The following is a 144,179-nucleotide window of genomic DNA, read 5'->3' as shown; positions in this document are numbered from 1 at the left end:
TCCAGCAGATGGACACCCAACCAGGAGTGTTCACATTTCCAAAAATTATTGTCAGACAATACCAAAGTGGCATCAATTTCACCACAGTAGAAATAGTGTAATAGGGACCGACAGGTCTCCCACTATACCCAATTCAACAGATGGACACTCAAACAGTAGTGTTCACATTTAAACAAATGAGGGCCTTACACCACAGAAGTGGCATCAATTTCACCACAGTAGAAATAGTATAATAGGGACTGACAGGTCTTCCACTACACCCAATCCAGCACCCAACCAGGAGTGTTCACATTTCCAAAAATTATTGTCAGATAATTCCAAAGTGGCATCAATTTCACCACACTAGAAATAGTTTAATAGGAACCGACAGGTCATCCACTACGCCCAATCCAGCAGCTGGGCACCCAACCTGGAGTTTTCACATTTTAAAAAATGAGGGCCTGACACCACCTAAGTGGAAAAACTGTCACGAGAATAGAAATAGTATAATTGGGACCAACACGTATTCCACTACAGCTAACCCAGCAGATGTAGGCCAACCAAGACTGTTCACCTATCCACAAGTTTGTGTTAACATCATCAGACGCAGAAGCCACGCTAAAGATATCACAGAGTGCAATTACATGATATTAATGCATCACACTAAAAAATGCAATATCACCTAGTCTATACAGTCTTCAATTGGGGTGCAAAAGTACTTGGAGATCCATAACTTGTTCTGTGGCGCCCCTGAGGGTTCAGTCGCCACAGAGGTACTGCACCTCCTCCTGAGGTGTGATACCCCACCATTCAGGTAAGGTGGAGACACCTGACCACACTCCAACACCTGCATCCCACACAACATAGTAGTGTAGCAAAGCACCTTTGGTGGCTCCCTGCTTGGAACACGTAGAGTGCTGGGAGGTGGGTGGAGCTTTGTCTGCACAAAAGAGCGGGAGATTATTAGGACTAGGTCAGTCTGTGAGAGAAGATCCCCTGAGTGGGATGGATTGAAGGAGGTGCTGCTACAGTCTTCAGTAACCTGAGGCTGCTGGCACGGGAAAGAGATATAGAAAGCCTAATTCTCCATAAGAAAGAAAGATTAGTACGGAACGTGAGGAGAAGAAGAGAACTAAGGACTAGGGTCGGAGTGGAACCCTTCCTCAAGTTCTAAGCGCATGGCCGGGGTTCGGTCCCCGAGTTTGTATGGATACTAATGGGCCATGGACCGGGTCACCGCCACTGTGACATCTCCCATTGAAATCCATCGGGCCCGGCTCTGAGTACCCCATGGCCCTGGCACGGGGCGCTCCATTTTTGGCGTCACAAACAGGATGACGAAGCCCGGTACCACCGGGTCCTGTGTGCCAAAGATTTATTGGACTTATCATTGCTGAAAATGTGCAAAATAACCAGATTGATAGACTGTAAAATGGACTCTCAAAATGGCCGCTGGCGCGGTGAAGACGGGCGTGACAGCATGGGTGGCCCTAAGAAAAGAGCACAAACTGTCCTGGGCCTCCCCTGCCTAAACTTCTATGCTACAGCGACATGGCCCACCCCCAGAGAGGTTCATATACTGGCCTGGTATGGAGGAGTAGGAAGAAGTCGCCGCCCCCAGAAGGAGGAGCAAAGCCCTGTGGCAGGAAAGGAGCCCAGGAAGGAGCGAGGATGCCATATTGGAAGAAGCACCGAGGCCTGAAGAGCGCGAGGAGGCCGAGCTAATCTTCCTCGGCGCACTGATTGAAGGCTCCAACCCCGCTTCCACTATGGACCGCCAGCAGCTGGAGGACGAAATTGCCCAGCTGACCCACCGTCTGCGACAGAAGCAGGAAGCCTTGTGGACGCTGAACCTGCAGCGCGCCCAGGAGGGGCCTACACCAACGGTACCTTCACAAACAGTACCCACCGCCGTTGCACTGGTTCTCCCTCAGGCAGCACCTGCGGAACCTTCGGCTGCTGCGATGCCATCGGCAGAGCCTGTCACCACCTCCATGCTGCAACCGTCGCTGAGCGCTGCCTGCCAGGAAGAGTTACCCGAGGGACGGGAGCTGAGGAGGAAGAAGCTGTGCTCCTGCCTGGACCCAGCGCGGCTGCGCAGGTCCCACCGGAGGCCCCTGCCGACCCGGAGTCAGCGTCCGCTCCACCACCGTCCCCGGCCGCTGACCAGGCAGTTCCCGTGACCACCGCTGCCACCGGCTACCGTCCAGTACCCGCACCGGAGTCGGAACATCACCAGGAGGCTCCAGGTATGACTGCCGCCCCTGCCATCGGGTTGCTCCCCGTGTTTCCATTCACCGTGTGCAATGGGCCGGTGCCCCGCATGGGACAAATGGAAGGGCTGTGTTCTCAATTCCAAGGCACTAAGCTGACTGCGATGGGAAAGTGGAAGCCCCTGCTGAAAAGAGTAAGGCAGGAGCAGGCGCGTCCCATTCGTCATCTTCTGATCTCAGCAGAGGAGTCTGAGCAGCTGATGGGTGTTACTATGCATCATGGGTTCCCCCTTCCAGAGATTCATGATTCCCGCATTTCACCCTACAAGCGGCCACAGGTGAAAGTTTCACCCGCGGTCAGACCAAAAGCCAAGGCAGCAGAGTTACCACCTGAAGCTGAAGTACCACATCCCTAGGTACAAGTCACCACCCCTGCTGTACCTCTGGCAGCAGTTCCATCAGCTACCACCTCATCCAATGTGCAACAATCAACAGGAAGAGGAAAATCTGAAGTTCTCCACCGGAAACAGCAAAAGAAACCAGCTTCCACCACCCCAGGAGGAGACCACTACTAAAGAACATGCCCACAAATAAATAACTGACTGTTACCCAGGAGGGTATTGGCACCGTTGTGCCCTCATTTGTTTGTGTTTTTCCCAGTTCACCCAGTTGGCACCAGTTTTATTGAACTGAGAGATCATGGACAATGACCGATCCAAAAAACTTTGTAAATAGTTGCACCTTTTAAGGTGCTCTCTTTTGGTTTTACATAGGTCTTCTATAAATAAGAACTACCTCAGGCCTGGAGTTCTACTCCAACCCCAAGGACACTGCAAGAAATCCCGACGGGGAGCGGTGTCCAGCACATGCAAGAATTATTGACGTCTTCTTTCACACATCAGTTTTTTGCCGTCAGGCAGGATCCGGCTATTTTTAGAAAAAACGGATCCGGCATAAATTTTGGAGAACTGTAGAAACGGATCCGTTTTTTTGCTGGATCCGTCTAGCAGGTTATATCTGTTCCTGGGGGCTGGCCAATTGGATCTGAGCATGCGCAGACTTAAAAAAACCGGATCCGGTGGCTGGATCCGTCTTTTTCTGGATCCGGCGCATTCCGGCGCCCATAGACTTTCATTGTAGCAAAAAGCTGGAAGCGCCGGATCCGGCGCTTCCGGCTTTTTCGCCGGAGACAAAAAACGTTACAGTAGCCGTTTTTTCCAGACGCCGGAATGAGACAAGTTGCCGGATCCGGCAAAAAACGGATGAAACGCAATGCCATCCGGCACGATCCGGCGCTAATGCAAGTCAATGGGGAAAAACTGGATCCGGCATTGCATTTTGCCGGATCCGGTTTTACAAAAAAAAGCCGGATCGCGCCTGAAGGCAAAAAACTGATGTGTGAAAGAGGCCTTAATGTGAAGTATTATTTAATGTGCTTTATAAAAATGTTAATAATAATAGAACAGATTTTATATAGAGGTTACCTGATAGTAGTATCTAGGTATTTGATTAGGAATGAATATTTTGCAGAATTTAGACTAAATGGTAGTACTTTAATAAAGATGTGTAAAATTTTAATAAAGATTTGAATAAAGGTGATGAACCAGGCATCAGCGGTTGTCACCCATAGTCTAGAAGAGACAGTGAAAATGTGAAAGACAAAAGGAAGAAAAATGTGTTGATGATGGTACTTGAATTAGTAGTGAACTTCTTAGTAATTAGTATTATTTAATAGCACTTTAAATTAGGTAATAAGCTAGGCTGTTAAGTTGTTCTGCAACGTTCAAGAGTCAATGCCTCCCAAATTGGGAAGTTTAGTTTAAGAACTGTCTATCAAGCATTTCAAAAATTTTGTATGTTCTTTATTTGTAACATCTTTGTTTCACTTGCAGCCCGTGGACGTGCTGTGTTTAACGGGGTGTGGTACCCCACCATTCAGTTAAGGTAGAGACACCTGACCACCCTCCAACACCTGCATCCCACACAACATAGTAGTGTAGCAAAGCACCTTTGGTGGCTCCCTGCTTGGAACACGAAGAGTGCTGGGAGGTGGGTGGAGCTTAGTCTGCACAAAAGAGCGGGAGATTATTAGGACTAGGTAAGTCTGTGAGAGAAGATCCCCTGAGTGGGATGGATTGAAGGAGGTGCTGCAGCAGTCTTCAGTAACCTGAGGCTGCTGGCACGGGAAAGAGATATAGAAAGCCTAATTCTCCATAAGAAAGAAAGATTAGTACGGAACGTGAGGAGAAGAAGAGAACTAAGGACTAGTGTCGGAGTGGAACCCTTCCTCAAGTTCTAAGTGCATGGCCGGGGTCCGGTCCCCGAGGTTGTATGGATACTAATGGTCGTGCAGCTGACACCGGAGGAATAGAAGTTGTCACCACTTTATTCCCACACAAGACTTGGGGGCACAACAGCAACGGCCGGGACTTGGTAGCAAGGAGTCCCCGAAGCATGCAACAGCTGACTGCCGTACAAGTAGAGTTCAAAGGAACATCTTAAAGGAGGAACTTGTGTTTAACACACAACCACAAGTACTTCATTACAAGCGCTAGAAAGGAGACGTTCAGAGAAGGCATATGTTGGCGGAGTGTTGGAACGGAGTACTTCATCTTGCCTGGAGGTTGCTTGAGCCCCTGACCTGGAGGATACAGCACCGAGGCGGGCACCTGTATGCACAACAGACTGTGAGTAAAGCTTTGGAACTAAATGCCCTGGTGTCCTCCGCTTATTGCTGCGCCAACCAACTCAGCACTGCTACATCTAGGTGCTTAACATCACACCACTCTCCTCTCCTCACTACATCTTCATCTACACTGCCCTGGGACTATGGCCCTACCTGTGGAGGGCCACAACATCATTGCTGCACCACACCATCTGTCCCAGAGGATCTGTCTGCAGCGTCGGCTTAACATCTTCATTGCCGAACACCACAGGTGGCATCACGAATCATCAACTTATAAACTTTATCCCCATCACTTTCCCCCTTTTACAATGGACACCCAGGGCTACGGACCGGTTCACCGCCACTGTGACATCTCCCATTGAAATCCACCGGGCCCGGCTCCGAGTACCCCATGGCCCTGGCACGGGGCGCTCCAGTTCATCTTGATGAAAATAAGGCAGTCTACACTTTCAGGGGACAGCCAGCTGCTCTTATCCATCAGGACACCACCAGCAACGATGAAGACACGTTCTGAGACAGCGCTGGCTGCCCGGTATGATAAAACGTCGAAGGCGTGTGAGGCGAGGTCAGGCCACTCATCCATTTTAGAAGACCAAAATGTGAAAAGTTCCAAACCCTCCCTGATGGTATTGATATTCAGTTCTAGATACTCCTGCACCATTCTCTCCATTCTTTCACCACGTGTAAGACTTGGACTCTGTTGAGCTAGTGTAGGAGCTGGTCTAAAAAAAGTGACAAAGGACTCACAGAAATTGCTTTTTCCACTTATACCACTGCTGCTGCTTGACGATGACGAATTGACATGTCGAAAGTTGGAAGTCTAGAGCTGCGATGCGAACTGTGTGCTTCACTGCAGTCTTGGGGAAAAGCTCTCTTAAGGTTAAGCAAAAGAGTGTTTCGATACTCCAGCATTCACGGATCCCTTTCCAGGGCGGGAAGCATCTGGCAAAATTTGTCTTTACAACGTGACTCTAACAGAGTGGCAACCCAGTAGTCAGAAGTATTCCTAATCATAAGTATATGGAGATCATGTTGCAGCAAGAAGGCACTCATGTGCCGAGCTCTACCATGAGGTCCAAGCCCATGCTGTGTTGGTGGCTGGGTAACAATGAGGCTTGTTTCCTCTGTCCCCACCCACCAACCACGAACAACAGAGAGGGGAGGATTATCCTTTTCTTCTGACAGTTCCTCGCCCATCACCTCTTCCTCCTCCTTTTGTTCCTCGGATCTTGCACTTTCCATAACAGTTTGTCTGTTATCACCAGCCCCCTTCGATTGCAGTAGTCCACTTTCCCTTGGCACCCACCTATGGGACGACAGTCTGGAACTTAGAGACAATGTTATCCTTTACGCATTCTCCTCTGCTTCCTCCTCTTCTTCTGGGACCACCATCTCCTCCCGCAGGCTATTCAAAGTCTGCTCCAGCATATAGATGACCGGAATAGTGATGCTGATCACGGTGTTGTCACCACTAACATCTTAGTAGCCATTTTGAAACTGTGCAGAAAGGTGCATAGGTATGCGCCACGTTCGTACTGTTTGGCCCAGGCTATTCAGCATAACATCTGGGCTTGTCAATGCTGTCACAGTCGCTGAAACATGTGCCGATTGGAATTCCACTGTGTCGGCACATCACATATCAACTTGTTAACTGGCATGGACAAAGACCTCTATATCGATGCAAGTGGATGACCTGAGGGGTGCAAACAGCGGAAATGAGCACACAGCTTACATGCTTTCTGAAGCAGCTCACCCAGGCTAGGATAATGGCGGAGAAAATGCTGTACCACCAGGTTGAGTATGTGAGCCATGCAAGGCACGTGTGTGAGCTTGCCTTGCCATAGTGCCGTCACCAGGTTTGCACTGTTATTGGACATGGACTTCCCTGGATGCAGGTTCAGTGGAGACAGCCATTGATCAAACTCAGTCTGGAGAGCTGTCCACAACTCTTCAGCTCTATGACTGAGATCTCCAAGGCATATCAATTTTAATACTGCCTAATTGCGGTGAGCCCTGGCTGTGCAGTACGGAGGTGGTGGGGATTCACTCTGCACTGTTGGAACACGTGTCTCATTAAAGGGAATCTGTCACCCCATTTTTCGACTATCAGGTGGCTCCTGCGCAGGTGCACTGCTCTGCCCTGTTGAGGGAAGAGCAGAGTCCTGCAGTGCGCAGGCGCCGGACCTCTCTGACCTTTCCCAGCGCCTGCGCACTGCAGAACTCTGCTCTGCCCTCAACAGGGCAGAGCAGTGTGCCTTTGCAGAAGCCGTGAATGGAAGCAAAGAAGAGGACGTCACCGTTAGAAGATGGGGGCGCCGGACCGGACCACGACACCCATTGGACCAAAACCGGATCAGAACTGCCCCTTGGTGATTATAATCTAACTTGTTTTTCTTATCTTTCAGGTTACATCAGGGGCTTATCTACAGCATTACAGAATGTTGTAGATAAGCCCCTGATGGCGGTGGCCGCAGCTGATAGTCGAAAAATGGGGTGACAGATCCCCTTTAAGGCAGAGGTTGAGGGCGCAGGTGGAGGCCCTAGAGCAGGGGTCCCCAACCGCCGGTCCGCGGCCCAGCACCGGGCCGCTGCAGTGCCCTTGCCGGTCCGCGGACACAAGGGGAGCCAGGGGCGGTCAGTGGCGTAGCGGGGGCTGGGGCGGCGTGCTGCAGTTCTTAGCGGCGGCCAGGGAGCGATCCAAGCAGCTCCGCTGCCTGCAAGAGGGAATAGCAGGAGCGGAGCTGCAAGGACCCGTCCAGCTTCCTGCCCGCCGCCCGCGCTTCCTGTCTCTGACTGACACAGAGAGGAGAGCGCGGCTGCTGTGTCAGAGCGAGGAAGCGCGGGCGGCGGGCAGGTGAGAGGAGAGAGGTGGTGTCTGTGTGTGTGTGTGTAGCCTGGCCTGTGTGTGTGTGTGTGTGTGTGTGTGTGGCCTGGCCGTGTGTGTGTGTGTGTAGCCTGGCCGTGTGTGTGTGTGTGTAGCCTGGCCCTGTGTGTGTGTGTGTGTGTGTAGCCTGGCCCTGTGTGTGTGTGTGTGTGTGTGTGTGTGTGTAGCCTGGCCCTGGAGGAGATGGGGACATGAGGAGAAGGCCATGAGGGGAGTGATGGGGTGAAGGCAATGATGGGGAGAAGGGAGTGATGGGGTGAAGGCAATGATGGGGAGAGGGGAGTGATGGGATGAAGGCAATGATGGGGTGAAGGCAATGATGGAGAGAGGGGAGTGATGGGATGAAGGCAATGATGGGGAGACAGCAGTGATGGGGTGAAGGCAATGATGGGGTGAAGGCAATGATGGGGTGAAGGCAATGATGGGGAGAGGGGAGTGATGGGGTGAAGGCAATGATGGGGAGACAGCAGTGATGGGGTGAAGGCAATGATGGGGAGAAGGGAGTGATGGGGTGAAGGCAATGATGGGGAGAAGGCAATGATGGGGAGAGGGGAGTGATGGGGTGAAGGCAATGATGGGGAGACAGCAGTGATGGGGTGAAGGCAATGATGGGGAGACAGCAGTGATGGGGTGAAGGCAATGATGGGGAGAAGGGAGTGATGGGGTGAAGGCAATGATGGGGAGAGGGGAGTGATGGGGTGAAGGCAGTGATGGGGTGAAGGCAATGATGGAGAGACGGCAGTGATGGGGTGAAGGCAATGATGGAGAGACGGCAGTGATGGGGTGAAGGCAATGATGGGGTGAAGGCAATGATGGGGAGACAGCAGTGATGGATTGAAGGCAATGATGGAGAGATGGCAGTGATGGGGTGAAGGCAATGATGGGGAGAAGGGAGTGATGGGGTGAAGGCAATGATGGGGAGAAGGGGGTGATGGGGTGAAGGCAATGATGGAGAGATGGCAGTGATGGGGTGAAGGCAATGATGGGGAGACAGCAGTGATGGGGTGAAGGCAATGATGGGGAGAAGGGAGTGATGGGGTGAAGGCAATGATGGGGAGACAGCAGTGATGGGGTGAAGGCAATGATGGGGAGACAGCAGTGATGGGGTGAAGGCAATGATGGGGAGACAGCAGTGATGGGGTGAAGGCAATGATGGGGAGAAGGGAGTGATGGGGTGAAGGCAATGATGGGGAGAGGGGAGTGATGGGGTGAAGGCAGTGATGGGGTGAAGGCAATGATGGAGAGACGGCAGTGATGGGGTGAAGGCAATGATGGAGAGACGGCAGTGATGGGGTGAAGGCAATGATGGGGAGAAAGCAGTGATGGATTGAAGGCAATGATGGAGAGATGGCAGTGATGGGGTGAAGGCAATGATGGGGAGAAGGGAGTGATGGGGTGAAGGCAATGATGGGGAGAAGGGGGTGATGGGGTGAAGGCAATGATGGAGAGATGGCAGTGATGGGGTGAAGGCAATGATGGGGAGAAGGGGGTGATGGAGCACTCATTCAAAACCTATGGTGAGTTGAGTCACATTATAAATGTTATTTAATTATAAGTATGCACTGCTACACTACAACTGCGTCCATAGCCTCGCCCCCTTATGACCAAAGCCCCGCCCCTGCCACACCTCCATCCCCGCCCTGCCGGGCCATGGAAGAATGGTCTTGCTTGAAACCGGTCCCTGGTGCAAAAAAGGTTGGGGACCACTGCCCTAGAGGATATAGAGGAGGCAGAAGAAGTGGAGGATTCCAAGGATGCCATGCGGATTCCAAGAGGATTACGAGGTGAGCGGAGCCATGTGTATACGAGGTGTACGGAGCGGAGCCGTGTGTGTACAACGTGAGCAAAGCCGTGTGTGTACGAGGTGTACGGAGTGGAGCCGTATGTGTACAAGTTGAGCACGGCCATGTGTGTACGAGGTGTACAAAGCGCAGTCGTTTGTGTACGAGGTGCGAAGTTTATGGAGCGCAGCCGTGTGTGTACGGAGAGCAGCCGTGTGTGTACGAGGTGTATGGAGCGCAGCCATGTGTGTATGAGGTGTACAAAGTGGAGCCGTGCTTGTACGAGGTGAGCGGAACCGTGTGTATACGAGGTGTACGGAGCAGAGCCGTGTGTGTACAACGTGAGCAAAGCCGTGTATGTACGAGGTGTACGGAGCGGAGCTGTGCATGTACGGAGCGCAGCCGTATGTGTACAAGCTGAGCACAGCCATGTGTGTACGAGGTGTACAGAGCGCAGTCGTGTGTGTAAGAGGTGTATGGAGCGGAGCCGTGTGTGTACGAGGTGAGCGAAGCAGAGCCGGGTGTGTACGGAGCGCAACCGTGTGTGCAAAGTGTATGGAGCGCAGCCGTGTGTGTACGAGGTGTACGGAGCGGAGCCGTGTGTGCGCAGCCGTATGTGTACGAGGTGTACAGATCAGAGCGTGTGTATGAGGTGAACGTGTCACGGTCCTGTTAGGGTCGGCGTGCAGTCACCGCTGAGCAAGGACTCACCCTATCCGGCCGTGAGACACGGCCGGATAGTTCAGGCAAACAGGACCTGGAGAAGCTGAAGTCAGTGAGCAGTGAAGGACCTACGGTCATGTGACTGCAAGGGGGCGGAGCTTAGCGTCCTGCTGCCAGAGATAGACAAAATACTATACAGGAATACTCAAAGTCAGACAAACCGGGTCATACACAGAGATAACAGTAAAGTACCAGGGATGAGACAGAACGGATAGTCGGGGACAGGCAGTGGTCAAAGCCAAACAGACATAGAAGGTACCAAGCAGAATCCAACAAGCAGTATCCAGAGAACCAACCGAGTCGTACACCAAGTTATCAGGCAAACAAGAACACAGCACAAACACACTCAGGGGTCAACACACTCTGCCAAGGGCGAAAGTATAACTGACGGGGATAGGAGGATCCTGAGGCCATAAGAAGCCTTCCCAGAACCAGGGAGAGGCCACAATAATGAGCCCCAGGTGCGCAGGTAAGCCTACACTGGGATCATAACTTTTAACCTCAGAAGTGCCAGTCATCAGCACTGGTTCCAGACATTAACCCCACATGTGCGAGTCAAACCCGCACTGAGATCATGACAGTACCCCCTCTCAACGGGGGGTCTCTGGATCCCCAGGCTTGCCGGGGTACTTAGCATGGAAAGCCCGCACCAGGCGATCAGCATGCATCAACCGGGCCGGCACCCAGGACCTGTCTTCCGGTCCATACCCCTTCCAATGAATCAGGTACTGTATCGACCGCCGTACCAACCTGGAATCTACGATATGACCCACCTCATACTCCACCTGCCCCTTCGACCAAAACAGCGGACTCGGAGTCTCCCCGGACTGCTTCAAAAGGTTTCAGTAGAGATTTATGGAAGACGTTAGGGATCTTGAAAAATGGTGGAAGGCACAGCCTATACACCACTGGATTGATTTTTTCCACAATCTTGTGTGGGCCAATGAATTTGGGCCCCAACTAGGCTGAAGGAACCTTCAACTTAATGTTTCACGTGGAGAGCCAAACCTTCTCTCCAACCTAAAACGTGGGCCCTGGTGTTCGTTTCCTGTCCGTGAAAAACTTATACCTGCCCTGAGACCTAGATATATTTTGCTGGACTTCTGCCCACGTATTCTTTAATCGCTGAACAGAGCCCTCAGCCCCGGGACACCCCGAGTCCAGACGAGAAAACTCACCAAAATGAGGACTGAACCCATATTCCATCAAGAAAGGAGTCATACCCATGGATGACTCACTCGACTATTGAAGGCAAATTCAGCCAACGGCAGTGCATCGCACCAGTCATTCTGTCTAGCAGAAGTTAGACACCTGAGGATCTGTTCCGGGGACTGATTAGTGCGTTCCGTCTGACCATTGCTCTCAGGATGGTATGCAGACAAAAAGGACAGAGACATCCATAATTTTTTGCAAAAAGCACGCCAAAACTTAGCCACAAACTGCACACCACGATCAGACACCACATTCAGGGGTACCCCATGCAACCGGATCACATGCTGCACAAACAATTTGGATAAAGTCTCAGCTGACGGTAGTGCGGACAGGGGTACAAAATGAACCTGCTCAGAAAATCTGTCCACCACTACCCATACCACCGTATTACCCTCACTTTAGACGGAGGGAGATTGATAACAAAATCCATGGACAAGTGAGTCCATGGTCTTTCGGGCACTGCCAAGGGCATCAGCTCCCCTGCCGGCCGGCTATGAGAGCTTTTAGAACGAGCGCAAACCCCACAACCAGAAATTAATTTTTTTATGTCCGAACCAAGGGTAGGCCACGAAAAGATCCTAGCCACCGCCAGACGCGTGGCTGAAATACCAGGGTGAGCACTCAGCTTGGATTCATGGAACTCCTGCAAGAGTTTCAGGCGAAGTTGCTCTGGGACAAACAACTTACCCCCCGGCTTGGCCGCCGGAGCTAGCGACTGGGCCCCCTGAATCTCCTGTTCCAATTCAGACGAGACCCCTGCTAACACAACCCCACGGTGAAGAATGGAGGACGGTGGCTCAGGGGGAGACACCGGCTGAAAACTGTGCGATAAGGCGTCAGCCTTGACATTCTTAGACCCTGGACGAAATGTAATCGTAAACTGAAAACGGGAAAAAAAAAGTGACCAACGGGCCTGTCTGGGCGTTAGTCTTTTAGCAGACTCAATGTATGACAAATTTTTGTGATCGGTGATCACAGTAACCGGGTGACTGGCCCCCCCCAAAAAAGTGTCTCCATTCTTTAAACGCCAATTTGACAGCAAGAAGCTCTCTATTGCCTACATCGTAATTTCTTTCCACAGCAGAGAACTTCTTGGAAAAGAATGCACATGGCCTGAGGTTGGTTAGAGTGGCAGGCCCTTGGGACAACACCACCTCCACCCCCACTTCGGAGGCGCCCACTTCCACGGCGAATGGTTTGGACAGATCTGGCTGTACTAACACGGGAGCAGACATAAAGCATCTTTTCAGGGTCGCAAAGGCCTCTTTTGCGAGCGAGGACCAGTTTCTCACATCCGCACCTTTACATGTAAGATCTGTGAGTGGTTTGACCACCTGTGAAAGCCCCCGAATAAATTTGCGGTAATAATTGGCGAATCCAAAGAAGCACTGAAGACCCTAAAGGTCTCGGGGTTGTACTCAATCCGCAATGGCCTGCACCTTCTTGGGGTCCATGCGACACAATTAATCCCAAAAAAGACAATTCTTGAACAAAAAACACACATTTCTCCAATTTGGCATACAGATGATTTTCCCTCAGACTTTGGAGAATGGTTCGTACATGATTCCGATGAGACTGACTGTCGGGAGAGTATATCAGAATATCGTCTAAGTAAATGACAACAAAACGACCAATGAGATCCGAGAATACCACGTTGATGAAATTCTGAAATATGGTGGGGCATTGGTAAGACCAACGGCATTACTAAATTTTCAAACAGTCCCTCGGTCGTGAGGAACGCGGTTTTCCATTCATTCCCCTCCCAGACCCTTATCAAATTATATGCCCCCGAAGATCCAGTTTGGAGAACCATTTAGCCCCTGAAAGTTGGTTACACAAATCGGGAATCAACGGAAGGGGGTACGTATTTCGTACAGTAATCTTATTGCGCTCACGAAAATCGAGGCAGGGACGTAAACCGCCATCTTTTTTCTTCACAAAAAAAACCCTGCCGCCACAGGTGAGACTGAGGGACGTATGTGTCCTTTGCGAAGACTCTCAGCAATGTAATCTTTCATGGCCAAGCGCTCAGGGCCAGATAAATTAAACAGACGGGCTTTAGGTAATTTAGCCCCAGGGACTAACTCGATAGCGCAGTCAAAGGGTCTATGTGGCGGCAACGTCTCAGCCTCGCTTTCAGGGAATACATCTTCGAATTCTTTCAGGTACTCCGGAATACCTTCCAGCTTGACAGATGACACAGATACAGACTTAACAGGTTCGACCAGTAGTGCAGATTTATCACATAACATCGAATCATTAAACCCCCACTGAACAATCTCCCCCGTTTTCCAGTTAATAACTGGGTTATTGCATTGTAACCAGGGCATGCTCACACCAATCCTGCTGGTAGATTGTCCAGAACCAAACAACTTAAGTTTTCCACATGAGTAGCGCCCACTCTGAGCGAAAACAAGTCAGACATAAAGAGAATTCCCTCCTTAGTGAGGGGGGAGGAGTCAATGGCCACCACCTTGATCGGAACCTTGAGTCTAACTGTCTCTATCTTACAGCGTGTGACCAATTGGGAGTCAATAAGATTGATGGATGATCCGCAGTCCACGAAGGCTGTAGAGGGAAAAAAACAACCGTCCACTAACAGTTCCACATGAAGCAACACCTTAGAAAACGAGGTAAAGGGTACCTGAGGGTCTGAGTAGTCTCCCTGCTGACTACCCAAACCTAGTCGTTTCCCGTCGACCGGGTTGAGGATGGGCAATCAGGACACTCCCTTTTCCAATGTCCCATTTTACCGCAGTAAAAGCATAACTGCCTTTCTCTCCGGCGTTGTCTCTCCTTTTCTTTCAGGGAGAGAGCCCCTACGTCCATGGGCACAGAAAAAGTCTCTTTTCCACTAGGGAACAATGGAGTTTCCACCTGCTTCACCCCCCTGGCCCACAACCATAGGGAATCAGTAATAGGAGGAGATATAGGGGAAGTTATATGGAGTAATAGAAGGAGATATAGGGAGGTTATATGGAGTAATAAGAGAAGATATAGGGAGGTTATATTGAGTAATAGGAGATATAGGGAGGTTATATGGAGTAATAGGAGGGAATATACGGAAGGTTTATGGGGTTAAAAAGGAGGTATAGGGAGGTTATGATCTTCCAGTATTGTATTTAGGAGGCTGAGTGTATGCTCTTCGATGCATAAGACCTATAGCATTGCATATTGGAGGAAATGCTGGGCCCATGCTGCAATGTAAGGCTGGTTAGTTACTAACAAGTTACTTCGGGATTTGGATTAATAGGGTCATTTCCAGATGTGAGCAGCTGCATAGGTTTGCATGCTATGGAAATCCCACAAGGAACAAATATTATGTATGTGTGAGATATCTGGGATGTGTGGTGGATAGCTTCAAATAGAGTGGATTAAAAGTATTAAAATTTCATTAACTAATTGGTGACTGGAGTGCTGCATAATTATTCATTTTATGCTACTTTTTATAGCTCCATGTCACAGTTTCTTTGGGATATATGCAGAGGCGTAGCTAGGGTTTTGGTTCGGGGGGGGCGAAACTTCTGAGTGGGCCCCTAACCAGGTAACCCTGATTACAACTCAGTGACGCACCCTAATAGTGGATGTAGGAGATCACTGCGCTGTTACTGGAAATAATCTCTATATAAAGACCAATATTGATATTACCACTAGTGTTGAGCATTCCGATACCGCAAGTATCGGGTATCGGCCGATATCAGCGGTATCGGAATTCCGATACTTAATTCCGATACTTTTTTCATATCGGATTCCGGGATCGGAATCGGAATAGGAAGTTCCCATCATGCTATGAGCCTGCTTGCTTTGATTAAGCCAATGGGAATCCTCCGAAGTGTGGGCACATCCTGTTAGGCATGTAGGCATGTTAACTATTGGCATGGCTGTGATTGGCTGCCGAAATGATGTCATGATGCACTATAAAAGCCACCGCAGCCGCCATTTCTGGTCACTCTGCTGTGAATTCAGTTAGGGACAGGCTGCTGTAGAAGACTGTGAGGGACAGTTAGAAATAGCGATTCTAAAAACAATATTGTGCTTTATCCAGGCTACATAAACCACCACTGTAGCTTGCTTTTCCCTAGCAGCGCTGTTTTCACAGCTGTCTGCAAGGGCTGTGTGAGTGCAGCTCACGCTGTGGAGTGGGTCCTGCAGCCACGTCAGGCTGTAGGCCACCCAGTGTGATCACTGCTGCCTCATACATCTTTTATTTTTTGAGCTGCATTTTTTAAATAATTTCAATCTAGTGTGCTTCCATCCGTATCCATATACGTTGGTTGCAAACACTAGTAGTAGACAGCGGAGCCTTTCTGCAGCCTTTCAGTGCTAGTGTCCACTTTGCTGCACTGTTCACGGCTGTCTGAGAGGTCTCTGACTGTGTGTGAGTGCAGCTCACGCTGAGTAGTGTGTCCTGCAGCTACGTCTGGCTGTAGGACGCTCAGCGTGCGTCACTGCCTCACACATATTTTTATTTGAGTGCAGCTCATTTTTTCTTCTATTAGTGTGCATCCATCCGTCTCCATCTACGGTGGTTGCAAACACTATATAGGAGTACACAGCGGAGCCTTTCTGCAGCCTGTCAGTGCCAGTGCCCACTTAGCTGCACTGTTGACGGCTGTCTGAGAGGTCTCTGACTGTGTGTGAGTGCAGCTCACGCTGAGTAGAGTGTCCTGCAGCTACGTCTGGTTGTAGGACGCTCAACGTGCGTCACTGCCTCACACATATTTGTCTCTGAGTGCAGCTCATTTTTTCTTCTCCTATTAGTGTGCATCCATCCGTATCCATCAACATTGGTTGGTTGCAAACACTATATAGGAGTAGATAGAGGAGCCTTTTTTTCTGGCTTGTGCCCTGCCGGCGCAGCCAGATTAGTATTACCCAATTTTTTTGGAGCCTCATCTTTTGCATTGTAGGTTACCTGCCTGCATTGTAATAGCTCCAAAAAGTTGGTGATACTATCAGTTTCAATTCTTTGTTCTCATACTTTGAGTTTGTTTCAAACAAAGAAACCACATAAAAAGTTCACCAAACACTACATTTTGAACTTGTGTAGGCCACATCAGCTCCTATTAAAGTCTAGTCCACACACACACACTTCATAAAATTAGTGTTTCTTGTACCTGTAACCAGCTGTTCAGGAATAAGCACACTAAGGCCCCCCTTTGTCCTTTTTTGCCTATCTTAAGCAGTCTTGCAAGATGAAGAAGGCAGGGAGTAAGGCGCGGGGGCGTGGGCGTGGGCGTGGAGTTTCAGCAGGGAGAGGACGTGGGGATTCTGCAGGGAGAGGACGTGGGGATTCTACAGGTAGAGGACGTGGGGATTCTGGGCCTGCTGCGGGCACCAGTGGATCAGCATCCCCCAGTTTTAGCAGGCAACAGTCCTTTATGCGCAGCTTTGTAGGACCTCAACGTACCCCACTGCTGCGGGAGGAACAAATTGAAGCCGTTGTCGGATGGATGGCAGCTAACGCATCGACTTCAATTACTTCCGCATCCTCTCAGGGTCAGAGCACCGAAGAGCAACCATCTGTCTCTTCACCACCTGCCAAAGTGCCCAGGCAGTCAGAGAGACATGGACAGGAGCCATCACAATCTCTACTTCTGTTCTCGGAATCTGTTGGCTTGGAAAGAGGGGGCCAGCCAAGCAGCATTCCTGAATGTGAAGAAGAGGGAGTATGCAGTGATGCGCAACTTCTTTGTCCCTCTGAATCTGAAGAGGCGAGTGGGCCAGTGCCTATGGTCAGCACACCTCAGTACGCATCAGATGATGACGAGACTCAGTTGCCACTTTCTGGTGCGTACGGTGCTGGCGAGACAACCCCGGAGAAGCAGCTGTTTGAAGAGGGGAGGGAAGATGATGAGGTCCTTGACCCATCATGGCGTGAGCAACAGGAAGGTGGTGGGAGCAGCTCGGAGGAAGAGATTCCCCTACCGGCCAAAACAGGAGGCAGAGGGAGGGGGAAGACTTGGTTGCCTGTACCCTCCACTTCGGCACCCGTTAGGAGCATTCCTCCTTCCAAAGGCAAACCGGGCGCTCACAAGAGTTGCAGTGCGTGGTCCTTTTTTGACACAGTTGCAGATGACATTTGCTTTGTCAAATGCAAGCTGTGTCATCAGAGAGTCAAAAGAGGGAGAAATGTCAGCAACCTCAATACCACAAATATGTGGAAACATGTGCGCACCAAGCACGAGTTGGAGTTGCAGAGACACCCTCAAGACGTAGGCCAACGTACAGCACCACCTACCACCTCTTCAGTTCGTGTTGGGCCCTCTTCCTCCAGCTCACACACTGCTGGTTCGGCTTCCTCACAGGATCGCCAAGGAAGAACCTCTGCCACTGTTGTCCGGAGACCCTGTCAGATTCCACCCATAACAGCACGTTCCCATCCATCACAGCCATCGGTAGCACAGGCATGGGATAAAAGGCGCCCTTACTCGGCAAACCATCCCCGAGCACAGTCTCTGAATGCTGGCATTGCCAAACTTCTGGCAGTTGAAATGCTGTCATTCAGGCTGGTGGACACTGACACCTTCCGGGACTTAATGGCATTGGCAGTCCCCCAATACAACGTGCCCAGCCGCTTTTATTTCAGCAGGCGAGCCGTCCCTGCCCTGCAGAAACATGGTGAGGGCAAAATAAAACATGCGCTACTAAACGCCGTTAGTAGCAAGGTCCACCTGACCACCGATGCGTGGACCAGTAACCATGGACAGGGACGATACCTTTCCCTCACTGCCCACTGGGTCAATGTTGTGGAGCCGGGTACGGATCTGGAGAGTGGCGCTGTACGTGTTCTTCCAACGCCACGGATTGCAGGACTCCAGTCTGTACACATAGACTCCTCCTCCTACTCAAGTTCCTCAGAAACAGCAGAGCAGGAGCCTGTTACGACCGATATGAGCACAGCCGTGGCCAAACGTCAACAGGCTGTACTCAAATTAATTTCTTTGGGGAATCGAAGCCACACAGCGCAGGAGCTCTGGAATGCTATCAAGCTGGAGAGCGATGTGTGGTTTGGGCCAGCGAATCTCCAGCCGGGCTTGGTAGTGTGTGACAATGGCCGAAATCTGGTGGCAGCTCTTGGCCTAGGCAACCTCACACACATCCCATGTCTGGCACATGTTCTTAACTTGGTCGTGCAGAGCTTTCTGAGGGACTATCCGGATCTTGATGCACTGTTGCACAAGGTCCGCATAGAGTGCGCTCACTTGCGACGTTCCAGCACGGCAAGATCGCGCCTCGCTGCTCTGCAGCGACGATTTGGCCTTCCAGAACATCGCATCATATGTGACCTACCCACCCGGTGGAATTCAACGTTACATATGTTGGAGCGGTTGTGTGAGCAGCAGGCAGCAGTCATGGAGTACCAGCTGCATCAGGCGCAAACAAGTCGCACTGTGCGCCGTTCACACTTCAGCACCATTGAGTGGGCCTCTATGAAGGACATCTGCCTCGTTTTGCGTGCCTTCGATGAATCCACGCGGATGGCGAGTGCAGATGATGCACTAGTCAGCATGACTGTCCCCCTTATCTGCCTGCTTCAACAAACACTGCAAGCACTAAGGGATGAGGTTTCAGAAGAGGTGGAGGATGAGGAGTCCCAAATGCCATCTGCTTCTGGACAGTCTGCGCTACGTGTTTCCTCACAAAGGCCTAGGCAGGGGACACTTTGTGAGGAGGATGAGGAGGAGTCGATGGAGGAGGAAGACATCTCTCCAGAGGAGGGAGGTACACAAACCTCTACTCAGTATGTACAGCGAGGGTGGGGTGATGCAGAGCAGGTCGAGGTCACGCCTCAAACAGGGGACAGCGGTTCTTTGTCAGTTGGGAGTCTGCAGCACATGGTTGATTTCATGCTGCAGTGCCTGAGAAACGACCGCCGCATCGCCCACATTCTCGTCTCGGCTGATTATTGGGTGTACACCCTCCTAGATCCTCGCTACCGGGACAGCGTACAAAGGCTCATACCAACGTTGAACCGGGAGCGTAAAATGCGGGAGTACGAAGAGTCACTGGTGCAGTCCATAATGTTTTCCATTCCACCCGACAGCATTGTTGCAAGTGCTTTACAAAGCAGCTCTGTGCGTCGAGGCAGTGGAGGAAACTCTGCACAAAGAGGGAGCAGAGGCAGTGCCGCAGCACAAGGCAAGACCACTATGGCCCAAATGTGGCAAAGTTTTGTGTGTCCACCACAATTGTCTACACCATCAGCGACGCCTCGAGTCAGCAGGAGGCAACGCTTCCGTCAGATGGTGTCAGACTACATGTCTTGCCCTGTCGCTGTACTCCCAGATGGCTCTTCCCCCTTCAAGTTTTGGGTCTCTAAGCTGGATACATGGCCAGAGCTTAGCCAGTATGCATTGGAGGTGCTGGCTTGCCCTGCTGCCAGTGTATTATCGGAATGTGTCTTTAGTGCCGCAGGTGGTGTACTAACAGACCGTCGCACGCGACTATCTTCCGATAATGTTGACCGGCTGACTTTTCTGAAAATGAACAAGGCCTGGATCTCCAAAGACTTTGCCATTCCTCTTACAGACTAAATTAGTGGTTGGCAACTGTATCCAGGTCTGCTGGTGTGTTCATTTTTCTACCACCTGAACTATAATCCCTGTGCTTCAACACAGCCAGTTGTCGCTCAGATGTGTCGTCTGCACAGAGAAACACACTAGCTCCTGTGTTACTGGGGTTCAGTAATGCCAGCTGATCCCCTGCTGTGTGGACGGCAGAGTCACCAGCTCCATCAACATTCAAACCACTACTGATTTTTAACCGTGCCCAACTTAGGTCTCTGGCTCCACTGTCTCTACTATTTCCCCTGACCTCCAACCCCGCCACCTACATCTCTGAAGTGGCGTCAGCACAATCTACACTTGTTCCTGTGTTCCTGTGGCTCAGTCCCATCAGTTTATCCCCTGATGTGTGTCCGGCAAGGTCTCCTGCTCTGTCCACATTCCCATAACCAGTAGTGGGAATGAGGACAGAGCTGGCGAACTTGCCGGACAAACATCAGGGGATCAACTGATGGGACTGAGCACCAGTAACACAGGAACAAGTGTAGATTGTGCTGACGCCACTTCAGAGATGTAGCTGGCGGGGTTGGAGGCCAGGGTAAATAGTAGAGACAGTGGAGCCAGAGGCCTAAGTGGAGCATGGTTAGAATCAGTAGTAGTCCACAACCTCCATAAAAACCGCTGCCCATTGGCCTCTGCATGCGGCATGCGTAATCCTGGGCACCAACAGCGTCAGTTGGTGTTCAGAAGTGTCGTCTCCACAGAGCCAAACACGTTCGTTCAAGTGTTAGTGGGGTTCAGCACTGCCAGCTGTTCCCCTGCTGTGGAGATGGCAAGTCTCCTGCTGCCTTCACCTGCCAAAATCCAGTAGGCCCCAGCCTGCTCCTCGCCTAATCCTGGGCTCCAACAGCGTCAGTTGGTGTTCAGAAGTGTCGTCTCCACAGAACCAAACACGTTCGTTCAAGTGTTAGTGGGGTTCAGCACTGCCAGCTGTTCCCCTGCTGTGGAGATGGCAAGTCTCCTGCTGCATTCACCTGCCAAAATCCAGTAGGCCCCAGCCTGCTCCTCGCCTAATCCTGGGCTCCAACAGCGTCAGTTGGTGTTCAGAAGTGTCGTCTCCACAGAACCAAACACATTCGTTCAAGTGTTAGTGGGGTTCAGCACTGCCAGCTGTTCCCCTGCTGTGGAGATGGCAAGTCTCCTGCTGCCTTCACCTGCCAAAATCCAGTAGGCCCCAGCCTGCTCCTCGCCTAATCCTGGGCTCCAACAGCGTCAGTTGGTGTTCAGAAGTGTCGTCTCCACAGAACCAAACACATTCGTTCAAGTGTTAGTGGGGTTCAGCACTGCCAGCTGTTCCCCTGCTGTGGAGATGGCAAGTCTCCTGCTGCCTTCACCTGCCAAAATCCAGTAGGCCCCAGCCTGCTCCTCGCCTAATCCTGGGCTCCAACAGCGTCAGTTGGTGTTCAGAAGTGTCGTCTCCACAGAACCAAACACATTCGTTCAAGTGTTAGTGGGGTTCAGCACTGCCAGCTGTTCCCCTGCTGTGGAGATGGCAAGTCTCCTGCTGCCTTCACCTGCCAAAATCCAGTAGGCCCCAGCCTGCTCCTCGCCTAATCCTGGGCTCCAACAGCGTCAGTTGGTGTTCAGAAGTGTCGTCTCCACAGAGCCAAACACATTCGTTCAAGTGTTAGTGGGGTTCAGCACTGCCAGCTGTTCCCCTGCTGTGGAGATGGCAGTCTCTCCTGCTGTCTCCGCATTACAAAGACAGTAGGCCTCTGCCTACACCCTCCTATTTCCTGGGCTTCAACACAGCCAGTTGTAGTTCGGAAGTGCCGTCCACACGGAAAGAGACACTTGCTCCCGTGTCTCAGTGGGGTTCTGTAACGTCAGCTGATCCCCTGCTGTGTGGATGGCAGTCTCTCCTGCTGTAAACTCATTCAAAATACAGTAGGCCTCTGCCTACACCCTCCTATTTCCTGGGCTTCAACACAGCCAGTTGTAGTTCGGAAGTGCCGTCCACACGGAAAGAGATACTTGCTCCCGTGTCTCAGTGGGGTTCAGTAACGTCAGCTGATCCCCTGCTGTGTGGATGGCAGTCTCTCCTGCTGTCACCTCATTCAAAATTCAGTAGGCCTCTGCCTACACCCTCCTATTTCCTGGGCTTCAACACAGCCAGTTGTAGTTCGGAAGTGCCGTCCACACGGAAAGAGATACTTGCTCCCGTGTCTCAGTGGGGTTCAGTAACGTCAGCTGATCCCCTGCTGTGTGGATGGCAGTCTCTCCTGCTGTAAACTCATTCAAAATACAGTAGGCCTCTGCCTACACCCTCCTATTTCCTGGGCTTCAACACAGCCAGTTGTAGTTCGGAAGTGCCGTCCACACGGAAAGAGATACTTGCTCCCGTGTCTCAGTGGGGTTCAGTAACGTCAGCTGATCCCCTGCTGTGTGGATGGCAGTCTCTCCTGCTGTCACCTCATTCAAAATTCAGTAGGCCTCTGCCTACACCCTCCTATTTCCTGGGCTTCAACACAGCCAGTTGTAGTTCGGAAGTGCCGTCCACACGGAAAGAGATACTTGCTCCCGTGTCTCAGTGGGGTTCAGTAACGTCAGCTGATCCCCTGCTGTGTGGATGGCAGTCTCTCCTGCTGTAAACTCATTCAAAATACAGTAGGCCTCTGCCTACACCCTCCTATTTCCTGGGCTTCAACACAGCCAGTTGTAGTTCGGAAGTGCCGTCCACACGGAAAGAGATACTTGCTCCCGTGTCTCAGTGGGGTTCAGTAACGTCAGCTGATCCCCTGCTGTGTGGATGGCAGTCTCTCCTGCTGTAAACTCATTCAAAATACAGTAGGCCTCTGCCTACACCCTCCTATTTCCTGGGCTTCAACACAGCCAGTTGTAGTTCGGAAGTGCCGTCCACACGGAAAGAGATACTTGCTCCCGTGTCTCAGTGGGGTTCAGTAACGTCAGCTGATCCCCTGCTGTGTGGATGGCAGTCTCTCCTGCTGTCACCTCATTCAAAATTCAGTAGGCCTCTGCCTACACCCTCCTATTTCCTGGGCTTCAACACAGCCAGTTGTAGTTCGGAAGTGCCGTCCACACGGAAAGAGATACTTGCTCCCGTGTCTCAGTGGGGTTCAGTAACGTCAGCTGATCCCCTGCTGTGTGGATGGCAGTCTCTCCTGCTGTAAACTCATTCAAAATACAGTAGGCCTCTGCCTACACCCTCCTATTTCCTGGGCTTCAACACAGCCAGTTGTAGTTCGGAAGTGCCGTCCACACGGAAAGAGATACTTGCTCCCGTGTCTCAGTGGGGTTCAGTAACGTCAGCTGATCCCCTGCTGTGTGGATGGCAGTCTCTCCTGCTGTCACCTCATTCAAAATTCAGTAGGCCTCTGCCTACACCCTCCTATTTCCTGGGCTTCAACACAGCCAGTTGTAGTTCGGAAGTGCCGTCCACACGGAAAGAGATACTTGCTCCCGTGTCTCAGTGGGGTTCAGTAACGTCAGCTGATCCCCTGCTGTGTGGATGGCAGTCTCTCCTGCTGTAAACTCATTCAAAATACAGTAGGCCTCTGCCTACACCCTCCTATTTCCTGGGCTTCAACACAGCCAGTTGTAGTTCGGAAGTGCCGTCCACACGGAAAGAGATACTTGCTCCCGTGTCTCAGTGGGGTTCAGTAACGTCAGCTGATCCCCTGCTGTGTGGATGGCAGTCTCTCCTGCTGTCACCTCATTCAAAATTCAGTAGGCCTCTGCCTACACCCTCCTATTTCCTGGGCTTCAACACAGCCAGTTGTAGTTCGGAAGTGCCGTCCACACGGAAAGAGATACTTGCTCCCGTGTCTCAGTGGGGTTCAGTAACGTCAGCTGATCCCCTGCTGTGTGGATGGCAGTCTCTCCTGCTGTAAACTCATTCAAAATACAGTAGGCCTCTGCCTACACCCTCCTATTTCCTGGGCTTCAACACAGCCAGTTGTAGTTCGGAAGTGCCGTCCACACGGAAAGAGACACTTGCTCCCGTGTCTCAGTGGGGTTCAGTAACGTCAGCTGATCCCCTGCTGTGTGGATGGCAGTCTCTCCTGCTGTCACCTCATTCAAAATTCAGTAGGCCTCTGCCTACACCCTCCTATTTCCTGGGCTTCAACACAGCCAGTTGTAGTTCGGAAGTGCCGTCCACACGGAAAGAGATACTTGCTCCCGTGTCTCAGTGGGGTTCAGTAACGTCAGCTGATCCCCTGCTGTGTGGATGGCAGTCTCTCCTGCTGTAAACTCATTCAAAATACAGTAGGCCTCTGCCTACACCCTCCTATTTCCTGGGCTTCAACACAGCCAGTTGTAGTTCGGAAGTGCCGTCCACACGGAAAGAGATACTTGCTCCCGTGTCTCAGTGGGGTTCAGTAACGTCAGCTGATCCCCTGCTGTGTGGATGGCAGTCTCTCCTGCTGTAAACTCATTCAAAATACAGTAGGCCTCTGCCTACACCCTCCTATTTCCTGGGCTTCAACACAGCCAGTTGTAGTTCGGAAGTGCCGTCCACACGGAAAGAGATACTTGCTCCCGTGTCTCAGTGGGGTTCAGTAACGTCAGCTGATCCCCTGCTGTGTGGATGGCAGTCTCTCCTGCTGTCACCTCATTCAAAATTCAGTAGGCCTCTGCCTACACCCTCCTATTTCCTGGGCTTCAACACAGCCAGTTGTAGTTCGGAAGTGCCGTCCACACGGAAAGAGATACTTGCTCCCGTGTCTCAGTGGGGTTCAGTAACGTCAGCTGATCCCCTGCTGTGTGGATGGCAGTCTCTCCTGCTGTAAACTCATTCAAAATACAGTAGGCCTCTGCCTACACCCTCCTATTTCCTGGGCTTCAACACAGCCAGTTGTAGTTCGGAAGTGCCGTCCACACGGAAAGAGATACTTGCTCCCGTGTCTCAGTGGGGTTCAGTAACGTCAGCTGATCCCCTGCTGTGTGGATGGCAGTCTCTCCTGCTGTCACCTCATTCAAAATTCAGTAGGCCTCTGCCTACACCCTCCTATTTCCTGGGCTTCAACACAGCCAGTTGTAGTTCGGAAGTGCCGTCCACACGGAAAGAGATACTTGCTCCCGTGTCTCAGTGGGGTTCAGTAACGTCAGCTGATCCCCTGCTGTGTGGATGGCAGTCTCTCCTGCTGTAAACTCATTCAAAATACAGTAGGCCTCTGCCTACACCCTCCTATTTCCTGGGCTTCAACACAGCCAGTTGTAGTTCGGAAGTGCCGTCCACACGGAAAGATATACTTGCTCCCGTGTCTCAGTGGGGTTCAGTAACGTCAGCTGATCCCCTGCTGTGTGGATGGCAGTCTCTCCTGCTGTCACCTCATTCAAAATTCAGTAGGCCTCTGCCTACACCCTCCTATTTCCTGGGCTTCAACACAGCCAGTTGTAGTTCGGAAGTGCCGTCCACACGGAAAGAGATACTTGCTCCCGTGTCTCAGTGGGGTTCAGTAACGTCAGCTGATCCCCTGCTGTGTGGATGGCAGTCTCTCCTGCTGTAAACTCATTCAAAATACAGTAGGCCTCTGCCTACACCCTCCTATTTCCTGGGCTTCAACACAGCCAGTTGTAGTTCGGAAGTGCCGTCCACACGGAAAGAGACACTTGCTCCCGTGTCTCAGTGGGGTTCAGTAACGTCAGCTGATCCCCTGCTGTGTGGATGGCAGTCTCTCCTGCTGTCACCTCATTCAAAATTCAGTAGGCCTCTGCCTACACCCTCCTATTTCCTGGGCTTCAACACAGCCAGTTGTAGTTCGGAAGTGCCGTCCACACGGAAAGAGATACTTGCTCCCGTGTCTCAGTGGGGTTCAGTAACGTCAGCTGATCCCCTGCTGTGTGGATGGCAGTCTCTCCTGCTGTCACCTCATTCAAAATACAGTAGGCCTCTGCCTACACCCTCCTATTTCCTGGGCTTCAACACAGCCAGTTGTAGTTCGGAAGTGCCGTCCACACGGAAAGAGATACTTGCTCCCGTGTCTCAGTGGGGTTCAGTAATGTCAGCTGATCCCCTGCTGTGTGGATGGCAAAGTCTCCTGCTGCCTACACAGTCGTACCACTACTGATTTTTAACCGTGCTCCAATTAGGCCTGTGGCTCCACTGTCTCTCGTATTTCCCCTGTCCTCCAACCCTGCCAGTTACAGCTCCGAAGTGGCGTCTGCACAATCCACACTTGTTCCTGTGTTACAGGTGTTCAGTCCGATCAGTTAATCCCCTGATGTGTGTCCGGCAATGTCGCCTGCTCTGTCCACATTCCCATTATCGGAATGTGGACAGAGCAGGCGACATTGCCGGACACACATCAGGGGATTAACTGACCGGACTGAACACCTGTAACACAGGAACAAGTGTGGATTGTGCAGACGCCACTTCGGAGCTGTAACTGGCGGGGTTGGAGGACAGGGGAAATACGAAAATCAGTGAATCCACAGGCCTAAGTGGAGCTTGGTTCAAATTAGTAGTCTACAACCGATCTTAAAATTTCTTCAATGCAGCCTAAGCCTGCTCCGTGCTTGTCCCTGGGCTTCAACACAGCCAGTTGTTGCTCGGAAGTGCCGTCTTCACAGAGTAAAACACTAGCTCCTGTGTTTGTGGGGTTCAGTAACGTCAGCTGTTCCCCTGCTGTTTTGATGGCAATCTGTCCTGCTGCCTCCCAATTGACAGCACATCAGGCCTCAGCCTGCTAAGTGCTTGTCCTGGGCTCCAACATCGCCAGTTGCTGCTCATAACTGACTTTGGCACGGGTACTCCCTCCTGCCCAGCTTGGTTCCAGCCCTGCCTGCTGTTTCCGGGAAGTGTCAATGTCAGTTTGCCACCCCAAGTTGCCATGTCGTGTTGCGGTTGGGTTAGCCGAGGCTAGGGTGCCAGCAGTTTAGGTGCTTCCTATGTGGACTGCGGGTTCTGGTAAGAAAGGTTTGTTCCATAGTGCCAGTAGGACAAGCACCCCCTGTAGGACTGTGTGATTCGGTAACTGCGGCCAGCTTGCGGCATGCCAACTTTGCTTTTCAGGGGTAACTTCTGATACCCCTCCGGGTTCCAGCACCGTCAGCTGGTTCTCATCAGAGCCTTTGGCCTAGGTGCCTCCATCTCGGTATCCGAGTTCCAGCAACGTCTGCTGGTCCTTGGTAGTGCTTTGTAGCACAGGTACCTCCTGCTTAGTAACCGGGTTCCAGCACCGTCAGCTGGTCCTCGGTTGTGCCATTGGCTCTTATTCCTTCTGCTGCCCCTCCGGGTGCCAGCACTGTCAGCTGGTCCTCGCTATTTCCATTTGCTCTTGCAGCTTATGCTACCCCTCCGGGTTCCAGCACCGTCAGCTGGTTCTCGTCAGAGCCTTTGGCCTAGGTGCCTCCATCTCGGTATCCGAGTTCCGGCAACGTCTGCTGGTCCTTGGTAGTGCTTTGTAGCACAGGTACCTCCTGCTTAGTAACCGGGTTCCAGCACCGTCAGCTGGTCCTCGGTTGTGCCATTGGCTCTTATTCCTTCTGCTGCCCCTCCGGGTGCCAGCACTGTCAGCTGGTCCTCGCTATTTCCATTTGCTCTTGCAGCTTATGCTACCCCTCCGGGTTCCAGCACCGTCAGCTGGTTCTCGTCAGAGCGTTTGGCCTAGGTGCCTCCATCTCGGTATCCGAGTTCCGGCAACGTCTGCTGGTCCTTGGTAGTGCTTTGTAGCACAGGTACCTCCTGCTTAGTAACCGGGTTCCAGCACCGTCAGCTGGTCCTCGGTAGTGCCATTGGCTCTTGTTCCTTCTGCTGCCCCTCCGGGTGCCAGTACCGTCAGCTGGTTCAAGAGGACAAAGAACAGGAAGACAACCACCAAGATGCAGAACAACAAGAGAGAGAAGACAAAGAAGCATAAAAAAAACAAAGCAGAAGAACATTAAGCATAAGACTAATACTCTGAGCAAATGATATTATCTTATTTATAAGCAGAAGAAGACTAAGCAGTGTATGGGGGTGAGTCCGTTCCTCCTCGTGGTGCCCCTGGAAAAGGCCTGCTTCTGCAGGCCAAACTGAACGCGGACAAATCCTGTTGTAAATCTTTTGTGACAGGCAGAACGGAAGGTGTAAACTTCTAACTTTTCTAGATAACAACTACAGGAATGCCTGACACAAACAAGAATATGATGAAGAAGAATAGGAAGAAGATGAAGAAGCTGAATATGTAGAATAATAATTGTTGAATAAGAAGAATATGAAGAATGTAAGAAAAGGAAGAAGAAGAAGAAGAAGAAGAAGAAGAAGAAGAAGAAGAAGAAGAAGAAGAAGAAGAAGAATGTAAAAAAAGGAAGTAGAAGAAGAAGAAGAAGAATGTAAAAAAAGGAATAAGAAGAAGAATGTAAAAAAAGGAAGTAGAAGAAGAAGAAGAAGAATGTAAAAAAAGGAAGTAGAAGAAGAAGAAGAAGAATGTAAAAAAAGGAAGTAGAAGAAGAAGACATACATGTCTGGCAAAATATAAATGAGGCTAACATAGTCAATATCTTTGTAACTCCTAACATCTTTAAAAAAAAAAGTTTAATTCCTGCTATTCCATTTGATTGGGCTAAACCTCTATGGCTTTAATGTCTCCTCCACCTCCCACAATACATTCTACATTATTCTTAGTTGTTTTTCTTCATGTAGAATTAACCTACAAGGAAAGAAAGGGTTTTTTTTAATTCCGATATTTTGGCCCCATTGACTTGCATTGGTTCCCGGTATCGGAATCGGCGATACCGATACTTTTTTTTAAGATCGGCCGATCCATTCCGATCCGATATTTTCAAGTATCGGCTGGTATCGCTCAACTCTAATTACCACCATATGGTCAGTGGTAAATACCAGTCCTACAAAACATATAAGTGATTACTGCACAGTTATAGTTGGTGTCTTACCGCTGACGTTCTTTCTGATGGAATCGTTCACTTTTCATGTCTCTTCCATCTGGCCCAGACTGACATGACAGCTCCTCCAGCCAGGACTCGGCTACAGAGAATACAACGATGACACGTTTCACTTCTCATATTCCAGCCCCATCACCATGTATCCCCAACCTGCACAAACCCCTCATCCTGCTGATACCCCAATACCGAGCCGCTGCTGCAGTATGTGTCCCTATTACTGCACCTAATACCACAATGATGAGCCTCTGCTGCCGTATGTGTCCCTATTACTGCACCTGATACCCCAATACTGAGCCGCTGCTGCCGTATGTGTCCCTGTTACTGCACCTGATACCCCAATGCGGAGCCGCTGCTGCCATATGTGTCCCTATTACTGCACCTGACACCCCAATGCTGAGCCTCTGCTGCCATATTTGTCCCTATTACTGCACCTGATACCCCAATGCTGAGCCGCTTCTGCCGTATGTGTCCCTATTACAGCACCTGATACCCCAATACTGAGCCGCTGCTGCCATATGTGTCCCTATTACTGCACCTCATACCCCAATACTGAGCCGCTGCTGCCGTATATGCCCCTATTACTGCACCTGATACCCCAATGCTGAGCCGCTGCTGCCGCATGTGTCCCTATTACTGCACCTGATACCCCTATACACACACGGCTCCGCTCCACAACCCATATACACACACGGGTCCGCTCCTTACACCATGTACACAAGCGGCTCAGCTCCGTACACGTTGTACACACGCAGCTCTACTCTGTATACGCTGTACACATGCGGCTCTGCTCCGTACACCCCGTTCACACGCGGCTCCGCTCCGTACACCCCATACACACGTGGCTCCACTCCGTACACACGCGGCTCCGCTCCGTACACCCATTACACACGCGGCTCCGCTCCGTGCACCCCGTACACACGCGGCTCTGCGCCGTACACCCCGTACACACGCGGCTCCACTCCGTACACCTTGTACACAAACGGCTCCGCTCACCCCATACAAACACGGCTCCACTCCTCCGTACACCTCATACATGCATATCTCTGCTCCATACACCTTCTACACACCCGGCTCCTCTCTGTACACCTCATATACACACACAGCTCTGCTACATCCACCCTGTAAACCCCTCCCGACCCCACACAGAAACTTCACATCATCCAGCCAGCACCATGACAACCAGCACAGCAGAGTCCTGCAGCCACTGAAGCCCCTGATCATGTGACTCCTGACTCCGTCCCTCCTGTGACCTCATCACAGGTCCTGTGCGAACAGAATAGCCCAGGACGACATTGATGGCTGAGAGGTGGGGGGCCCACTGCTGGCACCGGGGCCCCCCACCGCCTTTTCCCTGCTCTGCCACAGAATAGTGGTGTAGTGTAGTCTAGCTCCGGTGGGCCCCCTCAGAGTGCGGGGCCCGGGGCCACCGCCCCCCCCCCCCCGCTGGATATATGTAAGGTTGGTGGACAGTGGCTATCACATTCCTATCACTGAATATACCAATCATGTTATGTATTGTAATCTGAATAATGTCTTGCATCTTAGTGTAAATATTGTTATGTTGTATAGAGTGTGATAAGCATTGGTAATGTGTTTCTGTATAGTGTGTAGAGTTATAAGATAAGTAACGCAATGCATAATGTAAGGTGTATAGTATGACTGAAGGAACATTTAGAGTTAATGTGAACAGAGAAGGGATAACAAGATCCTGAGGATAAGAGACAGAGTGGCCTTCCAGAGATTGGTTTCAGGAGATGATGCCTAGCCACGAGACTTTGGGCTTGTAACGCTGAAAGGTAGCGGGCCTAAACATGGCTGAGTATGTGGGACAAATGAAGGGTCCCGAGCAGTAGATCCAGGACACCAGCAGTGGAAGAAAAATGACGCAGAATCGCTGATCAAGTGAAGGAGACTTGTTTATTCAGACTGTATAGTTAAAGGTGGGCTGTGGCGAAGTAGGGGGAATCAGTGAACATAAATTGCCCTGGAGTATACTATTGAGGAAGGATACTCTGTGGATAATGGTCTGTATAGCAATAGAAAAGTCCAGAACACTGCGTACTCTCTATCCCTTTTATATAGCCCTTACCAAGTTGCCATTTAGTAAAGAGTTTATTTTTGAATAGTGTTCTCCATCAATGAACTGTGAAACATCTGGTCCTGGCAAACCAGCATCGGTTACGTGTGATCTGCATGGGCGTTACTCCCTCACAGCACTAGTCCACACAAGCAGCCTCCACCTCCGCTTTCATGTAAAGTGCCGGGGCGCCACAGACGAGTGCCCTGCACCACGTTACATATACTTAGTCTGCCTATAACGTTCTTTATTCCTGATATCAACTGCAGAATAGTTATACCGTGATAACGTGCAGGAGGCTATATGTTAGTAATAAGGCACCATAAAGAAAAGCAACTGAAGATGAAGGATTTGGCAGTGTTTCCTACATCTTGTTTAAATGAGTGGATGAATCCCCTGTGTAATTTTAAAGTTACTTTTTACTTCATCTTATGATTGGTTCTACTCCTAACATCTGTCTTTTTGCCTATGCATATTGAGCATGCCGGAGTCCTAGGCGCAGAGCCCATGTGCTCAGTGGCTATAAACGTAAGCCACAATGCTCTGCTGAATTCTTCACACAACAGATACCATTGCCACCCACTGGTCCTCAATGAATAAATATGTGATCTGTCATCTGATGTGATATCCATTAATTTTATAAAAGAAATGTGATGGAATCTGCAACTGAGCCACAAGATATGAACAGAGACAGTACTTTGAAAAATGTAGTTCCTGGTCAGCATCAGAAAATTGATGTTATTGTATACTCCTCAAAGCCAAAACATAATGAATAACGATCTTTAATCTAATTTCTTTATACCGGGTGAGTCATAAAGGACGGACGTTTTTAAACTAATCATAAAATCGTTAAATATAAAGGACGGATGTATTTGAAGTGGCTATAACTCACCACCAGGTGGAGGTAGAGATGTGCGGGAGGCGGGGTTATGTTTGTGAGGTGAAAGCATTGTTTTTATTTTAGTTTCAGTTTAAGCTATGGTGCCGTGGACGATAGAACATCGCGTTTTTGCGTACGACAGTTTTGTCAAGAATAATGAGTGTATCACAGCCGTTCAGCGTGAGTTTCGGCGTCATTTCAATATTCACAGAAATCAAGCTGTTCCCGCTCGTAACACTATCCTACGTTGGGTTGAAGCACTCCGTACACGAGGTACACTAATGAACAAACGACCACCGGGGGCTCCACGAACGGCACGTACCCCTGAAAATGTGGAACGCGTCAGGCAAGCCATGCTGCGTAGTCCGAGTCGATCTGCTCGGAAACATTCTTTAGAACTTGCCCTCAGTAATCGTACAGTAAGGCGTATTTTGCATTTAGACCTGCATTTCCACCCCTATAAATTGGCCATTGTGCAACAGTTGGAGCGCGGGGATTACGCAGCGCGACTGAAGTTCGCACATGAGATGGAAGCAATTATTGAGCAAAACGACAACCTTATTTTATTCATGAGTGATGAAGCTCATTTCCATGTCAATGGCATGGTTAATCAGCAGAACTGCCGTTATTGGGCCTATGAAAATCCGAAAGAATTACATGAACGACCGCTGCACAGCCCTAAGGTAACGGTGTGGTGCGCTATGGGCAAATATGGCGTGATCGGTCCGTACTTTTTCGAAGGCGATAATGGCAATACTGTTACCGTGAACTCACAACGTTATATCGCCATGATAAATAACTTCTTTGTTCCTGAGTTACGACGGCAACATATCCCCATCTCTAGTGTGTGGTTTCAACAAGATGGGGCAACGGCCCACACAGCCGGAGCAACAATGAACGTTCTTCGCCCTCTCTTCCCTGGTCGCATCATTTCCAGGTTTGGCGATATTAATTGGCCTCCTAGGTCCCCAGACCTGTCCATGTGCGATTATTACTTATGGGGTCACCTCAAATCACGTGTATACAAGCTTAAGCCTCGATCATTACAAGAACTGAAGGAAGCTATTCGAGTGGAAGTTGCCCAAATCGACAGAGTTGTGTTGGAACGTGTTGATGCCAACTTCCAAGAACGCCTTTGGAAATGCATCACTGATAATGGCCACCACATGGCAGATGTTGTTTTCCACACTTGAATTTGTCAAATGCTATTAGTATACGTAACCAAATCTGTGAATACATTTATATTTAATAAATATTTAACGATTTTATGATTAGTTTAAAAACGTCCGTCCTTTATGACTCACCCGGTATAAGATTCACAATGCCTACAATTCCTGTGAAGCAAAGGTAACATAGTAACATAGTTTTGAAGGCTGAAGGAAGACCTTATGTCCATCTAGTTCAGCCTATTTTTAGTGCAGCTGTTCTGCATTGTTGGTCCTGGGGAAGGCAAAAAAAACCCACAGAGTAGAAGCCGATTTTCTCCATAGGGAATAAAATTCCTTCTCCTAAGCTGGGTCAACCATCTACCTATAATATTCTGTTATTCGTAACCTTCTATACTGTTACTCACAAGAAAAGCATCCATTCCTTTCTTAAATTCATTCAGTGAGTTGGACATCACCACTTCCTCAGGAAGAGAATTCCAGAGCCTCACTGCTCTTACCGTGAAGAACCCTCTTCTATGCTGGTGCAGAAATTGTCTTTCCTCCAAACGAAGAGAATGCCCCCTTGTTCTTGTCACAGTCCTTGGTACCCACTTAATAATAAGCTTCACTCCCAACCATCCCAGAACCAGCAAGACAGTCCTGATTTATTTACTATGCTTTGCTTATATACAGTAGCGCAATCTTATTCTGCAGCCCTTTACACACATTGGGGAAATTTTCTGTGTTTGAATGTGTATTAAATGCTTCTTCTTTACAGGTACACTGTACTGGTACAAGGAACTGCATCTGTATAGACCAGTGTATTTCTGTGTACCTGTATTCTAGAGGTAAAATAAAAGCCAGATATCCCATTTTATGGTTCTTGATTATATATGAATGTTTCCTACTTGGATAAGCACCATCTTATTTCTGATTACATTTCTCCTGTGTACTAATGAACAATAAAGTTGTGATTTTTTTCACTTTATTATATTTGGCCTATATTACATTTTTTTTCTTTGCTTTTTTTTGTGTGTGTTTTTACACGTAGCAGAAATGTTTTTTCTGCTAAGGTTTTTGGGCAATTTGTGGATGTGATTCATGAAAACTCTGCCCATTATGGGTCTAAAGATGCTATTGAACTGTGCGACTTTGGTGCTTTTTTCTCTAAAGGCTTTATATTGGAAATTTCAAAAAACGCATATAAAAAAAATGTAAAAAACACAGTTGCTTTTTAAAGTGCAGAATCAAAGCTTTTGTGTAAAAAAAACACAATAAAAACACTGCTTCACAACCCTGTCAAAAACACATCAAATTAAGGGGAAAATGCATTAAAAAATGCAGGAAAAATGCAGTAACCTGACAAGATTGCAGACATGTATGTCAAAATGGAACTTAAAAAATTATCCAGCTCGCAAGAAAACAAGACTCCATATAGTGAAGTTTACGTCAAAGTAAAAGTTATGAATGAATGAACAAAAAATAAATTCATAGGTCCCAATCGTCCTGGATAAAGCAGGACAGTCCTGAATTTGGGTCTACACCCTGCTGTCCCGCGTGGTCTGCTGCATGTCCCTCGCTACCACCACGCGCCAGTAAATAGGTGTGGTTTGGGGCGTGGCTATGGGCGTGGCTAAAACGTTGTCCCTTTTTTCTTCGGTAAAAAGAGGTATGCAATAAGGAATGATCCCCGTGCACGAGCGGCTATTCCCAGAATATGAGGGGTTGTAGCCCAAGCTCAGATCATCGTTCTTCCCTACCAGAATCCTCTCTTCTTGACTGAATCCTCATCCCTGAGCTTTTTGTACCCCCAAATAATAAGAGTCAGACATGGCTACCGTACGGATCAGCGAGGTTTCTCGTATCCGAGGCTTCAAATTTCCTAATGTGTTGGATTTTGTGAATCTTTGAAAGCCCCTAAAGCCCCTGGGCTGTGAAATTCCAGGACTCAGTCCTCTCAGTCCCAAAAGATTGAGACCTCTGGGGATACAATGCAGATGAAAAAGATTAACCCTTTCATTGCGCGGGTATATTATTCAGTGATATGCAAGTGAAAAGATGTACGTTTTACTGAAGTGTCTGGAAGTAAGTCCCATGAACGGGAAGAACTCAAGAGCATATTATTAGGATCTTACTGTACAATACCATAATAAGGGGAATATAGAATTTTCTTTAACTTATAACTACCATTGGCATGATTATAGGCAGTACAGGAATACCGTTTGAGAATTTATATTCTGTCCGTTATCTGTGAATATCAACTTATATAAATACCTCATTTGAATTATTGGAGTATTACGTATCTTATGTTTTGTATTCTATCTATCTATCCCCCCATCATATGAAGTCCATTGATAAAGCTCTATATTAAAATAAAGAACACCGTTTCAAATTCCTGCTATTACATTTTTATCTAAAAAAAAATTGTGACTTGATAAATAAAATAGTTCTGTCTGAATGTAGCTACCACTAGGGGGAGCAATCTGTATATAGATTATTACATCTAGCGTTACAATGTGTCACCTCTGTCAGCTGCATTGTCATTTTCTTTTCCTTCCAATTGTGATCTCTTCTCAGAAACATTCTCTTTTTTTTTTCTATGCCGGTTTTTGCTGTGTCTGAATGTCTAGGATTGCAGTTTTCATTAAAAAAATCTACAATTTTGCTCCTGTAAAGCATAGTCCTTTATCTAGCTGAGTGTGTCAGAGCTCCTGCACCGGATGGCTTTATGCTCCCCTCTCCCTTCTCTCAATGTTAGAGATACCAAGAGGGATGGGGTTGTACATAGATCTGCAGTGGAGAGGAGAGAAAGTATCTTGGAGGGCACAGAAAACACATGTGGAAGAAAGTACATTATTGGAGCTGTGCTGATACATGAAAGCAAGACGGCAGGACCTTGTATTCACAGAGACCTCACATCCAGCCTATATTACTGGAAGAGTCACTCCCAGAAGAGAAAAATATGAAACTTTTGATCAGTTGGCAAACTATATATCAGTGGGGGGAGGAGTGTGCTGAAAATAAAGAAAGTATAAAGAGTGCAAACTTAAACTTAGTGCTATTTTATTAGCTAAATGTAACAAATAAGTGTATATACTGTATATAAATATTGATAGATAGATAGATATATAGATAAAGACATATATATATCTAATATATAAAGCTCAATGTGGATATGTGTGTATGTGTGTGTGTGTGTATGTGTGTATGTCCGGGATTGGCATCCGCACCGTTGCAGCTACAGCCACAAAATTTTGCACAGTCACATGTCTGGACCCCGAGAGCGTCCTAGGCTATGTTGTCAGGCAAAATTTTAACCCCGCGCGTTCCAATTCACCAAACAATTTTGCCCCTATCTACATAATGGGGGAAAAAGTGAAAGGAAAAGTGTTGGAGGCAAATTGACAGCTGCCAGATGTGAACAAGGGGGACTTAAAGAATGAGAGCGATGGTGCCAAAGAGTATATGCCGTACAGTTGCTAAGGTGGGGCCCTGACATGGGATACTCACCACACACGGGGATATGAACACACACACACAAAATGCGCCACACACTACCACGTGCTTCAACACATATACCACCCTCAGCACACATTTCACCACACATACACCAACCTCACCACATAAAAGTCGAAACACAAAAGTCGCCACTCAAAACTCGCCACGCTGTCCCAGAGCTGTTTAAAAGATGAAAAATGAGCTGTGATTGGTTGCCATCAGCAACAGTTTTCTTTGTAGACAGTTGTGGTAACTGAGGCCGATTATTCTTATCATTTCTATGGTGTTATCGTCTATTAGATACACGGCTCAGCAGTCAGTATCACACAGAATAGGATTAGATACACAGCTCAGCAGTCAGTATCACACAGGGCAGGAATAGATACACGGCTCAGCAGTCAGTATCACACAGGATAGGATTAGATACACAGCTCAGCAGTCAGTATCACACAGGACAGGAATAGATACACGGCTCAGCAGTCAGTATCACACAGGATAGGAATAGATACACAGCTCAGCAGTCAGTATCACACAGGATAGGATTAGATACACGGCTCAGCAGTCAGTATCACACAGGATAGGATTAGATACACAGCTCAGAAGTCAGTATCACACATGATAGGATTAGATACACAGCTCAGAGGTCAGTATCACACAGGATAGGATTAGATACACAGCTCAGAAGTCAGTATCACACATGATAGGATTAGGTACACGGCTCAGCAGACAGTATCACACAGGATAGGATTAGATACACAGCTCAGCAGTCAGTATCACACAGGAGAGGAATAGATACACGGCTCAGCAGACAGTATCACACAGGATAGGATTAGATACACGGCTCAGCAGTCAGTATCACATAGGATAGGATTAGATACACGGCTCAGCAGTCAGTATCACACAGGATAGGATTAGATACACGGCTCAGCACACAGTATCACACAGGATAGGATTAGATACACAGCTCAGAGGTCAGTATCACACGGGATAGGATTAGATACACGGCTCAGAGGTCAGTATCACACAGGAGAGGAATAGATACACGGCTCAGCAGACAGTATCACACAGGATAGGATTAGATACACGGCTCAGCAGTCAGTATCACACAGGATAGGATTAGATACACGGCTCAACAGTCAGTATCACACAGGAGAGGAATAGATACACGGCTCAGCAGACAGTATCACTCAGGATAGGATTAGATAAACGGCTCAGCAGTCAGTATCACACAGGATAGGATTAGATACACAGCTCAGCAGTCAGTATCACACAGGAGAGGAATAGATACACGGCTCAGCAGACAGTATCACACATGATAGGATTAGATACACAGCTCAGAGGTCAGTATCACACAGGAGAGGAATAGATACACGGCTCAGCAGACAGTATCACACAGGATAGGATTAGATACACGGCTCAGCAGTCAGTATCACACAGGATAGGATTAGATACACAGCTCAGCAGTCAGTATCACACAGGAGAGGAATAGATACACGGCTCAGCAGACAGTATCACACAGGATAGGATTAGATACACGGCTCAGCAGTCAGTATCACATAGGATAGGATTAGATACACGGCTCAGCAGTCAGTATCACACAGGATAGGATTAGATACACGGCTCAGCACACAGTATCACACAGGATAGGTTTAGATACACAGCTCAGAGGTCAGTATCACACGGGATAGGATTAGATACACGGCTCAGCAGTCAGTATCACACAGGATAGGATTAGATACACAGCTCAGCAGACAGTATCACACAGGATAGGATTAGATACATAGCTCAGCAGATAGTATCACACAGGATAGGATTAGATACACGGCTCAGCAGTCAGTATCACACAGGATAGGATTAGATACACGGCTCAGCAGTCAGTATCACACAGGATAGGATTAGATACACGGCTCAGCAGTCAGTATCACACGGGATAGGATTAGATACACGGCTCAGCAGACAGTATCACACAGGAGAGGATTAGCTACACGGCTCAGCAGTCAGTATCACACAGGAGAGGATTAGATACACGGTTCAGCAGTCAGTAACACACAGGATAGGATTAGATACACTGCTCAGCAGAAAGTATCACACAGGATAGGATTAGATACATAGCTCAGCAGATAGTATCACACAGGATAGGATTAGATACACGGCTCAGCAGTCAGTATCACACAGGATAGGATTAGATACACGGCTCAGCAGACAGTATCACACAGGAGAGGATTAGCTACACGGCTCAGCAGTCAGTATCACACAGGAGAGGATTAGATACACGGTTCAGCAGTCAGTAACACACAGGATAGGATTAGATACACTGCTCAGCAGAAAGTATCACACAGGATAGGATTAGATACATAGCTCAGCAGATAGTATCACACAGGATAGGATTAGATACACGGCTCAGCAGTCAGTATCACACAGGATAGGATTAGATACACGGCTCAGCAGACAGTATCACACAGGAGAGGATTAGCTACACGGCTCAGCAGTCAGTATCACACAGGAGAGGATTAGATACACGGTTCAGCAGTCAGTAACACACAGGATAGGATTAGATACACTGCTCAGCAGAAAGTATCACACAGGAGAGGATTAGCTACACGGCTCAGCAGTCAGTATCACACAGGAGAGGATTAGATACACGGTTCAGCAGTCAGTAACACACAGGATAGGATTAGATACACTGCTCAGCAGAAAGTATCACACAGGATAGCATACTTGGGTAATCGTTTAGTTAATTTGTGTTGTAAATCTATAGTGTTGAATATATGATGTGAAAAGTTTTTATGTGCCATATAATCATTATAATTTGTTATAACTAACCACAGTTGGTTGCTATGCCCAGGCAACGCCGGGCTCTTCAGCTAGTATATATATATATATATATATATATATATATTATTTTTTTCATTTTTTTCATTCATTCCAGATGAAAGGAATTCATCGCAAGAGTAATGTTTTACTGTTTTACTCCATTTTTCTATTTCATTGAGTAAAAATGCTTGTTGCATGCGGTGTTGACAAGTGTTTGAATGACCCATTAATAATTAAGCGGCCAAGTGTCAATGGTGCCATTCAAACCGTGACATATTTTACAATTTTGCAGGGCATGGCCTATTTCTGATCCCTTATGGATCAGTACGAGCGCTGTAACATACACTCAGCAACTTAAAGAGCATAGCATGAAATGCGCATGGAAAACACAAGGAAAAGCCGTGACTGGAGGCACATGGGGTATTACTATTCAACCAGAACTTGTGAATGATCCTTAGGGGCAGAGAAATGACAAATGACTAGAAAAATTCAGCAAGGGAAAGCTGACAACTAGTAGAGCATCATTACCGCTCCCACACAGCTTTCCCAGGCTCCATAACAGCAAATTTGTCCAGATGTGCAGATCAGACCTAGGCAGAATAAGAGTCATCAAAAGATAGACGGGCTCCCAATTATCACTGGGCTTTAAAGGGAATCTGTCACCAGTCATTTGCTGCCCCATTTGAGAGCAGCATGAAATAGGAGAAAATACCCTGATTCCAGTGATATATCACTTACTGGGCTGCTTGCTGCAGTTTTGATAAAAACACAGTTTTCTCTGCTGCAGATCTACCAGTTCTCTGAATGCTGAGCCGTGTATAACCCCGCCCACATCACTGATTGGCAGCTTTCTGTGTACACTGTGCATTGGCAGAAAGTTGCCAATTAGTGGTGGGTTGTGGGGTTATATAGAGGTCATGAATATGGTAGCAGGTTTACTAGTCCCTTATTGATAATCTCCTGCTAATAAAACAGTGATTTTATCAAAGATACAGCAAGCAGCCCCATAAGGAACACATCACTGGTATCAGGGTCTCTGTCTCTACATCATGCTGCTCTCAGATTAGGTGGAAAAACCTGGTCACAGATTTGTTTTAATAGTAATGGCCTTCTCATATAGACAAAAGAGACCATTTTCTTCCACACCCGTAAACTCTGCCCCCCCAGAGCCATGGTGCAACTGCAACCCCTGTACTCACTGCAGCTTCACCCCTGAGCAGAGTCACTCTGCAGAAAGTCACTACATGCTACATATGTCTCCCGGAGGAAGTTACAGCCTAGTTGGGTTCCCCCAGTGTTCCCATGTTCCTGAGTTGCAGATCTCTCCTGGAATACATTGAGACTATCCATCTCCTCCATAAACAGGCAGTTTTTCCCACTCATGACTCGGCAAGGGTGGTATGACATTCTCAGTGAAAACTGTGGCCATTACGTTTTCATCCCAACTTTCTCGGCTCCTTAATGGCAAATACAGCACTATATTCCCTGGACAACTGGGAACAATTATAATTTGCACTCCAAAAGATCTCGCTTGCAAAGTCTTCGGTAGTTGCAGGCAGTTTACATTTCATCCATCCCCTTGGGAAGCGTTTTCACCCAGCTTTCCCAAACTTCTGAGTGGCAGGAATATAGCAGTAGATCCCCTGCAAATAGTTATATGACTTCGTCTATCAGGGCTGTAGCCAACTAGTTTTTCCCAGTTTTCCCAGACCTCTGAATGGCATATCTGCCTGGTTATATTATACCTACCTTGCTTGCTGTCTAATTTCCTAATGCTCAGACGCAATGGATTCCAAAGACTGTCTATTGGGATCTTTGGAAGTGTCTCTTCATCAGTTTGTGGGGTCGCCTATAAAAGATCCAAAAGGATCGTATGAGAAGACCAATGCTATAAATGACCCCTGATAGTTGGATTGGGACCCTCAAGCTTCACGTTACCCAGGCTCGGACTGGCCCATAGGGTAAGAGGGGAATCCCCCGGTGGGCCCCTGTGCAGATCTGGGCCCCAACCCCACTTTATGGATAGTACTTGGCATAATTCACTTGATTTACTCTGTACAGAAAAAGCAGCATCTCATCATCATTCATTAACCAAACTACCCAGTTTATTATTATATAGCGATATAGTTACATTTGTGAACAAGGGTAGTGTAATATTTGTATGTATGTGAAAAGTGGGCCCCCTCAAAGTCAGTCACTGGTGGGCCCTTGGCACCCCAGTCCGACACTCGTTACCCCTCTATGTAAATCACTGTAGTGCGCCCATTTACTTTATAATCTATTTCATGAAGTCTGACGGCCTTGTGGCAAACAGTGGGTGGACACCAAGGCACCTGGAGAAGGGGTAGGATGCACGTACACAATATATAATGGTATGAAGATATTTGAAATCCTTTTTTTTTTTACAGATCCCATGGTGCCATGTGCTCGCAGCACCACTAGAACAATAATTGATGTAATTCTGCACAAGTTCAGGGCACTCGCATGTATTTGCCACCAAGCCAGCTGGCTCATTAATCACCCAGTGCGCCCCAGTTTCTATGGCTTGGGCCCAGCACCCCTAGGCAGTAATATGTACTGTATGGCATTATTCTACATTGCCCAGCACACATTCTTCCTGTCAAACCCCATGTGTGAGCAGCAAAATGCACACAGGAGGATCAGCAGAGGGACAAAGGAAAACGCTGCGCCTCCTCTTAAATAATTAGCAGTTAAGTGTTTTCGGGGCTGAGCTCCAAACATCATTCCCTAAATCCAATCCTGACAACCAGTCGTTGATTGTTGGATCGCTTCCCTGGATGGGAGGGAGCGATGCTGTGTGTCAATGGGATGGCCTTACAGCTAATGGGAGGACAGCTATAAGGGGAAGGTTTTCTTTAAACAGAAGGGGATGGCTTGTCAAAGCTTTAGGGGCAGGTGTAGCTGAGTCTCTGCATTCTCCATCTGCTTATCACTCCACAGCCATCAGCCCTATAGGACCAGGAGAATGGACGCTCCACTGCTTGTCATCCTATGCAGCATAGTAAGTGCATCCTCACTATAGGACCAGTGCGCCACCATTCATTACCGGACCCAGCTCCATATATTATATGGAGATAATATCATTATAGATCGCGTGGCACTTTTTTGGGGGGTTTCGTATAGTGCTTCAATATCTGGACTTGATGATAACATCCTTGTCCCTCTTTCCAGAAGTGTTCTTCTAGGCTAAGCTTTGCTCTTGTCTTATGCCAGCTGTGTTATAGGTTTTGGAGACTATTTATCATGTGTTTTATGTCGTGATGTATTGCTGGGAGCCATACTAGCCCAGTTCTGCAGTGTGTAAGGGTTTGGCTCGTAGATAATGCAGTGGTGGATAATTACCTTCCTATTACTGCGCACACAAAACCCTACAGACTCGGATTTCAGCAGGAGCTGCACAATGCATGCCCTTCAGCCCAGAAGACAGTCCCAAACCTTTCAACCCCCCTCCCTATGTAAAAATCCATTAATGGAATATATCAATGAGTTAGTTGGTGCATGGAAGCTGTCACTCTGCTTATCTCCTGTTCCTCCGCACAGTCTCCTTTCCGTCTATATTCTGCTCATTTTCATGGTCTTTATGTCAGGAAGCAAACTTGGTTGACCCAATAGAGTTCAGGCAGAGTCATGTCATTGCAAGCTCTTTGGATCTGATTCCTTATTTCCTCATACCCTGTATAATATCAAAGAAAAAACACAAAAATTGAGCTTGGTTTGAGTTGGTACACATGCAGCATATAAACGCATGTTCACATGGCCAAAAAGCATTGATTTAAATGCACATTTGCGTTTTACTTATTTAATTATAGCAGGGTTTTTTCATTTTGTCTTTTGTAGCTCCTGTATAATATCAGTATATTATAGCTTCCGGTAGAGTGCTAGCTCTTTGACTAAATCTTCTTCATAGCACCTATCCTACAAATCCTTGTCTGCATAAGTGAGTGCAAGCTCTTGTGTCTGACTCCCTTCCTTATGTAGTGGATTCAATCTTTTTACACTCTTAAGGTTTCATTCATTTTTTTCAGTAATAGAGTGCTAGCTCTTTGGATTATTCCCTTTACTCCTGCATAGCACCAACTATAATAGCCTTGTTCTTAAGTGCCAGCTCTTTTGGTCTTCTTCATTTTCCTCTACATAGTTATTTCTGTATTAACTCAATGTAGAGTACAAGCTCTTCTGGTCTGCTTCTTTTTCCCATATATAGCACTATGTATAATTTCCCAGTCTAAAGTGCCAGCTCTTTTTCCTCTCATCTGTAATAACTTGGTCTAGATTGAAACCTCATTGGGTCTAATTTCCTAATTTGTATAGTTCCAATTGTAATAACTTGATGAGTGCAAGCTCTGTGGTCTACTTCCATAATCTCTTTACCATTACTTAATTACATGGACTTACACAGTCAATAACTGCAGCACCCATCTTCAGTTAAAATTCTTTGCGTCCCATCCATGTACAAACTGTGCCAGTGTAGGTGGGAAGTCATTTACGGGATGGTTTTCTCTGCATGGGAAGTTCCAGGAGGCAGCTGTGAATTTTGGCAGGCTGTGTCCGAGATTTCACGGGATAGGCTTTGAATGAGGATAGGATTTGGGTTGTAACTTTTTGAAACGGGTTGGTAGAGATGGTAAGGATACAGGCCAAGGTGGTGGTTTATGAACACGAGTAGAGCATTCGCAATGGATGGTGTGTCAAGGAGGTGTTTTTGGAAGATATTTAGGTGGCCTTTTTTAGTGTTTTTGATGTTCTCACTCAGTGAGGGTCTCAATTAGGAGTTGTTCATTGTGCCTTATGCTTGATAAATTTTGCCATAGACAGTGTTATTTTAGGTACCGTCAAAGAAAATAGGTTTAGTATTAACACAAAAGTATTCAAGAAATCTTTCTGATCAAAATGAAATAATAAAACCCTGATCTACATCTTTAAAACAACCTTCAGATTTAATAGTGGATTATATATTGGCAGCGGGGATATTGTCCCATAGGGATCCATGACACTTTCACTATATGCGTTATTGAGTTGTGTCTTTTAGGCTATGTGCACACGGTGCGGATCCTCCCGCGGATTTTTCAAAACCCGCAGGTCAAATGACCTGCATTTTTCCTGCGGATTTCTTCCCTTTTTTTTGCGGTTTTACTGCCATTTTTTGTGCGGTTTTCCACCTGCGGATTTGTAGAATGGAGCAGGTAGAAAACTGCAGCAAAACCGCACAAAAGAAGTGACATGCTGCTTTTTTTTTTCCGCGGAAATATCCGCAGCATGTGCATAAGCGTTTTTTTTTTTACATTGGCTATAATGGTACTGTACATCACCTGCAGTTCTGCTGCAGATCCACAGCGGCAAATCCACTGCAGATCCGCAGTAGAAACCGCACCGTGTGCACAGGGCCTTAGGGGTAAAGAAAGTTATATGGGACTTGGTAACACACAGTGAAGCATTCCTTCAAAATGTAATAATGAAAGAGTTAGGTTGTTCTTCAGAGGGTTCATTGAAAATCCATAGTTTATATTTTATAGTTCAATTTTAACTCTTCTTTAGTTAAATCCATCTTACTACAAACAATAAATTAGATCTGCACTATGTTGTCCATAGTCAGATGGGATTTCCAAAGTATAAAAACCATTGTTAATCTTTTTAATGTACTTTAATATGCACTTAGTTGATGTCTCGGATGAGATGATTGTGGAACCAGTTTGGTCTTCTGGTAAACTCTTGGTGACCATAGTGGGGTTTCTCCGGTTGTTCTGTATGAATCCCATTGTCATGTTCATGATTATCTAAATACTCATGGTCTTCTTTGGTGAGTTGGATCTTGTCATAATATAGGGAGAGGAATAGATTACTAGATAAACTCAAGTAGGTCAGTAATTTAGAGTTGGATTTGGTTCAGCTAGGCTTTTCATTCAAATTTGACAGGTAGGGCATAATTTGAGTTTGTTGAAAGCCTTGTAACAAATCACTGAGGCCTCAGTATGGAGTGAGGTCCTTCTAATGTACTGTGTTGTGTAAGATGAAATGAGTATTTCAAAAGTGACATTTGTTGGAATGATGCTATGAATGTTGATTATTTAAAGAATGTGAAGCTGATTATGTTTGTTTATGGGTCATTTCGCATGAGTAGCATCAATTATAAAAAAAAAGTTACACATTTGAGCAAATGACACTGAAGAAAAGGTGCGGAAAAAAAGATAGGATCATGAAAAATGTTCCATATGAATGGATACGGAGGAACCTTAACATGTGGCCTGGACTTGGATTGACATGGTCTTCAGTTAGAACTAGGACATCCCTGATGCTTGTCCATTCTGGGATAGTTTATGGTAGAAAGGTACATTGAAATGAGGTACAGTCACAGTCACAGTAGACACTGAATTAAGGTTCCATCTAGTTGGCTTCACCACATTCCTTACTACATGGCACATGTGGATTTATTGCTTGTTTGACCAAAATTTCCTTTCCAAGTCCCTAGGACTGACTCACCACTGTTGATTTTTAACAATGTAGACCCTATAGAGAGAAGCTCTGCACAGGTTCTCCATGCGATCTAAAATAAGTGATGAGGCCAAACAGGGCTTGGTCCTCTAGAATCTGGTGTCTTTTAGAAAATGTATGGTATGTACACATTTGACTAGAATGTTGAATTGCTCAAAAAGTGTCAACAGCTCTAATATTTCTTGATTGGCATTGCCATGGCCTAGTAATTCAGAAGAAACATTTTTGACATGTTTATGCTATTACCATTTTCAAGTAGGTTTCCTGACATGTCAAAAAAGTCTTTGGTTGTGCATGTTGACTCCCAAGGAAATTAACCCTAGTTTATCATATAGAATGAGAGCCCCATTAGGTGTTCTCTGACAGTTTAGTTAGCTAATACTATTATTTTTCTTAGCTGCAGCTTCCTTTGGTTTGGTCATTTCGGAATTGGTATGGTACTGGGCCAGACAACTCTGGGCTATTGCTTCCCCAGTCTATCTGAGCTTTCACTTTCTTATGTCAAACATCAAACAGCCTAAAATAACAATCCTAAAATCTGCTAATTACTCCTCCCTAAACTCTATGACAAGTTGTAGACCTGTCAGAAATGGTGCTGGGGACACAACACAAACACTGCTAGTCCCAGGTATACAATCTTAATAGCATAGTAACACATGCACATAACAAATGTGCATGAAATACAGAATAAACCAAACCCTGTACTATATGTAAACTAATTTAATATACAAAAAATATGATAGTTCTGTGGATGGAAGCAGTTTCTACAGATGTAGCAATGCTGAATTGTCATTTTACTGTTTGGATCGGCATTGCCTGTGCACTGGGCTCTTTGAGTTAGACAGGGTTGTCAAATCTTCAATCTTCAGGAGCACCCCACTACCTTGCCTTCATGTTTCCTGTGTTGTGGGAGGTGGTGCGCTCCTCATGATTTGCACAACAGCATGGTTGATGTGCTGGCACCAGACTGTGCGCAAGCCAATGCAGCATGCAGAGGCAGTTTTGTTTCTGAAGCATCTGAGAAATGTAGGATACACTAAAGCTGTTTGGATACAGCCAGTTTCAGAGTATCGTGTAGAAGCTCTGTAGCACAGAGTTTGCAAATGCGCTCATTGCCTAGGAGACCGGTCACCACTGTTAGTCTGCAGAGGTGGCCAGTAACCCAGTTAATGAGCAGGTTTTTTAAAGAGATAAAGGTACTGTCACACTTAGCGATGCACCATCGATCCCGACCAGTGATATGACGTGGTCAGGATTGCTGGTGCATCGCTAAGTGGTCGCTAGTGAGCTGCCACACAGGCAGATCTCACCAGCGACATCGCTGGGGACGGGGGTCGCTACTTACCTGTCAGACGAGGCGATCCTGATGTCCTCCCGCCCGCGTCCACGCGTCGCTCGTCGGCACCACAGGAAGCCCAGCAGGAAGCTGACAATGAGAAACGGTCCAGCCTGTTCTCGCGCGATCAGCGATAATCAGTGGGGGAGCTGGTCGGAGGTAAGTATCAGACATAGCGATATCGCTAGCAATATCGCTGCTGCGTCACAAAACCAGTGACGTTATAGTGATATTGCTAGTGATATCGCTTAGTGTGACAGGCCCTTAAGTTACAAGGTTGCTTGTTTTTACAATCACTTTGCAATTTTAGAAATTTAAAAAGATGAGACAACCCATTTACCCTGATGTTATATCAATATGAGTTGTACTTAACGTGAGAGCAGCTCTGCAGCATCTTACACGCTCAGCTAACTATAAGCCTTTCTTTCACCACTGTTATACAGTGTACTTGTGCACACAACAGGTGACTGGATCCATACGCTTAGTCACCGCCACTATAAAGGTGTGTACATAACAGGCCTGCAGATGACATCTAATCATTCTTGTGCTCTGTATCTTAAATCTAGCCAAGCCACTACATACGTAAAGAATCTGTGTGTCCTGGACATTGTGTCTACTTACATGCCTGGTCGTGTGTTTAATTGGGCGCTCATGTGAATTGGTGCGTGTCTACACTGGCTTGTTTGTGTGTGTGTAGACTTGTTTTTAATTATTTTTCAGATTGATTCAGAAACCTTCAGTGAACGTCTTTCTGGGCAATTAAGAACAAGGAAACCCTTTCCAATTACCTGGCCCTTTAAATTAACTTTTCTACAGTTGGAGAGGTAAAGTGTCATGTGCAAGAAGATGTTGCACATGACACCTCTACCTCTCCACATGTAGAAAAATCCAGTGATCCATGACAAAAATGTAGTTTATTTTATACAGTGAATGCTACATTTAAATGAGGAAACATGGGATACATTCAGTGGAACCTCAACCACTATGGTCACACAAGGTCATATGTTACTTCCTTTCTCTAAAGGAGCCACTGGCTTGGCTTTCCCCTCTTCCTGTAGACTGTGGAGAGGGTCATGCTTTATGTCTCCAACTTCTATACCTAGCTGTGAGTGGGGTTCAGGAAGGATCCAGGTTCCAACCATTGGTTTTTGGCTCAGAGGCCTTCCCCAATCCTAAATCCTTTATTAATGAAATTGGTCAATTTGTTTAAGGGGTGCATTAGCTTCTGTGTAAACAAAAGGATCAGGCATGTTGAAATCCCACATGCCCTTTCCTTCTTTCCCCAAAACACCTTATCATCTACTTTCAATGAAGAATCGTAACACCTCTATACACATTAAACATTAGATGGTCTGTTGATGCCAACAAAATTGGCTGACTTTGCCTAGAGCTATCTAATATGTATAGCCACCTTTATTTTTTTTCCCGTTTTGAAAATTCTATTAAATATATCTCAGCTTTTATAGTAGTTTGGCCTTGAAATAAGGTGGCAACAAAAATGGTAATTGTAGTGGTAACAAGTAACAATCACGGATCCGATAAATAGAATAGACTTACATTCCTCAAAATCGGGACTTCTACTCAGGTTCAAGAACAGACACACAGTGGGTGCTGCAGCAGTTGTCTACAATACGCATAGACTCTTAATGCCAATTGTTCTGCTATGGTTCCTGATCAATAACATATAGTTTTTTAGATTACATTTACAGGATTACGGAATTAAGTCATATAACTCAAAACTATAGTAAACTATATCAGTGCCTCCTTCATTGTAAGCTTCTCATGAGGTCATCATCAGACCTGAAGGTCTTGCACCTCAATGCAAAATCTGTAACAGGCCTCCTCACCTAACATATGCTATTTAAGGTACTGATGTCTTATTATTTGACAGAAGTGTTTTTTTAGGCCTCCACAGGAAGTGGGGGCCGTGTGTGGTTGGTACACTCTATAGCTACACCCTAGGTATGTCCATGCAAGTGTAGCATGGTGTGAGGCGTTCGCATCGGGCAAAGTACTCGCCTTCTCCAGTTATACCCCTGGTGCGCTACATGAAAGAGTGGGTCCTGCCTGGGTGTTGGTGATGGGGCTGTGAGGGCCTTGCGCCCGTGCAGGTCACCTATAATATAACCGATGGTGTTGGCTGGCCAGGACAATAGGTTTTAAAGTTCAATAAAGCAGACTCCCGTTCTAAAACATAGTCTTTAATGAACAATAACTTAGCAAGGGTTATATACATGGGGTAGCGGCTAAAAAGTTATATGGACGTTCCCTTCCCAGTGTAAAGCATTTTCACACATGCGGTTTCCTTCCACTGTAGTCTACTCCAGGGCCAGTGAAGCACACTGTTTCGCCCTGCTTCGTCACAGCCTAGCTTGTCGCCACTGTCCTGATCGGTGAGTCTCTCTACCTCAGTGTTTCTCAACTCCTATCCTCAAGACCCGCCAACAGGTTATGTTTTCAGGATTTTTCTACTTAGTATTGCCCAGGTGATAATTCCACCACATGTGGAATATGAATGTAAATCCTGAAAACATGATCTGTTGGTGGGTCTTGAGGAGAGGAATTGAGAAACACTGCTCTACCTGCTCAACAGTTCGATGTTCCATTTCATCCACTACTGGCGCCCTGGATCTTACGCTCGGGACCCCCACTAATCTCACAAACTCAGTTCTGTTTAGATGCGTTACCTTCAACGTTTATCAAGCTCAAGATTTCTTGTGACACGTCGTCCTATCCAAGGACTCCTTTAACCTATTTCATCTTCGGTCAGTTCTAGGTATGGCTACTTCCTTGTCCCTAAGTCTGCTTTTTTTAGTAGCCCATCAAAACGTCAGCACTCCTCACAGACACTTCCTACTTTAACTTCAACTTCTCCCTATGTGATTAACTACAGTAAGCCCTATCACTAAGCCCTTCCCACTAAGGGCTAGTCCGAAACAATAACTCTTTTCTTACCCTATCGTCACTACCTAACTACAGTCACTATCTATACTACCTACCTTATGTCCAAATTCCTAACTCATGTCTTACCCTATACTGTACACTACTAACATTACATATCTTACATTATACATTACTATACATTACAAACAAAAGACGCAGGACACTACACACATGATGTGATTTGTATCTTCAGGGGTAGGAACCTAACAGTTCAGTCCACACACCATACACAAGGTCTAGCAGATGGGCCAGTCAGGCCACTCTGATTACCGGTACTCTGGAGGGATATTTTGACCTTTTAATAATTAACTCTACCTTTAATGAATTTGTTTACCCTAAACCTCATAAAATCTGATTTCTGATTGCTTACTGAAATGCTTTAAACAGTGTCTTATTAGGAAAAAGGTACAACTCAAAGCCAATAGTGAAGGCTTAATTGCCATTACAGAGCCACTAATGCTTGCTTTATTGCTGACCATCTGTCTTTATGAATGGGACAAGCAGTGGTGTTGACAGTACACATCTAAGACAGGAACAGGAGGGGGGCATCACCATTTTAGCTTCTCTGTCAGGGCCAGATAAAGGTTTAGATGATCTGTGCCCTGGGGCAACGGAAGGTGAAGGGTAATCTTCCATTATATGGTCTACTATCACCTATCCCTCAGATGATTTTATTGGGAGACTTGCAAGTCTCAAATTCATCTTCATCTGCTATTTTACATTAAGAATCTATGAATTTTCATGATATACATAGTAGAGAGAGAACCTCCAGCAAATATCCAAATAGGGCTTCTGTTCTGGTGGCCATTTTTACCACCAAGTACAAAGGAACCTGGTATGTACTGTATTTCCACCTTCCTGCCATTTGCCCGACACTTGAGTCAGTTCCCAACTTTCTACCTCTGGATAAGGGAGTCCATCAAGGAAGGGAATGAGCTGAGTCAGGCTGATTATATGGGTTATATATAGGATTCTTTATGGTTATAGCCCCCAAATCTCATTGGGGCACCGCTGCCGGTGATCAACATTAGAGTAATTGTGAGCACCTAGTGTCTTCTAATTTTGCTCCATTTCCAAAAAATTATACAGCTCTGCTTTAAATATATAGTATGTGTATAATACATATTTATTTGTGTTTCCATGGCATTAATACGAGTCTATGTCAGTGTGTGAGGTCTAAAAATGTAGGTTTCCTGCAGAGGGTGTGAAAAAGACAGGTACATAAGATGCTCGGGGCACTAAGTGTTTACTAGGAACCTCCGCGAACTGTGGTAAACTTGCGCCTGCGGGTTGTCAGCGTCACTTAGTTATGTCAATGAGGAGGACAGGGCCAAAAGCAGCTGTAGAAAGCCCTGCAAGAATTCAAGCTATCCGAGGGAGGGACGGGGGAGATGTTCTGCAGATCAAAGCCATGACAGTGGTTCTGCAGGTGTCACCGCTATGGAAAAATCTCTGCAGGTGTAATGCGTGTCAGTGGCAGGTGCTCTGCTTACTAAAGGGGGAACATGAAATCACTTGGCAGTATTTGGTCAGTATTTTACCTCAGTATGTGTGGTCAAAACCAGGAGAGGAACGTTCAGAGGAAAAGTATAATAGAAACACGTCACTACTTCTGGATTTATCACCCTCTCCTGGTTTTGGCTTACACATACTGAGGTAAAAAACTCACCAAATACTGATAATGTGACCATAGCCTTAATGTATCTATTAACGAAGACACGGAGGTGTATCTTGCCTTAGCGGTAACAGCTCACTTACCTATGAGGGTCAGTATCTCTGATTATCCGTGGCTCAGCAGATGTATTAAGAGTTTCAATATTGGATCATCCATTATATATTATATGTCATATTGCAGCCTTTTTGCTAGTTCATTTAACTTATTTATCATGATACCTGTTTACACTTTGTAAGCTGCATATCATTAGCTGGACTTTATTAATCTATGAGGGTTATACTATTGCCCCTCCAGTTTCGCACAGTATTATATTCTCTACATTGGGGTGCCCAACATACGGCCCGCGATGCCAGCTGAGGAGCAGCAATGATGCCCTGTGTAGACATCTCTGAATGCCTCATACATCAGGACAATGGGGTCCTGTATCCTGTATCCTCCAGAAAGTAGCATGTAAGTTAGGCCGGGGTCACACTAACCAACGCAAAATACGGTCCGTAGTTTACAGGCGTAATACGGATGAATGACCCCTAAACAGTGCTCCGTAGGTCATCCGTAAGCAAGGTGCGGTCACGTATTTTGCGCATGTAAGCATCCGTATGTAATCCGTATGGCATCCGTATGGCGAGATTTTCTCACCGGCTTGCAAAATGGACATATAATGGAGCCCTATGACAGGTTTTATAACACAAACGAAAGAATAGATATAGACACATAGAATACATATATATGTGTATATATATATATATATATATATATATATATATATATACACTCACTGGCCACTTTATTAGGTACACCATGCTAGTAAGGGGTTGGACCCCCTTTTGCCTTCAGAACTGCCTCAATTCTTCGTGGCAGAGATTCAACAAGGTGCTGGAAGCATTCCTCAGAGATTTTGGACCATATTGACATGATGGCATCACACAGTTGGCGCAGATTTGTCGGCTGCACATCCCTGATGCGAATCTCCCGTTCCACCACATCCCAAAGATGCTCTATTGGATTGAGATCTGGTGACTGAGGAGGCCATTTGAGTACAGTGAACTCATTGTCATGTTCAAGAAACCAATCTGAGATGATTCGAGCTTTGTGACATGGCGCATTATCCTGCTGAAAGTAGCCATCAGATGTTGGGTACATTGTGGTCATAAAGGGATGGACATGGTCAGCAACAATACTCAGGTAGGCTGTGGCGTTGCAACGATGCTCAATTGGTACCAAGGGGCCCAAAGAGTGCCAAGAAAAAATTCCCCACACCATGACACCACCACCACCAGCCTGAACCGTTGATACAAGGCAGGATGGATCCATGCTTTCATGTTGTTTACGCCAAATTCTGACCCTACCATCCGAATGTCGCAGCAGAAATCGAGACTCATCAGACCAGGCAACGTTTTTCCAATCTTCTACTGTCCAATTTCGATGAGCTTGTGCAAATTTTAGCCTCAGTTTCCTGTTCTTAGCTGAGAGGAGTGGTACCCAGTGTGGTCTTCTGCTGCTGTAGCCCATCTGCCTCAAAGTTCGACGCACTGTGCGTTCAGAGATGCTCTTCTGCCTACCTTGGTTGTAACGGGTGGCAATTTGAGTCACTGTTGCCTTTCTATCAGCTCGAACCAGTATGCCCATTCTCCTCTGACCTCTGGCATCAACAAGGCATTTCCGGCCACAGAACTGCCGCTCACTGTTTTTTTTTTCTTTTTCGGACCATTCTCTGTAAACCCTAGAGATGGTTGTGCGTGAAAATCCCAGTAGATCAGCAGTTTCTGAAATACTCAGACCAGCCCTTCTGGCACCAACAATCATGCCACGTTCAAAGGCACTCAAATCACCTTTCTTCCCCATACTGATGCTCGGTTTGAACTGCAGGAGATTGTCTTGACCATGTCTACATGCCTAAATGCACTGAGTTGCCGCCATGTGATTGGCTGATTAGAAATTAAGTCTTAACACACAGTTGGACAGGTGTACCTAATAAAGTGGCCAGTGAGTGTATATACACATGTCATTGAGACACACATATATATATATATACTTATATATCACAGAGTTCTTCATAGCAGAATAGCCGCTAATTCAATTGCCGGCTTTTGTCAAATCATTCCCCAACCCGACATGAAATGACACATGGTTTACATACAGTAAAGCATTTCATTTCATGTTTTTTTTGTATGTCTTTCATTAGTAATTAGATGAGGGTTGATGTTTAAAATTAGGGAGGTGTAGGTGTTAATTTAAGGGGTTAATTCATTGTTAAAAAATGTGTGGGCTCCCGCGGTAATTTGTCAATGCGGGAGCCCACACATTTTTTTACAATGAATTAACCCCTTAAATTAACACCTACACCTCCCTAATTTTAAACATCAACCCTCATCTAATTACTAATGAAAGACATACAAAAAAAAACATGAAATGAAATGCTTTACTGTATGTAAACCATGTGTCATTTCATGTCGGGTTGGGGAATGATTTGACAAAAGCCGGCAATTGAATTAGCGGCTATTCTGCTATGAAGAACTCTGTGAAATATTACTATATATATATATATATATATATATGTGTGTCTCAATGACGTATATATATATATATATATATATATATATGTATTCTATGTGTCTATATCCATTCTTTCGTTTGTGTTATAAAACCTGTCAGTGTGATTTTACTGTATAGCGCACTGAATTGCCGGCTTTTCTAAAGGACACCGGGTGCGTATTTCTCGCAAGTCACACATCTGGTCCATGTGTAATGCATATTTTTAGCGCACCCATAGACTTGCATTGGCATACTACGGGCGTAGCACGCTGACAATCGCAGCATGCTGCGATTGGCATGGACCGTAGAATACTGACGAGAAATATACGGCTGATGGGAGCTAACCCATAGAGAATCATTTGTCCGTGTGTAATGCGTGCTTTTAACACCTCTCACTCATCCGTATTCCTCGCCAGCGTGACCCCGGCCTTAGACACGTGGTCTTCCGTGTCTGGGGCTCACACCACTGAAGCTTATGGGAGGTCTGAATCATTAGGCAGTAAGCACAAAACTCCTGGTCTTGGGCATGAATCACTTCTTTAGGGCCTATTCACACAGTTTTTTTGTGGATTTTTCTGCAAATCCACATCAAAAATGCTTCTTAGGCCAGAGTCACACTAGCGAGAAATATGGACGAGTGCTATGCGCAAAAAAAATCACATTGCACTCGTCCCAATGTTAATCTATGGGGCAGCTCCCAACAGCTGATTTTTTTCTTGGCCGTATTACACGTAACCCCTTATTAACCCATTAGCCACCGCTAAAGGCAAAGGGAATAGAGAGGCTAAATGCCAGAAAAGGCGCATCTTATAGATGTGCCTTTTCTGGGGTGGCTGTGGGCAGATATTTTTAGCCGGGGGGGCCAAAAACAAAGGTCCCTCTTTAGGCTATTAATATCTGCCCTCACTTAATGACTTTCCCTCTCTGGCGGAGAAAATACCGTAGGAACCCACACAATTTTTTTAACGAATTTACCCATTAACCTCTTTCCTACATTAGACGTACTATTCCGTCCATGTGACCTGGGACCTAAGTCCCAAGGACAGAATAGTACGTCTAACGCGATCAGCTGCGCTCACGGGAGGAGCGCAGCTGATTGCGGCCAGGTGTCAGCTGATTATGTGTCGGGGCTGTCACGGACCGCCCCCGACATGTTAACCCCTGGCACACTATGAGAAAACACGATCGCAGTGTACCGGGGGTTTAGGGAAGCATCGGGAGGGAGGGGGCTCCCTCCGTGCTTCCCTGAGACCCCCACAGCAGCACGATGTGCAGCGTTGCTGCGGGGGTCTCCGTCCCTGCAGGTCCCCGAATCCAAAATAGCGGCGGGGACCTTCGGGGGTCTGCAGGGAGGTGGCTTCCTCATGCCTGCAAAGCGCCGGCATGAGGAAGCCTGCAGCACTGCCTGTGATAGATCGCTGATCTGTCACAGCGATCTGTGATGTGACAGATCAGCGATCTGTCACATGACAGTTATGTCCCCCCTGGGACATTGTAATAAAGTTAAAAAAAAAAGTGTAAAAATAATTTATAAAAAATCGCTAAATAAATTAAAAAAAAAAATATTCCCTAATAAATTCATTTTTTGAAAATAAAAACAAAACAATAAAAGCACACATGTTTGGTATCGCCACATCCGTAACGACCCGCCCTATAAAACTGTCCCACTAGTTAACCCCTTTATTGAACCCCTTAAAAAATAAAAATAAAAAACAAAAGCAAAAAATAAAGCTTTATCATCATACTGCCGAACAAAAAGTGCAATAACGCGCAATCAAAAATACGGATATAAATAACCATGGTACCACTGAAAACGTCATCTTGTCCCACAAAAAACAAGCCACAACACAGTGTCATCAGCAAAAAAATGAAAAAGTTAGAGCTCACAGAATAAAGCGATGGAAAAATAATTATTTTTTATATAAAATTATTTTCATTGCATAAAAGCACCAAAACATAAAAAAAGACATGAGGTATCGCTGTAACCATACTGACCCAAAGAATAAAACCACTTTATTAATTTTACCGCATGCGGAATGGTGTAAACGCACCCCCCAAAAGAAATTCATGAAACGCTGGTTTTTGTTCTTTCTGCGTCCCAAAAATCGGAATAAAAAGCGATCAAAAAATGTCACGTGTCCGAAAATGGTACCAATAAAAACATCAACTCGTCCAACAAAAAATAAGACATGACTCAGTGGATCAAAATATGGAAAAATTATAGCTCTCAATATGTGGTGATGCAAAAACTATTTTTACAATAAAAAGCGTCTTTTAGCGTGTGACAGCTGCCAAACATAAAAACCGCCATAAATAGTAAATCAAATCCCCCGTTATCACCCCCTTAGTTAAGGAAAAATAATAAAATTAAAAAAATGTATTTATTTCCATTTTCCCATTAGGGTTAGGGCTAGGGGTGTGTTGGGGTTAAGGTTGAAGTTAGAATTGGGGGGTTTCCACTGTTTGGGCACATCAGGAGCTCTCCAAACACGAAATGGCTTCCGATCTCAATTCCTGCCAAAAAAGTCAAATGGCGCTGCTTCCCTTCCGAGCTCTGCCATGCGTCCAAATAGTGGTTTACCCCCACATATGGGGTATCATCGTACTCAGGACAAATTGCACAATAACTTTTGAGGTCCTGTTACTCTTGGGAAAATGACAATTGGGGGTGAAAAGATCATTTTTGAGGAAAAAATATGATTTTTTAAATGTATGGCTGTACGTTATAAACTTCTGTGAAGCCCTTGGTGCTCACCACATATCTAGATAAGTTCCTTGGGGGGTCTAGTTTCCAAAATGGGGTCACTTGGGGGGTTTCCACTGTTTAGGTACATCAGGAGCTCTCCAAACTTGACATGGCATCCAATCTGAATTCCAGCCAATTTTGCAGTGAAAAAGTCAAACGGCGCTCCTTCTCTTCCGAGCTCTGCCATGCGCCCAAACAGTAGTTCCCCCACATATCAGGTATTGGCGTACTCAGGACGAATTGCACAATAACTTTTGCAGTCCAATTTCTCCTGTTACCCTTGGTAAAATAAAAATAAATTGAACCTGAAGTTTTTTTTTTATGAAAAAAAGTTAAATGTTAATTTTTTTTTTTTAAACATTCAAAAAATTCCTGTGAAGCACCTGAAGGGTTAATAAACTTCTTGAATGTGGTTTTGAGCACCTTGAGCGGTGCAGTTTGTCACTTTTGGGGTATTTTCTATCATATAGACCCCTCAAAGTGACTTCAAATGTGATGTGGTCCCTAAAAATAAAATGATGTTGTAAAAATGAGAAATCGCTGGTTAACTTTTAACCCTTATAACTTCCTAACAAAAAAAAATATTGGTTCCCAAATTGTGCTGATGTAAAGTAAACATGTGGGAAATTTTATTTATTAAGTTTTTTGTGTGCCATATCTCTGTGATTTAAGGGCATAAAAATTCAAAGTTGGAAAATTGCGAAATTTTCAAAATTTTTGCCAAATTTCTGTTTTTTTCACAAATAAATGTAAGTTATATGAATGAAATTTTACCACTACCATGAAGTACAATATGTCACTAGAAAACAGTGTCAGAATCACTGGGATCCATGGAAGCGTTTCAGAGTTATTACCTCATAAAGGGACAGTGGTCAGAATTGTAAAAATTGGCCCGGGCAAACCACCCTTGGGAGTAAAGGGGTTAATTTCACACCTACATGTCCTAAATTTTACACACATACCCTAATCTAATTATTAGTCAAAAACATATAAAAAACTAAATGAAATGAAATGGTTTACTATATGTAAACCATGTGTCATTTCATGTCAGGTTCTGTAATGATTTGACAGAAGCCGGCAATTGATTTAGCGGCTATTCTGCTATGAATAACTCTATGAAATATATATACTGTATACAGTCATATGTAAAAGTTTGGGCACCCCTATTAATGTTAACCTTTTTTCTTTATAACAATTTTGGTTTTTGCAACAGCTATTTCAGTTTCATATATCTAATAACTGATGGACTCAGTTATATTTCTGGATTCAAATGAGGTTTATTGTACTAACAGAAAATGTGCAATCTGCATTTAAACAAAATTTGACCGGTGCAAAAGTATGGGCACCCTTATCATTTTCTTGATTTGAACACTCCTTACTACTTTTTACTGACTTCCTGAAGCACTAAATTTGTTTTGTAACCTCATTGAGCTTTGAACTTCATAGCCAGGTGTATCAAATCATGAGAAAAGGTATTTCAAGTGGCCACTTGCAAGTAGTTCTCCTATTTGATTCTCCTATGAAGAGTGGCATCATGGGCTCCTCAAAACAACTCTCAAATGATCTGAAAACAACATAGCTTTTCAGGGGAAGGATACAAAAAGTTGTCTCAGAGATTTAACCTGTCAGTTTCCACTGTGAGGAACATAGTAAGGAAATGGAAGAACACAGGTACAGTTCTTGTTAAGCCCAGAAGTGGCAGGCCAAGAAAAATATCAGAAAGACAGAGAAGAAGAATGGTGGGAACAGTCAAGGACAATCCACAGACCACCTCCAAAGACCTGCAGCATCATCTTGCTGCAGATGGTGTCACTGTGCATCGGTCAACAATACAGCGCACTTTGCACAAGGAGAAGCTGTATGGGAGAGTGATGCGAAAGAAGCCGTTTCTGCAAGCACGCCACAAACAGAGTCGCCTGAGGTATGCAAAAGCACATTTGGACAAGCCAGTTACATTTTGGAAGAAGGTCCTGTGGACTGATAAAACAAAGATTGACTTGTTTGGTCATACAAAAAGGTGTTATGCATGCGCTGTATTGTTGACCGATGCACAGTGACACCATCTGCAGCAAGATGATGCTGCAGGTCTTTGGAGGTGGTCTGTGGATTGTCCTTGACTGTTCTCACCATTCTTCTTCTCTGCCTTTCTGATATTTTTCTTGGCCTGCCACTTCTGGGCTTAACAAGAACTGTACCTGTGTTCTTCCATTTCCTTACTATGTTCCTCACAGTGGAAACTGACAGGTTAAATCTCTGAGACAACTTTTTGTATCCTTCCCCTGAAAAGCTATGTTGAATAATCTTTGTTTTCAGATCATTTGAGAGTTGTTTTGAGGAGCCCATGATGCCACTCTTTATAGGAGAACCAAATAGGAGAACTGCTTGCAAGTGGCCACTTGAAATACCTTTTCTCATGATTTGATACACCTGGCTATGAAGTTCAAAGCTCAATGAGGTTACAAAACCAATTTAGTGCTTCAGGAAGTCAGTAAAAAATAGTTGGGAGTGTTCAAATCAAGAAAATGATAAGGGTGCCCATACTTTTGCACTGGTCAAATTTAGTTTAAATGCAGATTGCACATTTTCTGTTAGTACAATAAACCTCATTTGAATCCAGAAATATAACTGAGTCCATCAGTTATTAGATATATGAAACTGAAATAGCTGTTGCAAAAACCAAAATTGTTATAAAGAAAAAAGGTTAACATTAATAGGGGTGCCCAAACTTTTACATATGACTGTATATGTGTCTCAATGACATATGTATATATATATATATACATATATATGTATATATGTATTATATGTGTATATATTCTTTCGTTTGTGTTTTAACCTGTCATTATATGTCCATTTTGCAAGCCGGCGAGAAAATCTCTTCATACGGATGTCACACGGATGGTTAGATGCGAGAAAATCGCATCCTGGCATTACAATTGGATGACATACGGATCACTGTTCATGAAACATTTGTGCGATTCTGGTCTGTGAAAAATTGACCTTTTTTTATACGTTGTGTGTGACTCCAGCCTAACTCTTTAAATAAGTTTCCTTTAAGTTCTACTGTAAAATGTTCAACATAACGTGAAAAAACAACACTGTATGCAGGAAAGGAGATTTTCCCAGGAAAATCAGTCGCAAACTTAATCAAATAGTATTTGAAGCGGTTTTTGATGTGGAGCTAGGAGGAGAGTCTATTTCTAAGGCTGTAGTCAGACAGCCATATATTCTCTCGGGTCAATCATGCTAATGACACTCCTATCAGACTCTGACTAGAGTTTGATGAGAGTGTCAGTGGATGAGGAGAAGATGGAGAGCAAAATTTCTCCATCTTCTGCATTCTGAGTCCGCGGAAATTGGACTGCACTCATCCGAGTGCAGTTCGATGCTTTCCACGCACCCACAGACTTGGATGACCGAGTGTCTTCCAATTTCAGAATTAAATCGCCCCACTGAATATCATTGGTCCAAGTGCTATCCGATAAAAAACTGGATAGCACTGATCCAATGTATAAGGCGGTATGAGTGAGCCCTAACACCTCGCGCTGTGAACATACCATTAGTGTACCATAAGCAGAATTTGTATCAGACTTCTATGTTATGTATTTTCAATATGTCCCAAATCTCCTTGAATTTTTAGTGTGGTTCGTGGATTGTTTCAGTATGAGATTGTGGCTCTAGGACCAAAAAAAGGTTGTGCACCCCTGCTCTACACCGTATTGTACACTCTCTACACATATATTGTGTGCTGTTTATTTGTGCTTTTATGTTTCCCTTTTTTATGTGATTTTTATTAGTCTATATGATTAAATAAAATTATAGATGTAACATGTTGAGTACCCATTTGTCTATAGGTATTGTATAGATTCTTGAGTTACACAACTAGATATTTATTTTGAATTATTAGTGATTTGGCTCATTATTGGTAGAAGATATAAATCAATTTTTAAGTATTTCATTTCAGGCATTCTTAATAGCAGGGGGTCTGCCAGTCAGAGAAGAAGTCGCTACAAAGAGCATTGGGATAATCGGGCACATCCATGGAACAGCAGTATAGCCAATTGATGGCAATGAGAAAGGTGCAATGCATGATTTCTCCTGTGGTGGCACTGCAGGGAAGTTATACACTTGCTGCTGGAATTTCAGACTAAATATAGGGGGTAGGTGGGGGATCCGGCAGGAGGACACCCTGTGATCAGCATGGGTGGTCTACTAAGGTATAATCCACTCTGTATAGCGGCTTTTTGATCTGGTTAATACAAAAGTGTTATTGGTGGAATTCCATCCACAAAATATGGCTGACTAGAGAAATGTATAAGTATCAAATAGTAATAAATCATGAAGTAATTTATAAGTTGGGTCTAATATGCAGGTATAGACCTGGGCCATAACATCTGGAAGAATGTATTAGTTCAATCTATTCATCAGATACTACAGTAAAAATTTGAGAAATTAGTAGATAGGTACTGTCCCTTTAAAAAAAAACTCCCACAAGCAGCATCGGACTGGATGACCTTGGGCCCACCAGAGAAAATCATTCTTGGTGCCCACTCGTAGCTACATAGAAATAAATACAAGAGCACCAATTGTGTGGTAAAACACACTAATAACTGGGTATAATATAAGGTAGTACAAGACTTAATTACTTAATTATGTAGCAGGAGTTGGGGTAGCCCCCTCATAGAATATAAAGCAGCCTCCTCATAGAATATAATGTAGCCCCCTCATATAGTATAATGCAGCCCCCTCATAGAATATAATGTAGACCCCTCATAGATTTTAAAGTAGCCCCCTCATAGAATAAAATGCAGCCCCCTCATAGAATATAATATAGCCCCCTCATAGAATATAAAGGAGCCCCCCTTAGAATATAATGTAGCCCTGCATAGAATAAAATGCAGCCCACATATAGTATAATGCAGCCCCCTCATAGAATATAATATATCCCCCTCAGAGAATATAATGTAGCCCCGCTCAGAATGTGATGTAGCCCCCTCATAAAATATAATGAAGTCCCCCATAGAATATAATGTAGCCCCCTCATAAGCTATAATGCAGCCAGCCTGATATAGTATAATGCAGCTCCCCCACAGAATACTTATTGGGTATAATGCAGCCCCCTTAATATAGTATAATGCAGCCCCCCATAGAATATTATATAGCCCCCTTAGAGTATAATGCAGCCCCCTCATATAGTATAATGCAGCCCCCATATAGTATAATGTAGCCCCCCCACAGAATATAATGTAGCTGACCTACAGAATATAATGTAACCCCCACAAAATATAATATAGCCCCCTCATAAGGTATAATACTGCCCCCTCATAGGCTATAATGATGCCCCCTCATAGGGTATAATGGAGCCCCCCATAGAATATAATGTAGCCCCCTCATAGGGTATAATGCAGCCCCCTTCATGTAGTATAATGCAGCCCCCCACAGACTATAATGTAGCCCCCCACAGAATAGAATGTAACCCCCACAGAATGGAATGCAGCCCCCTTATAGAGTATAATGCTGCCCCCTCATAGCGTCCGGCCCTGGCCACAAGTATTTTTTCCGCCAGGATGAAGTGGTAGTCTGTAAATGCCCTAGTTTCTCAATCTCATGGCAAATGGCACATCACTCGTAGCTACATAGAAATAAATACAAGAGCACCAATTGTGTGGTAAAACACACTAATAACTGGGTATAATATAAGGTAGTACAAGACTTAATTACTTAATTATGTAGCAGGAGTTGGGGTAGCCCCCTCATAGAATATAAAGCAGCCTCCTCATAGAATATAATGTAGCCCCCTCATATAGTATAATGCAGCCCCCTCATAGAATATAATGTAGACCCCTCATAGATTATAAAGTAGCCCCCTCATAGAATAAAATGCAACCCCCTCATAGAATATAATATAGCCCCCTCATAGAATATAAAGGAGCCCCCCTTAGAATATAATGTAGCCCTGTATAGAATAAAATGCAGCCCACATATAGTATAATGCAGCCCCCTCATAGAATATAATATATCCCTCTCAGAGAATATAATGTAGCCCCGCTCAGAATGTGATGTAGCCCCCTCATAAAATATAATGAAGTCCCCCATAGAATATAATGTAGCCCCCTCATAAGCTATAATGCAGCCAGCCTGATATAGTATAATGCAGCTCCCCCACAGAATACTTATTGGGTATAATGCAGCCCCCTTAATATAGTATAATGCAGCCCCCCATGGAATATTATATAGCCCCCTTAGAGTACAATGCAGCCCCCTCATATAGTATAATGCAGCCCCCATATAGTATAATGTAGCCCCCCCCACAGAATATAATGTAGCTGACCCACAGAATATAATGTAACCCCCACAAAATATAATACAGCCCCCTCATAAGGTATAATACTGCCCCCTCATAGGCTATAATGATGCCCCCTCATTGGGTATAATGGAGCCCCCCATAGAATATAATGTAGCCCCCTCATAGGGTATAATGCAGCCCCCTTCATATAGTATAATGCAGCCCCCCACAGACTATAATGTAGCCCCCCACAGAATAGAATGTAACCCCCACAGAATGGAATGCAGCCCCCTTATAGAGTATAATGCTGCCCCCTCATAGCGTCCGGCCCTGGCCACAAGTATTTTTTCCGCCAGGATGAAGTGGTAGTCTGTAAATGCCCTAGTTTCTCAATCTCATGGCAAATGGCACATCACAAATAGCTAGAAGCTTTACCTTTATTATTTCTTATTTCGTACTATTAAAAAGGATTTTTTTTACTGATGCCCCTTTAAATGCAAAGGGGCTGAATGTGCTTAATACAGCATGGCTGCTTTCTTCCAGAAATGGCACCTCTCTATGGGTCATTACTAGAATTACTGCATAGTCTCATATAGTCGAATACAGCTGACTGTAATACCAGTCACAACCAGTAGACAAGAATGGAGCTGTTTCTGCAGGATCACAGCTGTGCTCTCCTAATTAGATACAACCCCTTTAATCCAAGGGCACGTCAGCCTTCATGGTCAAGGGATCAATTCACATTACTTTGAAGCAAATTTGACTATTTGAAGTCACAATAAATCCGATGTAATTCGGCTTAAATGGTCTTTATTCTTGAAATTGTTTATTTTTATAGCTGTACCTTATAAACCGTCCGACCTTGAAATAGGCTTTAAAAAACTACATTACATTTTAATTAGATTTTTATCCCTTGTTATTAGATACTTTTCAAGCAACCATAAATTATCTCAATATCCACAAAGGGTTCTTAAATGGGGTTTGAGCTAAATATTTTGACAGATCTATATTTATAACACGTTGAACATGTGACTTATTCCTTTGTCTCACATTAGAGCCATTATAACTTCTCTTGGTAATTAATTCCACTGCTCCATATTCTCTATTAAAAAAAAATCTAAATCTACCTTTAGAATTGTTTCTATTACAGGATATAAAACATCTAATACTTCATTTGATTCCAAACAGTGCTGTTTATATATTCTCCTATTACACCATATTACCTCCCCTATATCTCCTCCTATTACTCCATATAACCTCCCTATATCACCTCCTATTACTCCATATAACCTCCCTATATCACCTGCTATTACTCCATATAACCTCCCCTATATCTCCTCCTATTACTCCATATAACCTCCCCTATATCTCCTCCTATTACTCCATATAACCTCCCTATATCACCTCCTATTACTCCATATAACCTCCCTATATCTCCTCCTATTACTCCATATATCCTCCCTATATCTCCTCCTATTACTCCATATAACCTCCCTATATCTCCTCCTATTACTCCATATAACCTCCCTATATCTCCTCCTATTACTCCATATATCCTCTCTATATCTCCTCCTATTACTCCATATTACTTCCCCTATATCTCCTCCTATTACTCCATATAACCTCCCTATATCACCTCCTATTACTCCATATAACCTCCCTATATCTCCTCCTATTACTCCATATAACCTCCCTATATCACCTCCTATTACTCCATATAACCTCCCTATATCTCCTCCTATTACTCCATATATCCTCTCTATATCTCCTCCTATTACTCCATATTACCTCCCCTATATCTCCTCCTATTACTCCATATAACCTCCCTATAACACCTCCTATTACTCCATATAACCTCCCTATATCTCCTCCTATTACTCCATATAACCTCCCTATATCTCCTCCTATTACTCCATATATCCTCCCCTATATCTCCTCCTATTACTCCATATAACCTCCCTATATCTCCTCCTATTACTCCATATAACCTCCCTATATCTCCTCCTATTACTCCATATAACCTCCCTATATCTCCTCCTATTACTCTATATAACCTCCCCTATGTCTCTTATTACTCCATATAACCTCCCTATATCTCCTCCTATTACTCCATATGACCTCCCCTATATCTCCTCCTATTACTCCATATAACCTCCCTATATCTCCTCCTATTACTGCATATAACCTCCTTATATCTCCTCCTATTACTGCATATAACCTCCCCTATATCTCCTTCTATTACTCCATATATCCTCCCCTATATCTCCTCCTATTACTCCATATAACCTCCCCATATCTCCTCCTATTACTCCATATATCCTCAACTATATCTCCTCCTATTACTCGATATAACCTCCCTATATCTCCTCCTATTACTCCATATAACCTCCCCTATATCTCCTCCTATTACTCCATATAACCTCGCTATATCTCCTATTACTCCATATATCCTCCCTATATCTCCACCTATTACTCCATATAATCTCCCTATATCTCCTCCAATTACTCCATATAACCTCCCTATATCTCCTCCTATTACTCCATATAACCTCCCTATATCTCCTCCTATTACTCCATATAATATCCCTATATCTCCTCCTATTACTCCATATAACCTCCCTATATCTCCTTCTATTACTCCATATAACCTCCCTATATCTCCTCCTATTACTCCATATAACCTCCCCTATATCTCCCCCTATTACTCCAAATAACCTCCCTATATCTCCTCCTATTACTCCATATAACCTCCCTATATCTCCTCCTATTACTCCATATAACCTCCCTATATCTCCTTCTATTACTCCATATAACCTCCCTATATCTCCTCCTATTACTCCATATAACCTCCCCTATATCTCCCCCTATTACTCCAAATAACCTCCCTATATCTCCTCCTATTACTCCATATAACCTCCCTATATCTCCTCCTATTACTCCAAATAACCTCCCTATATCTGCTCCTATTACTCTATATAACCTCCCTATATCTTCTCCTATTACTCCATATATCCTCTCTATATCTCCTCCTATTACTCCATATTACCTCCCCTATATCTCCTCCTATTACTCCATATAACCTCCCTATATCAACTCCTATTACTCCATATAACCTCCCTATATCTCCTCCTATTACTCCATATAACCTCCCTATATATCCTCCTATTACTCTATATAACCTCCCCTATGTCTCCTATTACTCCATATAACCTCCCTATATCTCCTTCTATTACTCCATATAACCTCCCCTATATCTCCTCCTATTACTCCATATAACCTCCCTATATCTCCTCCTATTACTGCATATAACCTCCTTATATCTCCTCCTATTACTGCATATAACCTCCCCTATATCTCCTCCTATTACTCCATATATCCTCCCCTATATCTCCTCCTATTACTCCATATAACCTCCCCATATCTCCTCCTATTACTCCATATATCCTCCACTATATCTCCTCCTATTACTCCATATAACCTCCCTATATCTCCTCCTATTACTCCATATAACCTCCCCTATATCTCCTCCTATTACTCCATATAACCTCGCTATATCTCCTCCTATTACTCCATATATCCTCCCTATATCTCCACCTATTACTCCATATAATCTCCCTATATCTCCTCCAATTACTCCATATAACCTCCCTATATCTCCTCCTATTACTCCATGTAACCTCCCTATATCTCCTCCTATTACTCCATATAATATCCCTATATCGCCTCCTATTACTCCATATAACCTCCCTATATCTCCTCCTATAACTCCATATAACCTCCATATATCTACTCTTATTACTCCATATAACCTCCACCAATATCTCGTCCTATTACTCCATATAACCTCCCTATATCTCCTCCTATTACTCCATATAACCTCCCTATATCTCCTCCTATTACTCCATATAACCTCAGTGTATCTCCTCCTGTTACTCCATATAACCTCCCCTATATCTCCTCGTATTACTTCATATATCCTCCCTATATCTCCACCTATTACTCCATATAATCTCCCTATATCTCCTCCTATTACTCCATATAACCTCAGTGTATCTCCTCCTGTTACTCCACATAACCTCCCCTATATCTCCTCCTATTACTCCATATAACCTCCCTATATCTCCTCCTATTACTCCATATAACCTCCCTGTATCTCCTCCTGTTACTCCATATAACCTCCCCTATATCCCTTCCTATTACTCCATATTTCCTCCTTATATCTCCTCCTATTACTCCATATAACCTCCCGGTATCTCCTCCTATTATTCCATATAACCTCTCTATATCTCCTCCTATTACTCCATATAACCGCCCTATATATCCTCCTATTACTCCATATAACCTCCATATATCTCCTCATATTACTCCATATAACCTCCCTATATCGCCTCCTATTACTACATATAACATCCCCTATATTTCCTCCTATTTCTCCATATAACATCCCTATATCTCCTCCTATTACTCCATATAACCTCCCTGTATCTCCTCCTATTACTCCATATAACATCCCTTATATCCCTTCCTATTACTCCATATTTCCTCCTTATATCTCCACCTATTACTCCATATAGCCTCCCTGTATCTCCTCCTATTACTCCATATAACCTCTCTATATCTCCTCCTATTACTCAATATAACCTCCCTATATCTCCTCCTATTACTCCATATATCCTCCCTATATCTCCTCCTATTACTCCATATATCCTCCCTATATCTCCACCTATTACTCCATATAACCTCCCTATATCTCCTCCTATTACTCCATATAACCTCCCTATATCCCCTCCTATTACTCCATATAACCTCCCTATATCTCCTCCTATTACTCCATATAATCTCCCTATACCTCCTCCTATTACTCCATATAACCTCCCTATATCTCCTCCTATTACTCCATATAACCTCCCTATATCTCCTCCTATTACTCCATATAACCTCCCTATATCTCCTCCTATTACTCCATATAATCTCCCTATACCTCCTCCTATTACTCCATATAACCTCCCTATATCTCCTCCTATTGCTCCATATAACCTCGCTTTATCTCCTCCTATTACTCCATATATCCTCCCTATATCTCCACCTATTACTCCATATAATCTCCCTATATCTCCTCCTATTACTCCATATAACCTCCCTGTATCTGCTCCTATTACTCCATATAACCTCCCTATATCTCCTCCTATTACTCCATATAACCTCCCTGTATCTCCTATTACTCCATATAACCTCCCTATATCTCCTCCTATTACTCCATATAGCCTGCCTATATCTCCACCTATTACTCCATATAATCTCCCTATAACTCCTCCTATTACTCCATATAACCTCCCTGTATCTCCTCCTATTACTCCATATAACTTCCCTATATCTCCTCCTATTACTCCATATAACCTCCCTATATCTCCGCCTATTACTCCATATAACCTCGCTATATCTCCTCCTATTACTCCATATATCCTCCCTATATCTCCACCTATTACTCCATATAATCTCCCTATATCTCCTCCTATTACTCCATATAACCTCCTTTTATATCCTCCTATTACTCCATATAACCTCCCTGTATCTCCTCATATTACTCCATATAACCTCCCTATATCTCCTCCTATTACTACATATAACCTCCCCTATATTTCCTCCTATTTCTCCATATAACATCCCTATATCTCCTCCTATTACTCCATATAACCTCCCAATATCTCCTCCTATTACTCCATATAACCACCCTGTATCTCCTCCTATTACTCCATATAACATCCCTTATATCCCTTCCTATTACTCCATATTTCCTCCTTATATCTCCACCTATTACTCCATATAACCTCCCTGTATCTCCTCCTATTACTCCATATAACCTCCCTGTATCTCCTCCTATTACTCCATATAACCTCCCAGTATCTCCTCCTATTACTCCATATAACCTCCCTATATCTCCTCCTATTACTCCATATATCCTCCATTTATCTCCTCCTATTACTCCATATAACCTCCCTTATATCCCTTCCTATTACTCCATATTTCCTCCTTATATCTCCACCTATTACTCCATATAACCTCCCTGTATCTCCTCCTATTACTCCATATAACCTCCCTGTATCTCCTCCTATTACTCCATATAACCTCCCTATATCTCCTCCCATTACTCCATATAACCTCCCTATATCTCCTCCTATTACTCCATATATCCTCCATATATCTCCACATATTACTCCATATAATCTCCGTTATATCCCTTCCTATTACTCCATATTTCCTCCTTATATCTCCACCTATGACTCCATATAACCTCCCTGTATCTCCTCCTTTTACTCCATATAACCTCCCTATATCTACTCCTATTACTCCATATAACCTCCCTGTATCTCCTCCTATTACTCCATATAACCTCCCTTATATCCTTTCCTATTACTCCATATTTCCTCCTTATATCTCCACCTATTACTCCATATAATCTCCCTATATCTCCACCTATTACTCCATATAATCTCCCTATATCTCCTCCTATTACTCCATATACCCTCCCTGTATCTCCTCCTATTACTCCATATAACCTCCCTGTATCTCCTCCTATTACTCCATATAACCTCCCTATATCTCCTTCTATTACTCCATATATCCTACCTATATCTCCACCTATTACTCCATATAATCTCCCTATATCTCCTCCTATTACTCCATATAACCTCCCTGTATCTCCTCCTATTACTCCATATAACCTCCCCTATATCCCTTCCTATTACTCCATATAACCTCCCCTATATCCCTTCCTATTACTCCATATAACCTCCTTATATCTCCTATTACTCCATATAACCTCCCTATATCTCCTCCTATTACTCCACATAACCTCCCTATATTTCCTCCTATTACTCCACATAACCTCCCTATATCTCCTCCTATTACTCCATATAATCTTCCTATTTCTCCCCATATTACTCCATATATCCTCCCTATATCTCCTCCTACTAATCCATATAACCTCCCTATATCCCCTCCTATTAATCCATATATCTTCTCCTAAATCTCCTTCTATTACTCTATATAACCTCCCCTATACCTCCTGCTATTACTCCATATAACCTCCCCTATATCTCCTCCTATTACTCCATATAACCTCCCTATATCTCCTCCTAACACTCCATATATCCTCCCATAAAACTCCTCCTATTACTCTATATAACCTCCCCTATATCTCCTCCTATTACTCCATATAACCTCCCATATCTTCTCCTATTACTCCATATAACCTCCCTATATCTCCTCCTATTACTCCATATAACCTCCCATATCTTCTCCTATTACTCCATATAACCTCCCTATATCTCCTCCTATTACTCCATATAACCTCCCCTATATCTCCTCCTCTTACTCCATATAACCTCCCTATATCGCCTCCTATTACTCCATATAACCTCCCTATATCTCCTCATATAACTCCATATAACCTCCCTATATCTCCTCATATAACTCCATATAACCTCCATATATCTCCTCCTATTACTCCATATAACCTCCCCCATATCTCCTATTACTCCATATAACCTCCCTATGTCTCCTCCTATTACTCCATATAACCTCCCCCATATCTCCTCCTATTACTCCATATATCCTCCCTATATCTCCTCCTATTATTCCATATAACCTCCCTATATCTCCTCCTATTACTCCATATAACCTACCTATATCTCCTCCTATTACTCCATATAACCTCCCTATATCCCCTCCTATTACACCATATAACCTCCCCTATATCTCCTCCTATTACTCTATATAACCTCCCTATATCTTCTCCTGTTATGCCATATAACCTCCCTATATCTTCTCCTATTACTCCATATAACCTCCCTATATCTTTTCCTATTACTCCATATATCCTCCCTATATTTCCTGCTATTACTCCATATAACCTCCCTATATCTTCTCATATAACTCCATATAACCTCCATATATCTCCTCCTATTACTCCATATAACCTCCCCCATATCTCCTTCTATTACTCCATATAACCTCCCTATGTCTCCTCCTATTACTCCATATAACCTCCCTATATCTCCTCTTATTACTCCATATAACCTCCCTATATCTCCTCCTATTACTCCATATAACCTCCCTATATCTCCCCCTATTACTCCATATAACCTCCCTATATCTCCTCCTATTACTCTATATAACCTCCCCTATGTCTCTTATTACTCCATATAACCTCCCTATATCTCCTCCTATTACTCCATATAACCTCTCCTATATCTCCTCCTATTACTCCATATAACCACCCTATATCTCCTCCTATTACTGCATATAACCTCCCTATATCTCCTCCTATTACTGCATATAACCTCCCCTATATCTCCTCCTATTACTCCATATATCCTCCCCTATATCTCCTCCTATTACGCCATATAACCTCCCCATATCTCCTCCTATTACTCCATATATCTTCCACTATATCTCCTCCTATTACTCCATATAACCTCCCTATATCTCCTCCTATTACTCCATATAACCTCCCCTATATCTCCTTCTATTACTCCATATAACCTCGCTATATCTCCTCCTATTACTCCATATATCCTCCCTATATCTCCACCTATTACTCCATATAATCTCCCTATATCTCCTCCAACTACTCCATATAACCTCCCTATATCTCCTCCTATTACTCCATATAACCTCCCTATATCTCTTCCTATTACTCCATATAATATCCCTATATTTCCTCCTATTACTCCATATAACCTCCCTATATCTCCTCCTATTACTCCATATAACCTCCATATATCTCCTCCTATTACTCCATATAACCTCCCCTATATCTCCCCCTATTACTCCAAATAACCTCCCTATATCTCCTCCTATTACTCCATATAACCTCCCTATATCTCCTCCTATTACTCCATATAACCTCCCTATATCTCCTCCTATTACTCCATATAACCTCCCTGCATCTCCTATTACTCCATATAACCTCCCTATATCTCCTCCTATTACTCCATATAGCCTCCCTATATCTCCACCTATTACTCCATATAATCTCCCTATATCTCCTCCTATTACTCCATATAACCTCCCTATATCTCCTCCTATTACTCCATATAACCTCCCCTATATCTCCCCCTATTACTCCAAATAACCTCCCTATATCTCCTCCTATTACTCCATATAACCTCCCTATATCTCCTCCTATTACTCCATATAACCTCCCTATATCTCCTCCTATTACTCCATATAACCTCCCTGCATCTCCTATTACTCCATATAACCTCCCTATATCTCCTCCTATTACTCCATATAGCCTCCCTATATCTCCACCTATTACTCCATATAACCTCCCTATATCTCCCCCTATTACTCCATATAACCTCCCTATATCTCCTCCTATTACTCCATATAACCTCCCTATATCTCCTCCTATTACTCTATATAACCTCCCCTATGTCTCTTATTACTCCATATAACCTCCCTATATCTCCTCCTATTACTCCATATAACCTCCCTATATCTCCTCCTATTACTCCATATAACCTCCCCTATATCTGCTCCTATTACTCTATATAACCTCCCTATATCTTCTCCTATTACTCCATATATCCTCGCTATATCTACTCCTATTACTCCATATTATCTCCCCTATATCTCCTCCTATTACTCCATATAACCTCCCTATATCAACTCCTATTACTCCATAAAACCTCCCTATATCTCCTCCTATTACTCCATATAACCTCCCTATATCTCCTCCTATTACTCCATATATCCTCCCTATATCTCCTCCTATTACTCCATATAATCTCCCTATATCTCCTCCTATTACTCCATATAACCTCCCTATATCTCCTCCTATTACTCTATATAACCTCCCCTATGTCTCCTATTACTCCATATAACCTCCCTATATCTCCTCCTATTACTCCATATAACCTCCCCTATATCTCCTCCTATTACTCCATATAACCTCCCTATATCTCCTCCTATTACTGCATATAACCTCCCCATATCTCCTCCTATTACTGCATATAACCTCCCCTATATCTCCTCCTATTACTCCATATATCCTCCCTATATCTCCTCCTATTACTCCATATAACCTCCCCCATATCTCCTCCTATTACTCCATATAACCTCCCTATATCTCCTCCTATTACTCCATATAACCTCCCCCATATCTCCTTCTATTACTCCATATAACCTCCCTATGTCTCCTCCTATTACTCCATATAACCTCCCTATATCTCCTCTTATTACTCCATATAACCTCCCTATATCTCCTCCTATTACTCCATATATCCTCCCCTATATCTCCTCCTATTACTCCATATAACCTCCCTATATCTCCCCCTATTACTCCATATAACCTCCCTATATCTCCTCCTATTACTCCATATAACCTCCCTATATCTCCTCCTATTACTCTATATAACCTCCCCTATGTCTCTTATTACTCCATATAACCTACCTATATCTCCTCCTATTACTCCATATAACCTCCCCTATATCTCCTCCTATTACTCCATATAACCTCCCTATATCTCCTCTTATTACTGCATATAACCTCCCTATATCTCCTCCTATTACTGCATATAACCTCCCCTATATCTCCTCCTATTAATCCATATATCCTCCCCATTTCTCCTCCTATTACTCCATATAACCTCCCCATATCTCCTCCTATTACTCCATATATCCTCCACTATATCTCCTCCTATTACTCCATATAACCTCCCTATATCTCCTCCTATTACTCCATATAACCTCCCCTATATCTCCTCCTATTACTCCATATAACCTCCCTATATCTCCTCCTATTACTCCATATATCCTCCCTATATCTCCACCTATTACTCCATATAATCTCCCTATATCTCCTCCAATTACTCCATATAACCTCCCGATATCTCCTCCTATTACTCCATGTAACCTCCCTATATCTCCTCCTATTACTCCATATAATATCCCTATATCTCCTCCTATTACTCCATATAACCTCCCTATATCTCCTCCTATTACTCCATATAATATCCCTATATCTCCTCCTATTACTCCATATAACCTCCCTATATCTCCTCCTTTTACTCCATATAACCTCCCTATATCTCTTCCTATTACTCCATATAACCTCAGTGTATCTCCCCCTGTTACTCCATATAACCTCCCCTATATCTCCTCCTATTACTTCATATATCCTCATATATCTCCACCTATTACTCCATATAATCTCCCTATATCTCCTCCTATTAATTCATATATCCTCCCTATATCTCCACCTATTACTCCATATAATCTCCCTATATCTCCACCTATTACTCCATATAACCTCCCCTATATCTCCTCCTATTACTCCATATAACCTCTCTATATCTCCTCCTATTACTCCATATAACCGCCCTATATCTCCTCCTATTACTCCATATAACCTCCCCTATATCCCTTCCTATTACTCCATATTTCCTTATATCTCCTCCTATTACTCCATATATCCTCCCTATATTTCCACCTATTACTCCATATAATCTCCCTATATCTCCTCCTATTACTCCATATAACCTCCCTGTATCTCCTCCTGTTACTCCGTATGACCTCCCCTATATCCCTTCCTATTACTCCATATTTCCTCCTTATATCTCCTCCTATTAATCCATATAACCACCCGGTATCTCCTCCTATTATTCCATATAACCTCTCTATATATCCTCCTATTACTCCATATAACCGCCCTATATATCCTCCTATTACTCCATATAACCTCCTTATATCTCCTCATATTACTCCATATAACCTCCCTATATCTCCTCCTATTACTACATATAACCTCCCCTATATTTCCTCCTATTTCTCCATATAACCTCCCTGTATCTCCTCCTATTACTCCATATAACCTCCCTGTATCTCCTCCTATTACTCCATATAACCTCCCTGTATCTCCTCCTATTACTCCATATAACCTCCCTTATATCCTTTCCTATTACTCTATATTTCCTCCTTATATCTCCACCTATTACTCCATATAATCTCCCTATATCTCATCCTATTACTCCATATACCCTCCCTGTATCTCCTCCTATTACTCCAACTAACCTCCCTGTATCTCCTCCTATTACTCCATATAACCTCCCTATATCTCCTTCTATTACTCCATATATCCTACCTATATCTCCACCTATTACTCCATATAATCTCCCTATATCTCCTCCTATTACTCCATATAACCTCCCTGTATCTCCTCCTATTACTCCATATTACCTCCCCTATATCCCTTCCTATTACTCCATATAACCTCCCCTATATCCCTTCCTATTACTCCATATAACCTCCTTATATCTCCTATTACTCCATATAACCTCCCTATATCTCCTCCTATTACTCCATATAATCTTCCTATTTCTCCCCATATTACTCCATATAACCTCCCTATATCTCCTCCTACTACTCCATATAACCTCCCTATATCCCCTCCTATTACTCTAAATATCTTCTCTTAAATCTCCTTCTATTACTCTATATAACCTCCCCATACCTCCTGCTATTACTCCATATAACCTCCCCTATATCTCCTCCTATTACTCCATATAACCTCCCTATATCTCCTCCTAACACTCCATATATCCTCCCCTAAAACTCCTCCTATTACTCTATATAACCTCCCCTATATCTCCTCCTATTACTCCATATAACCTCCCATATCTTCTCCTATTACTCCATATAACCTCCCTATATCTCCTCCTATTACTCCATATAACCTCCCATATCTTCTCCTATTACTCCATATAACCTCCCTATATCTCCTCCTATTACTCCATATAACCTCCCTATATCCCCTCCTATTACTCCATATAACCTCCCTATATCGCCTCCTATTACTCCATATAACCTCCCTATATCTCCTCATATAACTCCATATAACCTCCCTATATCTCCTCATATAACTCCATATAACCTCCATATATCTCCTCCTATTACTCCATATAACCTCCCCCATATCTTCTATTACTCCATATAACCTCCCTATGTCTCCTCCTATTACTCCATATAACCTCCCCATATCTCCTCCTATTACTCCATATATCCTCCCTATATCTCCTCCTATTATTCCATATAACCTCCCTATATCTCCTCCTATTACTCCATATAACCTCCCCTATATCTCCTCCTATTACTCCATATAACCTACCTATATCTCCTCCTATTACTCCATATAACCTCCCTATATCCCCTCCTATTACACCATATAACCTCCCCTATATCTCCTTCTATTACTACATATAACCTCCCTATATCTCCTCCTATTACTCTATATAACCTCCCTATATCTTCTCCTGTTTCTCCATATAACCTCCCTATATCTTCTCCTATTACTCCATATAACCTCCCTATATCTTCTCCTATTACTCCATATATCCTCCCTATATTTCCTGCTATTACTCCATATAACCTCCCTATATCTTCTCATATAACTCCATATAACCTCTCTATATCTCCTCCTATTACTCCATATAACCTCCCTATATCATCTCCTATTACTCCATATAACCTCCCCCATATCTCCTTCTATTACTCCATATAACCTCCCTATGTTTCCTCCTATTACTCCATATAACCTCCCTATATCTCCTCTTATTACTCCAAATAACCTCCCCCATATCTCCTCCTATTACTCCATATATCCTCCCTATATCTCCTCCTATTACTCCATATAACCTCCCCTATATCTCCTCCTATTATTCCATATATCCTCCCTATATCTTCTCCTGTTACTCCATATAACCTCCCTATATCTCCTCCTATTACTCCATATACCCTCCCTATATCTCCTCCAATTACTCCATATAACCTCCCCTATATCTCCTCCTATTACTCCATATAACCTCCCTATATCTCCTCCTATTACTCCATATAACCTCCCTATATCCCCTCCTATTACACCATATAACCTCCCCTATATCTCCTTCTATTACTCCATATAACCTCCCTATATCTCCTCCTATTACTCTATATAACCTCCCTATAGCTTCTCCTGTTACTCCATATAACCTCCCTATATCTCCTCCTATTACTCCATATAACCTCCCTATGTCTCCTCCTATTACTCCATATTACCTCTCTATATCTCCTCCTATTACTCCATATATCCTCCCTATATCTCCTCCTATTACTCCATATAGCCTCCCTATATTTCCTGCTATTACTCCATATAACCTCCCCTATATCTCCCACGATTACCCCATATAACCTCCCCTATATCTCCCACGATTACCCCATATAACCTCCCCTATATCTCCCACGATTACCCCATATAACCTCCCTATATATATTCCTACTACTTTATTTACAGTATATCAGGGCTGTAGTACCAGGCCGGTGCTTGCTGAGTCATAAGCTTGTGTTACACATGTGGGATGTTGTATATGGCATATGTAATATAGCATAGCTGAAACCTAGTTTTCCCTCCTCTGGAAGTTTTTATACCACTTGTTCACAGATTCTAAGCCCTGTGATCTTTGCCGGTGTATGAACTTTGATGTGGATCATGTCAAAGGGGGTGAGCTCGCAAGGGGGGACATATGCTTTTCATATATAGTATTAAGGCGGGATCGACCCCATACAGCCTAGTTCAGAATTAGAACCTCATTTTTAGTTTTTTACATCTACAGATCTTTTGAAATCGATGTGAATATCAGCATGCTGTTTTATTTCTGTCATCCCTTTAATATTGGGTACTTTGCAGACTGTTATACGTTTGAACTCAGAATTGATCTTAGAGCTGAAAATCCTTTAGTCTCCCTTCTCCTCCGAGGATTAGTTACCTGGGGTATGGCATTTCCTAGAATTGGAGCTGCCCAGGGTCATCACTGAAGGGAGCACTAAACCTACCATATACTTGGCTTCATATTAAAGAGCTACTAATATTGGTCACACATATGTATATAAATGTTCCTGTAGGTTCGTTTAACCCAAGGTATGTGAACTAAAGTAATAATCACAGGGGCAGAGATTTTCTTTTTTATTTCCCATTAGTAAATTCAAATGGAAGGAGACACAACTCAATAGAGATTACAATCTGAGTCGTGTTCTGTGTTTGGGCAAGGATGTAACTATACTGTGTATAGGGGTTGCAGTATGTCCCTAGTCCTGGATCATAGGGGGTCCCAAAGGTTGCTTGGACCCATATAAAAAAAACAGCTCTTTCAAAGACCTGTGATAGTTGGGATACCTTTTGGAGATCTTGAATAGGGATTTATTAGCCTAAAGTTTACTCTTCCTCGAAAGGGTCCCTTGACAATCTTATCAGAGGATGTCCTACTGCTTGGACTTTCATTGACCAGCTGTCCTCTATAGAGGAATCTGCCAGGAAGTGTTACAATGTCCTTGCAATAGCGCCTCAGGGAAAGCATTTTCCAGGTCTTCCAAAGATGATTTCTGTGGCCACTTTCCATATTGTCTATATAATATGACAGCGTATCTGATAATAAGAGATGTCCAACCTCTTAGTAAAAGGTACCTACAGTAGGAATGTCTTTAAAATAATAAAATCAAACCTACTCACCTGCTCTTACCCTCTAAAACCTAGGGCAGGTGTCTCATTCTTTCATCACCTGTCCACTGATTGTTGAGATTGGCTGCAGCGGTCAGCTGACTGGATGCTCTGTTCCAATCCCAGGTCTCAGAGGTCAAGGCCTGCTCTATTGGGGAGAAACAAAGCAGTAAGAGCAGGTAAGTATGTATAATTGTATTATTTCATTTTAAAGTCTATCTTGTTTTCTTTGTCGCTTGTATTATGTAGGCAGATCTTATTTTACGCATGTTTATGAATGGACCACATGTCTAAATAAAGCATAAGCATATTTTTTGACTATGCTAGCTGATGTATTGATGGCCTTTATTGAAACAGTAAGTGGCTTGTCTAGATGTGTTAGAAAGGCGGTGTCCAATTTGAGTTACAGACGTTTTGGTTGACCAGTGGTAAGATCAACACATGGAACGTGGCAACTCAATTACTCACAATTCAATCAATAAACATATGTAACTGCTTGACAAATAAGCGAACGTCTACATTCCTGCCCACCCATCATGCAAGTTTTCAATATGTGACACCATAGTTTGGGTGACTTTGTCCTTAGTAAGTTACATGTCTATGATTTCCAGGATTTATGAGACTTTATATTTTTAGATTGACGAACACTGGTGTAGATATTATAGGCCAAGATGAAAAATTTCCATCTATGTTTTGCAAACTAGATATACCCTATTATTGAGGAGGACTGTATATTGAGAATAAGATCTCCTTAGGAAAAGTTGTGATCGGGTCTCCCTCATTTTTTTTCCTGCTACCAACCCATCCTAGAACTGGACAGGTGGGCACATGCCTTGTACAAGAGATGGTGCATGATACTTGTGCCAATCTTCTTCTATGCTACACTTGTGGGTTACATGTAGCCTTTCCACCCATCCATGAGAAAGAGGTATAAACTCAACCCCGTCTGACTAGTCATAGGTGTTCCACATACCACACTGATGGACACAAATAGAAAAGGGCCTCTGTGCAAGAACAATATATGGACCCTTTGCAGTCCAATAGCTCATCATAATACACAATTCAACCTACTTTGAGGTGGAAATGGGCACCCTAACCTCTTGCACACTTGCAAGATGTACCAATTATATGTCCGCCACTGACATGCCAAGTATCTGTGTGACCAAATCAGCCACATCTATTGAGCAGCTGCTATGGATTGACTGCATCAGGTCAATATTCTCATGAACTTCAACTCTCTGTTGGACACTGTTAAAACATCTTTGTAATGGATGTGTTCAAGGCAGCCACATTGACGTGACCTTCTGAAACTAAACTTTCCTTTTCTTTTATACTTCTCGAAGAACATTTAATTTAGAGAAGCAAGATATTTTTTTTTGGTCTGTCTAAAACGATGTTGGTGACCTTAGTATTTCTGTGGGTACATCATTGACAACCATGAAGGTCAATCTGGTAAACCCTAAAGAAACACCAAGAAAGAAAAAGTATGCAAACATCCAGGTATTGATTGATATAAAGACATGACCTTGAAGCCAAGCTAGACATCATGGGTTTCGATTGAAATGATCTACAGATAATTTCAGTACAGTCGTATGGTTTCTGGCATATATGGCTGGTTTATATAAACACTAAGCTCTTAGGGATAAGCATAGTCGTGTATGAAATGTGAATACGCAGGACACAAAAGACTGTGGGTATCAGTAGTATCCATAAACCAAAGTCCATCTGTTGCCTCAGTTAAGCTCCAACACTTCCCTAAGTATATTAATATAATTTTAGCTTTTATGTGTTTCCCACAGGGCACATCTGGATGGCCCTTATTACATGTCCTTCTTTTATTTGTTTATAGGCTGTTATTACAATGTTAGAAGTGTGCCTATTCCACACACGAGATTGGATTGTAAAATGTAAAGGAAGGCTTTAGAGAAATTCTAGTCTTTATGCCTCTTTGACAAAATCCTAGTATTTGTGAATCAATGAATAAGGTCAAGGACCAAACACAACTAGTCTCTTTATATAGTTTATCTTCTCTTGCCCTAAGGTACACTGGTGGGCCACTTACTCCAAAGTCAGGGTGGCCCATCAGTGTACCTTAGGTTGTTCTGATGGTCTTGACACATTACAGGTGACTACAATAACAGATCTCTAGTTGACTCAAGGTCAAAAATGACTAGCTTGCTACCTTCAAAGGTTTCTTAGACCAAACCCTCAAAATACAGAACCCAACCAGGTGCTTACAATTGCCTCCTCTGTATCTTCTCTGCCCTTTGGCTTCAGGATCGGCACATATAAGGCGACATAACCTTTTCTGGTGCAGGTGACACTACAACAGGTCCTGCACATACTTGTGCCTTCATTCTTGCACATTTGTCATTTACAGTCCTGTTTACAGAGGCCAACAAAACAGTGATGAGGACAGAATGATCATTAATATAATCATTCTATCCCAATAGAGTATCATATAATTGGCAGCAAATCTCTTTACACAAAGTGATGCCAATCATGGTTTTTATGCAGGCATAAAAATCATCAAACCCGTTGAAAAAACGATTTACTCATTTGTTGGGTGATTGCTGACCTATTTAGATGAGGCTCCTACAGATGCTTGCTCTTCGATTTGGCTCATCTAAATGGACTAAAACCGGTCGCCTAGCTGGTTTACCCCTTGTCACAGCCATGACTGCATTTTATATTCCAGGAGGAAATGGACTTTTTCTAAAATGTTCCTGGAACTAATAAAATATCCTCCCACAGAAACCACATAAAAAGTTATAACTAGGGGGTATAATGATTTTGTTTATTTGTGGAAGAGCTCGTTTTCCCAGTAAATTGAGTGCTAAGAATCTAAAACTAATGAAAAAGTCCTGGTGTTTGGGGGGAATATAAATATTGCATCAGTCTATGCTCCCATCTTTAAACAGCTACGTTTGGAGAGACTGCGCTGATATGTGATACTTATCATTTATCATAACAAAAATACCACACGTAAGAATGAAATGAGTGTGGGGTCACTTATGAGGTGCAAAGAAATAGTAGGATCACCCAATAGCTCTATAGTCTTATGTAGTTGGGTGAATCCATAAGATGTTATGGGACTAGAGTATTTAAGGTGTTAACTTGGCCCCTAAATTCCTAGATCTGTGAGATGTGCTGAACAAACAAGCGAATCCATGGAGGTGCCACCTAGCAAATTACAAGACATAAAGGATCTGCTGCTTGGATTTTGATGCCACCTAGCACAGGACACCTTCAGAGGCCTTGTAGAGTCTATTCCTCGACTGGCAGGATGCTATTTTGTTGGCATGAGGAGAACATACACAAAATGAGCCAGGTTTTATTGTTATGGCTGATCATTGTATAATATCCTATGTTAAAAGATTCCTATAAATATTAAATATTCTCCTTGTGGCTTTTGCAGTTGGAATTAAGCAGCTGTCACGAGCTCAAGTAGCACTCTGGGGGTAACAATGGGCCACTAAAAACTATAAGCCTCAGCATTTGTCACTGCTGCTAACACAAGTCCTCTGCTGTTGGGGAGAATGCCAGGAGATAGCGCCGGGAACACAGGCAGGACATTATATTAATAATAATAATAATAATAATAATAATAATAATAATAATAAATATTATTATATATTTTATAAACAATATAATATTTTAAATTATACTCCAAGGGAAACCCACTGAGGACCAAGAATTCAGTAGATGAATCCTGTAAATCAAAGACAAGCTGGGCCATCACGTCAGAACATCCTCAGATGACCAGACTGTGAAAAGATAATAAGGCTTAACAGGACATGCCAAAGTCTCATTGGCTGATGTATTGACTGTCTCTTCTATCTATCTATCTATCTATCTATCTATCTAACTATCTATCTAGAAGCCCCCAATACACTTTAGACAGTTGTCAACCAAACAATGGATTAGCCTATTGTTTGGTCGGCGGTATTTTCGCTCAATTCTCTCACACAGAGGAGCGTCTTGAACTCCTCCTGTGTTCTCTACCAGAGAGACGCTGCCAGACATCTCTGGCAGCAGCTTATGTACCGGAGAAGGAAAGGGTTGACAGTCCAAAATCAAACATGCCACATCCTTATCTCTCCTAAAAATCATCAATCAGGGAAGAGTCGGGGACCCCTATGCACATTAGACAGGGGGATAAACATATGGATCTAGGCGGGTTGACTGACATTAGGCAGATGTGTATGGGGCCTTCTGTATCTCTTATCTATTTATTTACACATCACAGGATATGGGTCAGTAAAGTGAACTTCTTTTTGTTTTACCTGAATTTCTGGAGAGCTGCCATCTTTGTTGGACTATTACACATTGCCAGTGTCATGTCGTAGTGCTTCTTATCTATCTATCTATCTATCTATCTATCCATCCCATATCTATCTATCTATTATCTATCTAGCGATTATCTATCATCTATCTATCTATCTATCGATCTATCTATCATCTGTCTATTTATCTATCATCTATCTTTCTATATTTCTATCTATTTATTATCTATCTATCATCAATATATCGCCTATCTATCTATCTATCTATCTATCTATCTATCTATCTATCTATCTATCTATCATCTATCTATCGCTTATCTATCATCTACCTATATTTCTATCTATCCTATTTCTATCTATCTATCTATCTATCTATCTATCTATCTATCTCATATCTATCTATCTATCTATCTATCTATCTATCTATCCCATATCTATCTATCTATCTATCTATCTATCTATCTATCCCATATCTATCTACCTACCCCTTATTGCTTTAGTAAGACATGAAATTCCCTGGTCCCCAGTGCTCCCAGCTCTCATGTACCATGATAATGGTAGCGACACCTCCACACCCCCAATAGATAAAATCCAAATTAAAGCCAGTGCGGCCATATTACCCGGATAAGCAGTGACCACAGGTGGTCGGTGACATATCTACCTGCACTAATGGCTCGGCCATCTGTGCGAGGATGTTATTAAGACATGGCCGGTTGGATGGGGGGAGGGGGGAGGATATTGGAAACCGCTGCTCTATAAAGTCATTTGCGTATATTTATTACTATGCTGAGTGTGGGAAAAAAGAGCAGCTTGATTATTGGAAAGCTGTCCTGTGTCTCATGGCAAATTGGTCTGGTTTATTAGGAGCCTGGGTCATTAGAAGATGGCTCACTGACTGGAAAACACTCCTACTAATTGGAAGGACATCAGTCCACTGCCTCCCGCTGTGATTCTATTAGTGATCCACAGTCATGTCACTTTATTTTCCATGTTGTTTATTGCTGCTGTTTTATATGAAAACCAATATAGGTTTATTTTTATGTTGTGACTAATAAAAATGATTGTACAGAATTTGGAAAAAATGGCTACTGTCTTATAGAAACAGTGACACAACTGTCATTGATTTAGTAGCTCAGCTTGCCTGAAACTAAACTGGCTGATGTGCAATACCACATACAACCTGTGGGCAGGTGAGGCGCTGTTTTGGGAAAAAGAAGTTATGTTTCTGTAATACAAGACAGCCCTTCACATGAATGGGGATAAACCTCACCACTGTTGATCAGTCGTGGTGCCGAGTGTGAGAACGCCACCTATTTCATATTGATGACCTATCCTATGGATAGATCATCGATACATCAGTATGTGATTCCTGGACAACCCCATTATGGAACTGTTCAAACAGCAATTTTCTAATCAAAATGTTATAATTGGAATTGCCCCTGTTTAAATACAACCAAATGTCTAAAAGTAGGAGACAACGGCTCTGATCTCCTCCGCAAAAGAACCCCTGATGGGTCAGAGTTGAAAAGTGGGAAACTCAGTTTTGGCTTGCGTGTTTCTTTCATTCTAGACAGGCTTCAAAGTCTTTGAAGTTGTGAAATTCCTAATTCTTTACCCAGCTGCAGAGCATTTCCCATTGGAGGGAGGTGATGACAAGTTGGGGGTACTGAACATCACCCCCTGTAATGCAGTTTCATGGAGGATTTTATGTGAACAAACGTTTCCTTTAACGCTATCCTTGGGAGTTTATTCATTGTAAGCGACAGTTGGAAAATCTAAGACTCCTCCAAAGGCCGACATTATGTAACTGCACTACAGCTGCTGAGGGGCAAATACAGTTCTTCTGATCAGGGCCAGTTTTATGGAAAACGAGGTTCTGGACATCAACCAAAGGAAGGGCCCCACTTATCATCTCTATAGATAAATACACAAGATCATTAAATATAAGTTAGATAGATAGATACAGTAGATAGATAAAGAAAGTTGCAGATGGATAATAATAGTACAGTATACAGGACAAAAAGAGGTTTCACTCCATAGGTTGAAAGATAGATATGATAGAAATGATGCTGAAATGTAATTAATAGTTTGTGCAAAATCTTTTGTTGGTGATTACAGCTGCAAAAGAAGCCTCCTGTATGGAGCAACTAGTCGCATGCATTGCTCAGGAGTGATTCTGGCCCATTCTTCCACACAAACACTCTTCATATCTTGAAGGTCTTGTGGGCTCCTTCTATAAACTCTGAGAGTTTTCTTGGCTGTGTGTTTGGGATTATTACCTTGCCGAAATGTCCATCTTCATCATCCTGGTAGATGGCAGCAGATTTTTTCAAGACTCCGTGGGTACATTTGTCCTTTCATCCTTTCTTCAGTTGCCGTAAGCTGAAAACCAGCCCCACACCATGATGTTCCCACTTAAAAACTTCGCTGTTGGCATGGTGCTTTTGGAGTGATATGCAGTGTCTTCTGGCCTCCAAACATGGTGTGTATTATGACATCCAAAGAGTTAAATTTTGATCTCATCTGGCCAGTCTGTATTCTCCCAGGATTTCTTCCAGGCTTGTTTAACTGTTGTTGAGCAAACTGTAAATGCGCTTGAACATGTTTTTTGTTCAGCAATGGAATCTTACGTGGTGAGCGTGCATACAGGCCATAGAGGTTAAGTGCAGTACTTTTCATTTTCTTTGAAACAATTGAACCTGCTGATTCAGGTATTTCTGTAGCTCTCCAAAGGGGATCCTTTCTCTCTTGGACAACTCATCCGATAATTATCTTAACTCCTCTGTCTAAAATCTTGTGGAGCGCACCTTGTTGTGGCCAGTTTATGGTGAAAAGATAATAAATGAATAAATGGAAGAAATACCTGCGCAAGTAGAGTTGTCCAGAATATGAATCGGATCACAGTCCTGCCTTACTGGTAGCAATGTAGTGAGCACACCGGGATAAACTGTGTGCGGTGGTGGACGTGTCACAGCGGTGTGATTTGGAGATGTAACGCTAAAGAAAAGTCACCCCAATAGGCGATGTGGTCGGGTAATCTCCAACGCTGACAGCCGCTGGAGATGGAGATGAGTGGCGGCGCGCTTCGGCCGACAGCCCTGACGAAGAAGGTCCGTAGACCTTAGAAACGCGTTGGCTTCTAGTTTGGCCTGCACACGCTCCCTTCCTTCCCCGGTGACGTCACCCAGCCTCGCCTCCCCGCCTCCCCCCCTCCCCTCCACGCCACAGCTGCAGTATACTGGCGGCGCCTCTCGGCCGGAGCGCGCCGCCACTCATCTCCATCTCCAGCGGCTGTCAGCGTTGGAGATTACCCGACCACATCGCCTATTGGGGCGACTTTTCTTTAGCGTTACATCTCCAAATCACACCGCTGTGACACGTCCACCACCGCACACAGTTTATCCCGGTGTGCTCGCTACATTGCTACCAGTAAGGCAGGACTGTGATCTGATTCATATTCTGGACAACTCTACTTGCGCAGGTATTTCTTCCATTTATTCATTTATTTTCTTTGCATTTCTGGGTAAGCACAGACCCAGTATATACCAGCAGCAGGTAATCCCCTATTATCCATAGCGTACAGACTAGGAAGCGCCAGTGTACACTTGTTACCTTATGGTGAAAAGATGTTATTTCTACTTCTGGATGATGGCCCCAACAGTGCTCATTGTAACCTTCAGAATTTTCAAAATTCTTCTGTAACCAATGCCATCAGCAGGTTTTACAACAGTAAGGTTACAAAGGTCTTGAGACAACTCACCGGTTTTACCCATCACGAATTGTTTCTTATGTGGCACCTTGGTAATGAGACACCTCTTTATCAGCCATCAGTTGAACCAGCTGATATTATTTTTCATTAAAAGGCAGGATTGCTTTCTAATTACTGATAGATTTCTGCTGGTGTCATGACTTCCCATGGCTTTTTGCACTTCTCTTTCTTCATGTATTCAATACTTTTTCCCTGTGTCATTTCTCATTATTACACAACTTAATTTATGGACATCTATGGTTTGATTTATTTGCCTGTGTGGATTGGATGGAGTTGTTTATTTCACCCACTGTATATATGAGATAGATCCTGTATGTGATAGATAGACAGACAATGAGATAGGTTTGAGACAGATTTATATACTGATATGACACACATAGAAAGAGAGATTGAGAAAAATATATATTTTAAATTGATCAAGGTCTCATGTGTCTCCTTAGTTGTTGGTGGGTGCAGAAGACTGCCCAACGGGGCAATACACCAAGAGTGGAGAATGCTGTAAAGCCTGCGGATCCGGAGAAGGTGTCGCACAAGAATGTGGGGTGAACCAGACTGTCTGTGAACCCTGCCTTGACAGTAAGTGACATTAGACCAATTGGACATACAGTATATATATATATATATATATATATATATGATGCACTATTCATGTACTGCAGCTCAACATGCTCTTCACTTCTATGTCTTGTATAGAACGGCTCGGGTTTGTTTCACTTTCTACATCACTTTATGTGATATCCCTCCTGTCCTGACGAATTAAAGGGGTTAACACGGCAGCTGCGCCCCAGACCTGATCAGTGCTGTGCCCCCCTTAGGGGGCCTCTCTTTATGTCCTTCAAATCAAAATCTGGATTCCATCTGCCATAATATAAACCTCATTACTTCAAAATCAATGGCACCCTGCCTTCTTCTTGTTGTGTCCTTGACTGTGACCTTGAGAAGAAGGAGATAATATTCACTGTAGCAGATGCAGAATTGTCTCTAATATTCCCTTAATGAGTGCAATGGGAGGACAGATTCAGGAAGGATCGAATTTGCTCATACAAGGGCTGGGCAATGGTCTGATTATAGAGACATTTCAATTTTCCAGCAAATTTGATGATTTTAAATTAAATTTTGAAATTGATTGGTGAATGAGATAGTGGCATATTACCTGCAGGTTTTCAGAATATTCAACATGCATTTTCATGATGGGATTAATGTTTAACTTTTAACCCCATGCCATTTTTAGGTGCAAAATTCTGTAATTAATAATTTCTTATTATATCTTTATATCACTTGGAGCTCAGTTTTTGTGAGACTGCATAGATATAGATAATAAACTCCCAGCTACCTGCAGTCACCACTAGAGGGAGCCTAGAAGCTCTCTGTGTACTATTCATGCTCCCTCTAGTGGTGGATGCAGGAAACAAGCGCTTTATCATTCAATTCTAAATCTATCCATGAGGTTAGAAATGCCGTAGCAAGAAATTTGGGTATCAATTTTTAGCCTGAAGCCTGAGTGATAATGCATAGTAACTTATAATTTCTGAAAAGAATTCTTTTGAACACCACTTTAAATGTTGAGCTTTTTCAAGTAGAAGTCTAGTACGTGGACCAAACTCTCTTCTTCAAAAAAGTGTACTTTTCTTTGTCCGTGTCTGGCTATGCAGCTCAACATCGTATAGCTGAACTGCAATACCAGATGTGACCTATAGACAAGAGTGGCAGTGTTATTACTAAAAAAGAAGACTTTTTTTTCTGACATCATGGATTACCCTAAAATAAAAGAAACCTATTGTAATTGTTACACTGTGTACTCCAACAGCTCTTTAACTAATCATGATAAGGGCTCATTCATATGTTTAATTCTTCCATATGAGAAAAATTGATCAAACTGTGATCAGAATAATCAGTCAGAGTTTGATCAGGGTCTTGTCCGAGGGGCACTCATTTTTCTCGTCAGTGGACAAGTAAAATATAAAGTTTTTCCGCCTTCTCCATTCTAACAGTCTGTTAAAACCAGACTGCACTCAGATGTCATCCAAATGATGGCCCATTGATTTGCATTAAAGGTTTTGACCTGGCCCTCAGCTCAAAATCGGAAACGCCTCCGCGATTTTCCACGGATCACTTGGGCTGCGAAAAATCACGGACATGTGACCATCACAAGTACGGGTGCTATCCATGCACAACATATCACTCATATGGGAAAATCAGACGTCTGAATGAGGCCATACTACGAGTAGTCAGTAAGCCCATTTTCGGGAAGCTTGTACCGCTGAACACTTGATTGCACCCAGGTCACACACTAAATCCCCATTACTGACCATAACTTTACACTCCAGCCGTTTACACCAACAGATATTCTCATTTGCCTCTGCCTCTTGTAATCTGCCTGACATAAACCCTTCTATTCCTTATAATGGGGTTGTCTTTTAGACTCTAGGACAGAACTTCAAAAAGGGAACCTGTCAGGTGATTCATGCTGCCCAAACCGCCGGCAGCATGACTTGTGCCCGGCTGCAGGTAGATTCTTTTCCAAAATGCTTTGGTGTTTTAAATAAAACATACTTTGAAAAACTGGGCCTTCCCAAATGTCAATGGTACTATAATGGCAGCTGGTGATTGGGCGGACACTAAAGGCTAACACGTCGCCATGTTTGTGTAGCTATTATGCCTAGCCTGGCTGGTTGACAGTATTTTCACAATATGCCGCAATGTTACAATATTAAAGTGTATTGTAAAAGCTATCAACTGATACCTGGTCCCTAGGGGGACCAATATAAAAAATGAAAAATATATTAATATTACATAAATATCTTAATACATATTAATATATTCATATTTCATTACATATATTACATTATATATCAATATATTCATATTGCATAAATAAGAGGTAAAATACTTTATATATAAATAATAAAATAACCCAATTGTAATAGCTATCCAAACTAATAGATATTATAATATTTATCCCAAAGGGTGAAATGTAAATAAAAATTGAAATGGCAAAATTCCTGTTGTTTCAGTCACTTTGCCTCCCAAAGCAATGGAATAAAAAGAGATAAGAAAAGCCACAAATAGACACCAAACTGTGAATGGTAAAAAAGTATAGCACATATCTAAAAAAAAAAGCAAGCCCTCGTACAATGCTATTAGCCAAAAAATAAAATGAGTTACAGCTCTGGAAGGCGATAAGGAAAAATCAAAGAAGAGAGGCTCCATGGTTTCATAAACCTGGAGCTGGCCTTGGAAGTTCAGCACAATTGAAGTAAATGGGCCAAAGATGCAATACCACATATAACCTGTGGACAGATGTGGCGCTGTGTTTGGAAGTCTTACAAAGCTTACTGCACATGCATTACATTGCCCATCAAACACAATAACAACAACAGCCATAAGAAGGCTAAGTGAAGGAAACGTGACTTTGAAGTTAGTTTTACACCTTCCTGACCGTCATAATCCCTATTGTTCTGGGTATGGCCGCCACCCCTGATTTTACCAGTTATGGCAAGAAGACGGAGAGCAGTAGGATAATCCCTCACCAGGAATGAGTCCAAGATCCGCGCTCTTCTGACTCACAAGCCAAGGAACTATTAAAGTGAAGAGTTTTAATGGGATAAGTTAACGAGGCGAATTACTCTAATACCAGTGAGACAAGTGGTATTAAACTATAAACACTAAATACACAGCCTCTCCCCGAGCACGGGCTGAGGAGCGCACATTTATGCTTCCAAACTCAAATGGGATTTCAGTCCTTAGGGGGAATCACATCCAGACCTTAATTGAAAAGTAATGGAATTGAGGTTTATTTAGTCATTACCACTGCTGATAATGAGGAGATTTAGTCAGCGACTAAACACTTTTCAAAAGCTGAAGTAATAAGTATTATTTGGATGAAATCAGTAAATACGTGGTATATCTGACCAATGGGACCTGCCTAGCTAGGTTTTCCTCCATCACGCAAAGGTTCAGTTCATTGCCCTACACTTTAGATAGACATTGGCTGAACAATGGTTCGGCTAATTGTTTGTCCATCAGTTATCTTGACCAATTCGTCCATATACGGAATCACTCGCTCTGCCGACAGCTCCTGTATCCTCCATGAGAAAGTCACTGCTAGACACCTCTGTCTCCATGGTGACTTATGTCTGGGGCAACAAAAATATTGTCAGTCCAAAATCAGACATGTTGGAGGATCGGGGTCCCCGTACACATTAGCCTGTTGGCCCAACCAGTTAATATTAGCTGGCTCAGCCAACATTATAAGCAGTATATGGAGGGGGGCTTTACTTGTCGACTCTCATGGAAAGTCTAGGAGACCCCTTAAAACAGGAGCAACCTCCTGGAATTCTGAAATAGTTGGGAGATCTTCTGTACCTCCTGCTTAACCTCCCATAAATCAGCACTTGCCAAAGGTTTCCTATGTGTGACTCCAGGATGGTGCATCATCAGACTCAGCAACCAAACGCACATGAAATGGACTTTTGGCCTTTCCAGTTCTCAACAACTGCTACCTGGTCCACATGTTGATCGTGTATCCACATCTCTAAACCCATATTCATTTATAACAGACCGTAGCAAGTTCATAGGTGTGATAGGTACCTGTTACAGAATCCCCCCAACAATCACACATCATTTATAATTATATATATATAATTATAAAGACCTCAAGAGAAAGGGAAGACCTCCTAGATTCTAGGAAGACTTGTTAAATCTCATAGGTCCTGCCGAAGCTTCCAAAAACTTTGCATAAAGTGTTCCACAAAATTTCCTGAGCATGGCATCAGGATGCACCACCATTAGAAAGAGCCCTAACATCCAGGTGCACATTCAAGGGGTAGGAAGCAGTATGTGAATATGGTCCTAAATATAGGATTTGGTTGTAAAATTAATTTCTGCGCCATGCAAAGTTCTCTAGAATCTCTGCAGGACCTCTATGAAAGGTGTATAACACTATAGAGGGCGCACTTTGTCTCTCCCTCCTATAGTTACTCACAGCAGATGACCAATAGTAGCAGGTCACAGTCCCATAACTCACAGCATTTTAGCTGCAATTTACATTGTTTATTATAGATTTGGTTTTACGAGAATTCTACAGATTTGTGAAAAATATTCAGGATTGAGAGTCCTCAGTAGTTGATACCTTTTAATGGCTAACTGAAAAGATGGTAATACATTGCAAGCTTTCGAGACTACTCAGGTCTCTTCATCAGGCTAGACTAATACAAAATCTGAAGTCACATATTTATGCACAATACAGCCTAGAAAAAATGCAATAGATAAGACAAGTGACGTGAAGCAGAACTATCAATATGGGAGAGGGAGAAACATAAATATAAACATTGGACCAGTTCATAGATAAGGAGTCTGGATGTTTTATGGTCCTCTGATTGGGGTCTAGTTCTGTGTTGCCCTGCAAGGTTTTAAAAGGAAATTCCTTAATTGATGTAAAAAGACATAAATCCATGCGACACATTCATTCCAGCACTGAGAGTGTCAAAGTTCGTCATAAATTTGTACTCCCAAACTCGTCTCTCTCTCTGAGATGTGAAGTTACCTTTCAATACCAGTAATTTCATATCCATGCTGCTGTGATCAGGGATACAGAAATGTTTTGCCACAGGTAGATCCATTCTTTTTTCTCTTATTGTGTGACGATGAGCATTCATCCTTGTTCTAAGCTTTTGCCCTGTCTCCCCCACATACAGACCCCCAGTTGGACATTTAGTACAAATAATTAAGTACACCACATTAGATGTAATGCAGGTGAAAGTACCTGGGATCTTGTAGTCCTGATGTGAGTTGGGGATCTTTATCTTGTCCGTGGTCATTATAAATGGACAGGTTTTACATTTTTTCTGGTTGCAAGGAAAGGTTCCTGCAGCTTTCCTTGCAACCAGAAAAAATGTAAAACCTGTCCATTTATAATGACCACGGACAAGATAAAGATCCCCAACTCACATCAGGACTACAAGATCCCAGGTACTTTCACCTGCATTACATCTAATGTGGTGTACTTAATTATTTGTACTAAATGTCCAACTGGGGGTCTGTATGTGGGGGAGACAGGGCAAAAGCTTAGAACAAGGATGAATGCTCATCGTCACACAATAAGAGAAAAAAGAATGGATCTACCTGTGGCAAAACATTTCTGTATCCCTGATCACAGCAGCATGGATATGAAATGACTGGTATTGAAAGGTAACTTCACATCTCAGAGAGAGAGACGAGTTTGGGAGTACAAATTTATGACGAACTTTGACACTCTCAGTGCTGGAATGAATGTGTCGCATGGATTTATGTCTTTTTACATCAATTAAGGAATTTCCTTTTAAAACCTTGCAGGGCAACACAGAACTAGACCCCAATCAGAGGACCATAAAACATCCAGACTCCTTATCTATGAACTGGTCCAATGTTTATATTTATGTTTCTCCCTCTCCCATATTGATAGTTCTGCTTCACGTCACTTGTCTTATCTATTGCATTTTTTCTAGGCTGTATTGTGCATAAATATGTGACTTCAGATTTTGTATTAGTCTAGCCTGATGAAGAGACCTGAGTAGTCTCGAAAGCTTGCAATGTATTACCATCTTTTCAGTTAGCCATTAAAAGGTATCAACTACTGAGGACTCTCAATCCTGAATATTTTTCTATCTACTGGCTAACACGGTACAAAGATATACATCTTTCCTGTACAGATTTGTGAGGATTTGTCAAAGGCCAAAGCTGCATAAATCTAGAATTACTGATGACATGTTTGAAGTAAAGCCTGCCCTAAGGTATGCGAGCTCCAAACACCGGTGACATTTGTAATAGAAAACACCTGCTGACTGGGCGCCCGAGCTGTCATGTTTAGCTCCACGTCTGCTGGACGGACGTACAGAGATATAACATGATGCTCATGAGCTTCGATGCAAAATCTGTAGTAGGGCTCCTACCATATGTCATGGTGGCAAGTCATGCAAAACTGCATGTAGTCTTTTCACACTTCGATTGATGCATTTTTTAACTGCAACTCAACCACAGACAAAAAACATGGCTGCTTTGTTCCAAAAAACAGTGCCACATCTGTCAATCGGTTGTATCTGGTATTGCAGATAAGTTCCCACAATGATTTTCTGGTTATTTTTTTATACTAAATATTTTTGTTTTGCAAAAAATTGCAGCTAGTAAAGTGGACGGGATTTGTAGAAATCTCATGCGCACTGAGCTTTTTTTTACTCAGCGTAAACTGATCTGCGGTGCGAGTTTCAAATCCGCAACATGACAGCATGACAATTTCTCTTGTGGTAAATATGCATTTTATGTTCAGTTTTTCCCATAGACTTGCATGAGATGAGAAAAATCAGCCGATAGAAAGCGCACATGCTAGTGTGTTTCCATAGCAGAAACACACTAAAAACACATGTAATCTGCACAACTTTATCAATAAAGTTTTATCCAAGCCAAATATCAGGAAGTCTTAAAAACAAAGCAGCTTTATTTAAAACACGACAACAAAAACAAACAAAAACTGTAGTGTCAAAAACGCAATAAAAACTCAAAAACGCAATAATACGCATGCAAAAAGAAAACAAATGTAACCTAATGCCTCCACACTTCCACAACACAGTATGATGCCCCTATACACCCAAATGCACAGTATGATGACCCAAGAGTACATTTTCTCACACATTATGATGCTTCTATAGTTCCCCCACACAGAATGCTGCCCCTACACAAGCATCACACTGGCATGTCACATCTCTGCTCCTGTGTTACTTTTCTCGACTTCCAGTCTAGATAGCGCCTGTAGGTCCTGCAAGGATCTTCAAGTCACATGAGAATGTCACATGTCCTGAAGGTCCCTTCCGGGACAACAGGAAAGTTCCCCAAATTTGAGACTGTCCCACTGGATTTGGGACAGTTGGGAGGTATGAATATGGTCATTAAAGGTCAGCATGGTGGACTCAGTGGGTAGCACTGTTGTTTTTCAGCACTGGAGTCCTGGGTTCAAATTCCACCAAAGACAACATCTGCAAGGAGTTTGTTTGTCCTCTCCATGTTTATAACGGTTTCCTCGAATATTCCGATTTCTTCCCACACTCCAAAGGCATACTCATAGGGAATTTAGATTGTGAGCCCCAATGGGGACCATGATGATAAGTGATGATAATGTTGATAAATTGTTACGGAATATGATGGCACTATAAAACAAAGCATTATAAATACGGTAAATAACTGCAATACCAGGCACATAATATGGAAAAGAGTTGCTCTTTTTCTAGAGGAAAAGGTGGAAACATATGTTGACACTGTAAATTTAGTGTGATAGTGTCAGAGTATGTTGTCAATTTATACAAATAACTACAGGAGGAAGTATAGAGGATCGGCGTAATGGAAAATTCTTAAAAAAGCAAGCTTCAGCATTTTTACTTCATACCAATACAAATGCATTTACTAAAGCAGGCATCTCAGTAGAGCTGACAGGTCCTCTTTAAAATTACATGCAATCCTTTAATTATTGCATGATGTAAAACAGTGGTCCCATCTTAATTAAATTATTTAATCTCATCTCTTGATTTAATTACTTAATCTCATCTTCTGATATGCTGAACTGGCAAATTCACTATCTCATCTGAAAACAAGACATACCACAGCTTACAGGCGCCAACCCCTCTACTACAAGACATGTCATAAGGAATTTAGAATATGGTTAATGAGTCACATTGTGTTTTCCTCCTTCTACTGCCAGACATTGAGAAATATCCTCCAAGGCTCTGCTTCCATCTGGGTAAAGCATACCTAAAATGTATCCATAGGTCCCAATTTAACTGACAGAGGCTGATTATGTATCTACCTATCTCTATGGCTAAGCTGTGAGCGGTGACGTCCATTCACTATCCAGATTCTCCACAAAATGGCAGCTACATTCCATGCTTTTGCTTTTATACAGGCTATGCTAATCCCTTCTGATATATTTAGGGAAATTGAATAACAATCTGGCAGGTTTGACTGAAATAGGTTTTTTTGTACATTCCAGACCTAAAAAAAAACACTGTTTCTACAAATCTTATTCCTTATTACAATGGTTTGGATATTTAACCCTTTATCAGGCAGGGTACATCAAGTATTTCTCAAGTTACCAGGTCTGAGCCCCATGGGGAACCATATTTGCATTTTCTACTCCAGGAACCTTATGACACCTTGATATACATACACTGACAAGCAAAAGGGTAACAATGTTTTGAACTTTTGACTTTCCTGCTTCATATCTCACCATCCACTACTGACTACCATTATTTTATATACAGTTATCTTGGTTATCTCATACATAAATTTGCTTTGCAACTATTTAGCATATGATGCAGACATAAACGTTGATTTTAAAGAATATAATTTACACAAGGGATGTTGAAATAAAGCCTTATTTGAGGCAAACCTCTAGCAAAGAAAAGTGCTGCTCAATTTCTCTATATATTTGGATACTCCTAAGAGCAGGGGTCAGATCCCCTTAAAGGAAATCTGTCACCCCATTTTTGGCCTATCAGCTGCCGGCACTGCCATCAGGTGCTTATCTACAGCATTCTGTAATGCTGTAGATAAGCCCCCGATGTAACCTGAAAGATAAGAAAAAAGAGAAAGATTATACTAACCCGGGGGTCCGGTCAGGTCCGATGGGTGTTGCCGTCCCATCCAGCGTCTCCCATCTTCATACGATGACGTCCTCCTCCTTGCTTCTTCCTCGGCTCCTGCACAGGCGTACTTTATCTGCCCTGTTGAGAGCAGAGCAGAGTACCGCAGTGCGCATGCGCGGAACCTCTCTGACCTTTCCCCGTGCCTGTGCACTGCAGTACTTTACTCTGCCCTCAACAGGACAGATAAAGTACGCATGCGCAGGAGCCGAGGGAGAAGCAAGGAGGAGGACATGATCTTATGAAGATGGGAGGCGCCGGACCGGACCGCGACACACACCGCACCCGATACCACCCCCCTGGGTGAGTATAATCTAACGTGTTTTTCTTATCTTTCAGGTTTCATCGGGGGCTTATCTACAGCATTACAGAATGCTGTAGATAAGCCCCTGATGGCGGTGGCCACAGCTTATAGGGCTAAAATGAGGTGACAGATCCCCTTAAGCACCCATACCTTACAAGCATCATAGAATCATAGAATCGTAGAGTTGGAAGGGACCTCCTGGGCCATCTGGTCCAACCCCCTGCTCAAAGCAGGATTCGCTAAATCATCCCAGTCAGATGTCTGTCCAGCCTCTGTTTGAAGACTTCCATTGAAGGAGAACTCACCACTTCTCGTGGCAGCCTGTTCCACTCATTGATCACTCTAACTGTCAAAAAGTTTTTTCTAATATCTAATCTGTGTCTCCTCCCATTCAGTTTCATCCCATTGCTTCTAGTCTTTCCTTGTGCAAATGAGAATAAAGTTGATCCTTCTACAATGTGACAGCCCTTTAGATATTTGTAGACAGCTATTAAGTCTCCTCTCAGTCTTCTCTTTTGCAAACTAAACATTCCCAAATCCTGCAACCTTTCCTCATAAGACAGGGTTTGCAGACCGGTCACCATTCTGGTCGCTCTTTTCTGAACTTGCTCCAGTTTGTTAATGTCTTTTTTAAAATGTGGTGCCCAAAACTGGACACAATATTCCAGATGAGGTCTGACCAAAGAGGAGTAGAGGGAAATAATGACTTCACGTGATCTAGACTGTATGCTTCTGTTAATACATCCTAGAATTGCATTTGCCTTTTTTGCTGCTGCATCACACTGTTGACTCATATTCAGTCTGTGATCTATTAGAATACCCAAGTCTTTTTCACATGTGCTGTCACTTAGCCCTATTCCTCCCATTCTATATATGCTTTGTTCATTTTTATTGCCCAGATGTAGTACTTTGCATTTCTCCCTGTTAAAAACCATTCTGTTAGTTGCTGCCCACTTTTCCAGTTTATTTAAATCTTTTTGAATCCTCTCTCTCTCTTCTCTAGTATTAGCTATCCCTTCTAGCTTTGTGTCAACAGCAAATTTAATCAGTTTACCCTCAATTCCTTCATCTAAATCGTTGATAAAGATGTTGAACAATACAGGGCCCAGGACAGAGCCCTGTGGTACCCCACTTGAGACATTCTTCCAACTGGATGTGCAGCCATTTACGACCACTCTTTGGGTCCGATCACTAAGCCAGTTATGAATCCACCTAACAGTTGCCTTGTCCATTCCATACTTAGTCATTTTTTCAATAAGGATTGTATGACAGACTTTGTCAAATGCTTTGCTGAAGTCAAGATATACTATATCTACAGCATTTCCTTGATCCACCCAATCAGTGATACCGTCATAGAAGAAAATTAAGTTAGTCTGACATGACTTATTAGTTACAAACCCATGCTGACTCTGTTTAATCACTTCAATCTTATCCAGGTATTGACATACATGTTGTTTAATAATTTGTTCAAAGATCTTTCCTGGTATAGAAGTCAGACTCACCGGCCTATAGTTGCCTGGGTCCACCTTCTTCCCCTTTTTGAAGATAGGAGCAACATTTGCTCTTCTCCAGTCTTCTGGCACTTCTCCTGTTCTCCAAGAATTTTCAAGGATTATGGAGAGGGGTTCAAAAATTTCTTCTGCTATCTCCTTCAGTACTCTGGGGTGTAATTCATCTGGACCTGGAGACTTGAATTCATTTAGGTTAGCTAAGTGTTTCCTCACTATCTTTCTGTTTATAGATATCCTGGATTCTTCTATTCCCTTAATAGGACAGTGAATAACAGTTGGTCATTTAATTGTACAGTCATGCTTCCTGGATTTATACTACAGGTTGTAAGTCTCTTGTAATTGACTGTGATATACTATGTGATGTGACAGAGCGAAAGTATTTTAGAGACTCCCAAGGCTACATGATCCTTTTGAAACTGAAGGAATCTTTTGCAATGTGTAAAATAACAGGGGCCATTTTCTGCTCTTTACCATTTACGTGAAGCAAACTACAAATTTTTCACATTGTCCAAATTCAGAGAATTCTTAAAAATGAAACACAAATTTGATTTGTGTCGATTGGATTGATTTTACACTTTAGAGGGGACTTGTACAGACAATAAAAGACATTACAGAATAACAATATAATAATAATAATAATAAATTTTATTTCTATAGCGCCGACATATTCCGCAGCACTTTACATTTCAGAGGGGATTTGTACAGACAATAGACATTACAGCATAACAATAATCACATAGATTATAACAGATACCAAGAGGAATGAGGGCCCTGCTCGCAAGCTTACAGTCTATGAGGAAAGAGGTAGACACGAAAGGTGGGTGGTAACAGTTGCCCTGATTGCATGGACCAAACATAATGTTAAGTGTGTAACAGTACAGACGCAGAGGGCTAATGGATGCATAAAGCATGTGGGAACATGATGCGGGGAACCTGGTTATGGTAAAACTTTTGGTTGTGCCACATAGGGATAGATTAGGTTAATGTGTTGATCAATCACATAAATCAACAGATGCCCAGAGAAGTGAGGGCCCTGCTCGCAAGCTTACAATCTATGAGGAAATAGGGAAGACAATGTAAATATAAACATTGAGACCTTTAGGAGACTTGTGCCGTAGGCTTTTATGGCCGTCACTTACCGTACATTGCGAGATTTCCTCAACATACTATGAGCCTGAAGAAAAAATGAACAGACCACAAATGAACAATGAGTCAAATGCTTAAAAATTTGGCTACACTAAAGAATTGCTAGGGCCACCTGCCTTACAATCACCAATATAGGATTACTTCTTGTCATGCAGCAAGCCATTGCAAGAAATTTTACCCATTAGCAAGGATAGAGAGGGAATTGATGAGATGTCTGCTCAGTGTCAAGCTTAGAGGATAGGAAAATCCAAAACAATGGTAAAAAAAACTTGCTTTCAGAAGATACTTGACACCAACATACAACATTTGCAATAGGTTGTCTACTCAAGTATATTGATGGAGACCATATCCATGTGCAAAGTCTCACAACTCATGAAACGGGGGACAGTATCATCATGGAATAAGTCCTCATAGTGGATGCATGGGCTGCCTTTGTGTACTCACTTGCCTGCAGACATTTGGGCCATTCAGAAGCCATGCAATGGGTGGAGATGTTCTTCAAACTTGGGAACATGAGGTGTTCTGTGGAATAGAAGGGTAAGAGATGTCCAGGAAGACATGGATGACAGGTTTCTTGTGAAGGGTTAACAATAGCATATTAGCTGTTACTCAGCTTTCCAATAAATAGATACAGAATACAATTTCTGCCAAAAAGTTTAACTCAAGGACTTCTTTTTTTTAGCTTCTGAGGGGCCTCACAGCTCGCGTGTCATATAGATGAAAATGCCAGAGCCGCTTCCAGCGAAGCTGTACATAAATGGGAATTGATGTGCTTAGAAGAACATGTTAAAACAAATGATTCACTTGTCTCCCGCTATACAAAGGATGCAATGAAAGTCAATTATTTATGCCTCCAGCAGAACATTGAGTCAAATGCTGTAGTAATACCTGCCGTCCTGTTGGGACTATGGTCTGCATGCATCAAACGCATTTTTGGTGCCCTCTTCCATGAAAGCTGTGAAATAGGCTTAATGTTCACTTAATAGCTTTCCAGTTACATGAGTGGTTCAGCATCACGAGCGGCTATGCTTGAAGGACTCGTACAATCATAGTGGTTGATATTAGGGAGCAAATTCTGGATTTAGAAAGATGTACATTATATACATGGATAATCAGGCTGATAAAGTGATATATATGTGGAGATTTAAAGGGAATCTGTCACCAGGTTTTTGCTACCTAATCTGAGAACAGCATAATGTAGACGCAGGCATTGCGATTCCAGCGATGTATCACTTACTGGGCTGCTTGTTGTAGTTTTATATAAAATCAATATTTTATCTGCATGAAGATTATCATTAGAGGACTAGTAAACCTGCTGCCAGGTAATCATCTTCCACCACTGACTGGCAGCTTTCTCCGTATGCATTCTGTATGCAGTAAGCTGCCAATCAGTGGTGTGGGCGGGTGTTATGATTGGGTCACCGAGGAGGAAAACAAAACCAAGTGAAGTCACAGAAAACCAGAGAGGTTGGTAACTATGCGGATTGCAGACCCCTGATCCTATCCACACAACTAACAGCAGCCGTGGAGTGTACCTACGATGATTCTAGACGCCTCGTCAAAGCCGGAGGACTAAATAAGCCTAAAGCAAGAAAGGGGAAATCTAAACTGCCTCAGAGCAGACCCCAAAGGAATAGACAGCCCCCACACATGTATTGATGGTGAAACAAGATGAAAGCACAAACACAGGTAGGAAAATAGGCTGAGCAAACGATGGGGCCCACACTAACTAGAAAGGACAGGAAAGGAAAGATACTGTCTGCAATCACGCCAAAAAACCCTGTAAAAAATGTCCAACACTTCTGATAGCAAAAAAAACCCTGAAGTCACTAGATTTCACCCACTATATCAGCACTCTGGCATATTCTGAGAACAGAGCAAAAAGAGGCCAATCTAATAAGGGACAAAAAGCAAACTGGCACATACAGTAACATAAGAGTGGAAATTCAGCACTGCCCCAGCCGCGACTGGCTGACCACACAAAAACTGAACAGACAAAACCAAATCAAATGTGAACATTAGCAGAGAAAACTTAGCTTGAGAAGACAGGAACTGAGCTGGAAACCAAGACCTCAGGAGGCAGGAAAAAGTCACCAGCATGGGAATAGGGAGTCGGTTGTCTTAAATCCAGTCTGAAACTCCAGATGTCCAATCGTCGTCCTCATTATCAGGTGGCAGGTCTCTGTTAATTAGATCAGCTTCATTACCTCCTGCCACCATCAGAGGGAGCCCAGAAAGAGAACTCACGACTCCTCTGTCAGCACAAACAGTTCCCTCACCAGAAACCAGAGGCAGACCAGAAAATGAGTTCACAACAGGCGGGGTTATAAAGAGCTCAGCATTCAGAGCACTGCTCGATCTGCAGCAAATAAAAGTTTTTAATCAAAATTGGCAATCAGTAAAGAAAGTCACATATCACTGAAATCAGAGTATCTCCCCCCTACATCATACTGCTCTCAGATGGATTAGCAGAAACCTGGTGAGATTTCTTTCAGCATGGCAAAATATTGAGCACTTACTATCGCTATTCAAGTATCCTTCCATGTTTGCCATAGAAATGATTATGATCTGACTCCCAAGAATGACTTAAAGGGGTATTCTCAAGTTTGGAAGCTATCCCCTATCCATGGGGGTGTCTGCTGGGACCCTCACTGACCCAGGGAACTTTGTGACTGGAGCAAAAGTTGATCTTGCCCACTGCTGCTTCATTCATTCTTATGGGAGTGGCAAAGACCACCTGAAAATACCTTTTAGAGAGGGCAGCCATAGTCGCAAGTGTCATAGGTATAAATTGTCCTAAGGACATCAGGCACTCTAAAGATTTTCTTGTTCCAGTCACTATGAAAATTCAGGATCTTTGACCTCCATTGACAGGATCTTTTAATTCACAGTATCAACTACATTGTGACTAAGAGAGGTGCAAACTTTAGAAATCCACAGATTGGGGCTCCCACCCACACACAGTTGTTTCAGTTACAGAAAGAGCCATGGCCACGTCTTGATTTGGTCTCCTGTTATAAGTGGATTTCTCGATAGGTAAAACTATAGCCTTCATTTCCAGATAGATACGGTTCAGGAAGTGGCACTTACATTTTGTTAAGATTACATCCAGCTCACCATTAGGGACATCTTGAAGGTGTTTGGAGCCCGGAGATGTGACAACGTGTCAAGGTGTGGAACAATAGTAAAGAAGATAATTCAGCTCAATGAACCATGAATAGACTTTTATTCACAGAACGTGCATAGCAGAGAACAATATCAGCAGTACAGCTAAAAGAAATGCAACATCAACGCGTTTCGGGTGACAGCCCATCCTTAGTAATGATCTGAAACGCGTCGATGTTGCATTTCTTTTAGCTGTACTGCTGATCATGTTCTCTGTTATGCACGCTTTGTGAATAGAAGCCTATTCACGGTTCGTTGAGCTGGATTCTCTTCACATTTTGTACATAAAAAAATTGATGACATATTCTGTGGACATTATACATCAAGGTGTTTTAATCTCTTATTCTGCATAAAAAAAGTCCTCATTGTAAAAAAGGTTTCCTAACCTGTGGTGGACATGCCTACTGGGCTGCTTGCTGTAGTTTTTATGAAATCACTGTTTTAGCAACAGGAGATTATCACTAGAGGACTTGTAAACCTGCTGCCAGGTAGTCATTCACAATAATCAGCAGTCGCAGCAGTGAGGGGCGTGCCGACACCAGCCCCTACTTCACCTGGATGTGTGTCCTCGTATGCACATTCAGCTGAAGTGTATTGCAGTGTATTGCAGCATTCAGACCCATCAGGTCCGTGCACCGCAATACATGCTGTCGGCCCATCAGAGACCATCAGCCGACTTCGGCATGCACATGGCCACATGACAGTGATGTCATGCACTCCCCGTCATGTTAGTTTATCAGCAACGCATTCTGATGCAATTAATCGGCATGCACATGGCCACATGGCACTGACGTCAGGCTCTCCCTGTCATTGTAGTTTACCGGCTGCGCATGCCGATACAGTTAAAAGTAGTGTAGCTCTGGGTGGGCCTCTCAAAGCGCAGGGCCTAGGCTGACGGCACCCTCTGCCCCCGGTAGCTACACCACTGGGTGCGGAGTTCCACCTCAGAGACTGGTGGATGTGAGGAAACATGAAGTAGAATAGAAATCACTTTCCTTTGTCTCCACATAACACATTGTGCCAGATTTTACATCTTGAATTGATTTCTCATTCACTGTGGGAAGAAACTGTGAATGACAACAATTAGGATTGGCGTTTGCCAGACCACTGTCAATATCAAGGGATGCTTGTCTGAATACAGCAGAAAATGTGAATGACACATGATTGTGACAGTTGTCTGCTCTACATGGGGTGAGGGCAGTGAGTGGTCACTAATAACAAGTGGCATCATCATTACAACGTTATATTGCTTGAAGCAGTAACCCATGTTCCATGAGCTAATGAGCCCCCTCAGCCCACTGCGGCTCCTGGCCCAATTTTAACTATTTCCCCTACAGCACCCTTGTAGAGGAAAACAAGGACCTCATCTTTCTCATCTCATATCTACTAAAACTCTTCTAGAATGATCCATCTTTCCAAATATTACTCTTTGCAAAATTTTCCTTTAAAGGAAAGTATCATAAGAAAATTACCTATTACTTACATCAGGGTTTTTCGTAAAAGGTTTTTATTTTTTTTATCAGATTACAGTTGGTATTTTAATAGAAAAACTACCGTATTTAGATGTGTCACAATATTCACACTAGCCACAAGGATTATTTTACACTCATCCTTCCTGTATTTTACAGAATACATTTCAGTAGCCTCATTATCATCAGAGGCAGGATTAAAATGACAGATAAGACCGTACACAACTGATAAGATAGGATACACCAATCAATCATATTAAGTGATATCACAGGTAACCCGGATCACACTCCCTTTATAGTGACGTCTTCACACCCTCATTAGATGCTTTAAAACAAAAGATCGAGTCAGTGAATTGCAGCAAATGTTCATGTGAGTTTCCTGAAAGAACAGGAAATATGAGTGCAGAATAGCCCCAGTGTGAAAATTGTGAGATTTCTATTTTTTTTAAACAGGTTACTTATTATATGAAAAAAAAATATTTTTTTTTAAATACATTGAACATAAAAACCTGATTTAAGCAGTAGGTCATTTTCTGATGACACGTTCCCTTTAGGTGAAAGTCATATACATCTAAATTTGGAGTGTAATTTGAGATCACATCCAGAAAAACCACAAGTCAGATGCCTGGCTGTACTGAGACCTGTGTATTTCCATGTTGAGAGATAGGTGGACCGTCAGAATGGAAAAAGAAGAGTCATTGCCAGTTCAGGCATTGATATAACTCACAGGTTATCTGTAACTCACCACCTTTTTTTACCGTTATTTAATGACTATTTGTATTGCCCAATAACTACTCTCTTGGAATTTGCAAAATCTTCTGCCTGTTACAATGTCCATATCTATCAGTGACATCTGCCTGTCTCCAAATGCCACCATATTCATGACCCGGATGATGGAGGAAACATTATAGCCAGTAGTGCTGGGCAAGACAGCGTCTGAGCAGCCAGGGATACTGGTGTGGATGGGACCTTGAGTGCCGCCACATCAGACAGAATGGGTGTGTGCTGTCCAGTACCTCAATGAGAGTAATCAGGTCTCGCCCATGGTCAATGGGACACTACCGCACCCTATGAAGAAAAATGTAAGATCAGCTCACCTATCCAGGAGTGCACAGGATCCAAATTGAAAAGGAAAACAGTCCATGTAAAAAAGGCGAGTTGAACCGGCACTTCAAGTAAAATGCATACATTTATTCAAGGAATAATTCATCCATAGAAATATAATTCCATAGAAAGGCCACGTGAATAAATGAAGAAGTGTAATATCCGAGGAGAAAGTGCCAAAAGATGAAACATTCAAGGTACTGGTTGATGCATTTCAAAGTGATAATTCTTATTCTTTTTACATCGACTACCACACCCTACTTAACCTTCTAGGATACTGCTCGGAGTTGCCAGTTACTGCTTGGTTATCCTTGACATTCCTGGTGCAATTTACTTATCTTCTATGGAAAACTTGTCTTGTTTCCTACCTTTGTATTCTACGTAACCCCTCCTGACCTTGACCATGGCTTTTCTGACTCCACTCTTAGTATTTGAAGTGGCTTCATTTTTTTCACTGATTCTGTACCTGGTTTTGTCCCTTCTTATACTGACCTGGCTTTGTTCGGCGACCCTTGCCTCAGGCTCATTCTTCTAGCTATCGGCTTCTCAGTGAATGCCGAAGGGGGCCCCATAGCAAGTCCAGATCCTCGTATAGAGGTTAAAAGGGTGAGGGCTATTGTTCCTCTGTCTTTCCAAGGTAACCTTTTTTCAGCCTCAGACAGACGTAACCGTTGTATTTTCCATTTCCATTACAATCCCTACAACTTCTTATTGTGCCAGTCTCTTGTTATTCCTCTCAGAAATACAGTATACGCCTAAATTGATCATTGGGTGTTACATAGCCATTTTCAAAGTTTCCATGCCCTGTGTGGCACTGTGAAAATGGTTTTGATAGTGCCAGAGTGTGTAAGGATACTCCCAGCAACTACATAACATAAAGGTAAAAGAAAAGATGCTCCAAAGAATGTTATTTTATGAGGAATACAAACATATGTAAAATGAACTTGTCAGGAATGGTGCTACTATTCACTTTCCTCAAAACTATATACAAATGTATTCAGAGTGCTCCCCCTTGTGGTGGCTGTACGTGGAACGATTTATAGTATATAATGTAATTGCATGACAGGGTGAAGAGAAAGCAGTCTGCAGTATTGACCTATTAACGGTAGGTATTGTTATTGGAGCCACAACAAGAACATTAATCTGAATTCTCTTGGTTTGTGCCAAATTGTGGTTTAAACATCTAAACACAACATTGCAACATTCTGAAGTTTCGCCCTCCTTTCTGTGGGAAAAGTAAAAAAAAATCTGGGTGAACAAAATATCCTTTTTTTTGGCTGTTGAAAGATAGTTCAATGTACTATGCAGGAAAGATAAGGGTTTTAGATACAAGAGCTGGCCACTATCACACAGGTTCCTCTGCCGGGAATCTGAACCCTGCATGGGAACTCTCCAAGGGCCAGAGACGCTGTATATTACTCATGCGGACAGCTCGCTTCGTACTGCTGTCCCTGCTGTAGATTATCAGCTTATTTACATAGGCATAGAGTGGTATATTTATTGCCAAGATAGAGGAATGTATAAATTGTCCTGTCTTACAGAACCCAAACTAGTAACAAAAAAAAAACCTCTTCAAAGACAGAGTTAAAGGGGTTGTCTGGTAGCTCCACTTCCAGCTTGTGCTTGTGTATGAAGGGGGCTAGCTGATTGGTTCTTTTTAATAACTAAGCCAGCTCCCTTCTTTTTCTCAGCCAATGCCCAGACAGAAAAGGGGGCTGGCTTAGCTATTAAAATGAGAATTTAGTCAGTCCCCTTCACACATAGCACCAAGTTCAGTCACGGAAAGCTCTATCATGTTGAGCCCAAACCATAATTGGAGTTGCAAAAGAGTTGTAGAGGTGGGATACCTGGAGATCAGGGTACCTTCTATGTTATGTAACTTACTTTAAGCAAGGTAATGTACAGTATGTCAGTTATCTCATCACTCAAACTTGTGTGGTGAAAAAATAAAATTATTATTATTTATTATTATAATGTCTGTCTGCTATTTCATCTTTCTTTCCTGCTTGCTTTCTAAAACTGAACATGGACAAAACAAAATTCATCATCTTTCCCCATCTCACGCTACCCCTCCACCAGACCTATCCATCAATGTCAATGGCTGCTCACTTTCCCCAGTCCCGCATGCTCGGTGCCTTGGGGTGATCCTCGACTCTGCCCTTTCTTTCAAGCAACATATCCATGCCCTTGCCTCCTCTTGCTGGCTCCAACTCAAAAATTTCCCGGATCCGTACATTCCTCAACCAAGAAACTGCAAAAACGCTAGTGCACGCCCTCATCATCTCCCACCTCGACTATTGCAACCTCCAACTCTCTGGCTTCCCCTCTACCTCTCTTGCACCACTCCAATCCATCCTACACTCTGCTGCCCGACTAATCCACCTGTCTCCCCTTTACTCTCCAGCCTCTTCTCTCTGCTAAGCCCTTGACTGGCTTGCTATTGTTCAGAGGCTCCTGTTCAAAACCCTAACTATGACATACAAAGACATCCACAACCTGTCTCCTCCATACATCTGTGACATGGTCTCCCGGTACTTACCTACACGCAATCTTCGATCCTCTCAAGATCTCCTTCTCTACTCCCCTCTTATCTCTTCATGCCACAACCGCATACAAGGCTTCTCCCGTGCTTTCCCCATACTCTGGAACTCTCGACCCCAACACATCAGGCTTTTGCCTACCATGGAAACCTTCAAAAGGAACCTGAAGACCCACCTCTTCCAGAAAGCCTACAACCTGCAGTGATCCTCAGTTTACTGAACCGCCGCACGACCAGCTCTACCCTCTCCTAGTGTATCCTCATCCTCCCCTGTAGACTGTGAGCCCTCGAGGGCAGGGTCCTCTCTCCTTCTGTACCTGTCTGTGCCTTGTATTGTTCATGTTTATTGTACTTTTCTATATTTGCCCCTTTCACTTGTAAAGCGCCATGGAATAAATGGCGCTATAAAAATGTATTCCATGGCGCTTTACATGTGAAAAGAGATATATAGCAAATAACAAGTATAATAATCTTGAACAATACAAATCACCAGCTAGTTACACGAGAAGAGAGGACACTGCCCCCGAGGTCTCAGAGTCTACAAGAGATGAGTGAGGATACAGTAGGTGAGGGTAGAGCTCATGATATAATGCAACAGCATAACCATGCAAATATAAAAATAAAGAATGTTTGCATATAACCAGGGAGTTCATTTGGTCACCAAATGTATTGCTAAGTCTTAAAGGGAATCTGTTACCAGGATTTTGCTATCTCAGAGCAGCATGGCATAGAAACAGAGACCCTTTACAAAGCAACGATGTGTCACTTACTGGGCTAGTTGGAGAAGTTTTTATACAATCACTGTTTTATGTGCTGCAGATAGACCATTTATTTGAAAACTAAGCATGTATAAACTAAGCATGTATAACCCCGCCACATCACTAATTGGCAGATTTCTAAGTACACTGTGTAAAGGCAGAAATCTGCCAATCATTTGCAAGCACAGGGTTATCCAGAGCTCATGAATATGGAGGACTACTTGGCAGCAGCTTTACTAGTCCTCTAATGATAATTTCCTGCTGATAAAACAGTGATTTTTATCAAAACTGCAGCAAGTAGCACAATAACATTATTCTGCTTTCAGAATAGGTGGCAAAAACTTGGTGACATATTCCCTTTATTGGTAGTCAAAGCAAAAGAAAAAAAAATTATATATACACACACACACACACACACACACACACACACAAATGTATATATACATACACACTGACAACATTTTTCTAATTTTGGTTATAGACATTACCACAATGAATTTTAAACAAAACAATTCAGATGCAGTTGAAATTCAGACTTTCAGCTTTCATTTGAGGGTATCCACATTAAAATTGGATGAAGGGTTTAGGAGTTTCAGCTCCTTAACATGTGCCACCCTGTTTTTAAAGGGACCAAAAGTAATTGGACAATTGACTCCAAGGCTATTTCATGGACAGGTGTGGGCAATCCCTTCATTATGTAATTTTCAATTAAGCAGATAAAAGACCTGGAGTTGATTTGAGGTGTGGTGCTTGCATTTGGAAGGTTTTGCTGTGAAAGAAACATGCGGTCAAAGGAGCTCTCCATGCACGTGAAACAAGCCATCCTTAAGCTGCAAAAACAGAAAAAACCCATCCGAGAAATTGCTACAACATTACATAGTTATTATTAAGGTTGAAGGGAGACTTTAAGTCCATCTAGTTCAACCCATATCCTGTCCTAACCTGCTCTAACATGTTGATCAAGAGGAAGGCAAAAAAAAACCCATGTGGCAAACAGTAAGCTTCACATTGGGGAAAAAAATTCCTTCCCGACTCCACATACGGCAATCAGACTAGCTCCCTGGATCAACGCAATATCAAGGAAACTAGTGTATATACCCTGTAATATTATACTTTTCAAGAAAGGCATCCAGTCCCTTCTTAAATTTTAGTAGGGAATCACTCATTACAACATCATATGGCAGAGAGTTCCATAGTCTCACTGCTCTTACAGTAAAGAATCCGCGTGTGTGAGTATGCTTAAACCTTCTTTCCTCCAGACGTAGAGGATGCCCCCTTGTCCCCGTCACAGGTCTAAGAGTAAAAAAGATCATTAGAAAGGTCTTGGTATTGTCCCTGCATATATTTATACATTGTAATAAGATCACCCCTAAGCCTTCGATTTTCCAAACTAAATAACCCCAGGTGTAATAACCTGTCTTGGTATTGCAGACCCCCTAGTTCCCTAATAACCTTGGTCGCTCTTCTCTGCACCCGCTCCAGTTCAGCTATGTCTTTCTTATACACCGGAGACCTGAACTGTACACAGTATTCTAAGTGTGGTCGCACTAGTGACTTATATAGAGGTAAAATTATGTTCTCCTCATGAGCATCTATACCTCTTTTAATGCATCCCATTATTTTATTGGAGTGGCAAAATCTACAGTTTGGTACATCCTGAGAAAGAAAGAAAGCACTGGTGAACTCATCAATGCAAAAAGACCTGGTCGCCCACGGAAGACAACAGTGGTGGATGATCGCAGAATAATCTCCATGGTGAAGAGAAACCCCTTCACAACAGCCAACCAAGTGAACAACACTCTCCAGGAGGTAGGCGTATCAATATCCAAATCTACCATAAAGAGAAGACTGCATGAAAGTAAATACAGAGGGTTCACTGCACGGTGCAAGCCACTCATAAGCATCAAGAATCAAAAGGCTAGACTGGACTTTGCTAAAAAAAACTTCTAAAAAAGCCAGCACAGTTCTGGAAGAACATTCTTTGGACAGATGAAACCAAGATCAACCTCTACCAGAATGATGGAAAGAGAAAAGTATGGCGAAGGCGTGGTACAGCTCATGATCCAAAGCATACCACATGATCTGTAAAACACGGTGGAGGCAGTGTGATGGCTTGGGCATGCATGGCTGCCAGTGGCACTGGGTCACTAGTGTTTATTGATGATGTGACACAGGACAGAAGCAGCCGAATGAATTCTGAGGTATTCAGAGCCATACTGTGTGCTCAGATCCAGCCAAATGCAGCCAAACTGATTGGTTGTCGTTTCATACTACAGATGGACAATGACTCAAAACATAAAGCCAAAGCAACCCAGGAGTTTATTAAAGCAAAGAAGTGGAATATTCTTGAATGGCCAAGTCAGCCACCTGATCTCAACCCAGTTGAGCATGCATTTCACTTGATAAAGACTAAACTTCAGACAGGCCCACAAACAAACAGCAGCTGAAAACCACCGCAGTGAAGGCCTGGCAGAGCATCAAAAAGGAGGAAAACCAGCGTCTGGTGATGTCCATGAGTTCAAGACTTCAGGCAGTCATTGCCAACAAAGGGTTTTCAACCAAGTACTAGAAATGAACATTTTATTTACAATTATTTAATCTGTCCAATTACTTTTGGTCCCTTTAAAAACAGGGTGGCACATGTTAAGGAGCTGAAACTCCTAAACCCTTTTTCCAATTTTAATGTGGATACCCTCAAATGAAAACTGAAAGTCTGAACTTCAACTGCATCTGAATTGTTTTATTTAAAATTCATTGTGGTAATGTCTAGAACCAAAATTAGAAAAATGTTGTCACTGTCCAAATATATATGGACCTAACTGTATTGATAACATGGCTGCTACAATAATAGTATTTGAAGGTTTGATCCTTGAAAATTGTCTATAGGGAATCATGTGTCTATACGAGTGAAACACTAGTCACAGAAAAGTCCTGTTGTGGCCAATCTGGCCTCTCCTGCCTTCCTGGCTTTGTTATATCATTATTCAATTTATTAGAATTTGTCTCTCCTGTTCAGACAATTGTCTCTGCTATTAAAATGGAAACTTATAATAAAGGTATCATATGACTCTGAGCTGCCATCCGAAGCTTGATGTGAACTTGGCATTACTCAAGTATCTATCAGCATTATTGCATGTACATGGAGAAAGGCATTAAAGATTGCAGAATGACTTTGTGTTGGACAGGTGGGAAGGGTGGGGACAGAAAACTGCAGTATAAAACATCCTTGTATATGTGGGTCTTTCCATACAAGGACTTGTTCCATACACAAATTCCTTTCATTGAGTAATTTTGCATTGAGTCTCTCATTAGAGTCCTTATATCCATGTATATATGGAGTTTTTCAGTGGAGTCCTCTTGTAAAGTTCTTCCACAAATATAACTTTTCAGTGGAGTCTTTCCATGCAATTCTTTCATTGAGTCCTTCTGTACATTGATTCATTCCATACGTAAAGTCTTTGTATAGATTTCCTCTGTACATGAAGTCCTTTCTGATATGAGATTGGAGTTGTTCTATAGAGTCCTTCTATACAATGGCAGACACAGACTGATAAGGGCCTCTGTGCAAATCCTTCACATTTAGTCCTTTGTTTCGAAAGAATACTTCCACGGAGTCATATCATCCATTAAATCCTTCCATGGAGTTCTTCCATCCATTAGATCCTTCAATGGAGTTGTTTTCATACATTACATCATTCCATGGAGTTCTTCCATACACTAAATCCTTCCATGGATATCTTCCATCCATTAAATCCTTCCATGGAGTTCTTACATCCATTAAATCTTTCCATGGATTTCTCCATCCCTTAAATCCTTCCATGGATTTCTTCCATATATTAAATCCTCCCACGGATTTCTTCCATACTTTAAATACTTCCATGGATTTCTTCCATCCATTAAATTCTTCCATGGATTTGTGGCGCCCCTGAGGCTCAGTCGCCACAGAGGTACTGCACCTTCTCCTAAGATGTGGTGCCCCACCGTCTGGGTAAGTTGGGAGCTCCTTTCCACACTCCAACACTCGCATCCCACACAACAGGGTAGTTCTGCACAACCACATTGCGGCTCAGTGCTTAGAGAGTAGCAGAGCACCTCTGGTGGTTCCCTGCTTGGAACACTGGATGTGTTGGGAGGTGGGTGGAGTTTAGGTCCATATAGAAGGTTGGGAAGGTTTAGAATTACAGGTCAGTCCCTTAGGGGTTAGTCCGACAGAGGGTCGGCGGAGTAGGAAGCCACTCGGAGAGGAGTGAGGATCCCTGGAAGAAGGGATGGAGGAAGGAGTGCTGCAGCTGCCTCAGTGACCTGAGCCAGCTGGCACGGGAAAGTAAGGAAGGTGGACGGACGTAGAACTGTAACCTAAGCATCCATAAGAAAGAGAGTCAAGTACGGAATGAAGGAGTAGAGAACAGAGAGGAGAAGTGGGTTGGAAGAGGAACCCTGCCTATAGGTTCTCAGCGCAAGGCCGGAGCCCGGTCCCCTGAGGTTGTATGGACACTTATGGTTCTGCAGCAGACACCGGTGGAGTTGTTGGCTGTAAATGCATTACTCCCATCTAAGACTTGAGGCACAACAGCAACACAGATAGAGAGCTGGGAGTGAGGCGTCCCCGAAGCAGGCTACAGCTGTCTGCCGTGCAAGTAGAGTTCTAGGAACATCTCTTAGGAGGCATTCCAGGGTTGCTAAGTACTGGAGTGCTTCACACCACAAGGCGCATTGGCGGAGTCGTTCAGGAAGGTACATGTTGGCGGAGTGTTGGAGAGGAGAGCCCTGACTTGCCCGGGAGGTTGGTTGAGTCTTTACCCCGGAGGACACGGCACGGAGGCGGGCACCAGTGTGTACCACGAACTGTGAGTAAAGCTTTGAAACTGCAAGCTCTGGTGTCCTCCATTTATTTGTGCACTAACACCTTCAGCACCGCTACATCTGGGTACCAGCATCCATACCATCCTGCGCCTCTCCTAATCCATAGCACCTACACTGCCCTGGGACTACAGCTCTACCTTTGTGGAGCTACACCATCTTTGCTGCACCACACCATCAGTCCCAGCGGATCTGCATGCAGCGTCGGCTTAACATCTCCCTTGCCGAACACCACAGGTGGCGTCACGAACTATTCACATAAACTACATTAAAAACCACCATTGATTTGGGCGCCCAGGGCCACGGACCGGGTCACCACCGCTGTGACACATCCCCCTGACACCGACCCGGTACCGAGTACCCCACAGCCCTGGGAGGGCGACCCAGATTACTTTTATTCATTAAATCCTTCCTTGGATTTCTTCCATCCATTAAATTCTTCCATGGATTTCTTCCATACATTAAATTCTTCCACGGATTTTTTCCGTACTTTAAATACTTCCATGGATTTCTTCAATCCATTAAATCCTTCCATGGATTTCTTCCATCCATTAAATCCTTCCATGGATTTCTTCCATACATTAAATCCTTCCACAGAGTTCTTCCATACATTAAATCCTTTCATGGAGTTGATCCATACATGATGTCTTACCATACAGCCTAAAGTTTTTACCGTCTACTCTACAGCCTTTGAAACACTGTACAATATCCAGCCTGAAAATCTATGGATGTTTTGGAAATTTATTATAATAGAGATTGTGAGAAATATAGCAGTTTTTCTCCAAATGAGCAACCTTTGGGAAATGTTTATATAAAATTCCTTATAAATATTGTATGTTTTCACTTTCTTTCTGACTTTGTGCTTATTCTCTATCTTGGCCCTACATTGTGTACAGTATAATTGCTCAATGAGTCATATATGAGTCACCACTGCTATATCTATGGTGCATCTGTTTTCCACTTGAGAGGAGCATGGATTTCCAGATTTTTATTGCATTTAATGAGGTGAGGGCATAATCAACGTGTCTAACTTGACAAGCTTAAGGGGTCTCCTTATCAGCAACATCTTCCATATTTTTATAAATGGTAGCAACATTCATTTTGGTTGTTGATAGTCAAATGTGAACATAGAATAATGGAATGTTAGAGTTGGAAGGGACCTCCTGGGCTATCGTGTCCAACCCCATGCTCAATGCAGGATTCAGTAAACCATCTCAGACAGATGTCTGTCCAGACAATACCAGGATACGAAGTACCCAGGGAAACACCACTCAAAAAAGAGATTTAAAAAATATACAATTTATTAGAGAGTAAGTATTAAAAAACATGAACCAAACATAAATGGGGCATCTGAGAGGATTCATAGAGAGATTTCATCAAGTAGGAAAAAAGGTGGCTGGGTTAGGTCATAGTAAGAGGTAGCAATATAGTTTATATCAGACAAAGAAGGGTACTGATTAGGTTCCATTATTCACAAAATTGCATGTAAAGCATGAGTAACTCAAACAATGTGGAAAATGTAAAAAAAATATGTAAGAGATTAGTCCGTCCACACAGAGATCATGCAGTGGAGTACTGAAAATCAGTGTGAAAGACTAGTCAGTTCACATATTGCATAGATGTAATATGGAGCTTACCTATATTGAAGTGAAAGGGCCCCACACACAGTCACCTGTGCCCCGACGTGTGTTTCGCTGTTACGCTTTCTCTAGGGGAGTGTATCCAGCCTCTGTTTGAAGACTTCCATTGAAGAAAAACTCACTGCATCTTGTGTTTGTGGCAGTTTGTTCCACTCATTGATCATTCTCACTGTCAAAAAGTTTTTTTTAATGTCTTAGGCTGGTTTCACATTAGCGCTTTTTAAGCGCACGCACGGCCGGGGGTAGCTCCGCCCCCGAGCCGGCTCTCTGCCCGGCGTGCCCGCCCCTTGCTTGTAGCGCCGCCTCCTAGCGCACAGCGGCGCCTGCGATCGGCGCACCCTATCTTTAGCATAGGGTGCGCAGATCGTGCGCAGGCCGTGCGCTAGTTGCGCTTTGACCTGCGCTGCGCACTTTTGACGGTGCGCCGAGCACGCCGAAATCCGAAAAGTTTGATTTTGGCGCACACGGCGCACCGTCAAGAGTGCGCAGCGCAGGTCAAAGCGCAACTAGCGCACGGCCTGCGCACGATCTGCGCACCCAATGCTAAAGATAGGGTGCAACGATCACAGGCGCCGCTGTGCGCTAGGAGGCGGCGCTACAAGCAAGTGGCGGGCACGCCGGGCAGAGAGCCGGCTCGGGGGCGGAGCTACCCCCGGCCGTGCATGCGCTTAAAAAGCGCTAATGTGAAACCAGCCTAATCTGTATCTTCTCCCTTTCAGTTTCATTCCATTGCTTCTTGTGTTTCCATGTGCAAATGAGAATAAGGATAATCCCTCTACACTGTGTCATCCCTTCAGACATTTGTAGGCAGCTAATAAGTCTCCTCTTAGCCTTCTTTTTTTGCAAGCAAAACATTCCCAGATTTTTTAGCCGTTCCTTGTAGGACATAGTTTGCAGTCCGCTCACCATCCTGGTAGCTCTTCTGTGAACTTTCTCCAGTGCATCACACTGTTGTTCTCTTAATACATCCTAGAACTGTTTGTGTCTTTTTTTGCTGCTCCATCATACTGTTGACTTATGTGCTCCATATTTTAAATCTAATGTATTTTAACAGGTTAAATATAGTCCTGGTAAGTAGTGATGCCCAGAATATCAATAACTACTAATTATTTGTGTAAATCAGCATAGCAGTATATTAGATCATATCTTAGTTTAAGGTCATAGCCCTATAGACCCTCATTTAGTCATCAGAAAAGGGTAGGAGCCGTCTCCCCACCCAACGCACGTTTTGCCACTAGCCTCTTCCTAGGGGCCTCTCCTTTACTGATGACCAAATGAAGGTCTATAGGGCTATGAGTCATGACCTTAAATTATGATATGATCTAATATACTGCTATGCCAATTTACACAAATAATTAGTAGCTATTGATATTCTGGGCATCACTAGTAACCAGGACTATATTTAACCATTGGGGCACCTGTTAAAATACATTATATTTAAAATAAGGAGCACTAGCCACTTTACTGTTTACATTTACAACCTGATGCCCGCTGCTGACATTTTGGTTGAACTGCAACTCTTGACAATCCTTTTTGTATCATTGTATGGTAACGCTCTTTTGCGGTATATTGATCCTGTTCTTTGATATACATATATTGTTGTTAATTTCTGGTCTGAGCTGTCCTCTATGTGAGGCATTCTGTTTTTTAACTATACTATTTTATATATTAATAAAAGTTAATTTTTATGGATCTTTTCGTTTTCCCATGTTGATACTGATTTTTTTCATGGGATGGTGGTTATTATACAACAGACCTGGGTAGAATTGTTGAAGAAGCTAACGTGAAACGCGCATCGGCGTACTTGATGCTGCACACTGGTTGTCTACTCAGGTCTGTCCTCACTTGAATGTATTCATTTTACTTCACTTGAATCATGTCTTTATATTAACCAGTATCATTATGATATAATATGCCTATTGTTGATTGCACTGCACTTTACCCCCTAACACATAGTCTCCTGGGTAAGCCCATCTAAAATTACTCATCACTTGATGATACTATTTATTTATTATTTACAGGTGCATCTCACAAAATTAGAATATCATCAAAAAGTTTATTTATTTCAGTTCTTCAATACAAAAAGTGAAACTCATATATTATATAGAGTCATTACAGAGTGATCTGTTTCACGTGTTTATTTCTGTTAATGTTGATGATTATGGCTTACAGCCAATGAAAACCCAAAAGTCATTATCTCAGTAAATTAGAATACTTTATAATACCAGCTTGAAAAATTATTTTAAAATCCGAAATGTTGGCCTTCTGAAATGTATGTTCAGTAAATGCACTCAATACTTGGTCGGGGTTTCTTTGGCATCAATTACTGCATCAATGCAGCGTGGCATGGAGGTGATCAGCCTGTGGCACGGCTGAGGTGTTATGGAAGCCCAGGTTGCTTTGATAGCAGCCTTCAGTTCATCTGCATTGTTGGGTCTGGTGTCTCTCATCTTCTTCACTGCCAAAAGTACCAATACCTGGTTTACAAACAACAGTATCACTGTGATTGATTGGCCAGCAAACTCGCCTGACCTTAACCCCATAGAGAATCTATGGGGTATTGTCAAGAGGAAGATGAGACACCAGACCCAACAATGCAGACGAGCTGAAGGCTGCTATCAAAACATCCTGGGCGTCCATAACACCTCAGCAGTGCCACAGGCTGATCGCCTCCATGTCACAACGCATTGATGCAGTAATTGATCCAAAAGGAGCCCAGGCCAAGTACTGAGTGCATTTACTGAACATACATTTCAGTAGGCCTACAATTCGGATTTTAAAATAATTTTTTAAGCTGGTGTTATAAAGTATTCTAATTTACTGAGATAATGACATTTGGGTTTTCATTGGCTATAAGCCATAATCATCAACATTAACAGCAATAAACACTTGAAATAGATCACTCTGTAATGACTCTATATAATATATCAGTTTCACTTTTTGTATTGAAGAACTGAAATAAATTCACTTTTTGATGAAATTCTAATTTTGTGAGATGCACCTGTATATCTTGCTAGGTATTACAGGAGTATTTTGTGTATATATATTTTTACCTTCTGCTGTGGCACTTTAAAAGTAGCTATACAATCACTTAGTGATAATGACAACCAATATACTATTACCTGTGTCACCATCTCTATACATAATCTCCACTTTTTATATGTTTGTGTGTTTGTTCTTAATTTATTACTAATAAAGAATTGAAATCTTTTATTTTTAGGCTTAGTACTTCTTATTTTCTGTAGATTCTCATTATGTTTGAAGTGCCCTGCCACCTTTATAGCCTATTTTTTAGGAATGTACTTCCATACAGCTGTTGAAATAATTATGTTAAACAGTGCTACCACTGTACACTGTGAAAATATACAGTTCCGACACAATGCCACCACATGGTGCTCTTACAATACCAAGATACAGTGGCCAATAATAGACACAAAACATGGTCCTTGGCCAGTTAGGGTACCCCAGTCTGTAGGAGTCTCCGTAAGACTCTACGCCACAGAGTAGTAAGGTAATACTAAGGTAATGTTGTGTAAAGATCAATCATCCCCTCGGAAGTAACAGTTAACCATAAGGTGGAACCCTGAGTGTTTATGATTCCCTTATATTATTATTATGACATAATTTTGTCTTTTTTCCTCTTCTAGGTGTCACCTATTCAGACACGACCAGTCACACTGAAGCTTGTAAGCCTTGCACAGAATGCAATGGCAACAAGCGAATGATTGCTCCCTGTGTGGAGACCGATGACGCTCTGTGCGCTTGTGCTTATGGGTTCTACAAAAGCGAGGACAGCGGAGAATGTATGCACTGCAAGACCTGTCCAGTGGGATATGGCATGATCCTACCATGTTATATGAACCAGAACACTATGTGCGAAAAATGTCCTGATTGGACCTTCTCAAATGTGGACAACAACATGGACCCTTGCCTGCCATGTACAATCTGTGAAGATGAAGAGATCACAGTGAAAGAGTGCACCACGACATTAGACACAGTATGCTTCGGTGAGTATCTATACAAGTATATACAAAGGTATGTAATAATATTTCAGTAATATCCAAAATAGTCTTTTTTGGGTTCAATTGTTTGTGTGTTTTCATTAAAAATATCTACAACCTTTTTTGTGTATACAACTCCAATGCACACTTATGCATCTCAATGGTAATAGACTACACAAACCTGGTAAATGAGTCATAGGCCCTCATTCACGAAAGCAATTTTTCGGGTGAATTGCTTTGAAAAGTTGTAAAATTTTTGGACAACTCGGAGTTGCGGATACATTTTGAGATTTTTGTCGTCTTCGTTCCAGTTTCTCCCAGCTCCGTCATAATAGGTGGAGAGGAGATGAGTGCTTGACACCACAGCTCTTCTAATTCATGACAAACTGTAGTGTTTCCTACTCCAGAAATCTTACTCCTGTCGAAGGCTGAAGTAAGATTTATGGCATTGTGAACGGAGTCAGTGTGTGCATCTAAATGAATCAGGTGTATCTGACTCCAACACACCCCCTCATCAAGATTGGCAAGAAAATCGCCAATCTTGATTAATTGGGGTGACTAAGTCTCTCCATAGAACAATTTATAGGTTAGCAGAAACTAGAAGAGAGTGGGACTTTAAGATCAGACTACCAGGGGTTTATTTGTAGTCTGTAACCATGGAGACACATAGATCTGCATAGGACCTGTCCACACAAAACCAAAGGAGATTGATAATTATCTGAAAAGTCTATCAAAAGTCAAGTGAAGAGGACTGAACTGCAATATCAAATGTGGCTCCTGAAAAAGAGCGGTGCTGTTTCCTAAAAAAAAGTAAACCTTTTCTCTCTGTTTTAAACCACCTTTAAACAATATTATATTTTAGGACTAAATGACTTATTATTTAAAGCATCAGCATGTCTTTCATATTGTAAGAAATGTGAAATAGTCATTGAAGGACTCTCAGTAGTATGTCCACACGTCCAATTCCTAAGCTGCTTTAAAGTTGTGGGAAATTCATTAATTCTTAAGAAATCTTGGCCGGATCTTTACAGAACTGAATCCAGCTTCTTTTCCCAAACCGCAGATAATACAGACAAGAAATGAGAGGCTGGATAGAAACAGCGTGTGTCCCAGAATCACCAGACTCTCAGGACAGATTAGAAGTAAATTATCATACTAATTCTAGAAATAGTAAATCAGAGCAACACTCAGTGGAAGCATCAACCAGGACTAGAGGACTAGATAAGGAAGGAAAGCAGAGAGCTGTCCAAAGGGACCTAACAAAAACAAGACGTCACTTTAAAGCCACTGATCGATCAATTGATCTATCTATCTATATATCTCCATATCTGTCTAACTATACGTCTTTCTATTGATCTATCTATTGCTTTTCATTTTTCTCTATCAATCATCTATATGTCGCTATATTTGTCTATATCTCTGTCTATCATCTATTGCTGTTTATATCTATCTGCTTATCTATCTATTGCTTTTTCTTGCTGCCTCTTTATCTGTCTATTTATCCATCTATCTATCATCTATCTATTCCATATCTATCTATCTATCTATCCATCTATCTTCTATCTATCTAATATCTATCTGTCTATTCCATATCTATCTATCTATTATCAATCTAAAAAAAGAGAAGAAGCAATGTATCCGGGTGCTGTGTCACCCAGGAAAACACCAAACCTTCAATATAGTAGAAAAAATGGAGGCAGCACACCAGCTTGTAAAGGTGAAAAAAGTGCTATTTAATAGCCCATAATGGTGGTTTTGGCTCCAAGTGTGAGCTTTCCTCAAGCCAAGAAAGGCTCACAATTGTATCCGAAATGTCGCCATTATGGGCTATTAAATAACACTTTTTTCACCTTTACAAGCTGGTGTGCTGCCTCCATTTTTTTCTACTATATCTATTTATCTATCTATCTAGATACGGTTATATATAGAGCCATATACACGTCCCGGCATCTTTGTACAGATGGACTAACTCTAAGCCTTTGCTGTAGCACACATTTGGGGTGACATCCACATCAGCCAGCACTCTAATAGGTCATCCTAATGATGAGTCCCTGTGTCTGCCTGTGACTCATTGTTCTGGTTGCTCACAGTGACCTTATTGTGTAACACAGGAAACAGCCCATGGCCATCTTAGACCACAACAGGGCCGTCCCTGTCCTAGACATCGCACATTGCTCTTCATAGAATCATTAGTGGTGCGATAGCCTGATGGAGTCAGCTAGAGACATACAGTGCCATTCCTACCAACATTTTAACCCTACATCATCCTCCCATAAAGTTGGCCAAAAACACTTGAGTAAACCGACCAACTCCAAAACACTTGTAAATCCCATAATATAAAAATTCTGGAGCATCTTTTCTTAGAACTCTGGATAGTTCCTCTGTTATTTCTCTAGCAATGTAAGAAAAGATTGACAGCTGGGTGTCATCAGATGGGGGTTTGTCCAACCAATGCTGCCTGGAACAGACTATGTACGGACAAACCCTTTAACAAGAGGAATAGTATCAACCAGATTTATTCATACATTTCCAGATGAGTATGAAAGGAAATGTTCTACTGTGAAAATAGACAATAACTAAGGCAGACAAGTCAGGAGAGCCGACAGATCCTCTTTAAGAACAGGGTAGACCATATGATTGTTAGAACTTGCATAGACCAAAAGGTTCTTAACTTTTGCAGTATAACGTTATATAATAGGAACCCCATAAAAAGATCAGGATGGGCCACCAATATGGTCCAGTGTTTACTCGATCGGTACTGAGGCTACAGTACCAGGCACAATTCATACACGGCAGTGGTGCCATTTGTGAGAAAGATACAGACGATTTTTCTAGCAACCATATTAGACACAAACCAGTATTGAACTTTCCAGTATTTCAGAGGATGTCATGACAATACTTATTTGAGTTTTAGATTGTTTTCTATGGTTGGCAGACTGTCTGTCTTGCTTAAGGCAAATCTTCACAATCAGGGTACAGGGAGATTAAGTCATTATAAATATTTCCTAAGGTTGGCATTCTGTCCTGAGCTTTGCTCGAGGGCAACGAAAGGCATATTCAGATGAATAATTAAATAAAAAAAGTTTTGCTGGTAGTATATCTGTAACTTCTATCGGTGCCTATGTTGAGCGCGCCATCAATATAAATTCCTACAGTACCAAATAAAGAGTGCCCAGTTCACACAGTGCATGGTACAGGCCAGCGGACATATTCGCATACATTGGGTCATGGTATGGTTATGTGCTTACTGGCATCGTTTTTGCTTTTGAGCCCATATGCTGTAGAATGCTGCATATCTCTTGTTATGAAATTGTCTTGAATGCCCCTTTTTGGTCTTACCTCTGCCATTCCTCCACTGTGGCCCCTATTACTTAGTCCTTCAGCATATTTATACCTTTAAAATGTCTGTGAATGCCCCTTTTTATCTTGCCTTCCCAATTTTTCATTGGGACCCTTATAACTTCTTAGAGTATGCCATTATAAACTGGACCTCAATACTTTTTCATGATGTTACTGTCACCATTTCTAGCTGTTACCCCTACAGCTCACTAGTTCTTAAAGGGAATATGACAGTAGGATAAACCCTCCTAATCCATATCTATATGGGCATGCACGTAATAGAGCGCTGAATAAAATGATAGCTTGATATCTGCGATCTCATTTTTTATTCAGGAGAAATCCATATTTTTCTTAGTATGTAAATGAGCTGTTAAGATCTATGGGCTGGACATAGATTTCCATGAGAACCTGCCTACAGAGGTTAATTTAAATGAAAAGTGACATTACCAGTATGAGACATGTAATGGCTGCTCTCTGCTCTCCAGATCTACCTGTCTCACACTGGTAACGCCTTTTTTCATTTAAAATAATCTCTGAAGGCAGATTCCCAGAGAGATCAGTGTCCGACTAATAGATCTTAACAACTCATTTGCATACTAAGAAAAACATGGATTTCTCTAGAATAAGACATCATATTGCAGAGATTAAGTTATAATTTTTATTCCGTTTTCCATGAGGTGCATGCCTATATAGATAGCTTAGCAGGGTTGATCTTACTAATAGATTCCCTTTAAAGGGGATGTTTGGACAATACAAAACTTGCCCATACATGTTAAACAAATAACAACCCCATTAATTCTCATCCACGTGTAAAAGTGAATGAATGTTTTTGGTCTTAAATCCACCACTATTAATTGGGTTCCCTATAGCTTTATATTGTATTCACTTATGAAATGGTCCTAAATACCCCTATATTATTTTTTTGTTGCAAAAAGTTGCAGTTTTGGGTTTTACAGTCATTATCACACTAGTAATACATTTGACAGGCTACGTTTACCATGTATTGCACTTTTCTATTTTATCTGCACATCTGTACTCTCGGTAGTATATCTGTGATTGTCATCACCCTCAGGCCTTAGATTATTGCTAGTATTGGGCAAGGTTCCCATGCACCTTGAAATGTTCATCTCATCTCCCTGGATATGTGCTACTCTGCTTCAGGCTTCCTCAATACAGCGACCTCAAAGGTCTGTGGAAGAAAACTGTTCAGGAGATGACATTTCAAAGTCCGTCGCATCTGCAGATTTTCATATTAATATGAAATATTAGAATAAAGAATTTATCTCAATATTTGTGCTCTGATGTTCTGGACCATTGGTCATATTTTCCATTGGTATTTCCCATGAAGGAATGTGGAAATTAAAAATGTCTACAAGAAATGTTACATCATTATAGGCTAAATTTATAGCAAAGTGTTTGATTTTCCTTTTTCTCTTCTTAGATCCCAATCCGCGTGTTGCATCAGTGACACCCTTTACGCTCAGCACGGATACCACCGTTCAGGACAGCACTATTATGGACATAGAGACAGTCAATCCATCAACTGAGGGTACTGAACCTATCACTCCTAGTGGAGCAGCTGAGAACCTCATCCCCGTCTATTGCTCCATTTTGGCAGCTGTCATTGCGGGACTGGTGGCATTTATAGTCTTTAAACGGTGAGTTACCTGGTATTATTGATGTTCATGGACTCTGATATAGATAGCTGTGATCCCATCTAGCACTAAGGGCCTTTTCACACTGGGTTCTTCGCCACGTTCATTGGTCCCTTTGGGGCTTACTCTCGAACCCCCTGCAAAACGACATTCGGCAGTATACACCAACGGGGCCATTGGTGCAGACAGAGTCATCTTGTGCTCTAACGTGCATCATTTTCGGGCGTATACGCTTATTGGAGGTGGACACTCAGACATAATAGACTGCATCAGAATGTCCGCCTCCTGTAGGCATATTTGCCCAAAAATAATGCATGACATAGCATACCTTTGCCTGAATCCCATTCTGCAGCAGGTTTTGACGTTATCCCCGACAGAACCCACAAAGTGCAGTGTAAAAGTATCCTCATGGCAAAGCAAACTATATTTGTGAGTCCATTGGCCAAAAGGGTAATGGTCTTCATAATAAAATATATCAGGACAACACCTTTCCATGTAGCTAATTGGATATCATCAGGGGAGGATCCCGGCTTCTAATCAACCTGAATTGAGAACCAATCCATAGAATGGCTCCTGCCCTGGCAGACCTGGCGCAATCATGTTTTGAAAGGCTGCAATATAATACTGCATTTGATATATGTAGATGAAAGAGTGTCCGCATGCAGCATCCCCCGATTGCTGAGGATTAGAGAAGTCAGACTGTGATGATCAGTTGATTGCCATGATGGCTTAATTCTAAAAAGTATGAACCCACATGTGACAACCACTTTAAATGGTCACTATAATATTGTGTTTCTAATGGTACCAATGTGTTGCCTTACATTGGTATCTGAATAGGTATAAGAAGTGTGCCTTAGCCCATTATACTATATTTCTATAGGTGGAACAGCTGTAAACAGAACAAGCAAGGGGGTAACAGTCATCCGGTGAACCAGACCCCATCTCCAGAAGGAGAGAAGCTTCATAGTGACAGTGGCATCTCTGTGAATAGTGACAGCACAGCAGAGCAGCCCACTGGACACACGCAAGGTAAGAAATGGTCCTTGTATAGTTTTAGCTAACAAATAGGTTTCTTGTCCTCCCCTCCTCTGGCTATTCTCTATTGGAATATATTTTGGCATATCCAAAGGGGTCCACTAAGTTAACTCTAATACCCAACATGACCAATACCTTATAAAGTGAGTGGAAAGTTCAAGTTAATGTATTTACCACATCTATTACTTTTCGGAGACCCCTAATCCAGTTCTGTTTGAATTGAGGATAAAGGCTTTTATTTTCCGGAAACAGCGCTATCTTTCTCTATAGGCTGTATTAGGTATTGCAACGTGGCCCTTCAAAGTAAATGGAGCTAAGTTGCAATACCAGAAGCAACCTGTGGACAAGAGTGGCACTGCATCCTAAAATAAAACAGACCCCATTAAATTCCTTTAAGGTTATCAAGGCATTTCTTTTCCTTTTTTAATACAGAGTTCAATTTCTTCTCGCTTCTTATTCCTGAGAAGTAATATATTGACCTTGATATAACAAGAGCCACCCTGAGAAACTCAGCAAGTGAGGACTTGTCACATGTACTGTCTGTATCTCTGCCGCTATATAAATGCCTGAATTTATAATATTCTTTTGCCTTGTAGGTGTCAAAGAAACTGATTTTATGCCAATGTTTTATTACATTTTGGGTACACCATTGATTCCCTAGAGATAAAAAAGGAAATGAACATGGTTGTGAATTCAGTGAACCATCCCAAGGCGTAGAGTTGCTGGGTATTAGGGTGTTGCAACGAGCCAAGGAATGGAAAAGGACAATATTGGTATTAATTAACCAAACTGTATAATAAAATGGGAACATATAGTATAAAAATCTTCCACTGTTGCTGAGCTGTAAACTATTTAACTGAATATAATACAACCTACAACTGTGTGTTATGCGGGGCTTAGGTCAAAGGAGGCTGAAATACCCGGGGCCCCTGCAGAGTCCCTCAAACTAGGGAAAACCCTGTCTGACCCTCAACCCAGGGTTTTTGCTAATGGTGCAAATGCCTGAGCCTCCAACCTTTCCTTATGTCCTGCTCAGCCCTAAGCTGAACCCTCCACCCTCCACCCAGTGAGTTGTCAAACCACCAAAGCCCACACAGTAATGACAGACAGGGAGAACTTAAACCACACCGCGCCGCAAACACACAGGACAATACTGTAATGTGAACAGGGCAAAACAAAGCACAAATATAGGAAGGCGAAAAGGTAACAACGGATCATATGCCACCAGATATGAATTTCTCTCTCCAACACCTCCTCTCCAGACCGGAACCACTTGGCATAAAACACAAGCTATAATCGGCGACACCCACAGGCCAGCACGACTATTTAAAGACCGTGGGCGTGACCAAACATCCCACCTGATTTCCAGCTAGATTAACCCCAGATAACCTGAGTAAAATGAAGCCGGCGCCACTGAGGCTATAGTGGACGGAGATGGAACTACCGCTGCCTGCCGGACGCTGTGGTGTGAATAGCGTCCGACATGACAGTACCCCGTCTTCTATGAGGGACCCCAGGGCCCTCAAGACTCATAGGACCCGGCTTCTCCGGATGACGGCGGTGAAAGGAACTGACCAGCCGATCCGCATGTATGTCCGAGGCTGGTACCCAAGACCTCTCCTCCGGACCATACCCCCGCCAGTGTACCTAATACTGAAGAGAACGGCGCAGTACTCGAGAGTCCACCACCTTGGAGACTTCAAACTCTAATTCGCCATCCACCATGACTGGAGGTGGCATCGGCGTCGTGTCCACAGAGCCTTCCACCTTTTTCAATAAAGCCCTGTGAAACACGTTGTGTATCCTGTATACCGCAGGAAGTTCCAACCGATAAGCAACCGGGTTAATGATGGCAGCAATCTTAAAAGGGCCAATAAACCTTGGACCCAATTTCAATGATGGAATTTTGAGTTTTATGTTTTTAGTAGCTAACCACACCCAATCACCCACACACAGGTCTGGACCTGGCACGCGTCTAGTGTCAGCCACACGTTTGTACCTTGCACTCATGCTCAGCAATCGCTGTTTCACACTCCTCCAGACCGATGATAGTTGAACTCCTAACCGGTCCTCCTCTGGGACGCCCCCAGAGCCCCCCTGACGCAAGGTACAAAATTGAGGATGGTGCCCATAAACACAAAAGAACGGAGACTCTCCCGATGATTCTTGGCGGTGATTATTTAATGCGAACTCGGCCAAGGGAAGGAACGTCGACCACTCCTCTTGGTTGTCAGACACAAAATATCGCAAATACTGCTCCAGATTTTGGTTCATGCGCTCAGTTTGACCATTTGACTGCGGATGAAATGCCGACGAATGAGACAACTTGATCCCCAATCGTGAGCAAAAAGCTCTCCAAAACTTCGCCACAAACTGGGTACCCCTATCAGACACTATGTCCGACGGAACTCCGTGCAGTCTGACCACCTCCTGCACAAAGACCTGAGCCAACGTCTTCGCGTTGGGCAAGGAAGGCAACGACACAAAATGCACCATCTTCGAAAATCGATCAACCACCACCAGGATGACCGTGTTCCCCGCCGAGGCAGGCAAGTCCGTGATAAAGTCCATGGAGATTTCTGTCCATGGCCTACTAGGTATCCCCAGAGGCTGTAGAGTGCCAGCAGGACGGGTTCTGGGCGACTTGGCCCTGGCGCACGTGATGCAAGCTGTCACGTACGAGACCACGTCCTGCCGGATTTTTGGCCACCAGAAGCGGCGTGATACCAGTTCCAAGGTGCCCCTAACCCCTGGATGACCGGCCAGGACAGAGTCGTGGTGTTCCCCCAACACTTTAAGACGAAGATGAAGGGGTACGAACGACTTATTAGCGGGAAGTCCTGGCTGTACCTCCTCCTGGGCCTCGGCAATCTCCGCCTCTACCTCAGTCGTGAGAGCCGAAACCACTACACCTTCCTGGAGGATGGGTACCGGATCTTCCCGAGGTTCTCCCCCCGGAAAACACCTGGACAAGGCATCCGCCTTGGTGTTTTTAGCCCCAGGACGGTAAGTCACCACAAAGTTAAAACGTGTAAAAAACAATGCCCAGCGAGCCTGCCTGGGAGACAGACGCTTGGTCGACTCCAGATAGAGCAGGTTTTTATGGTCAGTAATGACTGTGACCTGGTGGGCCGCCCCCTCCAGGAAGTGTCGCCATTCCTCAAAAGCCAATTTGATGGCCATCAACTCCCTGTTGCCGATGTCATAATTCCGTTCGGCAGGCGACAGCTTCTTGAAGAAGTATGCGCATGGATGCATATTGCTCAAGGACGAGCCCTGTGACAGTACTGCCCCCACTCCCACCTCAGACGCATCGACCTCCACCGTAAAAGGTTTAGATACGTCCGGTTGCACCAGAATGGGGGCTGAAGCAAAACGGTTCTTCAGAAGCTCAAATGCACGCACCGCATCCTCAGACCAGATAGCGAGATTGGTACCTTTTTTCGAAATGTCCGTGAGCGGATTGGCTATAGTAGAGAAATTCTTAATAAACTTCCTATAATAGTTGGCAAACCCAAGGAACCGCTGGAGCGCTTTTAGATTATCAGGCCGTTCCCATCGCAGCACCGCTTGCACCTTCACGGCGTCCATTTTAAACCCTGCAGCGGATACAATATATCCCAAAAAAGGCAACTCCTGAACAAAAAATACGCATTTTTCAAGCTTAGCATAGAGCTTATTCTTACGGAGCAACTGTAACACCTGCCTGACATGCTCTAAATGAGTGTCCTGGTCGCTCGAATAAATGAGGATATCATCCAGGTACACAATCACAAATTTCCCCAGCACATGAGCGAATACATCATTTATGAAATGTTGGAAAACATCAGGCGCGGTTGTCAACCCAAATGGCATAACTAGGCTTTCAAAATGACCCTCAGGGGTATTAAATGCCGTCTTCCACTCATCCCCCTGACGGACCCTTATGAGGTTATATGCCCCCCTGAGGTCAAGTTTGGAAAACCACTTCGCACCAACCACCTGGTTGAACAAATCAGGGATCAGAGGCATCGGGAAGGGATCACGGACCGTAATCTGGTTTAACTCCCGGAAACCAAGGCACGGGCGTAACCCCCCATCTTTTTTCTTAATGAAGAAAACCCCCGCTGCTACAGGTGAGGATGAAGGCCAAATGTGCCCTTTACTTAAACTCTCCGCGATGTAGTCTTTAAGAGCTTGTCTCTCCGGACCAGAAATACTAAACATCCTCGCCTTTGGCAATTTAGCCCCGGGTTTTAACCTAATCTCACAGTCATAGGCTCGATGTGGAGGTAGTTCTGAGCAACCCCTCTCAGAGAATACGTCCGCAAAATCCAGCAATGCCTCCGGAAGGCTGGACTTCACGGCGGACACACATGTGGCAAAGCAATTTTCCTGGCAGAAACCGCTCCACTGGACTATGTCCTGGGTTCTCCAGTCAATCACCAGGTTGTGCTTGGACAACCATGGGAAACCAAGGACCATTTGTGCTGGGAGATTATTGAGTATCCTACATGTAACCCACTCAGAATGTAGGACCCCAATGTGGAGTTTAACCTCAGCTACAAACTCTGTAATCTCCCCCTGTGTGAGGGGAGCGGCATTAATGGTAACCACGCAAATAGGATGAGGGAGTTTTTCGATCTTAAAACCTGCCATGCGTGCAAACTCCTCATCCATGAGATTGGTGGTGGAACCGCTATCCACAAACACTGATATGGGTAGCTCTCTGCCCGCAATAATAACCCTGGCAGGGAGCATACATTGAGATACCATCATGGAGGATATGCATACGCTCAGTTGGGCCTCCTCCATACCCTCTGAGCTTACCAGTTTTCCGCCGGTGCGACTTTCTTTGGTAGCACAGGACAAGCATTTACATAATGATCTCTTTTACCACAGTAAAAACATGCTCCATGCTTCCTGAACCCAGGAACGCGACGCTGCACATGTGATACCCCAGCGATTTTCATAGGTTCCGTGGGCTCACCTGCAGCAACCACACTTGCACCCCTGCTTTCCCCCAGGGGCAGCGTCTCCTGCACCCCTTGACGCAAACGGCGATCAATACGAATAACCAAACTCATGGCAGACTCTAACGATGCAGGAGTCTCATACATCAGGAGGGCCTGTTTAACTCTTTCTGAAACCCCATGAATAAACTGACTCCGCAGCGCTGGGTCGTTCCACTGTGTGTCTACTGCCCAAACGGCGAAATTCTGAACAGTAGTCTTCCGCCATACGTTCCCCCTGACGGAGGGCGCGGATTTTAGATTCCGCCAAAGCCAATCTGTCGGGATCATCATAAATGAGCCCCAGTGCTGAAAAAACATTCTCAACCGAATGAAACGTAGCAGAGTCGGCTGGTAAGGAAAACGCCCATGCTTGAGGGTCCCCACTCAGTAATGATAACACCAGACCCACCCGCTGAGCCTCATTACTTGAGGAGACCGGGCGCATGCGAAAGTATAACTTGCAGGCCTCCCGAAAGATGACAAATTTGCTGCGTTCCCCAGAAAATCGTTCAGGCATCGGAATCTTTGGCTCTGCACCTGCACCAGCAGAAGCCGCTTGCACATTAGCTACAACCAGGCCCTGCTGCTGAACTGCCCCCTTCAACTCGGTGACCTGTAAGGACAGCGCCGCCAACTGGCGGTTTATGGAAGTCATGGAATCCATGGAAAAATGTTGGGCTGATTATAATGTTATGCGGGGCTTAGGTCAAAGGAGGCTGAAATACCCGGGGCCCCTGCGGAGTCCCTCAAACTAGGGAAAACCCTGTCTGACCCTCAACCCAGGGTTTTTGCTAATGGTGCAAATGCCTGAGCCTCCAACCTTTCCTTATGTCCTGCTCAGCCCTAAGCTGAACCCTCCACCCTCCACCCAGTGAGTTGTCAAACCACCAAAGCCCACACAGTAATGACAGACAGGGAGAACTTAAACCACACCGCGCCGCAAACACACAGGACAATACTGTAATGTGAACAGGGCAAAACAAAGCACAAATATAGGAAGGCGAAAAGGTAACAACGGATCATACGCCACCAGATATGAATTTCTCTCTCCAACACCTCCTCTCCAGACCGGAACTACTTGGCATAAAACACAAGCTATAATCGGCGACGCCCACAGGCCAGCACGACTATTTAAAGACCGTGGGCGTGACCAAACATCCCACCCGATTTCCAGCTAGATTAACCCCAGATAACCTGAGTAAAATCAAGCCGGCGCCACTGAGGCTATAGTGGCCGGAGATGGAACTACCGCTGCCTGCCGGACGCTGTGGTGTGACTAGCGTCCGACATGACACTGTGTTTTGGTTCAACATACAGTCATGACGAAAACTAAGTACATCTTTGAATTTAATGGTTTTCGTATCAGGACATAATAAAAAAGTTATCTGATCCTTAGAAGAAAGTCCTAAAAGTCAGTAAATACAACCGTCAGATGAACACTATCATACAACAACATATGAAAAACTAAACCGTGTCATTATTTATTTTCCAAAAACTAGGCCAAACTGCTAATACAATAGGTAATAAATTAAGTACACCCTTATTACTTTCTTAGAAATTAATAGGGTAAGTAGCAACCGGGTGCTGTTAATCAGATGCCATTTATTAATTGTTCAACAAGTGTGATAACCTCTATAAAAGCTGAAATTTTGTCAGTTTGCTGGTCTGCAGCATTCAGATGTTAGTACACCATTATTACTTTCTTAGGAATTAAGAGGGTAAGTAGCAGCCAGGTGCTGTTAATCAGATGCCATTTATTAATTGTTCCATAAGTGTGATAACCGCTATAAAAGCAGAAGTTTTGGCAGTTTGCTGGTCTGCTGCATTCAAATGTGCGTTAACACAACACCAAGGAGGAGAGACATCAGCAATGATCTTAGAGAAGCAATTGCTGCTGACCATCAATCTAGAAAGGGTTATAAGGCCCTTTCCAAGCAAATTGGAGACAATAATTCTACAGTGAGAAAGATTATTCACAAGTGGAAAACATTCAAGACATATGATAATCTTCCCGGGGATGGACAATTCGGCCTAAATTCAGACAGTGCAATGCTAAGTGAAATTTAAAAAAAATAAAACAAAACCACAGATCAGGCTGTAAAGTGCTAATTTAACATTTTAAATGTTCACGTTCATGACAATACAATTGGAAAAAGTCTGAACAAGTGTGGCTGGTGTGGAAGGGTTGTGTTACGCTACTGGTGACGGGAGCAAGAGTGGACCCACTGGACCATGATGTCGAACCCTCCCTAAGGTGGAGCGACCCCTATACAGGGACCGTTTGGGAGCAGGCTCAAGGAGTTCAAACGTCACGGCAGCCAGGACCAGGGGTCGGCTCGAGAGGGTGAGCAGCTGATGGGCAGTGGGGAACCCAGAGAGACGTCCGGGGTAACCAGGGTCCAGGGAATGGAGAGAGTGTTGCTGACGGACGAAGGATGACAGCGGGAACCAGGCGGAGGCAGGGGTACAGCAGACTGCAAAAGGAAAACACACAGAAGGGTTAGCAGAGAAACAGGCGGAAGGGACGTGGGAGCCGGAAGAGCGAGCTGGAGCAAGGGGTTAGCAGAAGCGAGCAGGGCCTGGACGCAGCGAGAACTAAATCGATAGTCAGGCGCCTCCCCTAAGGGAGAGCGGCCTGAAATACCTGGCGGTAGCTCCTGATTGGCCAGGCGGTGGGTCCGGGTCAGGTCACACTGGCGGGTGTCCGTACTGCAGGGATGCGCAGTCTGACACCCTGGCGCATGCGCAGAGGCACAGTGCGCTTGGCCGAGGGTAGAGGAGGAGCGCCAGGAAGCCGCCCGCCGGAAAGGAGGAAGACCGGGGGCACGCGCAGGAGCAGAGAGGCAGGAGGAACCCAGGCCGGAAGCAGAAGTGGCGGCGGGGCCAGCGGTGTCGCAAAGGCTTGTTTCAAACTGGAAAAGGCCTCTTTAGCCTCTGGAGGCCAGAGCGAGGAGTTGGTACCCTTGCGAGTTAGACTGGAAATGGGTTTGATGAGAGATGAAAAATGTGGCACAAATTGACGATAGTAATTGGCGAAGCCGAGGAACCGTTGAATTGCCTTGACCCCCACCGGATGGGGCCATTGAAGAATTGCCGACAATTTTTCAGGATCCATTTCCAGCTCAGAATCCGAAACAATGTAGCCCAAGAAGGGCAACGAAGACTGCTCAAAGTGACACTTCTCAAACTTCGTGTAGAGGTGATTCTCCCGCAGGCGCTGTAGTACCTGACGAACACTCCTCCTGTGGGATGCCAGATCCGGGGAAAAAATAAGGATGTCGTCTAGATACACGACCACGCAGGAGTACAGCAGGTCTCGGAAGATGTCATTAACGAACTCCTGAAACACCGCGGGAGCATTGCAGAGGCTGAAAGGCATAACAAGGTATTCATAATGCCCATCCCGGGTGTTAAAAGCATTCTTCCATTCGTCGCCGGAGCGGATGCGGACGAGATTATAGGCTCCGCGTAGGTCCAACTTCGAGAAGACGCGGGCTCCACGTAAGCGGTCGAAGAGTTCAGGAATGAGAGGCAAGGGATATTTATTTTTTATCGTAATGTTGTTTAGTCCCCTGAAATCGATGCAAGGACGGAGCGAACCGTCCTTCTTTTTCACAAAGAAGAACCCGGCACCGGCAGGAGAAGAAGACTTCCGTATGAACCCTCTGGCTAAATTATTACGAATGGACTCAGACATGGCCGTAGTCTCGGCTGGAGGCAAGGCATAAATTCGGCCCCTGGGCGGAGTGGTCCCGGGTCGTAGATCAATAGGACAATCATATGGCCTATGCGGGGGAAGTGTCTCTGCCTCCTTCTTATCGAACACGTCAGAAAATGACCAGTATGCGGCAGGTAAGCCCGCAGGTCCCGAGGAGACTGGAGGGGAAGCGACAGGAAGGACGGGCCCTAGGCACCTCTCTTGACAAGGATGCCCCCAGCGGAGGACTTCACCGGAACGCCAATCCAAAATGGGTTCATGTGTCCTAAGCCAGGGAAGACCAAGAAGCAGAGCGTGGGACAGGTTGGGTAGGACATAGAATGCGTTCAGCTCCTGGTGCAAGGCCCTGACTTGCAGACGCACCTCCTCCATAACCAAGGACACAGATACTTGCAAAGGTCTCCCATCAACAGAGGCGATAACATGTGGAGTCTTCAGAGTAATCACGGGAATCTGGTACTTCTTCACCTCCTTCAACCGGATGAAGTTCCCCACCGCGCCTAAGTCCACATAGGCCACCTCCGAACCACGTCTCCAAAAACCAGCTGTACAGAAAGAGTAAGGGGATGAGAGGAGTGAGACACAACTAGGACAGCCTCTCTTACCTGGCCTAGGTGGAGGAGTTTCCCGGTCTCTCCGGACAAGAACGCAGGAAGTGAGATGCGCTGCCACAATACAGGCACAAGCCCTCTGTCAATCTCTCCCTCCGGCGCTGTTCTGCCAACTTGACCCAATCTACTTGCATCGGCTCTGGCGCCGGATTGGAGGACGACCCAAGAGGACATGGACTGGATGGCCTGTTAAGAGAAGAAGAAGGTCTAAGCGGTCTCCTCTCCCTAGCGGCCTCGCGGGCGCGTTCCTGGAACCAGAGGTCAATCCGTGTGGCCAAAGAAATGAGATCCTCCAAGGTAGCCGGGGTATCCCGTCCCGCCAGTTCGTCCTTAATTTTGCCTGAGAGACCACGCCAGAAGGCCCCAACCAAAGCCTCATTATTCCACCCCAACTCAGAGGCCAAGGTACGAAACCGGATGGCGTATTGTCCGACTGTAAGAGAGCCCTGAGTGAGGCAGAAAAGGGACTCAGTTGTGGAAGCCAACCGGCCTGGCTCATCAAAAACTTTGCGAAAAGTGTCCGTGAAGGTCTGGACACTAGAGACTATGGGATTGTCCCGCTCCCACAGGGGATTCACCCAGGAGAGAGCCTCTCCTTCCAAATGGGACACCATGAAGGCTACTTTAGCCCGGTCATATATTGCTGAGGTAGGAGTTCAAAGGGCAACCTGCACTGATTCAAAAAGCCCCTGCACAACTTTGGGTCGCCGCCATACCGTGGCGGTTTTCCAAGCCTAGGGGACGGGTCAGGTACAGGATCTGGGATGCGAGCCGGGTCTCGTGCGGCTGCTGACTGGAGGGAGAGCAGCCGATCATCAACCGAAGCCATATAGGAGAGAATATAGGCCTGGGTATCACGTTGTCGAACCAGCTCCTGCTGAAGACTGGCCAATTGGGAGGCGTTGCCGGGATCAGGGACCTGCAAGGCCGACAGGCAGGAGTCCATTGTCTTCATAAAAGACATTATACGGGTTTGGTTCTCCTGTAGGAACACTAGCTCTTTTTGAGCGGTGGCCCCGGCAGGGTCCATGGCCTGACTATTCTGTTACGCTACTGGTGACGGGAGCAAGAGTGGACTCACTGGACCGTGACGTCGAACCCTACCCGACCGAGCGTACCAGGTGGACAGACCCCTATACAGGGACCGTTTGGGAGCAGGCTCAAGGAGTTCAAACGTCACGGCAGCCAGGACCAGGGGTCGGCTCGAGAGGGTGAGCAGCAGATGGGCAGTGGGGAACCCAGAGAGACGTCCGGGGTAACCAGGGTCCAGGGAATGGAGAGAGTGTTGCTGACGGACGAAGTAGGACAGCTGGAACCAGGTGGAGGCAGGGGTACAGCGGACTGCAAAAGGAAAACACACAGAAGGGTTAGCAGAGAAACAGGCGGAAGGGACGCGGGAGCCGGAAGAGCGAGTTGGAGCAAGGGGTTAGCAGAAGCGAGCAGGGCCTGGATGCAGCGAGAACTAACTCGATAGTCAGGCGCCTCCCCTAAGGGAGAGCGGCCTGAAATACCTGGTGGTAGCTCCTGATTAGCCAGGCGGTGGGTCCGGGTCAGGTCACGCTGGCGGGTGTCCGTACTGAAGGGATGCGCGGTCTGACATCCTGGCACGTGCACAGAGGCACAGTGCGCGCGGCCGAGGGTAGAGGAGGAGCACGCTGGGAAGCTGCCCGCCGGAAAGGAGGAAGACCGGGGCACGCGCTGGAGCAGAGAGGCAGGAGGAACCCATGCCGGAAGCAGAAGCAGCGGCGGGGCCAGCGGTGAGTGCGGAGGCGGCAGCGGGACCAGTCCCGGTGGTGCTAACAGGTTGCAAGGAGAAAGTCTCAGTTTTCTAAAAATGAACATAGCAGTAAAGCTAAAGTTAGTACATCTGAACAAACCACAAGACTTCTGGACCAATGCCCTTTGGACAAACAAGATCAAAGTGGAAATGTGTAACCATAACACCAAACACATCATATCAGCACAAATACCTCATACCAATGGTCATGGAGGGGCTTATTTTGCCACCACAGAACCTGGTCACTTTGCGGCCTTTGAGTTGACCTTGAACTCTTAGGCCACGGCCGCACTATCAGTATTTAGTCAGTACTTCACGTCAGTATTTGTAAGCCAAAACCTGGAGTGGGTCAAACATGCAGAATTGGTGCACTTGTTTCTATTATACCTTGTCCTCTGATTGTTCCTCATCTGGTTTTAGCTTACAAATGCTGAGAAAAAATACTGAACAAATACTGATAGTGTGGCCGTAGCCTTACTGTTGTTCATCTTAGGTTGTGGTTAACTAATTTGAAGATATTATAAGGACCAGATTTTTTTTCTTATTCTATAATTCAAAGAGTGTGTACTTCTTTTTGCAATGACTTTAATATAATATCCTCGACAAAATAATTAATATGACTCTCATTCAGGATCCTCATATATTAGCCAGAGAGCAGAGCAGGTGTAAAGAGTGTCTTTCACTCTAGAAGACATGCATTACATTGAAAACCCACTAATTTCAGCAAAATCAGTGTAATTCAAGGGTAATCAAGCACTTGTTCTTAGCTTCCCTCACAACTGACAGCTGATCGGTGGAGGTCCCAGCAATCAGCTGATCACCTGGAGATCTTTCTGTAAAACTGCTTTAAGGCTGTGTGCACAAGTCTGGAATTCCCGCGGATTTTCTGCGTTTTTGCCCCATTTTTTCGCCGCGAAAACTCTGCAAAAATGCATAAAATAAGTAAGCCATTGAATTCAATGGCATTCCGCACATGCTGTGCTAATGCTGCGTATTTTTCCACAGCGAAACCGCATCGCGGAAAAATACGCAGCATGCTCATTCTTTGTGAGGAATTGCGGGAATTCCGCACACATAGGAAAGCATTGTTCCGCTTACTTTCCGCATGTTGCTATGGCCACCATGTACAAAGTAAGCGGAAAATGTGCAGATGGTACCCAGGGTCTGGAGAAGAGGAGATTCTCCTCCAGGCCCTGGATACCATATCCCTGTAAAAAAAAAAGAATTAAAATAAAAAATCGTATTATTCTCACCTTCCGGCGTCCCACACAGCTTCCCCAGGCCTCAGCGATGCTCCCGGCAAGTCCCGTTCCCAGTGATGCCTTGCAACAATGACCTTTGATGAAGTCGCAGTCTCGCATCATCAAAGGTCATTGTCGCAAGACATCGCTGGGAACGGGAGTTGCTGGGAGCATCGCGAGGATCGGGGATGCTGCGGGGCCAGCCGGAAGGTGAGAATATCACCATTTTTTTTTTTTTTTTGTTATTTTTAACTTTATATCCTTTTACTACTGATGCTGCATAGGCAGCCTCAATAGTAAAAAGTTGGTCACACTTGTCAAACACTATGTTTGACGAGTGTGATCAACCTGTCAATCAGTTTTCCCAGCGATGCTACAGATCGCTTGGAAAACGCTAGCATTCTGCGAGCTAATTACACTTGCAAAACGCTAGTTAAAACGCGGGAAATACACAGGAATTACACATGCGGAATTCTAGCTTATTTCCCGCGCAGGGAGTTACGGGATTCCCGCGGAACTTTCCGCTGCAATTCCGCAACGTGTGCACATAGCCTGAGGGTTTGATTGTTTTCTGTAACCATAGAGACCAGAAACTGTAGACATAAACATTAGAAAAGTTTTGCCATGACTATTTACAATGTTTCTTCATTTTCTTTAGATACATTGGAGAATTTTTAAAAAAGAAAATGTTTCAAAGGTGGATATACCTTATATGCAGTTGATTGACCTGTACTCACAGCTTCAGTGGTTATAAATGTCTATTCCTTTCTCCAGGCAAGAATGATCACCTATACAATAATCTATCACCACATAAGCAAGAAGAGGTGGAGAAGCTTCTGAGCGGATCATTGGACCAGACTTGGAAAAATCTGGCAGGAGAACTTGGCTACCAGGATGAGATCATAGACACTTTTACAAGAGAGGAATTTCCAGTACGAGCACTGCTTTCCGATTGGTCCAATAAGGACTGTGCCACCACCGATGCTCTATATACTGCTCTACGCAAAATTCAAAGGGAGGACATCGCCCAGAGCTTATATAGCGACTCTACTGCTACCTCACCAGTGTAATCAGAATGCAATGGGACAGATGGAAGATGTTCCATGTTGAAATGTTGAAATGTTTCAGTGGAACAATCCATACGAGATGTGAAGGAAAGTTTGCCCCTTTACCCTGAAATTCCCCCAGCTACCCTTTTTACCCAGTATTAACGGAAAATCCGTCTGCACTGAAGCATTATTTTCAGTATTGTGGTGTGTAATCTTCTCTACGGACCTTTCATGTCCTGTATCTCCAGATTTCTCACTGTGATGGACCATAAGACTTTGAGATGATAAGGAAAAGTGAACTATGAATCTTCATTGGTTTGAGAGTTCAAAGGTGCACCCACCTTCTTCTATCGTCAGTCTTTTTTTATCTCGATTTTTCTTTTGTTTTAAAGGCCTCAAATTCTGACCCTTCTCCCAATAACCCAAATGGCTGCTACCCTATAGTGAGTTTGTTGACTGTGTGCCTTCATGGCATTGCAACACACAATCCTAGAGATATATCTCACTCAGATGGACCATATTTAACCCAAAGATCGATCGTGAATATTGTCAAAAAACTTCTAGAATACTAACCCACTCTGGACAATGTAAAGGCAGCCATTTTGCTTAAACCACAATGTAGCCCTTGAAGGTACTACTACCAACAATATGTGACATCTTAGGCAAGTTGGATCTTATGCCTCAGTGATGTTATCAGTTCCTCTAGAACATTGGTAGCCTCTACTATTTGTAGGGAATAAATGCTGTGAACTTTTTGTTTGTATTCAGCAAGGCATACAGTAGGGAACAAAGTATTTAGTCAGCCACCAATTGTGCAAGTTCTCCCACTTAAAAAGATGAGAGAGGCCAGTAATTGACGTCATAGACCACAACTATGACAGTCAAAATTAGATAACAAAATCAGAAAATCACCTTGTCTGATTTTGCAAATTATGGTGAAAAAGAAGTATTTGGTCATTATCAAAAGTTCATCTCCATATTTTGCTATGTATCCTTTGTTGGCAGTGACAGAGGTCAAACATTTTCTTTAAGTCTTCACAAGGTTGCCACACACTGTTGGTGGCATGTTGGCCCATTCCTCCATGCAGATCTCCTCTAGAGCAGTGATGTTTTGGGCCTATCACTGGGCAAAACAGACTTTCAAATCCCGCCAAATGTTTTTTATGGGGTTGAGATCTGGAGACTGGCTAGGCCACTCCAGGGCCTTCATATGCTTCTTACAGAGCCACTCCCTTGTTGCCCTGGTGGTGAGCTTGGGATCATTATCATGCTGAAAGATCCATCCACGTTTCATCTTCAATGCCCTTACTGATGGAAGGAGGTTTGCACTCAAAATTTCACGATACATGGCCCATTCATTTTTTCATGTTCATGGATCAGTCTCCCTGGTCCCTTTGCAGAGAAACAGCCCCAAAGCATGATGTTGCCACCTACATGCTTCACAGTAGGTGTAGTGTTCTTTGGATGCAACTCATCATTCTGTCTCCTCCAAACACGACAAGTTTTGTTTCTACTAAACAATTCTACTATGGTTTCATCAGACCATATGACAATCTCCCAATACTCTTCTGGATAATCCAAATGCTCTCGAGCAAACTTCAGACGGGCCTGGACATGTACTGTCTTAAACAGGGGGACACATCTGGCACTGCAGGATCTAAGTTCCTGGCAGAGTAGTGTGTTACTGATGGTAGTCTTTGTTACAGTGGTCCCAGCTCTATGCATGTCATTCACTAGGTTCCCCTGTGTGGTTATGGGATTTTTGCTTGCCGTTCTTGTGGTCATTTTGACCCCACGGGGTGAGATCTTGCGTGGAGCCCCAGATCGAGGGAGATCATCAGTGGTCTTGTATGTCTTCCATTTTCTCATTATTGCTTCCACAGTTGATTTCATCAAACCAAGCTGCTTGCCTATTGCAGATTCAGTCTTCCCAGCCTGGTGCAGGGCTACAATTTTGTTTCTGGTGTCCTTCAACAGCTCTTTGGTCTTAACCATAGTGGAGCTTGGATTGTGACTGTTTGAGGTTGTGGACAGGTGTCTTTTATACTGATAACAAGTTCAAACAGGTGCCATTACTGCAGGTAATGAGTAGAGGACAGAGGAGCCTCTTAAAGAAAAAGTTACAGGTCGGTAAGAGCCAGACATCTTGCATGTTATTAGGTGACCAAATACTTATTTTCCACCATAATTTGAAAAATAAATCTTGCTAAATCATACAAGGTGATTTTCTGGATTTGTTTTCTCATTTTGACTCTCACACTTGTGGTCTACCTATGATGTCAATTACAGGCCTCTCTCATCTTTTTAAGTGGGAGAACTTGCACAATTGGTGGCTGACTAAACACTTTTTTTCCCCACTTTAACATATAATTCAAATGCCATAAAAACGCCCATGATATGATGTATGATGTGCTACTATGTGATGAATCAGCTATACATTCAAGAAAATACCAAAGTTATTCCAGAGCATAAGTGTGCATTGGACCATCAGTATTGCATCATGTACACCAATAACTATAGTTCTTAGGGATCATGCAAACAACAATTAATCCATAAGGATTTGTGCAAATATAGGCCATGAATTAGTGCATAGAAGAGATAGACAAAGCAGAAGATTGCATGAGGCAGAAAAAGTTCAGCTAATCAGCAGGTACTATAACAGTCTGTATAAAAGCAGAGGCAAGGAATACAGCAGCCATTTTGCCATGTTGTAATAAATCTTGAGAATGTGAGGACATCAGAACTTAGCAATATAGATAGGGAGATAAAGCTTTAAAATAGTGAAGAAACATTACAGATCGTGTGTGATACTACAGTAGTGACAAAGAGCTGTTATCCTTTAACCCATAGCCTTATATATTGAGGTCACTTTGACATTGCAAAGGCTGTGTTTGCATTATATTGCTTGAAAAGTGTTCACTCAGTCGTCAGAGTGTTATACACGTATTTTCAGGGCAAATTAATGGTTTGGGCATACTTACAATTTGCATCAAATCGATTTGCTGCAAATCAAATTTGTAAAAAAAATGTTTACGAAGCTGGCAAATTTGAATTTCAAAAGATTATCTTAACATCACCAGTGCATAGAACAAGCTAGTATTACTGCCAAGCACCTAGCTGATTACAATGCCATGACTTTTGTCAGGCTCCAAGACAATCATCAGCCGTGGTACCAATGACATGCACCTGAACCTTTATAGCACCTTGCAATATTAAGGCATTGTGCAGTCTTAAGTTCCCAATAAGAACCATATCCAAAAATATTCAGTTCATATATCTGTGCAGCGATGAGAGATTTAAGATCATTGGATCATATATTATCCAGTGTATTCTACTTCCCAATCCTGTGTAAAACATTCATGCCATTTGCAGTGGTGACAAACATTTTTGGAGGACACTATGTCATACGGCCTATCAAACCTGATGACATCACAGAGGTATGAGGCACATCCTGCATCCATAGTATATCAAGTGCTTAGTAAAGGAATAGGATGTATTCATTGGTTTAACATGCAGTTGTGGTGGACTCTCCGGAGGAGGCATGGTACCACTAAACAGAAGATAGTATGAAACCATGTCATGAGGGATTCAAAAAAACGTTCTCTGGTCTCAACTAGCTAGAAGTCATCGTCATGATCCATTGTGCTGACCAGTACAGAATTGTAATAGCAAACCTATAGACAGCCATATTAAATACCTACAGCCTGTGATACACTCAGGGATAAAATGGACAGATATAGCACGATCTATATACAGAGAACAGACCAGACACTAGTGAGCAGTCTTACATATATAATAGTAACCCACCGACTTCTAAATACATCCCATTATGCAAATAGTAGCCAAATCTATGGAGACAAATACCATCTGGTGTCAAGGGTAAATATATTGGTTCCCATTTTGACCTTTCATTGAGACACTGCAGAACAGCGCCACACCTCCCCACAGGTCATGTATGGTATTACAGCTAAGCATCTCCTTCCCTACAATGAAGCTGATTCGCAATATCTGACACAGTCTCTGAGAAAAAGATTGGTACTTTTTCTGGAAGAAATCGGTCATGTTTTTGTAATTCTGGACAAACATTTTACATTTCTAAAATTCCCTCAAACAACCGGAGATGAAATCTGGTTGGTTGTTATGGGAAACACCTCCTTCTTGTATTAATCACTTCTCCTCAAGACTCTGTACATGAAGATTTTTCAGATGTGTCATGTAAAAAACATATAATTTAAACTTTCTCACGAGGTCAGGAGGACCCAAAAAGGAAAATTCACCTTCCACCTACATACAACGAATCCTAGGTTATTTCTACTGTTGTACCCTCAATTTCTTGAAACTGTAAAACAGTCAGTTATAGCCACATTCTCCAACATACATGGTAGGATCCACCTGTCAACAAATGGGTAAGATTTATGGATTTAGTGGCCTCCTTCTTTTTGGAAAATAGTTGGGTTTTGATTGGACGTACTGATCCTTTGGTGGTCACTTATAATGTAAAGGCTGGTCAAGGCCAGTTGGCTCCTCCTTGTAGTACATATTACTAACATTCCTATCAAAGTCTTACTTTCAGTAATTACCTGTAGCATATAGCTTAAGACAAAATAGCTTTTACATCTACAGAAACAGAAAAGGCATTGTTGGTCCCGACAATAGCCTAAAGCATGAAATCTACTGCCATGGTGCGCATGAAATCTACTGCCATGGTGCTCACACCCTTTGTCTTCCATGAAGCTGTAGCTAGATTTTCTTTCACCTGGGCAAAGGCTCATGACGAGGTCTGTGACTAAGCACCTTGGCCAAACCAAAGTGGCTTGTTGGTGCCCTTTGGCACCCAGTTCCTAGGGCACAAAACTACCCCCTAGATATTCTCCTGCATTTATTAGCTGGTAGTTTATGTTCGAAGATCATCACAGCTCACTATAGAAGAAACACAGAGGTGTGAAGTACAAGATGTACTCTTCCAACAGGTAATCCTTCTGGGTCATACCACTGTTGCAGTTATCCAAATGATCCGTTTAATACTCAACTAATAGTTAATGTGTTGTCCAATAGTAAAACATTTTCTCAATGAAAATTGTCTTAACTACGTTAACAATGTCTAGTAAGGACTTTTTGGGAACAGGGTTTAACACATAACACCATCATACAAGAGCTCCATCAAGTTTCATATCATGACCTGGATGTGTTCTCCACTCTCCTCTTACCATCCTATCATAGATTTTCTATTGAGTACTCCCAAATAGAGTAGGTATTTTAGGCAATAGGCACCTACAACACTGTGCACGATAGCATTTATAAGTAACTTGCGAAAACTGTTATCAAACAGGTCCATGAAAACCAAGGTAGACAATGTTGAACATAAGCCATATAACTGCTTTGTATACTCTCTATCATAACAGTTTACTCTCAACTTTTGTCTCCGATGTAATCCTATATTTCCTGGCAAAAAAAAGTCCTCTCGGGATTGCAACAAAGCAAAATTAAAGGTTTAGAAAAGCAAGACCGCTTTTTTACAGATGCAGTGCCACACCTATCCATAGGTTGTGTTTGATATTGCAGCTCGCATCCATTGAAGTGAGTGGGAATGAGTTGCAATTCCACGCACAATGTCTGGACAGGCGTGACACTATTTTAAAAGAAAGCAGCCATGTTTTCGTAATCCCTTCTAATG

General features: G+C 43.7%; 1 protein-coding gene across 3 annotated transcripts; it reads left to right on the top strand.

The window, feature by feature from the left end:
* Positions 1-42,209: 42,209 nt before the first annotated feature.
* Positions 42,210-139,329, top strand: NGFR (nerve growth factor receptor). 3 transcript variants are annotated; one of them, XM_073572833.1, is made up of 7 exons: positions 42,210-42,331; positions 87,365-87,500; positions 118,733-119,092; positions 123,867-124,083; positions 124,961-125,109; positions 138,115-138,153; positions 138,231-138,366. In XM_073572833.1, exons 1-6 carry the CDS (start codon positions 42,296-42,298, stop codon positions 138,132-138,134), a joined length of 918 nt encoding a protein of 305 aa, XP_073428934.1. In that variant the 5' UTR covers positions 42,210-42,295; the 3' UTR covers positions 138,135-138,153; positions 138,231-138,366. The 3 variants fall into 3 exon arrangements, with proteins under 3 accessions (XP_073428934.1, XP_073428932.1, XP_073428933.1); XM_073572831.1 differs by lacking the exon at positions 138,115-138,153 and having other exon boundaries at positions 138,231-139,329; XM_073572832.1 differs by lacking the exons at positions 138,115-138,153; positions 138,231-138,366 and adding an exon at positions 125,712-126,501.
* Positions 139,330-144,179: the final 4,850 nt, after the last annotated feature.

Source organism: Dendrobates tinctorius, unplaced genomic scaffold (assembly GCF_039654945.1).
Source record: "Dendrobates tinctorius isolate UK_male_01 unplaced genomic scaffold, ASM3965494v1 ptg000032l, whole genome shotgun sequence".
NCBI lineage: Eukaryota > Metazoa > Chordata > Amphibia > Anura > Dendrobatidae > Dendrobates > Dendrobates tinctorius.
This window is presented reverse-complemented; position numbering and strand designations above follow the sequence as displayed.

Excerpts from the sequence above, each read along its gene's own strand:
- NGFR (XM_073572831.1), top strand. The coding sequence starts at position 42,296 with ATGGACGCTCCACTGCTTGTCATCCTATGCAGCATA. Across the intron at positions 119,093-123,866 it reads ATTAGACACAGTATGCTTCG|ATCCCAATCCGCGTGTTGCA; the intron begins GTGAGTATCTAT and ends TTCTCTTCTTAG. Across the intron at positions 125,110-138,230 it reads GCCCACTGGACACACGCAAG|GCAAGAATGATCACCTATAC; the intron begins GTAAGAAATGGT and ends TCCTTTCTCCAG.